The sequence below is a fragment of the Dermochelys coriacea genome, chromosome 12, assembly GCF_009764565.3.
Source record: "Dermochelys coriacea isolate rDerCor1 chromosome 12, rDerCor1.pri.v4, whole genome shotgun sequence".
NCBI classification, from domain to species: Eukaryota; Metazoa; Chordata; order Testudines; family Dermochelyidae; genus Dermochelys; species Dermochelys coriacea.
In genome coordinates, this window is record NC_050079.1 from 35,806,653 (window position 1) to 35,950,831 (window position 144,179).

At 40.4% G+C, this 144,179-nt stretch overlaps 2 protein-coding genes and 1 long non-coding RNA gene across 8 annotated transcripts; all 3 read left to right on the forward strand.

Moving 5' to 3' along the window:
- Positions 1–6,948: 6,948 nt before the first annotated feature.
- Positions 6,949–79,033, forward strand: USP10 (ubiquitin specific peptidase 10). 4 transcript variants are annotated; one of them, XM_038368014.2, is made up of 15 exons: positions 6,949–7,504; positions 28,412–28,480; positions 34,775–34,835; positions 36,625–36,711; positions 38,591–39,616; positions 51,557–51,648; positions 58,151–58,260; positions 58,786–58,841; positions 60,653–60,756; positions 61,094–61,193; positions 63,209–63,389; positions 69,771–69,936; positions 73,446–73,590; positions 75,029–75,094; positions 77,964–79,033. In XM_038368014.2, the coding sequence occupies exons 1-15, from the start codon at positions 7,484–7,486 to the stop codon at positions 78,149–78,151; spliced, it is 2,472 nt and encodes an 823-aa protein (XP_038223942.1). In that variant the 5' UTR covers positions 6,949–7,483; the 3' UTR covers positions 78,152–79,033. The 4 variants fall into 4 exon arrangements, with proteins under 4 accessions (XP_038223942.1, XP_038223943.1, XP_038223944.1 ...); XM_038368015.2 differs by having other exon boundaries at positions 7,309–7,504; positions 34,775–34,820; XM_038368016.2 differs by lacking the exon at positions 36,625–36,711 and having other exon boundaries at positions 7,317–7,504.
- Positions 7,526–18,583, forward strand: LOC122456322. Its single transcript, XR_006275183.1, has 2 exons — positions 7,526–7,621; positions 18,032–18,583. It is a non-coding gene; the product is annotated as an uncharacterized LOC122456322 (long non-coding RNA).
- A 9,608-nt stretch (positions 79,034–88,641) lies between the features above and the next one.
- On the forward strand, positions 88,642–130,709 carry CRISPLD2 (cysteine rich secretory protein LCCL domain containing 2). Of its 3 annotated transcripts, XM_038368641.2 has the most exons (17): positions 88,839–88,984; positions 89,151–89,260; positions 89,603–89,863; positions 96,352–96,666; positions 102,414–102,532; positions 104,348–104,480; positions 105,327–105,442; positions 107,984–108,084; positions 109,887–110,045; positions 111,204–111,264; positions 111,868–111,934; positions 113,083–113,213; positions 113,393–113,436; positions 114,641–114,713; positions 115,576–115,651; positions 124,464–124,597; positions 126,888–130,709. In XM_038368641.2, the coding sequence occupies exons 4-17, from the start codon at positions 96,433–96,435 to the stop codon at positions 126,940–126,942; spliced, it is 1,503 nt and encodes a 500-aa protein (XP_038224569.1). In that variant the 5' UTR covers positions 88,839–88,984; positions 89,151–89,260; positions 89,603–89,863; positions 96,352–96,432; the 3' UTR covers positions 126,943–130,709. The 3 variants fall into 3 exon arrangements, with proteins under 3 accessions (XP_043350772.1, XP_043350773.1, XP_038224569.1); XM_043494838.1 differs by having other exon boundaries at positions 88,669–89,260; positions 89,818–89,863; XM_043494837.1 differs by having other exon boundaries at positions 88,642–89,863.
- The last annotated feature ends 13,470 nt before the right edge of the window (positions 130,710–144,179 follow it).

The window sequence follows — 144,179 nt, forward strand, 5'->3', positions numbered from 1 at the left end:
TTTTATACTTTCAGACCATGTGCCTGTAAAGTCACTGGCAAAAAGAGGGAGTCTTAGATCACATGTCTCATTGCGTCCTCAGGCAGCCAATGCCACAGTTTTCTCTTAAACGTCTCCAGGAGGGGTTCACTGGGCAAGCTGAGTGTCCTTAATGAGACATCAAGCAGGCTAGCTGGCAAATCTGTCTTGGGGCATCACCTAAGAAAACATGTTTGAGGTACAACACATAGCAATATTAATAACTTCATCTACAAAGATAGATTTAAATAGAATAATACTTAGCAGTCTATAACTTTTCCATTCATACCTTACAAGGCATACTTTGTACAAGAACTGTGCAACAGTAGTGATACATTAGTGTAAACATGGTCACCTTTCTTTTATACAGTGTCATACCCCCTACGTGCAGCAGTGGTTGCTCTTTTGATAAAGTGTTCTCATATAAGCAGCTAGAGCAAGACTAAAGGGGACCAGCGGGTGAAGCAGAAACTGAAATCAAGGTCAATAATCTTCTGCCTACTTCAGTCCATTCTTTTCCTACCACTTTGATCAAAAATTGGCAGTCCACACACTGTGAAAGGGCTTCATTTATCCGGTAGACCAGATGCAGTTTCCAGCATTCCACAGTGGATTTGACATTGTCAGGTAAATGTTGCAGCATCTCATTGAGCTGGCAATCTGTAGCTGGACCGGACTTCAGGGGGTAGAAAGGTAAATTCACAGAATGTAAATGCTGACGTACCGGCCTACCCCTTTTTAAGATTGTGGTGGGCCTAATGATGAAGGGAATTGAGATGTGCAACAGTGGCTAGGAGTTCCTTTGAGATTGTGACAATGCTAAAATAGACTGTTTTGCACAAGAAGAGGGGTCTTGAATTTAAGCTAAGGTAGGTTGAGATACTAAAGGAATGTAATCAGGAATTCTTTACAGAGAATTAAAACATGGAATAAAGTGACACAAACATCTACATGAGCTACTAATCAATGTCTACAAAAAAGAATTAGAGGAGTATAGGGAAGAGAAGTTGTACTGAGGCTGTACAATTGTTAAAGCATAGGAGTAGAGCTAGGTCTTGCTGATGAAAATTGATCCATTGTTTGTACTATTTGGAAGTCTTCATGCTGAATGTTAATGAGCATAACAAGCATGGGGTCAGTGGATTTTTTTGCATTAACTATTTGAACAGATAAAATGGAGGATAAGCAGAATTAAAGGAAGAGACTTTCTTCCAGCCACGGAATGTTTCTTTTTTCCAAAGGGTGCCAAAACTGAGATCATGCAACAATTTTAAATGCAATTACCCATGTTCATCTCCAAAGCAAGATTCAAATAAAATACTGTTGCAATTCTAAAGAACTCAGTTACATGGTCTCTAAAATAAAACCTGCACTGATTTAAGACGTTCTAAAACTGAAGGTGTTATTAATGGTTGCAGTTACTGTATCTTTATAGAAATTAATCAATACTCAGTTACTTCAGGATATATTATATGGGGCTTTCCAATTTTTCATTGTTTCATCTTGTGTAACAACATGAGAACAGTTTGACAATTGTCTGGGTTTTTTTTTCCAATTGACTATTACATAACAAATCTCTCTTAGCTCAGATAATATTTTTAAGTGTCTAAAAACCACAGTTTCTTATTTCTGTAACTATAAAGGAGATAAGATATGACAGGAGATGAATTACATTCTTTATTACAGAAGTAAATTTGTGTTTGTAAATAGTGAATATTTGTTTTACTATTTTAAAAAGCTTTGAAAATATCTTTAACTCTACATTTACCTAAAATATTCATTTTGGACTGTAATGGCAGGAAGCTGATCAGTACTCTGACATATATGTTGTATATCTCATGAAATAATATTAACTATTGCTTACCTAACCAGCTTCACATGGGTCTGAAATGACAGTTAAAAGTTATGGTGATGATCATTATAAGATGCTTTAGAACCAAAGACTATCATAAGTATAATGGTTGAGAGCCACAAAGGTATTTAGATGCCTAAAACTCAGACTTAAGCACCTAAATCCCAGTTCTGGCGCCATTGCGATCCACAAAACTTCCACCAAAATATATAGGCACCTCTGTTCCTGACTCTGGGCATGTACACCAATCCCTCCCTCAAGGCATCCTGATGCTTATTTCCCATCTGAGCCACAGAGCACTTCATGAACTTGGAGAAAATAGAGAGAGAAGGTGGTGAGGAAATATCTGTCATTGAATCAACTTCTGTTGGTGAGAGAGACATGCTTTTAGGCTTACACAGAGCTCTTCTTCAGGGGGAAGATAGGCATTCATCTGCCTAAATGGAGTGCAGGGTTCAATCCAGTCCGCATGCTCAGAGGCCTTCTGTTGGATTGGGTCCCATTCACAATCTGGCCACCTACCTTTATGACTTCTTTTACCCCAGTGGTTAGAGCACTTGTGTGGGATGTGGAAGATTCAGGTTCAATTCCCACCTCTCTCCCAGAGGGGGGAAGCAAAGATTTGAGCAGGGGGTCTCCCACCTTCTGGGAAGATTCTCTATCACTGAGCTATGGGATATTCTTGCGGGGGGGACGGCTCCCTCAATTTTCCTGTTGAAGCTGTCCCACTGTGGCTTAATAATGAAAGAGGGATTGGAACAGGGGGACCAGCCTGACTTAGGTGTAGTCTAAAAAGTTAGGTCAACCCAGCTACCTTACTTGGGGGTGTGAAAAATCCACAGGTAATTAAACTGCCTAATCCCCTCTGTAGACAGCACTAGATTGACAGAAGGATTTTTCCTCGGGGACCCCTCCTGTTGGTGGGCAAACCCCTGCTGTCAGCATATATACACTCAAGTAGAGATAAGCCCTAAGTATTTATTGACAATAGAACAGTCATTGGGCCAGAGATAAAGAGAGTGAGGGAGAATGACTGGAGTCCATGGGCTAGGGCTGGTAGACGGGACACCTTGGGTCCAGTTCTCCTGCTCCAGTCCCTCTTCCATTATTGATCCACAGTGGAACAGCTTTAACAGGAAGATCAAGGGAACCCCACATTAGATATCACATAGATTAAAGAACCCTCCTGAGAGGTGGGAGAGACCCCTATTCAAAACCTTTCTCCCTCTCTGGCAGAGAGGGGGGAATTGAATCTGGGTCTCCCACGTGCCAGGTAAGTACTCTAACCACTGGGCTGAAAGGTATAAGGTGGGTGCCAGTGATATCACCTCCTCCTCTTGCTGTTTTGTGTGGCTCCTAACTCATTTCTGCAAGAAACCTTAGGTGCCTAAGCCGTCTGACTCCAAGTAGCTGGTTTCCATTCACAGGTGGATCACTAAGTTCTGGGCAGGTCTACACTAGAAGGTGCTGTAGACCGCAGTAGCGCATCCGGTGAAGATGCTCGATGCCAACGGCAGAGTGCTCTCCCATCTGCATAATTACTCCACCTCTGCGAGAGGTGGAATCTATGTCGGTGGGAGAGCATCTCATGCTGACATAGGGCTGGTTGTGGACAGCGCTTGGGTCTCTGTAACTTGAGTCACTCAGGGTGGGTGTCTTTTTCATACCCCTGAGCGACGTAAGTTAGATTGACCTAAGTGTAGATCTGCCTTTAGGCATCTATCTCAGAGAGAGGGGTGAAGCTTAGCACACACCCTCTGGTTGGCATCTTCAAGACCATTTGGCTAGCTTAGGTGACTCTGTGCCTACCACACTGGCTTTTTGTGGATTGCATTCTTAGGCACCTATTTCTCCCCTATCCCCATTCATTGTATAGGGAGCCTAGGCACCTAATTTGGTATTGTGGATCTCAGTGTTGTTCCTATGATGTTCTAGGTGCCTAAATGTTAGGCTCTGTGACATTCAGTACTGCAACACCTAAGTATCTTTCTGGATCCCACCCAACATGGGCATTCTGAATTAGCGAATGGTTAGACTTGCTCTCCACTAACCTACCAGGAATTGGAATCAGTCAAAGTAATCTTCTGTACTCTTGCTGTAAGATTTAACCTCGGACTATGGTTTCACAAGGTTTTGAACTGCACACTTCTAGAACACTGCAGGAGTGTCTCTAGTTACAGACATTACTTTTTTTATAAATATCCCACAAAATCAGCTTATACAATGTTTTAAAGGCTGAGTTCAGTTCTGGGAGTTTCCTCTCATCAGTCTCAGCCTGACGGACTCCTTTGCATCTTGCCTCACTTTTTTTAGCCACAAACCCAGTTTTCTCCCATCAAGAACTGCTTTAATCCATACTCCAAAGTTCATGTGGGTGGCACCGGCTGTAGAAACTCCCATCTATACACTCAGCCTTTTTAACCAACACTAGCAGTTTACCGGGGGCAGTGCTCTATGCTGAAGTGAATCCTGCTTTCAACTAGATGAGTTTCCTGTGCACTGTAGTCCATAATTCTCTTTGTAAACTAAACACCCAGTGGTGTTTTATTTTATCATATGTAATGCCCAAAACAATAACAGCTATTTTGTTAAGATTTTAATACTTCTGCTTCTCTCAGTTTGGGAAAGAAGAGCTATACTTCCCAGAAACAAGAGTGAGAATGGTGGAGACAGGGTGTGTGGCAAGAAAAAGGATACAGAAAAAAACCCCCAAAACCAGAACAATTATTCACTAAGACCATGTCTATGCTGCCACTTGTGCTGGCAAACTTATGTTGCTCAAGGGTGTGAAAAAACACCCCCATGAGTGACATAAGTTTTGTTGGCATAAGCGCTTATGTGCCCAGTGCTATGTCGGGAGGAGAACTTCTCCTGCTGACATAGCTACCGCCGCTTGTTTAGGTGGTTTTATTATGTCGACAGGAGAGCTCTCTTTTGTTGGCATAGAGCGGCTACGCAAGTGATCTTACAGAGCTGTGCTGCTGTATGTTTGCTAATGTAGACATGGCAAGAAATTAAGCTGTGAGATTTCCTCATATTGCAAATGCCCATATGTTAGAAAATGCCTTGATGAAAATGCATCCGATGAAGTGAGCTGTAGCTCACGAAAGCTTATGCTCAAATAAATTTGTTAGTCTCTAATGTGCCACAAGTACTCCTTTTCTTTTTGCAAATACAGACTAACACGGCTGCTACTCTGAAACCTGTCAAAATGCCTTGAGTGCAACTTCACCTTAAATAGACTGGGGTAAACTCTGTTACCAAAAGCAAAGTGGATGAGGAACACTTTTCATTTGCAGCTTGAGCTTAAACCAAAATCACAAACATTCCTAAGAGTCAGATACTTCCATGCTTGATATTTTATTTCATCCCAACTAGTTCGAATCTGTCTCATTACATGTGATACAGACTTTTACTCAGGTAAAAAAGTGCAGATTTATTTTTTATTTCAGCTGGAAGAGAATTGGGTGAGCTCACTCAAAATTCACAATCTGTAGGAAAATGAAAAGCCCAACATGAATGTCTCCTTTTCCTTCACTACACCCCCACATATTTTCCCCCCTCCCTTCAACTCCCCTCCAAAAAAAAAATCTCCATTGCCTTTTCTCTGAAAAACAATCATAGGTTTGATCATAGCAAGACATTCATAGTTTTTTTGACCATCAGACTCTAACTCCAGCTTTGTAGGATACAGTAAGATTTTTTTAAAAGAACAAATATAGAGCAAAAGAAACATATCATAAGGATGGGCTAATTAGTGAAGTATACTGTGAATTCTCAGCCTGGAGGTTGAAGTATTGCCAACCTCAAGCCTTAAAAAAGCATGAATCAGCTCCCTTTACATCATGAGATTGTCTTAAATATTTGAGTTTTTTGTCAAATACAAATTTTGAGTTGTTTTAATTTGCTTTCTTATGTTTGAGGCTTTAGGGTCCCATATTTTCAAACTTTTCTCTGAGACATGACGTTTAGAAACTTACCTTTCTTTTTATTTTGTTAATAAAGCTGAGATTTTCAAGTAATAAAATGACTCTATGAGCTGGGTCTTTAAGCAAAAGATTTTCAATAAAACTGAAGTGTTGGCAATAGTGGAAGTTGTGATCGCTCTGCCTGTTCCATGTTACTTAAATTAGCGGAGGGTCCTGGCATGGAAAACACTTCATTGAGAAGTGAAGTAGATGATGTGACTCTTTCTGAAACATTTTAAAAGACATTTTGTATTTGGGGTACGGGTGGGGAAGCTTTAAAAATGAATTGTCTGACCAGTAAAGTCAAAGCTAAAAACATGGATAGATTGCAGCAGATTGCAGTAATGGTCACATACCAAAGTATAAAGACTTCAACTTCTTGGAGGCAACCTTTTGGATGTACTGCCATTATGAACGCACATGGTGTGTGTTCTTTATTCACATGTTGAAGATATATTGCCTCCACTAAGAAACTGATTTTATACCATGCATAAATGGCTTGTCTACATTGGTAGTCTGTGGTAATAAAAAGGAGTACTTGTGGCACCTTAGAGACTAACAAATTTATTAGAGCATAAGCTTTCGTGAGCTACAGCTCACTTCATCCGATGAAATGAGCTGTAGCTCACGAAAGGTTATGCTCAAATAAATTTGTTAGTCTCTAAGGTGCCACGAGTCCTCCTTTTCTTTTTGCGAATACAGACTAACACGGCTGCTACTCTGAAACCTGTGGTTAATAGAAACATCATCTTTCTGAGTTTTTCCAGCGGGGCAAACCGCTCCCATCATATAGCTGAATGAAAGGTGGCTGCCGTGAGGTGCCACTTCCCGGGACCTGAGCTAGAACTTAAGACCCACAAACATCTTGCCGCTGCCAGCAACCTTGCAGAAGGCAGAGTCAGCCTGACCTATGCAGAATTCTCCGGGCAGTGGAACATGTGACAACTACACGTAGGGTGACCACACAGCACGTGTAAAAAATCGGGATGGGGGTGGGGCGTAATAGATGCCTATACAAGGAAGAGCCCCCCAAATCTGGACTGGCCCTATAAAATCGGGGCATCGGGTCACCCTGACTACAGGGAGGGACAGATCTCCAGGGGCCAGCTGGGACTGGGCACCTGCGCCCCAGGGCTGCCCCACGGCTGTGACAGGTGTGACGCCCAAAGGGCAGCGCATCAGCCCCCTTGGCATCAACGTGCACTTGGAATGGGGGGTGTTTTTGAGGCTGTCGTTGCTGCAGCCCAGTTCACGCCCAGAAGCAGGGCGGCGGGGGGGGGGGGCTCTCTGTGTAGCCATCCTGCTCCCCCTCAGAGGGAGAGAGATCGGGCTGGATCCCTTGCCATCAATGGCCGCCTAGGCCTCTGGGCCGCACAGAGGCCCAAACCCCCCCCCCCCCCGGCCGGCTCCATCGCTCCCCGACCCCCCCGCCGGCTCAGCGACTCTCCAGGCCCCCCCGTCCCGGCCTGCGCGCAGGCGCACAGCCCTTCCCCCGGCCGGCGGGGCGAGCTGCGCGCAGGCGCCCTGGCGCCCGCCGGTGTGTGTGTGTGTGCGCGCGCGAGAGAGAGAGAGAAGATGGCGGCGGCGGGAGCAGCAGCGTGAGGAGCCGAGCGGACGCCGAGCTCCGCCTTGAAGCGGGCGCGCCATGGCCTTAAACAGCGCCCAGGTACTGCCCAGCCCCGGGGCCCGCCGGGCGGGGGAGCCTGGCCCGGCCTGGAGGGGCTCTTTGGCCCCGCCGCCTCGCCGGCCCGGGGGAAGCATGCTGCCCGGGACTAGGCCCCGGGTGATTCTGCAGCCTCATTGAATCGCCTCAGGGGAGTGGCGGGCCCTGAATCCCCCCGGGGCGCGGGGGTGGCCGCCCCCCCTCCAGCCTCTGATGGGGAGAAGGGACCCTGGGCCTTCATCGCAGGCGTTTCGCTGCGGGTTGGCGCGGGGAAGGGGCGGCCTCCTGGGTGCCCTTTGCGGGGTGTTGAGATTCCTCCTCCCTCCAAGCCTTGGGGGGGGGGGGGGCGAGGCGAATGGGCTTTTTGCGCGGAGGGGAAGCGATCCTATAATGGAAAGGGGATAAGGAGTTTGGGGATTAATGAGGGGTTTCCCCTCTTCCCAAACAAACCGTAGCGCATGATGCTGCAAAGGGCTGAGTAACGAGATTAACATGCGCTGCGATCTGTGCGAAAATCCCCGTGTGTGTGTGTGTTAAACCAACCAAGGTATCAGTGCAGGGAATAAAAATCCTGTATGGGGGGGGGGAGTGGAATAAACCAGCCAAGATATCTATGCTGGGAATAAAAATCCTGCATTCCTGGGAGCTTAGCTAGGAAAGTGAGCACTTGAAGGAAAGTTAGCACATGAGGCTTGATTCTTTGGTCCAATCTCTAAGGCGTAAAAAAAAAAAAAAAAAGGGCAAATGATTGTATGGGACAAGTTGAACATTCATTGCTTTAAGAAAAGGAGGACTTGTGGCACCTTAGAGACTAACAAATTTATTTGAGAGACTAACAAATTTATTAGAGCATAAGCTTTCGTGAGCTACAGCTCACTTCATCGGATGCATTTGTTAGTCTCTAAGGTGCCACAAGTCCTCCTTTTCTTTTTGCGAATACAGACTAACACGGCTGCTACTCTGAAACCAAATTTATTTGAGCATAAGCTTTCGTGAGCTACAGCTCACTTCATTCATTGCTTTGCATGTGCAAGTTTTGTCCCCAATCAAAGTTTTGGGGAATAAATATACTGTATTGGCAGATATGTATTTTAAAAAAATGAAGTTTTATGCTTGATCAATTAAGCATAATACAAATAATACTAATATGCTGTTTTACTTGAAAAAATATTTTACGCAAATGAAAGTGTTTAGCGCAACGTGATAATGCATTAGTTGTGTGGCATATTTTTCTGAAAGTCATTCATCAAAGTGTTGATGTGTAGTGAATTATGGAGATGGGTGTGTTTTTTAAAGCCAAGAGTATATTTGGTCAAAACTACTGAGGTGTACTTCTTGTCAGTCTTGATTTTTGAGATGGGGCTGTTGTTGTTATACTTGAGTGCTGGAGGCAATAGGTCTGTTTTTCTGGTTTTAATATTTATAATAAAACATAATGGTTACAAAGTTTCTTACCTTTAACTTCGTCTGTAAGCAGTCTATGGGAATTAATATAGCTTTGTTTTGCACGTGATTGATCAGTATATGATATTGAACAAACAGAATAAACACATACCATAATGAAAATTGAGAGAAACTCAAAGTTAAGCTTTAAAGATTTTTGGACTCCCTTCTACTCCATCCCCAAGTGAGTAAAATAAGCAGGTGCAGTGCAAAAGACAGAAGTTCAGATTTTTTTAATGGAGAATGAGACATTTTTTGTATTGATGCTTAGTTCATTAAGTCTCCATCTTTTTTTTTCTGCAAAGAAAAAGCAACACAACTGATAATTTACCTTTATGTTGCAGCAGTTAAAGTGGATTATACATGCAGCTTTTCTCTTTTTCTAATATGCACTTTTCACAGCGAGTATCTTCAAGGCCACTTAACCAACTGTGGGTAGTACTATTGTTAGTGCGACTATTCTGTAAATAAAGTGAAGCATGTAAGTCTTTGCAAGATCAGGACTGAAGTTTGTGTATCCTTCAGAAAATGAACTTGCAGATTTTTATTTTTTTTTAGATCAATCATCTTGGCACTTTACAATTTTCATCTGCTGATATTTATTTGTTTGTTCACTGTCACTCATTACTTCTGAAGATACTCTGGTTTTTTAAATGTTTGCTTAAGTCTCTTATGAGCATGTACTGTTATAATCCAGTTTTCATGTTATTTTTATTCTGGCATCATTGTAGGTGCAAGTGATAGTATTGTAGGATAGCATGCTTTAAATGCTAAAGTAGGAAGAGATTATTTGGGAGAAAATAAATTTGAATGCACCCTCAGGACTGCTGTTCCCAAAAGGAGATCCTGAAGAGAAAAAGTTCTTTACATACTCCTGGGGTGGGGTGGTGTGTGTGTGTGTGTGTGTATGGAAATGCAATTTTAGATGTAGATGTGATGGGTTTTTTAGTGAGAGTATGTTTTGATACGACTTCTCCGTTAGTATGAGAGTATAGCACATTGCTAATTTATTACACATTATGTGCATACCATCATGAAGAGACCCAGTAAAGGTGTAAAGCATTTGTTTTTCCATGTGACTATGAACTAAATTTGTTTATCTTGATTGAGAAATATTTGTGTCCAAGGAAAAGTTATTCTGATTCTCTGACTGTTTTGGAACCATGAAACATGCAATCTGTTTTCAGCAGAGCAATGTTGTCATCCAGAGAGTTTAACTTTAATAGAGTGGAGAATGTGTATACACTGGGCTTTAATTCCATGTTTACTGTATTTTTATTTCTGCTAAAGTGATAGTACATGACATTTTTAAAGGAGTATCTTGAAATGACAGTTTTGACAATGTACTGTACAAAATGCATTTCAGAATATCCCAATATAATTCAAATATACTAGTCACTTTTGACTTTTCATTTAATCAAGCTATTTCATAATCATTTTAATCAAACACTTAAGTATAGTAGAGTGACAGGAGTGTTTATGGGCATGTACTTCTGAGCACATTTAAAATCTGTTAGGTTTTTTTTTCTCTCTTCAAAGACAGAACTTGAAATAAACCTGTTGCATCACTCCTGGAGTCCTGCATATTATTACCAGTATTAAGCTTTGTTTTAACATTAGCTGTGTTTGAAACTGTATTACATTAAGAGTGTAAAAAATCCTACTCTTAAAATAAAACAATTTTCATTCTTCAGCAAATGTTAGAAGTTTCTTTATTGGAAGTATTAATACACAGTGCTAGTCATGAATGCTAGGAACAGCTCCTATTTGTTTGTTTTTCTTTATCTTTTAGATGGAATTAGTTGTATGACAAACTTCATGCATAAAGCTTTTGAAAACAAATTAAATGGGGAAAGGGATACAAAAGTGGAATGAATCATTGCTTGCTTGCTTGTTCTTTGACAAGATTAATTTAGTGCCATACAAGTAACTAGAAGGAAATTTGTAACTTTTCCTGTTTTGCTGCCCCCCTTCCAAAAAAAAAAAATGTCTAGACTACAGTACTGGTTCAGAGGTGTGTGTGTTGTTGGTATGTGTATATATATATATTTTTAACAATTGCTACTGCAATTTGCTTATTTACTGACTTTTGTAGTGTCAGTTTAGGGAGCCTGGGTGTTGCTTAGACACACTGCTACCTCCATCATGTAACTATTTATTTAAAGTAGTTCTAAAGTTGAAGAGGGGAGAAAGTGATGCTTTTGCATATAGGTAAAGTATGCTGTTCAGTTTCTATTTGTTATGATACATGTGCAGCATGCTGTGTCATACAAAACAGACAAATCTGTTTGTAATAGAACTTGCTGGCCTTGGGCCATTGGATTATAGTCATTTGTCACTTTAATGCCATTTCAGCAATGTAGATGTTCATTTACAAAGAATTACACATGCTAGAACTGCAGTTTTTCTTCTTAGTGGAAGTGCTTTATTTGTGACCATTTAACATACAATTTAGGATTAAGGAACATTGTACAGAACAAAGGTACTTCACAGTAGAAAAACCTCATGGTATATTTAGATACATTTTAAAATTGGAATTAGAAATCCATATTTCTGTTCTGTTTAATTACTCGTTTCTTATTTTAGTGAATAGGACTGTACAGACCTTTTGGGTGATATTACCAGTGATGGGTCAGTGTTTTCTGGGGTGGCGAAGGAAGGGGAGAAAGGGTAGAAACTTTTATTTTCCCATTTTGTCTAAATAGTATAATAGGATTATACTGTTTTAAATTACCTAAAAGATATAACTTTGTACAATCAAAGTTATTGCTGATGTGTAGATTTGTTTGTTAAAATTAGTTGAGTTATTGTGCTAATGAAGCACAGCAGTGTGTGTGTGATTATTAGGTACAGCAGTCTTAATACTTCGTTTATTTGCAACATCCTAACATCACCATTGTATTCTGGAGTTCTCTACTTGGCTGATTAGTTAACCTTCGGAGCATGCTGCAAGGCCTCTTTTTCTCCCTTGCTTAAACGGAGATGGGTAAGGCTGGGTGATCCTTGGGAGATTGTCTTGGAGGGGCATATTAAAATTCTGTTTATACTGTTGTGTACTGTGTGTTCAGAAATGCATTTTTAAAAGATTGTCGAGCCTACTATGGATTTCTATTTTGTAGTGTAGGAGAAATTGAAATGTTTAATAACTACAACCAGTGTCACTTTCACAAAGTGTTATTAATCATGTAAGCAGTGATGTAAATCTAAGGAGGATACATTTGTGGAATCACTTTCATAATGTTTTGTTAAAATTTAATGAACTGAGAATCAATAATAGCCTTCAATTCTGTAGCTATGTTTTATTTTGATAAGTGTTGGGGATTGGCCCAACTATTTTGGAATTCAGATAATCAACTTTAAAAGGATTGCCAGTCTGTGGTTCACTATTGTATCTTGTTACCTGTGCACCTCTGTCTGCTGCCACTGGTTTGAATATTTGAGTAATTCATTTGAATGGATTGTTGGCATCTTCCTGTACAGCACATCATGAAGCTAGGGCAACATTATCACTTTGGAAAAGGGAAAAAAAGTCCTAAAAGTTTGTTTAAATACTTTTAAAGTGGGGAAGAGGATCTGGAGGCCTTCAAAAAGAGGGAGGAGAAGAATTTTATAGGAAAGCTCTCTGTATAAAAAATTCTAGTTTCCAAACTTCCCCTAAAGGTCATGTGTGGGGAAACATTTTAAAAAAAACTTATGAAAGATTGAGTTCCCTCCAATAATAGTGGGCATGGTAGATGCTTTTTAGGGTATTGTTTTGTTGGAACTGGGCTAAATATCCTAGAATCGTAACAATAGTGCAGTGTGATCTATATTCCCTGAGTGCAGTAGAAAGGATTTTTCATTTCATACATCAATTAAAATTTACTGCAGTAATTTCACAAAGTCGGAGCATTTCCTCTTAACTCACAGTTCTTTTCCCATTGAAAGCTACATATTTGTCATGGATTTACCAGTATTATTACAATCCATATTAGAGTAAAGAAGCTGTACATCTTTCACACACAGAGAACTTTATTTGTGGTGAAAATCATGGCATTGAAAACTCCTGATGGTTGTTTCTCTGCAGACATCAAAACAATTTTTAATCCAAAGCAGTACCTATTGAAAAAAGGCCATTGTTACTGTGATGTGTATTTTACTGTTTTGCCGTAGGCGGAGCATTGATCTTTACATATTGTGAAACTTAAAGATTGTTTATCCACATCATGCTTTTATTTTTAACAGTTTAACAAAATACTAATACAAACTTATTCAAGGCTTCAAATGCAGTATGTAGTCACCAGAAACTTACGCTTTTGTTTTTAAAGCTACTGCATTTTTTTGGGGGCTACTTTTGCCCTCAAGGCCTAGATCCTGCACTGCAGGATTGAAATCTTGCTGCACATGCACTTTTTTACTCTGCCCTCAATTGTTTTTTGCCTAGCCTAGTACAGGTCTGAATTGGGGAACAGATTCAGAGCCAGCCACCCTTCCGGTCTTGCGAGGCGGGAGGTAATGGGAGCAGAACGCACACAGGGAAGTGAGGTGATTGTACATTTCTGCATGGTGTAAAAGTACCAAATTATTCCAGAAAGGGCATGGGGTGGAGTGAAGAGAGAGAGGAAAAATGAATTGCTTAATTTTAAGGTGGAGGTTGGATTTGTTTCAGCTGCCTGCCTAATGATATTTGTTTTACAGTAGCACTTATAGGCTTCAACCAAGAGAGGCACTGTAGCGAGACACAGTAAAAGACAGTGCCCAACTTCAAAAAATTACAATCTGAATAGATCTAGACAAAGGGAGGGGGAAACAAAGGCGTATAACAGTAAATTGACTTGTAGTACAGCAGGTTAGTGGCTGAATTCGGGGTAGACTCTGGATCTCTTGAGTCCCAGTCCAGTGCCCTATCCACTGGACCATTCTGCCTCTAGTAGTGGTGTCTGATTGGACTGGTAATAAAAGAAAGAGAGAAATAATGACCCTGTAGAATGGAAATCCTCACTCCCTCTCATCCCTTGTCTCCTCCAAAAAAAAAAAAAAAAAAAAAAAAAAAAAAGTAAAGCACTGCTGTTTGAATTTCTGGTATGTGATCTATTACTATTCATTGAAGTAAAATCCTAATGTAAGGAGTATTGAAACTCAAATTAAAGTTATAAATCTTTTAAAAGAATTATTTAAATTAGTTATGTGCCCATCCACCATCAACTGAAAGAGCTTAAGACAGAAAATAAATATTTATAAATTAACATTTACACAATAACTGAAACATTTTTGTATTTGTTTTGTAGTAGGGTCAGTAAAATTAGTTCTTCAACTTCTTGGGATTACAAGCCACAACAACAAAAATAAAGTACGTAATAAAACCATACAAGCGTGGAGAGGAATAGTCCAGTTTCAGAATATAAAAAGTAAAACTGTAAGAGTAAAATTTCCTTAGTCACCCAAGTTCCAGTCTGTCTTGGCAAGTTTGTCTTTTATTCACAAACAAAATTGGATTCTCGTGGTCACCTCTGCTACTTAAACAAATTTTGCTAGGGAGTTGCCTATCTAAGGCACCTCCGAAAGAAGATCTTACCTTAAGGTGCCTGAAATAAGGTAATGTTGCCAGGAGCCCACTCCCCCAAGTTTGCTTTGTTAAAGGGTAAAGATAATGAACATGTTATCATGATTAGTACTTGTGGTTATTATATAGAGGCCATTAAGGGTGATTAGTGTCATTGCTGGGGTTTGTTGTTATCCTCAGAATAAAAGTTCCACAGAATTGTTACTGATATCAACCATGAAAGCAGTGTAGTGCAGAGTGCTAATTAAGTTATTCTGAAAGTATTCCTTCAGTTGATTTTTTCACTTCATGTAGTTTCTGTCAAAAGCCTTCTTTGGGCTATAGCTGTCACATTGCCTATTCTTACTTTTTTTTTTCATATTGTTCTAAACCTTTCTTAAGCAGTGCACAATGAGGTTTCATTTTTCATTTCACCTCTGAGTGGACTAGCAATCAGAATGGATTTTGTAGTGTCAATAATGCACACTCTCCAATCTTCCAGTCAGCCAGCTTGCCTTACCTATCTCTCTTCCAACCCAAGTGTCACCAGGAACAACAGTTTATGATTAGAGCAGAGGTTGCCAGGCTCTTTGCTTGTGTGGCCCACATTTTAATACAAAGATAGTCTCATCAATTTCCTGTTCCTTTACATTACTGTGGATGACATCCCCTTTGGTCATGATGGCATAATATCTGGTGGCGGCTACAGCAGTTGCCTACATGGAAAAGTATTATTAGGAAAGTATATCCTGTTTTGAAGCTGTATCTTGTCAATTTAACAGCTAGAAATATGGAGGAGCCAGCTGTGTGTGTCACTTGGCTTTCTGTGAGCCATCACCAAGTGCTCCACAGACCCGAGCTTTGGAATATCTTGATTGTGTTGGGAAGGCTTCAATGTGATCAACTTACTGCACAAGTTGCAGTGACAGTTTGGAGCCACAAGTGTTTAAGCAAGACTTTGCACACCATGCTTTGTACATTATTTGACAGTGCTTCATAATGACTTTTTGCATGATAGCCACTGTTTAAAATGTTATTAATTGTAGGCATTTTCTCATCTAACAAAGGCCAGAAAATAACTCTTCTAAAATCAGTTTAAGCACAAGGCTCAATACACCCCATATGCTTCAGGAGCAATCAAAAGTTGTACATACTGATTGTTGGCAAGCATGAAATCAGAAAAAAAAAGTTCTTATTCATGAAGCCTTGTTAGTTTAGTTAGTATCCTCCAACTACTTGAACTAGTGTTGTGTAAGTAACAATGTTAGTGATTCTTGTACTGCTGCTTATGAAATAACTGTAGATCTTACTAGGAGGTCTTTTTAAAAAGTGGATTTGAAACTACAGGAGAAAAGGACTATGCTGACTTCACAGTAGTAAGATTAAAATATCCAGAAATCTGAATTATGGTTTTGAAGCATTGTGGCTATTTTACCACTAATAGTGATATCTAAAATGCTATCTTAGTAAAAAGAAAAGGAGTACTTGTGGCACCTTAGACTAACACATTTATTTGAACATAAGCTTTCGTGAGCTACAGCTCACTTCATCGGATGCATTCAGTGGAAGAGAAGTTAAACTTGATAAAGATGATAAACTGAATTGTCTGACATTTCCGGAATCTAGTCTTCTCCATTCTTACTGGAATGTGCAAAAGGAATTAGAAAGATCTCAAGACAAATAAATTCCTATAAGAAAAACATAAAGGAAGAGTTTAATATGCCAAAAAGTTACAAAAGTGGACACAGTTCGTATACATTAAAATAGTTAGGCTTTCTACACTACAATGTTAGGTAGGTGTAAGTCACTTTGTGTCAGTCTATTTGTGCATGTGTCTACACTCACATTTGTCTCCAGCCGATGTAAGCAGCCTTTTACAGCAAGGCAGTAAAACCACCTTCCCGAATGGCATAGAGCCATGGTCAACCTACTGAGGTTGACACAGTGGAAGTATAGATGCTGCATGACTTGTCGAACCTACCTGTCCACCAACAGATGTCCCACTATGCCTCATTCCATGTGACAGTGATCCCTCTGGTCACACTTTTAAACTTGGCTGGGGGGCTAGAGACTGGAAACTGCTCCCTCTTTAAATTTCTTGTGTTTTTGACATTTTGTTTTTTCATGATTGTTCACCTTACTGAGCACACCCAGCAGCTCACCTTTGTTATGTGCAACTGCCCAACCATGCTCTCAGGCCTTGTCTACACAACTGCTTAAGTCAGTATAAGTTACATTGTTTAGGGGTTTAACCTCCTCTCCCCTGAGTGATGTAACTTTCATCGCCTTAGCGCTGTATCAGTAGAAGGCGCTCTCCCATCGACTTATTGCATCTTCACCAGACCTGCTAAATTGACACTGCTTCATTGATTACAGTGGCACCGATTTAGCACAGTAGTGAAAACAAGCCCTAAGAGAGGTACTAGACACATTCTTGCCTGGAGTAGATGGGAAGTATTGGATCTCCTGGACCTGTGAGGAAAAGAGGCTGTGCCACGCACAGCTACAGCCCAGCCATAGAAACATTGACATCTACCAGCAGGTTGTATTGGGGATGCAGGTGGAGGGGTATGACAAGGATCAGCAGCAATGTTGTGTGAAGGCGAAGGAATTTTGTCACAATACCACATAGATCTTGTGCTGTGCTGCAGACCTACCACTTCTATAAGGAACTGCATGCCATACTTGGCAAGACCCCACCAGCATCCTGCAGAGCATCATGGATATGTTGGGAGACTGAGACTCCTACCATGAACAGCCAGGGCTGGGGGGGGAGGAGATGTGGCAGGAGACTCCAGCCATGCAACGATCCAAGACCTATTTGAGACTCCTCCATAGTTTAGCCAGTCCTGCCAGGAAAGTGCAAATGAGCCTGATGAAGGGTAATTCTGGTAATTCTGTGCATGCATTTTTCCTTATAGTATTTAAATGTAAAGATGGTGCCCAGCCTGTCCACATGTTGACAAGACAAAATGTGGAGCTGTTTATGTACAGAGGGATAAAAGATCTCTTGAGAGATCTTGATTAAACTTTCATGGAGATGCTCTGCAGTCTTTTCCAAAAGGTTACTAGAAATGTCTACCTTATTTCTTCCTCCTCAATAGAATAGTTTCCACACATCTCTGCAATGAGTTTGGCTGGCAACATTGCAGTAAACAGGCTAGCAGCATATGGGGCCTGGCAGCTTTGGGATGCCAGTAGTAGCTATGTTCTGTGTTCCTTTGTGACCTTCGGGAGTGGGAGATCAACTAGAATCACCACCTTCCATGAAAAACAGTGCCAGTATTCAGTGCCATTGTCCTGTATTCATACCCATGCAATAGGGACTAAAATTATATAGCTTCATGCAATAGAAAATCCTTCTGCACCCTTTCCTTGCCATTGGGAGACATACTCATCATGGCTGGGGCTGGAGAGCAGTGCTTTGTTGAGGTTGCTCCAAAACTGAAGTGTCAATAAGCATTTCTTAAAATTGTTTATGGAAATAAGGGAAAGGAATTTTGAAACGTTCCCTTTTCCCTTGTGACTTTAAATCCAATAGTACGTATGTCTGTTTTTATCAGCAGCTTCTGGCATGGCTGCCTTGAGGGGTGCCCCCTCCATGCCTGCAGAACGTCTAGCCCTGAGGATGAGAGAGAAGAGGACTAGGGAAGACGTGTTCTGTGAGATTCTGAAAGCCAGTGCTGCATCGAGCTGTAAACTAAGGACTTGGAGGGCCAGTATGATTGACAGTATGGACAAAGACAGGACAGGAAAAAGTCCAGAGCCCCAGGAGGACAAGGAGAGGGAGATGCACCAGGACATAATTGGGCTTCTCAGGCAGCTATCCCAACTGCTGCAGATCCAAAAATCCTGGACTCTCCACCTTTTGCTATCCTTGGAGTACTCCATGGTTGCTGCTCCCTACACCACTCACTGTAACATGGGATCATGGGGTGCATTCTTATCCCTACCACTCCACTCCAGAGGACATCGAAGAAAGCCACAGCTTCACATACACTGACCTGTGAGAGCCACAACTGGTGCATGTGTAGCCACAATGGACTACCTTTGTGTACTCATATGAACACAATTTTAAATTTTCACTCTGTTCAGTTATATTAAAACCTTGTATAACATTGGCTGTGGATTTTTTTTTACATTGATTTTTTTGCCCCTTTTTTTCCACTCTATAAAGTTCTGTTTTTGGAGAATCAAATTATTCACAACAAATATTGCAGAATGCATAGCAGTGGTCAGACCAAACAGTAAATACACATTGAGCACCGCAGACTTCATAGCTTCAGGGAAGCACCCAGCCATGTTTTGTAAATGTACAATAGGCACCCCAGAATTCATAGCAGCACTCAAAGCTCCAGGTTCAGAAAACACTCCAGCATAGAACACTACTGTAGCTGACAGTTAAAGTGCTCTTCCAAAGACTCCGTCAACTGCATAGCTCCATGTTGAGCTCTTGTAATGCCCCTTATATCTGGCTGTTCCAACTCAACAGGCAGCTTCTCCACTTCCACCCCAGTGACAGCTTTCCCTCCTTTGCCTCACACACGTTTTCCAGGGGGCAATATGTAGCTATAATCAATGGTCTATTTTTCTCCCTGAGATCCAGTCTAGTGAGTAAACACTATTAGCATCTCTTCAATTTACCAAAAGCACATGGAACAGTCATTCAGCAACTGCTGAGCCAATATTTGAAGCTTTCCTTGGTACTCTCGAGATGACCAATGTAGGGCTTCATGAGCAAGGGGTAGGCTGGGTCTCCCAGAGTCACTATTGGCATTTGATTATTGTCAGTGGTAATTTGGCGGTTGGGAAGTGTATCCCTGCTTGCAGTTTCCTGAACAGTCCTGTATTTTTAAAGATGCGCGCATCATCCACTTTCCCTGAGCAGCCTGCGTTAATATCAGTGAAGCTTCCCTGATGCTACTTTTCTGTGGTTATGCAAACACTGGGGGATCATTTGCTGTTGATGTACTCTGAGGCAAGGTGGACTGGTGCCAAAATTAGAGATATGCATGCCATCTGTTGCCTTACCATAGTTTTGGAACCCCATTGCTCAAATCCATCCACTGGGTCTTGCATGTTGCTGAGAGTCACAATCCTGCATAGCCATATTAATAGTCTTCTGCTAACTAATCACATGACAATGGACCCTAAATTGAATTTTCCGACTCCAAAATGATTTCCCACTGACTGGTAGCAATTTGATGTTTCAAGCTTCCAGAGTGTGATTGTCACTCACTTTTCCACTTTCAATGCAGCTCTTATTAAGATGTCCCTGCGCTGAAGGGCTGGGGTGAACTTGGGGCACTGATTCAGGCATTTGGCCTTTCACATTCAGAATTTATGCAGCTGCTTCTTGTCATCCCAAACATGCATTATGATGCAATCCCACCAGTCAGTGCTTATTTCTCGGGCCCAGAAGTGGCATTTCACCATTTGCAGCAGTGCAAGAATGCCACCAACAACCTTAAATTGTTTTTCACTGTGTTCCTCAGCAAACTGTCCTAGAAGAAATCCTCATAGCCCAAGTTGTTGAAATACTTCCTGGTGGTCTGCAAACACAGGAGAATTGTGTGTCCTGTATTTGCAACATTTATGATGATAGCCCAGAGCTCTGTGGGCTCCATGCTTGTCAGGGATGACAGAGACCAAAAAGTGTTGTGCAGGTTTGTAGGACTTCTATTTTAAAAAAAAAAAAAAAATGTGAGAAAATTATTGGATATGGATGGAATTATGGGGTGGAGTAAGTAGAATGCTGGAAACTTTACCACTAGTTCCCAGAGATCCCTGGGCAAGTCATTGCTATCCCATAGAACATTGCCAAAATATCTCAAAAGGCATTGTACTGCATGTCAGCGCTTGCCCTACTGGGTTACCTACCTGTGGTACATGGCACTTTACATCAACACAAGCACTCCTGGTGATTATGTGCAGCTCCAATGCAAGCAGCCAAGTATGCACGCACCTGAGCAATACATGAATTTTGGCGTTTACATGGCAACATAAATTGCATCAACCAAAATTTGTAGTGTAGCCATGGCCTTAGAAGATTATATTTAAAGCCCGTAAAACTTAAAGTTAGTAGGGGTCTTTCATAAACTGTTAAGCTACCCCCACCAATACAAACACACTCTTTTTTTTTTTAAACAGACTGCCATGTTTTTCACTGATAAACACTGAATATGTTACTAACTTTATATTTATTATCCTTTTGTAACTTGCAACATTGTTTAATCTCTTGTTGGCGCTGTTTAACAAATAGGCATTCACTACATATTTAGGGGAGAAAGAATCCCAGATCTGCTATTAGACTATGGAATTTTCTCCCAAGGGAAGTTGTAAAACCCCTATCATTCGGGCCATTTAAAATAGAGAAAGCATTTGTAAATGCACATTAGTAAATGTGCAGTAGATAAAGATAGTGCACTGACCATAAGATAAGAAATTTAATAATTATTTAAGCCATCGCTAGCTTTAGTCAAGCTCCATACAGCATCAAGGTAAGGAAGAATATAAGGGTTCTCTGATAATCAGAGTGCTGTTTGCATTGCCAGACTCCCCTCCAATTTTTCAGGCCAGGTATCTCATCCTAGAATTAGGAGTATAAACAAAGTTAGTGAAAGAGTAAATCCCACTTCTGTATTAATAGATCCATAGCAGTATATCCCTTAAAAAACAAAACACTTCCAAAGCAAAACACTACACTGCAAACACAGTTCTTCCCCTTGGAGAGAGAGGATGAGAATCAACATCTCGTGATAGATGTTGGTCATGTTGCTTAATGCATCACTGGAAGATGCTTGGATACTGTGGTGATGAGAGCAGTGTAAGAACCTACATAGAATTACACCCACACAAACTACAAACTATGTGATAAGAACATTAAGGTTGCAAAGTCAAGCACTCAAAAAGTTAGGAATTGCCCCCTGTGGATTGATTTAAATCACAAGCAGGAATCCTCAATTTAAATAATAAATTTTAATCTTGTTTTGCATTTGTAATTTTTAGTTATTTTCCTAAAGAGGTGTTGATTCCGATTGGGTGGTATAATTTGGTATTACTTGTTGCAGACCAGGGAGGCTATATCTACACATTTTATTTAAACAATTATATAGCTTAACATACATTTATTCGGATTCTTATTTTTTATTAGAAAATTATGAATGATACGTTTCTTATTTACTAGATTAAGTCTTACGATTTGTATCAAGCTGCATTTGGGTGGAAGTTGAGATTCAATTAAAAATGCACAAAATTCCATTTTAAAGTTGTTTTTATTAGTTCAATAAAACTACCTGGAAAGCGCGAGGTACATAAGAGAAAACATGTTTGCAAAACATGTTTGCATTTAAAACTAACTAATGTAGTTAGTTAAGTAAAGGAAGTATTATATGTAATTACTGAATTGGACTGGTGTTTCTAGTCACCACATCCTTCAGGATTTTAGAATTGGTAGAGCTCATCTTCTCACGCTTCATTTTTATTCACAGGATGAATAGGAAGAAGAAAAATAAGCTTTCCTGCTTTTTCAACTCCCAGTTGGTTTTTCAGTTTTGAGTGAACTAGTTGTTGAACTGAACTAATTGAATAAACTGAAATGAGGAAAATAATCTCTCTGTACCTGCAGAGCAGGCTACTGTAATCAAAAAATGATTTAGCACTTCCACAAAGTCTGATTCTAGGTGCTTTGCCACTGACTTCCACCAGTTCAGTGGTTTGACTTCCTTTAAAACTTCAGCAGAGCAAACAGATACAGTTTGAATATTTTTATTTAATTTAAATTAATAGGTTATAGTAATGTTAGATCTCAACATAGGCTGTCATAATATCAAATTTAATTTTAAATAGGTTTATTTTTAAAAAGAAAGATGCATTGTATTAAAATTGGGATTTAAAAAATTGCCTGTGCAACCTATATTTGCCCCTTGGTGCGTATACATTATGGTGGTGTTTAATTACATGGTCATGTACTATTTTTCCCCCCCACAGAACTGCTTCCTTTTTCAGAGCAGAGATGCTATGGTGTTCGCTTAATGAGCAGTCTATGCAATATTTTGTATTATCCTCATTGTTCAGTGTGTGACTCCATGCCTTATTCACTGTACACTATTCAGACCCTGCTCTGGAGACATTAATTGCCTCATGAGCTTTTTTTTTATGATCCTCAACGCTATAGTTTCTAAGTACTTCATAAACATTAATTTATTTTCTAAACACCCTGGTGAGATGAGAGAGTGGCATTATGTTCATTTTGCAGAGAAGGAACTGAGGCACAGAAACTCAGGTCAGAAATTTCCATTAATTCAGAATGCCCAATTTGAAACATCTAGGACCTGATAACTTAGCATTTATATAGTGCTTCATTTATTGAAATCAGTGGGAACTGTACTTTGAGTTATTGCTGTGAATATGGTGCACTTCTGTAAATCAGACCCAGGATATCAAGTTGGTTACCCAACAATATGGCAGAGGCAGGGACAGAATCCAGTTCTCCAGGACGGCATTCAGCTGCCTTAACGATCAGACTGTATCTTTGTCTTTCTGCAATCCCCTGCCCTCTTCACTAGACGCCTTCCAGCATCTGCTACAGATGAAGCAGGGCTGTTTCCTTTATGACGCAAACCTGATTCATCCCCAAAGTAAGATTCAGTGAGCAGACCTTTGCCTTTTGAATTATGACTGTTAGTAAGTTGTCATTTTCTTTGTGGACTAGTACTGAAGGGGACGTAGGCAGAGATGCCGTTTTCCAGAGGGTTTCACAATATTTACTAAAAAGAAAAGCAGTACTTGTGGCACCTTAGAGACTAACAAATTTATTAGAGCATAAGCTTTCGTAGCTCACGAAAGCTTATGCTCTAATAAATTTGTTAGTCTCTAAGGTGCCACAAGTACTGCTTTTCTTTTTGCGAATACAGATTAACACGGCTGCTACTCTGAAACCTGACAATATTTACTGACAGTAGAAGAATGGTGAGATTCAGGAATCTTTGGTTCCATCCTAGTCTCTGGAGAGGAGAGTTTTCTCTAGTAGTCACAGACTCTCTTCTGCCTGTTCCCTCTGAAGCACCACACCTGCCCCATCCTGTCCAACCAGTCCCCTCCCAATCCAGTCTGCTTTCCTACCACTGGGTCCTTGTGCCAGTCCTCTTGATGTTTGGGAGAGGATTGCAGGGTACCTCCATGAAAGTTTAATTGAGATCTCAGAAGGATTCAAGGGACATCCCTGTATACATAAACTGCTCTACATAGGCTCCCGTGCCTAACCCTAGAGGGAAACAAAAAGCAGATAACACTACTTCTCTTTGTTGTTCCGCTAGCTCTTCTGGTATGAGTAAATTAATGAAAAGTTGATAGCTGTGTCTTATTAAATTGAGGGCACCATCAGTACATCATTGTTATGGGAAGTACAATTACACACTTACCTGAGGTTCTTCGGCTGTATTGGTTCACCCATGCTTGACTGCCAGGACCAACTGGATGGCAGGAGAGTCTGAAACAAGTCCTGGCTTGCAGCACAGCTGGACACCCCAGTCAGATGTCCCCTATCCTCCTCCACCTCCTCATCCTTGCTGTTCATGTCAGGATGCTGTGACTCAGCTTCCTTGGAGGTATCCATGGTGGTCTGCAGGGTGGTAGTGGGGTCTCTGTCAAGTATGGCATGCAGCTCTTTGTAAAAGTTGCAGGTCTAAGTTTTGGTACCGGATCAACTGTTGGCCTCCCTGGCCTTCTGACATGCTAACACAGTTCCTTCGCTTTCATGCGGCGCTGCTGCTAGTCCCTGTTGTACCCCTTCTTTTGCATCCCCTTTGCAATCTGCTTAGAGATGTCCACTTGTCTGTAGCTTGTCCGTAGCTGTGCTTGCACAGCTTTTTCTCCCTACAGGCTCAGGAGATCCAATATCTCCTGTCTACTCCAAGCTGGACCAGATATGGATCATGTAGCTGGCATGGTCAGCTGGGCAGTTGCATACAACAGTGGAGAGCTGCTAGGTGTGCTCACCAAGATGGACAATCAGGAAAAGGCATTTCAAAAATTTGCAAGGCTTATAGGAGGAGGTGGGGGGCTTCTAGTTTCCATGACCATTGTTCTGTGGATTTCACAAGTGTGACCAGGGGGTCAGCGTCTGGCACTGAGACAGCTGCTTGGAGGACTGTTTGGGTCAATGTAAGTAATGCAGTTTCTATACTCTTGTTGCATCAACCTCAGTACATCAGCTGTGGCTCAGCAGTACTCAGGGAGGGAGTGTTGCTGTGCCGTTGTAATGGGGCCACTTACATCAGAGGGAGACAAAGTTAAGTGTAGACACACGTACAACTATTTGGACACAAGGCACCTTACATTGACCTAACTTTGTAGTGTAGACCCCACCTTAGCCTCAAAGTTCAGTCAGTGGTAGTCTGTACTTTTCAGACCCAACCAGTAAGGGGGTATCTGAGCAGTGGGATGTGTCTTCACACCAATTAATTGTACTGTACTATCTGCACTGTTAGCCTAGCTGGAGTGAGTGTGACCACACTTCAAAACAACACTCACATAAGTGATTGGATTAGCTCAGGGGTGGGCAAACTTTTTGGCCTGAGGGCCACATCGGGGTTACACAACTGTATGGAGGGCCAGGTAGAGAAGACTGTGCCTCCCCGAATAGCCTGTCCCCTATCCACCCCCGACCTATCCAACCTCGCCCCCCTGCTCCTTGACCCCTGACCATCCCCTCCCAGGAGGGGAGAAAAGACTGGATTGTATGTGAAGATGATTGTGTAATTTGAAGTGCAGCTTTTTAAACTGTACTGTCAGATTTTTTTGTTTTGTTTTTTTGCATGAGTGCACCTAATAAGTCTCATAAAAACAGAAATTATGATTCAGCAAATGTTTTTGTTAGGAACATTTTTGGGAGATGTTAAATGCAGTATTTTATGTGTAGGTCTATCCTAAGAGCTATGGGGCAATTCACTGGAATATGTCTTAAGGGTTCTGTTCTTCAGGTGTTAAGTGATGCTTTTGGGTATTGAATAGCCGATATATAGCAGCTGCTTAAAGAATCCTTAAAGGACTTAATGTTTTCATGGTCTCATATGTTGATCTTTACTTCAAGCAACTAAATTACTTTATGTATGTAGTTTATGATCTTATGGTTGTTTTGGTCTTGAGAACAATAGGTTTTATGTATGGCCTTTGTGTGAAGTATTGAGAACTGAAGATATTTGTATGTATATCAGTTTTATGTTTAGAAATACTTTAAATCAGGTTCTTGTAAGACTCCAAGTTCAAAAATGTTAAATCTTATGCATATTTTTGCAGTTGCTTGGAGCTGCAGCTTAAACTTCCTTTTTTAATTGCTAGTATATCCACCTATTATTTCTTTAAGGATAGGAAACTGAGTAAAAAATATAAAATGCAATAGGAGTATATAACCTACCACAACCCAACCTTTGATTTTATAGATGAAACAGCCACTCACATTTTCAACTCTGATAACTTTTTATGTAACACAACTCCAGACTTGGAAATGTGCATCTCCATATGGCCAATAGGATTTATCATGAGCAAGGGTAGGCGTTGGTACCATTGTTGTTGTTCAGCTGGGTTTTCTGAGGGAGGCATGGATGATGTGGGAGAGTTTCACTGTTGCCATTGAAAGTTGCTGAGGAAAAGCACTGAGTCATATTTTTGTGGCAACACTACCCTTTTTTTTTTTTGGCCTTCTCTGGTTCTCATCAACAATTTCTGTGGCTACTTTGTCTGATGCATTGTATCCTCTTATGTTTCTAGACATTGAAAACTAGTCTCTTCCAGTCATCTACCTGTTTCCTCAGTTTATTCAAATTCTGTCTGTCTTTTAATAATGTACACTGTGCCAACGACCTTACTTTGCATCATCTGTATATTTGGACACCATTCAACTAGTTCCACTTCCTAAGCCGGGGTGGGCAAACTACTACCTGGGGGCTGCATCCGGCCCTGCAGATATTTTAATCTGGCCCTCGAGCTCCCGCCAGGGAGCGGGGCCAGGAGCTTGCCCCACTTCAGTCGGGAAGCAGGGTCAAGGGCTTGCCCCACTCCGCGTGGTTCCCAGAAGCAGCAGTATGTCCCCCTCTGGCTTCTACATGCAGGGGCAACCAGGGGTCTCTGCATGCTGCCCCCACCTCAAGCGCTGCCCCCGCAGCTCCCATTGGCCAGGAAACATGGCCAATGGGAGCTTCAGGGGCGGTGCCTGCGGACAGGGCAGTGCGCAAAGCCGCTTGGCCATACCTCCGTGTAGGAGCCGGAGTGGGGACATGCCACTGCTTCTGGGAGCTGCTTGAGGTATGCCCGACCCCCTCCTGTGCCCCAACCCTCTGTCCCAGCCCTGATCCTACCTCCCCACACCTCTGAACCCTCAGTCCCAGCCTGGAGCACCCTTCTGCACGCCCAACCCCTCATTCCCAGCCCCATCCCAGAGCCGCACCTCCAGCCGGAGCCCTCATCCCCTCCCCCTGCATCTCAACTTACTGCTACAGCCCGGAGCCCCCTCCCACACCTTGAACTCTTCATTTCTGGCCACGCTCCAGAGCCTGCATCCCCGGCCTTAGCCTGCACTCCAGCCCCCAATTTCGTGAGCATTCATGGCCCGCCATACAATTTCCATACACAGATGTGGCCCTTGGGCCAAAAAGTTTGCCCACTCCATCCTAAGCCATGGTCTGTCTACATTACCAACTTATGTCGGTATAACTATGTCGTTCAGGGGTGTGGATCTAACCCCTGCGTAGATAGCACTGTGTCTCCCATTGACATAGCTACTGTCTCTCGGGAGGTGGAAGACTTAAGCCAACAGGAGAAGTTCTCCCATCGGCATAGACGGTGTCTTCACTAAGCGCTACAGTGGCATATCTGTAACACTGCAAGTGTAGACAGGTCCTAAGTCTCTAAATAGGATTGGACCCAGCACTGAGCCTTATAAAACCCAAATCGTTAGACAGTTCCATGGAGATTTTGTGTAATTTACTATCCTTTTTTAACATTAATACCTATAGTGATGGGGCCTTCTGTAAAATTGTCAGTGTACACTGGAGCTCCAGTTACCGCTAGTGGGAATTTTAAGAAAAAGCTTGTTTTAGACAAGGCTATAAAAATAAAGTAACTTGCTCAGGGCAAGAGAAAAGAATCTGAAAGAGAGTAGGGATGCAAAGATGATAGTTTTAGTTCCCGTTGCCACACACAGACCTTTAAAATGAAGAACAAATGGGTATAAACTGGCCACCAGGAAGTTTAGACTTGAAATCAGACGAAGGTTTTTAACCATCAGAGGAGTGAAGTTTTGGAATAGCCTTCCAAGGGAAGCAGTGGGGGCAAAAGATCTATCTTGTTTTAAGATTCTACTTGATAAGTTTATGGAGGAGATGGTATGATGGGATAATGGGATTTTGGTAAGTAATTGATCTTTAAATATTCAGGGTAAATAGGCCAAATCCCCTGAGATGGGATATTAGATGGATGGGATCTGAGTTACCCAGGAAAGAATTTTCTGTAGTATCTGGCTGGTGAATCTTGCCCATATGCTCAGGGTTTAGCTGATTGCCATATTTGGGGTCGGGAAGGAATTTTCCTCCAGGGTAGATTGGAGAGGCCCTGGAGGTTTTTCGCCTTCCTCTGTAGCATGGGGCATGGTTGACTTGAGGGAGGCTTCTCTGCTCCTTGAAGTCTTTAAACCATGATTTAAGGACTTCAATAGCTCAGACGTGGGTAAGATTTTTCATAGGAGTGGGTGGGTGAGATTCTGTGGCCTGCGCTGTGCAGGAGGTCAGACTAGATGATCAGAATGGTCCCTTCTGACCTTAGTATCTATGAATCTATGAAAATGTCGCAGTTCTTTTAAAAATAAATCATTTTACTTTGAATTTGCTAATGAGACAAAGTGTAAATCCTTGTATAACAATGTGGTGGGTTTTTTTGTTCTTTTTTTTTAGTATATCTTTGGGGAGTTCAGCCCTGATGAATTTAATCAATTCTTTGTGACTCCTCGATGCTCTGTTGAGGTAAGAACTACGTTTCAGTGTTTTATCTGAAGATGTGATGCATATTGTTTTACACAAATGTAGTAAGCTTATTAATATATAATTAAAAATACAATAATCAATGTTGTTTTTATTGTTCACTTGAGAATTAACAAAACTCAGTTGTTCACCGTAGAGCTCCCTGGAATATAATTTCAATTTGTATATATGTTGATCGCACACTAGTTGCTCACTCCTGCAGTTCTTTTCCTGTCCAGATATATAGCAGCTATAGTCCCTGTTAAGCAGTGGTCTCTTGTTCTGTCCTTACTCAGCTCTTGAGTCAGTGTTTGAAATGTGGAGAGAAGGATCCTGGCTTCTTCTTTCTCCTTCCTCATTGATGGAATATCTGCAATTGTAGTGATTGCATGTAGGAGTTGGAAAGGAAAGAGCTGCTCAAAGGAACCAGCCGCTCTCCTTATTTAACTCTTCAGTGATGGACGTAGTAGCAACTTTCTCAGCAATATTCCTGTTTGTAGGTGAGATCCCAGATCTCTTGAGCCAAAGAGGAAGAGTAGAGCTCTTACTACAGTGCCTGATGTGGCTTTCTGCCTCCTAGTAGTTGTTATCCGGAGTAGATCCCAGGTTTTGTACTCTTTGGACTCATAGTGCAGGTAGCACTGGAGAGTGGAAGGAGGTATCCATTGGGTCCTGTAGGAAGGACCAAGAACCTCCAAGATCCCTCTATGACCAAACCTGGCCTAAAGGTAAAGGTGATGAGGAACAAAACTGAGGAAGTAGTAAATACTTTAAATTTTCACTTCCCTCCTCTGACCCTCTTCTCCCCCCCAACACAAAACAAACCCTCAACTGTATGTATATGGGAGGAAAATTTCTCCCCTCAGAATGAATATATTTATAAAGTAAGCTCTGTTGTCTGTCATTAATGTGTTTTACTAAGGTTCTACTGTAGTAATTTGATTTTCAAGTTCTTTGTGGCATACAGAAATTCACTACCACATTGCTTTTCAAGTTCATGGGTGTATAGCTAACAACCTTTGGTAGCTTCTCATACTGGTTGCATGAAGGAATGTGAAGGATACTAGAAGAAGAGGATGAGGAAAAATAGGTTGGAAGAAGACATGCAAAGGGTAGGGGGAGGAAAGAAAAAAAAGGGGAGGCGAGGCCACCGTGAAGAGAACTTAACAGGTAGGTAGTGACTTCCTGTGTTTGTGAGTAAGCTAAAGCTATATACAAATGTTTCTCCTGTCAATAGACTGGAGAAACTTAATGCATTTGCTGGATTCACAAACACCAAAGAGTTTGTCCTTTTACCACAAAAACAAGTTTTAGATTAAAATATAGTTTCCACAGTATTGGAGGACACCAGCCTGGAGTGATGGATGACTGTCTCCTCTGTGAAGACTGGGCAGGAGTACAAAATGTTTGTGACTGCCCAGTTCTTTTTGGTCTAATCTACTACTTCCTCCACCTTAGAGCACGCTAGCAGGAGCAATATTTCTGTATTTTTGGCAGTAGGTGGATAGAAAGAATAAAGGGAAACATATGGTGCCTTTTGCTACAAGCTAGTTATGAAGTTGACTTATGCACATGATTGATATAGCCAACAAACTCGGCTCAAAAAAAAAAAAAAGAGCAAGTTATCAGGACCTTCTTGCTTCTCTCATCAAGCTTCTTCACTGGAGATGAGAGCTCCTCCAAAGGGGTAAGAAAAAATATACACTCTCCTCTGCTTTCATTTTGAGCCCTTGATAGCTCTTATGGGTTGTTAATATCTTAAATCAGGCCTTTTTATATTGTCCTGAAGTTGAACTGTGCAAAACATAACCCCACCCTCGTGCTCCAAATTTAGCCCTTTAAAACTCTCCCTCAAAGCTGTCTTTTCATGCTTAAGTTTACTGAAAAAGTATGGGAGTATCTTCTAAGGACTCTAGCTGAAGAAGGAACAGAAATGATCATCAGGGCTCCTGGTAAAGTATCAGAAGCCTTAGTGCACTGATCTCCCTGTGGTTTGCAAGATTTAGCTGACCCACTTATGTTGGAACTGTGATTTCGTCAGTGTGCTCACCATCACTTGGAGTGATAAGCAAAACACATTCTGTTAGGATAGATGAAACTGATGGTTAGAGAGGACCAATGGGGCAGTCGTGAAGAAGCTTACATGTGGGATCTACATGTGTGAGTAACTCCAATCAGTGATATGTCCTTTATCAGCTGCCTTCAACCCTCCATTGTGCCACTTCTCTCTTGCACATCACTGTATGCCTTCTCCACTCATCCCATGAAATTAAATAAGGTATCCCAATTTTGAGGAACCCCAATTTATTGAAAATCAGGTCACCCTAATAGAAATAAAGAATGTATGTATATGCTAGTAAAGTATTTGAGTCATGGCATAATTTCCTGTTGTATATAGATTTACTCTGGGTGGTAGTGAATCATTTCAAACTACTGATGGTGTGTAGTGAGGGAAACAAAGTGTTAGGAATAATTTAGAATGGATTTCATAATTGAAAAAAACCCCCACATTTTATCTTCTCTCTTTCCAAATAAAGTGTTGCATTTTCTTAAGCCACTTTTAAAATTAATGACAAAGAAGATAAAAGCATTAATCATAAACCTTATTGTAAATCACAACTGAACACAGACTTTTGGAAAGCAAATCTGTTTTGCCTTGACCATGGAAGGAATGTGGGCTGAGCATGGGTGAATTTGCAGTAAAACTGAAATCTTTCAGCACTTCATTGAGAATTATGACTTTATAACCATGAATCATCTTGGATTCTTTTGGTAATACAAAGATGAATTTTCAAACTTGGGTGCATACAGGTAAGTACTTAAATCTGTCATTACAAATCTAAGTGCAGATTCAGATACTTAAATCAACACTTGGGAGCATAAAATTAGGCACTTACATATATTTTAGGCATGTAAGTTTGAAGATTTAGACATAGAGGTTACTTTACTAAAACCTTCATAATAGCTTGAACAACATGGGTGTTGCCTTGAAAGAGTAACTACATCAGATATTTTGACTTGAATTTAATATTTTTAATATTTGTGAGACATTGTTTACTCTTGTATTTGACTCGGAATAGAATTTGAACATCTGTCAAGCTTTGTCCATTTGTCTTTGTTCTGTGACCGAGCCCTGTAGTTACTCAAAGATCTAGAAAGAGTGCGTATATGTTTTTCTCTTTTGTTAAGCCACATTCTGTTTTCTCCTTTACTTTCTTTGTCTTCCCCTTTCTCCACCCATTCATTCTCGCTTCCATCCAAGAAGGGATGATGTTTATATATTTAAAAATGTCTAAAATATGAATAGATTATTAGGAATATAGACGTCTTAATACTTTTATTCTGTTACTGTACCTAAAATAATTTCACAGTATGGTATACAAGAAAGTATTTTATTTTTTAATTGTTTAAAGAAAATAGGATCAGATTCAATGGAGAAATGGTTTGTGATCTATTAGCATTTAGGACAATGGTACCAGTTATCTGCATAGCAGCTTGTCCTGTGTTTTCAGTGGCAAACTTGAAGGCTTTGATTGCTTTTATTCAGAGCGGGGAGGACGTGGGGAGAGGCTGGGAAGCATGAGACAGCCAGTCTACACAGCAAACACTGGTTCAAACAAAGAAAGACATGTATCTGCTTGTTTGAATAGTTCAGGTTTGCTTTGCTTTTACAGCCGAGCAGTTTGAACCTTCACAGGGAGGATTCAGGGAACCATGTGTACAAACAATTAAATGAAAATTCACGCAGCAAAAAATAGATTCCCTAGTCCTACAAAAAGAATTATTTTTTTTTACATTATCCCAGTTAGCCCATCGCCAAAGAAAGTTTTCTAGTAAAATAGACTTTTACAATTTTTTTTTTTTTTTTTTACTTAAACAAGGATTTATTTTCCCTGCTACCATTTAGAATATTGCTGAGGCTAAATGTTCAAAGATGAGCCATCACCCATAGATTCCATGACACAGATTACTTTACTTAGTAATTCTTTTATTTTATCAATTTCAGGGTCAGTTTCTGACAGTTGTGAGTTTTTCTTTCTTCCTTACTCCCCAACATCTCATTGGCTCCTTAGGGATTCCACCCGTTTATCTCTTTCTCCCTTCTGGCACAAACTCCTTACGTTTCAGCAAGTTCCTCCCAGAACTAGAAGATGCTTCACCTTTGTCCTCCAGTGATCTATTCTTTCCTCCCTCCTCTTCAATATCTGTTTGAGACCACAAGGAGAGGTAAGATTTCATGGCAGTGCTGCCAGTAGCGCACTGAGAACACCTAGCAGTACATCTCACCCCTCCCATTAAAGGTATCTGGACCCATTTATCAGAGTGCTGTAAAACCACATGATCCTGTTAGTTCCTCACTAAGTCTAGATGAACAAAGGAGCATCATTATGAAAAATGCCTTCCACTTTCAGCTTGCTATAAATTTCATCCCTTCTTCCCAGAAAAAAGATCTGGCCATCGTGATCCTTTCATTATCTCCAAACTGGATTGGTGTATAGGGGCCAAAGATGAAAGTGATGCAGAGGTTCTACTTTCCTTCTCACTGAGCTGTCACTGATTCCCGTTCTGCTTCCATTGCCAAATCAAGACCAATGAACCTGACCTTCAAAGCGAGACCCTGTATGTTATAACCAAATCTCCTTTCATGAGCCTTCAAGACAGCTGTTCTTCCATGGAACAAGGCAGTTTATAATGCCCAGGGCAGAATATATGAGAGAAGATTAAGCTATTCAGCTGTGGAATGAACTTCCAGAAGGGTCTAAAGTTGGCCTCTCTCAGAGTACATAGCAAAAGCTTACTGGTCAAGAAAGCTTTCCCAGTATTATCAAAATTATTTTATTTTTAAGGTATATATCTCCACCCAGAGCCTCTTATAATCAGAAAAAGAGAAGAACAGAAGACTTCATGAGGCTCCACCAAGGAACTTGCTATGCAGATCTTAGCTTGAAAGCACATGTATAATGTGATTATGGGTGCTGTAGAAAATCCTAAAATTTCTTGAAGCAGAGCGGGTTTAAAGATCAATGTATGCCTATAAGTTTGCAACATAGTTCTACTATGGTGGCACTATTTAAACTGGTAGTGCAAAGCTAATAGTCTTCATTTTGCTATCGTGAACAGGATAAGATGATCAAGAATAGCTGCTTTAAATTTTGCTGTATTTTTAAGCAGAGGGTTTAAAACTCTTCAAAGGCAATACTACTTGTGGATAAAACAGAGGGCTTGGAGTCAAAAGGCCTGGGTTCTGTTATGACTCTGCCACAGGCTTTTGTTGTGAACTTTAGCAAGCTATTTAATCTCTGTCCTTCCGTCCTTTAATTCTTGGTATGTTTTTGCTATCCTTGGAGAATCCTGAAGTGAACTGGAGGAGAGCTCATGATTCTAGAGCAGGAGTGGGCAAACTACGGCCCATGGGCCAGATTCTGGGTCTGGGGATTGCCCCACTCTGGCACACCATCTGGGGAGCAGGGTCAGGGGTTGCTCCACGCAGTTCCCAGAAGCAGCGACATGGGCTTCCTCCAGCTCCTATATGTAGGGACAGCCAGGGGGCTCTGCTCTGCATGCTACCCCAACCCCAAGCACTGCCCCACAGCTTCCATTGGCCAGGAACCGTGGCCAATGGGAGCTGTGGGGGCGATGCCTGCAGACAGGGCAGCATGCAGACTGCTTGGCTGCGCCTCCATGTAGGAGCTGGAGAAGGGCATGCCGCTGCTTCTGGGAGCCGCTTGAGGTAAGCGCCATCCTGAACCTGAACCCCTGAGCGTCCCCCCCACAGCCCAACTCCTTGCCCCAGCGCTGATCCTCCTCCGCCCTCCAAACTCCTTGATCCCAGCCCATAGCACTTTCCTGCACCCCAAACCTCTCATCCCCAGCCCCACCCCACACCCCCAGCCAGATCCCTCACCCCCCAGTCCCCAATCCCAATTTTGTGAGCATTCATGGCCCGCCACACAATTTCTATTCCCAGATGCGGCCCTTGGGCCAAAAAGTTTGCCCACCCCTATTCTAGAGTTTGTAACTTGAGGTGATGGTGGTCTTTATCTCTCATCTCTGATTATGGTAAATTAGTCTCTGAAGAGTGTCAAACTACAATGTAGGGATGAGTGTGTGTGTGTGTGTGTGTGTGTATATATATATATATATATATAAATATGTATATAAATATAAGTTCAAGACCGCATTTTGGACAATTGGATATAAAGAGTTCAAGGTATTTTTTTAATTAAATTAACATAAAATGTTGTTTTTAAAGAGCTGTTTTGCCTGTCCTTAAATCTTATTTTCTTTTCTTTGCAGCTTCCTCCATACAATGAAACAGTTCCTTGTGGTATTAAGTCCACAGGTGAGCGTCATGATGGTAAGAAATCCTTCCTTTTTTTTTTTCTTAATTTTTTTTTCAGGTTGTTGGGCTCTTCCCATAGTGTTCTGATATAGTACAGATTGTCTTTAAATTAGTCCAGTTCAGGTTGATTAGCATGTATATGTGCATGTGTCTGGCAGGCTGCTTTTTCAACACTTGTTAGCCTGTTGAAATCTACAAGAATGTTTGAGAATGTTTTAACATTTTTCTGTAGCTAACTGTAGTAAGTATGCTCGCTACTTCACTGTGGCAGTTTGTGCTGTAACAATTCCATTAAAAACTTTCTTGTGGAAGCTTTTAGAATTCAGTTGAAAAAATTGCTTAGGGCAATTGCTTAGTATGGAGTTCTTAATCAAGGAGCGACTAAAATAAATAGCTTGGTTAGCACTTAATCATCTGTGGACTTTTACTGCCCCCTCTGTAAAAGTCTCAACACGAGTATTTTTTGGCAGTTGCAGCCTGAAGATGACTCTGAGAGCAGTGTTCTGCTTAGCGTTCAGCATGACATTCTGTTTCTATGTGGCTCAGCTGTTTTTCTGGAAAATCCTTTTTTGGAGAGCGAGAGCGAGAAAGTATGACTCGCAATGTAAAAATGTATTACCAAGCTCTGATTTAAAGCAGTAATGATCACTATTTTCCCCCCACATGCACACCTTTTCCCCACACCTTAAAAAGGAAAAAAACCAAACCCCTGCCTGGTTTCATAATGATATAATATTTCATATTTACATAGAACCTTCCATCTGAGGATTTCAGTTCTTTATAATAGTCTGCATAATACTTTTACAAAGTAGATAAATATTGTCTTATTATAGCTGAGTTAATGTAATTGTAGAGAAGTTGAGACTTGTCCAGAGGTATTTGGGAAGCTAGTGGCAAAACTGGGAATAGAATCCAGATCTCCTTCAGCTAAAAATATACTTGATATTTGTTTTAAATTTGGCTGGTCATTAGCGCAGCATTTGGAATAGCCATTAAAATTTTGTAGGACAAAATGCACAAGGTAACATTAGGGATGCATAAACATAAAAGTCAATGGCCATAATTTTCAAATTTTGGTGACTAAACTTAGATGACTAAACAAAGATTCAGGATACCTAACTAATCTTTTCAGTGGTGCTGAGCAACAACTCCATCTAAAGTCAGTGGAAGTTGTGAGTGCTTAGCACCTTTGGAAATCTGGGGAAAAAAAAAAAAATTCAGGTGCCTAAATATGGATTTAGGTGCCTGACTTTAAATGCCTAAGTTTGAAATAGGGATGATTACCCAAATGGGTTTCTGTATGGTTTAGCACAAGCTATATAGAAAGTTGGTTTCTGCAAACGTTTTTCAGATCCTGCCCAGACCATAAATACTCCCTCCCTCCCCTGAGATTGGTTAATGATGGCAAATCAAACTTTGCCTGAAAAATGTGTCCTACTTAACAAACGTGCACTATAATGTGCCTGCATAGTATCATAGTTATGGCTGCGTAAGAAGCAGTTGAAACTAAAATGGAAAAAATTACTCAGGCAAAGTCTTGTTAGTAACATTGAGATGACCCATAGATCACATAACCATAGTATAAAATGTAACTGTTTTTATGTAATGATATCTACAATGAATGGCTGGAGGAGCTGTTGATGCATATTATGAATAATTGCATTTGGCTAAAAAACTGCATGATACACAGTGCATACTAATTCTTAATGCGCATTCACAGCTTTCATTATAATGCATTGACATGATACATTGTAACATCTTCAAAGGGTATCTTGTCAATGTGCAGTATTCTTCATACCTTCAGGTGCATCCATTTCAATCCATGCAACAATAGATCCTCGAAACACCACGGAATGGATTGAAACAAAGGTGGCTGGAAGCAAAGTGGAAGGTACAAAAATAACCATAAAAGAAAGTTGGTCTCTTTCATATTTTTCTTTAAAAAGGCACTAAATACAATGTTAAAACAAATGAGATTCTGTCGTAACTAGTGGCAGTGTGGAAATGAGTGTTATGACCCAATCTTCACAGTTCCTGTAAATAAGAGGTATTTCAGGGGTTTGATTTAAAAAAGGGGTAAAAGTCTTAACTCCTTTTTGGTTGATTTTATCCACTTTACAGTTATTATAAAGTAAGTATTTTTTCTTACTGCAGTTTGGCTATAGGTAATAGACTTAAATTCCTTTGCTAATAATCCCGTTTGTGGGATTAATAGCATGTGCAATTTTGCTCCAGACTATAAAATCGCATACCAAGTCTTAGTCCAAAAGCAATTTTTTCTAATAAGAATTTAGGAAAAATCCTATGCTTGATTGGTTTCAAATTTTAATAAGTTTTAATTAGGGATTGGAAGAGATAGGAAGATTTCAACAGGTATTAAAAAAAATACACAATTTATTCCTAAAACTTAAAAATATTGTGATTGGCAGCAACTTTGTTATGCTCTGTTGCATAAAAACAAGTGTTCATGACACTGATACACTCATTAACATGGATCTGTTGAAATGCCGTGTGCACAAATAAATTGCACAAAATCCATGCCTGCAGACGCTCCAGATAAACAAAACGTCCCAACCCGCCAGCGGCTTACCCTGATGGGCTGGGACCCAAAGTTTGCCAACCCCTGAAATACAGGGTTGGCTTATGAAAGAGTCATACAGTTTTTACTGTTTTTACCTATCCATCTTGGGGGGTCAGCTTATAAACAAATGGGCTAATGAACAAGTATGTACGGTACATTATACCCCTGTTTGGTATTCATGAAAATTTCTGTCACAGTTAATACACTATAAATGTCAAGGCAGCCTGAGGCATGTAGTGTTACTAGTTTTGTAATCTATTGATAAAATATATATGTGGTGGTCACTTAAGTTCCATACACTTGCAACATACGGTTCTTTGATATATGTATAAACAGGAATTTAGTTAGGGTTTTACATTTAAAAAAACATGACTATGACAGCATTTTGATATATTTCAGTCTATTATGAGAAAAATTCTTAGCATTTCTTGAAAGTTGTTATGAAATTATCAAGGTAAATTATTTTTCATTGTTCATATACTCACTTTCAGTCAATTTATATTTTAAATGTAATGTTGTGTCTGGCTTTGATCCAGTCACATTAGTTGTATTTCTTGTGACACATAAAATTAATATCATATCTTTTTATTATTAAGCTGCTGATAATTTTGGATTTCCAAAACCTGAAATATTTCCAGTTGAGTAGAATGTAAAATATCATTCTGCCATTTGTGATTTGTCTTAAATATTCTTAATTAAAAAAGCTTATCAGTTGCAAAGGTGGATTTTACTTTACTTTAGAAAAATGCAGTTTATAGATTTACTGTCATAGAAAATAAAACCTTCTTTAAAAATGTGCAGTAGTATGAAAAAGATGGTTCTTTTCATCACACTCTATGTTCCTCATCCTGCAGTTGGATCCAGGCAGACTACCAGTGAAGTCATTGAGACTCTATATGGCTGAAAGGGTACAACTGTGTTTCTTGCAGGATCTGTGCCCATATTTTCTTAAACTGAAGTCCTACTCTGTGTTGCAGGAAAACTTTGATACTCTTTTCATCATCATTTCATTTTAAAATCTTTAAAAACCATCCTTTTTCAAGATACAAATGGACATTGAGGATGGTTTTTGTTTGTATGAGGAATGTCATTTATACTTACGTTTCAGGACAACAGACTTGTCTGTTAATAATTTTGTATCTTTGTGACTCGACTTTACTAACAGACGTTTTTAATTTATTTTGTCCAGGGGAGGATTATCGGAGAATTGAATTTGGTGTTAATGAAGTTATTGAGACAGAGTCATCTATGCTGAATAACACTGACTACAGTATTTCAAGCACTCTGAATCCTCAGGCTCCAGAATTTATTCTTGGTTGTGCATCAACTCAGAAAACCCATGATGACATTCTTAATGAAACTAACTACAATGCCATAGACTGCCAGTTCACTGATCCTGCCCTTGCTTTGGATAGCGGCTCTAATCCTGAAAGTGATAGCTTATCTGGGGGCCTTGGACAACGGGAGCGTAAAAAGAAGAAAAAGAGACCACCTGGATACTACAGTTATTTGGAAGATGTCAGTGATGGCATTGTTCTTGCAGAGGCTCTCGTAAATGGCCATGCAAATTCATCAGGACTGAATAGTATAAGCACAGAAGATACAGAACTTAGAGGAGATGTACCATTATCAGCCTCACCAAGGACTTGTAACAGCCCTGAAAATTCTGTGGACTTCATTAGTGAAGCTGTGTCTGATGATTCTGTTTCTAGTGTATTAGACAATACCAGGACTGCAGGGCAGCCTGAGATATGCAGTGTTACCAATTCTGAACAATTCTGCATCCCCTCAGAGGCTGGCAGAGAGAGCCCTTTAAGGACAGCTGTTGTAGAACCTTATGATGGTACTGATACTACTGAAAATCTTGGTGTTACTAATGGACAAACACTTGAATCCTCTGGTGAGGGCGCAGCTGCCAATGGGGTAGAATTGCACACTTTGGAAAGCACTGACTCAGACCAAACTAAGCCCGAGGATGTTTCACCTACTACTGAGGCAACAGCCCCAGTTTCAGGATCAGTCCCTGTTAATCAGCCTGCAAAATCGTGGGCTAGTCTTTTTCACAATTCCAAGCCCTCTGCTTCCACATCTGTGGCCTATGTTGAGACTAAGTGTACCCCTCCTGCCACATCTACTCTGGTCCCTGAAAAACAGGTTGAAGTCAAAGAGGGACCTGTTCCAGTTTCAGAGGATCCTGTAGCCATAAAGATTGCAGGTATAGTTAACAGACACTAGAGTGGACGTTCTGGTAGAAGCGTAACACGTTTTGCCTTAAACAAAAGTGTACAGTATTGAAAGAGAGAAGAGACACTTACCTTAATGCAAGATTAAGTTTGATTTTAATTACACAAATCAGAAAATTAATATACTTATAAAGTGGGTAACTATTTCAACTCTCAGGTTTCACAGTAGCAGCCATGTTAGTCTGTATCCACAAAAAGAAAAGGAGTACTTGTGGCACCTTAGATACTAACAAATTTATTTGCACGTAAACTTTCGTGAGCTATAGCTCACTTCATCGGATGCATGCAGTGGAAAATACAGTGGGGAGATTTTATATACACAGAGAACATGAAACAATGGGTGTTACCATACACACTGTAACGTGAGTGATCAGGTAAGCTATTACCAGCAGGAGAGGGGAAAAAAAACCTTTTGTAGTGATAATCAAGGTAGGCCACTTTCAGCAGTTGACAAGAACATCTGAGAAACAGTAGGGGGGAAAATAAACATGGGGATATAGTTTTACTTTGTGTAATGACACATCCACTCCCAGTATTTATTCAAGTCTAATGTATTGTCCAGTTTGCAAATTAATTCCAACTGGATGTCGGAGAACACTTCAGTCTCTCTGGTCACTCAATTACAGACCTAAAAGCCGCAATTCTTCAACAAAAAAACTTCAAAAACAGACTCCCAACGAGAGACTGCTGAATTGGAATTAATTTGCAAACTGGGCAACGTTACATTAGGCTTGAATAAATACTGGGAGTGGATGTGTCATTACACAAAGTAAAACTATTTCCCCATGTTTATTTTCCCCCCTACTGTTCCTCAGATGTTCTTGTCAACTGCTGAAAGTGGCCCACCTTGATTATCACTACAAAAGGGTTTTTTTCCCCTCTCCTGCTGTAATAGCTTACCTGATCACTCGCGTTACAGTGTGTATGGTAACATCCATTGTTTCATGTTCTCTGTGTATATAAAATCTCCCCACTGTATTTTCCACTGCATGCATTCGATGAAGTGAGCTGCAGCTCAGGAAAGCTTATGCGCAAATAAATTTGTTAGTCTTTAAGGTGCCACAAGTACTCCTTTTCTTATTTCAACTCTGTCCTTTGAATAAACATTGCAATAATATCATATGATCCTAAAACAAAAAATACAATATAAATGCTACATATAAGCATCTAAAGCTACACGAGGTATGGTTTAAATTTAACAGCACAATGTCTTACTGGAGGAGCAGTTTAGAAAAAAGTGTTTGCTTTCTGTTGAACTGTATTTGCTAAATAGTATGTCTCATTGCCCAGTGTTTGTGATCCTATTATAATGCATATATTCAAGGGAAGTGTGTTCAGATTGCTTATGTTAGAGTTAAGAAATGCAGTTAATATTAATCAGCTATAACATTTCATTAACATAATTCTTAGATTTTGTTTCATCCTTTTAGGGCTGTCAAACGGTTAAAAAATTTATTGCAATTAATTGCAGTTTTAATCACACTACTAAACGATAATAGAATACCATTTAATTAAATATTTTTGGATGTTTTCTACAGTTTCAAATTGATTACAGTTACAATCACAGAAAAAGTGTACAGTGTTGAATTTAAATTATTTTGATTACAAATATTTGCAGTGTAAAAAATGGTAAAAGAAATAGTATTTTTCAATTCACCTCCTACAAGTACTTAAGTAAAATCTCTGTATCGTGAGAAGTGCAATTTACAAATGCAGATTTTTTTGGGTTATGTAACTGCGACATCAAAAACAACAACAGTGTAAAACTTTAGAGCTTACAAGTCCATTCAGGTCCCTATTCTTGTCAGCCAATCGCTAAGACAAACAGTTTGTTTACATTGAATGGGAGATAGTGCTGCCTGCTTCTTATTTACAATGGCATCTGAAAGTGAGAACAGGCGTTCGTATGGCACTTTTCTAGCCGGCATTGCAAGGTATTTACATGCTTCGGCCACCATTCCAAGAGGACATGCTGCTGAGCTTGTTTAAAAAAAAAAAAAAGCGTCAATTAAACTTGTGCCTGTCCTCCTCCGGGTGAGAATTGTATGTCGCCTGCCCTGTGTTACTCAGCATTTCGTGCATATATTTTCATGTTATAGCAGTCCTCGGAGAATGACCCAGCACATATTCATTTTAAAAAAGACTTCACAGCAGATTTGACAAACTACGAAGAGGTATAGACTGTGAGATTTTCTAAAAATGCAACAGTATATCAACCCAGGTTTAAGAATCTGAAGTGCCGTCCAAAATCTGAGAGGGGACGAGTGTGGAGCATGCTTTTAGAAGTCTTAAAAGAACTACACTCCAGTGTGGAAACTACAGAACCCAAACCACCAAAAAAGAAAATCAACCTTCTGCTGGTGGCATCTGACTCATGATGATGAAAATGAATATACGTTATCAAGCAGAACCGCTCATCAGCATGGAAGCATGTCCTCTGGAATGGTGCTTGAAGCATGAAGGGACATATGATCTTTAGCATATCTGGCATGTAACTATCTTGCAATGCTAGCTACAACAGTGCCATGCGAATGCCTGTTCTCAGCTTTCAGGTGACTTTGTAAACAAGAAGCAGGCAACATTATCTCCTGCAAATTGTAAGCAACCTTGTTTGTCTGAGTGATTGGCTGACCAAGAAGTAGGACTGAGTGGACTTTGTAGACTCTAAAGTTTTACATTGTTTTATTTTTGAATGCAATTTTTTTGTATATAATTCTTCATTTCTAAGTTCAACTTCCCTGATACAAGTACTGCCGTGCAATCTCTTTGAGGTGAATTGAAAAATACATTTTTTATTTTTACAGTGCAAATATTTTGTAATAAAAATAAAAGTGAGCACTGTATATTTGTAGTCTGTGTTGTAATTGAAATTCGTATATCTGAAAATGTAGTAAACATCCAAAAATATTAAAATAATGGTATTCTGTTGTTAAGAGCACAATTAATCATGATCAATTTTTTTAATGGTGCAATTAATCGAGTTAATTTCTTTAATCGCTTGACAGCCCTAAAGAATAGAAAATTTAGTGCGTTTCAGTACGCAGTCAAAAAACCCTAGCTGTATTTGTGTGAATAATACATCCCCTACATCTGGAGAGGGCTTTCTTTAAACATTATAAATTAAAAAAAGTCACCTCTTACTTTTAGCCACTGAACAGGCCTGAGCAAAAGCATAAGAAACCTCAGCCCAATGATACTTTGTGGGTAAAGTTATAAATTATAAAAAAAAAAAAAAAAAATAGGGGCTTTGGCCAGAAGTGCCATCATATCCATAGCTAAAATGTACATTCTGGTAAAATTGAATAAAATTTGCACAATATGTAAATGAACCTAATTAATTGTCCTTCAGGAGACTCAGTCCATGGGTATTTACTCTTCCAAAAATGTTGTCATATGAATCTGCAAAGTAGAATGCCTTATGTAAAACAGCTTGCACAAAATCCTGTTGATATGCCATTAACTAATCTACAAGTAAATTGGAAACTAATGTGTGGACAATTTCTAATGAAAGATTATCTGTATTTGGGAGTTTTCTACTCTAACCAGAAATTGACCTGGGGCTTTCTATCTCAAACCAGCCGGACTACTTGTGGAGCTAAATAGTCTATTTTTCCCCTGTCAGTAGTGGTTCTGCATGAGGCTTGTAAGTAGTAGGCTCATTCACTAAAGATACTTATGTTCTGTAATTTTGCCTTGGGGCAGGGGCAAATCCTACTGACACATTCACACATGTAGTCTTATTTGCTTATGTGGAACTACTCACATAGGGTGATCAGTGTACTGACCTAGCCCAGCTCTGCTTTGCTTTTAAACTAGATGAGATCAGATACAGTCTGAGTAACACAGAAATGGATGTTTAACAAGAAACTGTCAACTTTAAAATTACATTATAATCTAATTTTTTCCCTAATGTTGTAACACCTAAAATATTATAAGTGAAAGAAATTACAGGAACTGTTCTTTATGTTTGTTGTTTATTTGAAAGCACTTCATGTTTTGTTGTTTTCACTGTTTTCTCTGTATAGCCAGATACTATTTTTTCCCCTGCTTATATGTATCTTTCACCCATGTAAGAGGAGAGAGAAATATATTTTTTTGAAAATTATTATAAAACTGCAAAGTTGGCAAAGGGGACTTAAACAGGTATAGTCCTTGAAATTACTTCTAATTTTTTTTAAGTGATTAGATTACATTGACTAGATGTAAAGCATCCAGCAATTGTCTCAATACCAAAATTGTTGTTCCTGTATTTATTTTCTCACAAGATGCACGTATACGTTTGTTATATATTATTTGAGTTTTCTTACCCTGTTAGCTTTAACATGTTATAAACTGCACTATGGGTAACAAGTTTAAAAATTATGAAGGTTATTGCTGTAGGAAAATGGTGAAGAACAATTTGACTTTACCCTTTACCCCTTTGAGTTAAAGGCCATTGGAAAATATACATGTTCATTTTCAGGTTTGCAGTTAATTGTTTTTGAAAGGTTTTACAAATACTGTGGCTTTAGGGTCACCGCCAGCAGATGAGCATTAAGCTCTCATTATTTAAAAAAGAGAGAAAATGTATTTTGTTAAAAGTTCATAAAAAAAATTGTCGTAAAATAGTGAGATTTAACATTTATATTTTGTGAAACTGAGTTTTTAACTTTTAAGATGGGATTTTTTTCAAATTGTGTGTTGATTACTTTAAAAGGATAGCTGAGTTTAAAAAAAACATTTTTTTAAAAACAAATTCCCTTATTTTCCGTTGTTAGCAGCTGGAGTAAGTTAGAGCAGACTTGGGGTTTCTCCATCTGTTCTGTGGATCCGCTCTACATAGAGCTGCAATAAAACAAAGCCACCTGTATGTACCTGATCAGCCAGACCATAGAATGTAGCCGAATAGGCGGTGGGGTATGTGTGTTTATCATATACATACATATACACATGTTTAACTTTTTGTAATTCATTAATGCAAATAAATATATCAAAATATATGTACCAAAAACTTTAAAAAACCTAATGTCATTAAACATGTTAATATTTTTAATGTTAAAATATTAAATTTTCTATTGATTTTTAGGTTCTCTAATGTTTTAAAAACATAAATCTGAATTTGGGGTCTAAATTGATCTGATGGCATACCTTTGAATCTGTCATGCAAGCATTCTAAAACTAACACAGTATTTCACATGCTTTGAGTTTAGTGGTTATCATTCGATTCTAATATTTGTATTAGGCTTTAATGCTTTTGGTCCAGTCTGGCATGATGGTGAGTTCTGGCTTCATGGGAAGGTAAGAGCATTTATCAGCTTATCACTTCATCTAATTGGGCCTGTTAGTGTTTTGGCATTTTACATTTTAAGTGATTTCAAGTAGCAGCGTTGTGCAGTTTAATGAAAAATCTGACTGACTGACTTTAAAATTGTTATCGTACCATAGGGAATTTACATTAGATTCTAAATACGTATTATCAAAACAATGTATTGTTCTGTTAAAAAAAACCTTTCTAAAAATCCTTTTATCAATGATAGTGTGCGCACACACACACACACACACACACACACGAAGAGTCTCTGGAACAAAGATTTTTAAACACCCCCCCCCACACACACACATTAATAGGCAAACATCTTTTTTTCTTTTGAGGGGATATTGCATAGAGTGGACAGTAGGAATCATTTAATAGTATTTTAAAAGTAATTTAAAATCACAAGACTTCTTATAAAGTGTATGACTGACTGAAACTTGGTGTGTGAATCTTACATCTCTTGGTATCAACCCTAATCTGGAGGGACTATGTTGAGAGGAGAGAGGATAGTTCAGTCTCTGTGTTGATTGGATCCACGTCATATGTGTATGCAATGATGGCTTAGTTTTGTATAACCAACTCGGTTCATATAATATTAGTCAAATTGTGCCATGTATGTGTACACGAGCCACCTAGTGTCTTGTCCATCATGCAATAGTGAATAATTGGCCATTAAGCCATTTTGTATTAGTTAGAACTAGGGCTGTTGATTATTTGCAGTTAATTTACGCGATTAACTCAAAAAAATTAATCGCAGTTAAGCAATAGAATACTAATTGAAATTTATTAAATATTTTGGATGTTCTTCTGCATTTTCATATATATTGTGTTCTGTGTTGTAATTGAAATCAAAGTGTATAATTTTTATTACAAATATTTGCACTATAAAAATGATAAAAGAAATAGTATTTTTCAATTCACCTCATAGAAGCACTGTAGTGCAGTCTTTGTCATGAAAGTGCAACTTACAAATGTAGATTGTTGTTGTTAAATAACTGCCATGCAAATGCCTGTTCTCACTTGCTGGTGACATTGTAAATAAGAACAGGGCAGCATTATCTCCTGTAAATGTAAACAAACTTGTTTGTCTTAGTGATTAGCTGGACAAGAAGTAGGACAGAGTGGACTTGCAAGCTCGAAAATTTTACATTGTTTTATTTTTGAATGCATTTTTTTGTACATTGTACATTTGTAAGTTCAACTTTCATGATAAAGAGATTGCACTAGACTACTTAGATGAATTGAAAAATACGATTTCTTTTGTTTTTTACAGTGCAAATACTTGCAATCAAAATAAATATAAAGCGAGCACTGTACACTTTATAGTCTTTGTTGTAATATAAATCAATATATTTGAAAATGTAGAAAGCATCCAAAAATATTTAAATAAATGGTATTCTAATCATGATTAATTTTTTCAATCGCTTGACAGCCCTAGATAAAAGGCGTTACCAGTTGTTGTCTTACCAGTCACTTTTAACTTCCAGCACCTCTGTTGCTTACATCAACACAATATGTTGGTCTGAAGCTGTTAATGGTCTCAGTGAACACGTAATAGGTATGGTTATGGTGCTCCTTGGGGATCATTCTTCCACAGACGCCTTTATCTTCGAATGTCCTCTTACCACCTTTCCTGATATCAGAATAAATGTGGGAACATAGACTTGTAGGTTAATTTTCTGTCAAAACTTTCATTCCATTAATTTTGGCAAGATTTATTTTCTTTACCAAAACAGCTAAGTCAAATAACTTATTTTGCTGTATCGTAAGTGAACTTGCATTAAAATCTAGCTTAACGCATACTGAATATCATTAGAATACTATTATAATTGTTTATTTATAGGCATTTTGAGACTAAAATCTCCATTCTTAAATTATCCAAAAATTATTTCATTTTTGTTTCAAAATTACTGCAAGCAGCTTTTTAATAAATCTGTACTACTATTCTTCCACCAGGTGGGAGCAGAGACACATTTCATAATGGATGTGTTTGTAATATAACAAAATAACAATATGATTATACTCCGTTTTCTTCAGCAGCTTGGATTTTGATAACTGATTTTCAAAGGGAAGAGTTCACAGTAGAAATCATTCTCCAGTCAAAAGGAAAGGAATACTTGTGGAACCTTAGCGACTAACAAATTTATTTGAGCATAAGCTTTCGTGAGCTACAGCTCACGAAGTACTCCTTTTCTTTTTGCGAATATAGACTCACACGGCTGCTACTCTGAAACCAGTCAAAAGGAGACTGCCTTTATTAACAGCTGGCTTACTTGTAATAAAGTGATAGTTGCAATATAGAGAGCTTCTGTGTGCATACTGGCCATTCAACTGAGAATCTAAATACCCCATTAAAACTTGTAATCACTGTGGTTTTCTGATCTTATGGGAAAAGATAATTACTAATAATGATCATTGGCTGTAAGTGCCAGAAAACATTTTAAAACTTTGGATGTGAAATACATTAAGGTGCTGGTAGGGGCGGTTGTATAAGTACATACAAATGTGTAAAATATGAAAAGAATTTCATTTTATTGTTTTGAATTAATCCCCTTTGCCTAACTCTGATGTGCTCCATTTCAGGTCCTGATTCTCTTCTTCCTAGGTGGACCATAACTGTATACTCATTCTGTCAAACTTTTATTTCTGTCTTGTTGTCTGAGTTCCCCAGGAAGCTCTGAAAACCTCCTCCTCCTCCCATCTTGTGGTTCAAACATAGGACTAGAAATGAGGAAATGTGGGTTCTGTTTCTGACATTATCCTAGATACGTGTTTGACCTTGGTCAAGTCACTTTTTTGTGCCTCAGTTTCACCAACTGTTAAATGGGGACTTAACCTCACAAGTTACCTGTGAGGTCTAACTTAAAGTTTGTAAAGTATTTGTACCTCAGATAGAAGGTGCTGTAGTAGTGCCAAAGAATAATTGATAATCCTTTAGGTCCTTTGTGATTTTAACCCTCTGCCTTCTAGAAGAACATTCTAGAAAGCTCAGACATGCCGCTTGTTGAGCGAAGTAATGAATTTTGCTCCAAGGGCTGACACGGACACAGCTACTGCCAGCCTAGGGACACAAGACTCAGGACTAGAAATGAAGCATGGCAGAGTTAGGTCAGTGGGATGCCTTGGAAATATGAAATTGAAATGTGTTTTCTTATCACAGCATACCTTGTAGCACTGGTTTAATTTTAGGGTTGCTCACGATTGCAGTCCTGCTAGGACTCTTAATGTTTGCCTGTCTACCTCAATAGTATTTGCCATTGAAACTTTCAGTGTTCTTCAACTCAGGGTTATAGTTAATCATAAGGAGATGTAGTAAAATCAATATTTAGTGTGTTTTTTTTTAAATTTAAAAATGGAATGCTAACTCTACCTAGGTAGTGTCTATTAACTTGTTTTGGATGGATAGAGGATATCCAGTCCGTTGTAAAGTGTCCATTTCTTCTCTTTTACTAGTATGTTAAGCTTTGAACTTGACCTCTTATTTAAAGGATGGTATTGATTAGAGAGAATTGATACATTTTCCAGCAATTGGATTGAAATCATAACAAGATCCTCAAAACAACATGTTTTTAAAACATAAATTCCACTTGTGTTTGAGAGTATTTGTCTAGATCAGTGGTTCTCAATTTTTTTTAATGCCATGACCCTATGTTAGAACATAAAAATTGTCAGTAATCTCCCACCTATTTAGTCATAAACTAAGGGGAAGAGAGTGTTTGTAAACTCACTTCTCCCTGGCCCAATCTCTGTCAGGTTAAAGCAGTGTGTTTTTTAATTGTTTGTATGCGCATTTCTTTTCGTGCTGACTGATTGAAATAGCTTTTAAGTGAATCTGTATAACTGCAGGAAACAAGTTATGACAATGTGAGGTCAAATGAAATTAAACAAAATGCTTTTAAAAGTTTTTGAAAACTCATTTCCTGGAGATGTTTTAGATTTAAACATTGTTTCCCAAACCAACTTTGTGGCCACAAGAGGATGATAAAGATCCTAGCATTACTGGTTGTTTCTTCAGTTTACATCTAACTGTAAGAAAAACAAACACAAATTAAGTTTAATTTATGTTTAAAGAAGATAATCTTGAGGAATGAACTACACACTTCACAAATTCCAAACTTCAGTATTGATTTTTATTAGAATGGAACATTCCAGGACAGAGTCTTGGTTTAGCTTTTATAAAAACTGAAAGTGTTTAAAGAATATCAGGAAGCATTTTTTCTAATTTACTACTTTGAAACTTTTGATGTTTTAATCTGATGTAGAAGAGAGGTGATATATTATCAGAACAGTAATTTAAGTATGGAAATGTACTTTTTGAAGTGCAAATTGTGGTTTTGCAAGAGATAAAATTAATAGAGACTTGTACCAGAAATTTCAAGGTACAACTTAAAAAAGCTTTAAGGGGAAGATAATGTGTTTAGCAAATACACGTAAATTAAATATTTAATCTATTAGGTATATGCTTTGAAAAGCTTAAACATTTATAAATCATGCAGCATCAAAGTGTGATATATTTATACTTTCTTTTATTCCCAATAAAAGATTTTTTATTTGGTAGTGTCTAAACTTCAAAAGCTAAAATCTTTCCTTCTAAACAATTGTGTACCTTTTTAGGGACTTTTCTGTTTCCTGATGCCTCTTATGATAATTGTTAATTGGGTGGTTGAAAGATTAAACTGTTTGGTAGTTTCCAGTATGTTTTATTAGAATATGAACTTACTTGGTTGTGAAAGTACTAAATTAAAATAGTAAAGAATAGTATTACCAATGAGGCGCACTGGCTTTGGAGTAAAAGAACCTGGATTTTATTTGTGGTTCTGCCACTTACCTGTTGTGTGATTTTGGGCAAGTCACTTCACCTCTTTGTGCTTTCATTTCTCCTCCCACCTTTTGTCTCTCTCCTTTGTTTAGATATGCCTGCTGTGAACATGTTCGGTCTGATCTACATTAAAAAGTTAGGTCGACTCAGTTATGTCACTCAGGGATGTGAAAAATCCACAACCCATAGCGACATAATTGGTCCTGTTGTAGACAGCGTTTGGTTGATGGAAAAATTAATCTGTTGACCTAACTACTGCCTCTTGTGTAGGTAGATTACCTATGCTAACGGGAGAACCCCTCCCATTGGCATAGGTAGCATCTGCTCTGAACTTTTACAGTGTCGGCAGCTGCAGCATTTCAAGTGTAAACAACTGTCAGTCTCTTGTTGTGTTTATACAGAACCTAACGCAGTGTGGGCCCAGATGCTACTGTAATTAAAGTAGTAATAATAATCCACTCTTGTTATAAAGGTACACTATTTCCCTAAGCTCCACAATTCACCTATCTTGTAAATGTGTTGTGGAGTGCTGTGCAGGTTCTAAACATCTCATTAGATTTTGAAAAGAGCCCCACATCTAATTGTTCCTATGTAGGTTCTCAAATAAATGGCTATATTTACAAAAGTGCTCATCCCCTGTTTTTCTCCCTTTCACAAATCTGATTGCCTTATTTTGAAGCCTAAATGAGAGCTGAGCAGTTTTGGAAAGGTTGCCCTAATGATGGATGGTAAGCACTTTTGAAGATCTTGGCCCCATTTTTAAAACAGGGGACAAGAGACACAGATGGGTATTTATGTAAATCAGTGTGTTATGGTTCCTTTGTTGCTGAAACAGCCAGTAACTAACATACATTATGTTAACATCAGTCTGTGCTGGTGCACAAAGATATTTTGGATACAAAATTGTGTAAGTAGAAACTTCTAAACTGAAACAGCTGTCAGTTTCCGTTCCATTCAAACCAAGAGAGAAGTTTGCTAAATTTTCAATAAAATTGGTTGCAGGAGATTACAACTAACGAAGATTTATATTTTTTTTTTTAAAAAAACCAATGCACACCGCAGTCTTGTCATGGTTTTATAAGATCATAGGAGTAGGAATATTATTAAAGATTTGATATTAACCCTCACCCAAACTGGAGATAATCTTTCACTGAAAAGGATGCATCTGATATGCTGAGGAGTACTGCGGGCTGCATCTTTGAGGCTGGATGTGAACGCACCCTTTAATTAATATAACTTTCTGAATGAATTAATCAGAAGCCACCAACCTAAGAGATAAGGGGTTTGTGAACCTGCTCTGGAATTTGGGTTAAGTGGATGGAGGGCTTTTTTTGATTATTGGTGTGTGTGTGTGAGGGAAGGCAGCGACAAAAAAAGCCAAGCAATAGCTGGTGAGCACAGTGTGATCCTTGAGAGAGTGCTTTTGGGTCTGCTGGCTAAAGAGGATTGGAGCTGTAAGCTAAGAAACTGCTTCTTTTGTTCTTCATTCATTCTGCATTCAGAGAAGCGGGACATGTACATTATTTGCAAATAAACAAGATTGCATCTGAGAAAATACCAGACTCCATTAATTTCTGCATCCAACTGGAACATCCATAGGGTCCTAAACTTTGACTGGCTGTGTGGGTCAAAAAGGGGCAACAGTACTTTAAATTTAGCCAAAAAAGGGCTTTGAGGCAGAAAAATTTGTTGTTAGGAATTTAGAGGAGTGATTTGCATTGTATAGCTGAATTAGCTTGGTGTTTGCTAGTTAGCTTGTACATTTCTTTGATGCTAAACTTACTATTTTTAATTCTACAGAATTACTGGAGAATGTAAAATTAATACATAAACCAGTATCTTTGCAACCACGAGGGCTGATCAATAAAGGAAACTGGTGCTATATCAACGCTGTATCCTTACCTTGGGAAAATGAAATCTAATTTAAATGCATTAATTTGTATAGTATGGTAATTGTCAGTATTATCTACAGTACACAATAGACTTGCAGCATTAGATTGACAGTGGTTCTAATTAGCTGCATTAACTGTCTGAATTACCAGTTTTGCATACAATTAAAAAATATTTGTACACTTCAGCTATGACTATTGTATGTTTCAAAAGTCCTTACAGTTGTATACCAAAAGAAATAGTAGATTCTTCTTTGAGGAGTGTCCCTGTGGGTGCTCCCTTGCAGGTGTTGGTGCATCCTCTGCCTTTGATCGGAGAATTTCAGCAGCAGTGCTCATCTGGATTGCGCATGCACTCTCCCCGTCTCGTGCTGCTGTCGGCACCAATCTAGTGCCACGTGACCTGACCCTCTTCTGTTCTTTCTCAACCGTCCTTGGCCTGAGACGGAGCTCCCAGCAGTGTTAAGACTGATAGCTATACTTAGAATTTAGAATAGTTTAGAGTAGTCTTTTTAGTACCCTACTTAGGTTTACTTATCTCTTTTCCCCCATTTATATTTTTTTCCCCATTTATATATCTACTTCACTGCTGGCTCCTCCTTCCTCTAGTGAGGAAGTAGATACTGAAGAGGATACTGTGCCCTTCTCATCTTAGCACTCCTCTCCCATTCAATCTGCTGCAGCTCTGGGTCCAACTGTGCAGTCTTAAAATTCATCACAGGGCTGACATTCAGGTATGGCCACCCATAGATGCCACCGCTTATGCCATTCCCCACTCAGTGGCCCTACTGGGAACCCTGGATCACATACAGGAGACAATACTCCAGACTCCCAAGTCCATACCAGGAGAGGATTAGATCTCCCCCACCACCCTCAGTTGCTGCACCTTCAGAGTCTCCTGAGGAGAGCGCTGAAGAACTGGAGGCCATAATGCCACTGCCACCTACATTTGCGGATGATCTTAAACGCTTTCAAGAATTCATTAAAAGAATCACTGATACGAATGACTGGACATTCTCCATACATCTTCCTCATCTAAAATTGCACTTCCCATAAATGACACATTCATGGAGCCGGCCAAAAACATATGGCAAATCCCAACTATGATGCTGCCCACTTGCAAGTGACTAGATAAGAAGTACTACATTCCCCTACAGGACTAGGGTTCTTATTTTCTTAGCCCACACCAAATTCAGTAGTGGTTGATGCTGTCAACCAACGAGACAGACAACAACCTAGATCCACTCCATATGACAAGAGTGGAAATGTTTGGATCTTTTTGGCTGCAGGGCGTATTCATATGCCACTCATCAGTTCTGAATTGCCAGTTATGCTGCCCTGATGGCAAAATACAACCACACAAATTATTACAAACTTGTTGAATTTATTTACATCATACTGGAGAACAAGAGACCCAAATTAAGTCCACAATTTTGGAGGGCCAACGCCTATCCAGAACCGCCTTTAGATGTAGCCAATACAGCAGTGCATTTCACGGCCACCGCCATAGTTATGTGTCAAGTTTCGTGACTCCACCGGTCTGGCTTCCCAAGGGAGGTACAATCCACTGTCAAGGACCTCCCATTGGATGGCCAGAAGCCGTTGGTGGTAAAAACTGATGAGTCACTTCATACTCTGAAAGACTCAAGGGTGACGCTCCACTCCCTGTGTATATACGCCCCTACATCAAAAAGAAAACTGGGTAAATACTATCCCATACAGCCCGCAAGGTCTGTCCTGCACCTCACTACAGAGGCACTATGACATACAAAAGCAAAGACAGAAGCATCCAAAGTGTCACCAATCTCCAGCTCAATCGTCGACATCCCACTAGCTCTCTGCAAAACAACAATTTTGAAGGTTTGGTCGAGGGCCTAAAAGACCTCCCCCATTCTTCCGTGCTGACACCATCATTAACCATCCTCTATTTCGGATACCGGTTGACCCCTTTGTATCCAGCGTAGCAATCGATCACTGTGGACAAATGGATTCTGGAGATAAGCCATGCAGGCTATACAGTACCATTCATCTCCATCTCCTCCACCCATCCTCCCTCCTAATCCCTCTTCAGGGACCTCTCTTATGAACACTTTCTACGACAAGAAGTAAACCACTTCCTACATCTTGGTACTTTGGAACACATACCATCACAACACAGAAGGGGAAGGGCTTTTAATCCCACTGCTTCTTAACCCAGCAAGAGAACAGAAGATGGAGGCCTAGCTTAGACTTCAGAAAACTCAACAAATTAGTAAGGGTCCAATGGTTCAGGATGGTCACATTAGCAACAATAATACCAGCACTGGAATGGGGGGGACTGGTTTTCAGCCCTCGATTTCCAAGATGCCTATTTTCATGTAACCATATGTCGTGTAACCATATATCTCACGCACAGGAGGTTCCTCAGGTTTACTCTGGACACAGAACGTTATCAATACAAAGTTCTGCCATTTGGCCTGTCAACAATACCTTGGGTTTTTACCAAAGTGCTCGTGGTAGTGGTGGCACACCTCCACAAACTCCACAGACAGAGAGCGACAGTTTTTCCCTATCTGGACAATTGCCTGTTAAAGGCACCCACCCAGGCAAATGCCATAGACACTATGCAGATGACAATCTCACTCTTCTCACAGCTTGGACTACAAATCAACATACAAAAATCAATACTAACACCCGGGCAGAAACTGGACTTCATAAGGCTCATCTTGACGCTCTAGAGGCCAAAGTGTCACTACCAGCGACCAGATTTCTTACTACAGATCGGCACGGACTTGCCTCCATCTACTAGGCCATATAGTGGCAACCATATTTGTGGTACGACACGCTCATCTTCACAAGCGCTGCCTTCAGGGCTGGCTAAGAACTGTCTGCATACCACACAGACACAGCCTAAACGGATGTCTCATAATGCCATTCAATGTCAAAGACTCACTACACTGGTGGACATAACCCAGCAATGTGTGCGTGGGAGTTTCTTTCACACAGACTGCATCTTCATTGATTCTCATAACCAACACCTCCTTGATAGAGGTCTACAACATCACACAATTCAGGGCAGGTGGTTTCCTGTGGAAACACTGTTGCACATATATCTTGCTTCACAATTTGTGCTTGCATTTTCTGCCATTGATGAGGAACGAGACTATATGGGTAATGATAGACAATGTTGCTTGCATTCTTAGTCACTATTATGTCTGCCCAATGAGTGGGAGAGTTAGGAGCCCTCCTGGCACACCCATCTTATACTATCTTCTTCAAAGATAAGGTCACCCTAAGACCTCACCCTAAATTTTTACATAAAGTGCCATTCTCTTTCCACCTGAGCCAACCAATCCATCTTCCCTCATTCTTCCCCAAACCTCATGGGAGCAAACGGGACTCAATATTACACACCCTAGATGTCACACACGCCTTAGTGTTCCACCTTGAGAAAAGCAAGACCTTCAGAAAGTCACTAAAACCTCAGTTACTGCACAAGATGAGTAACCTTCTTTTCTTCGAGGAGTGTCCCTGTGGGTGCTCCACTTCAGGTGACTGTCGAACAGTGCCCCATGGTGGATGGAAGGGGTTTTGGAGTTGTATGAGTAATTGATAATACTCTTAAGTCCTACCAATGCATCCAATCTTGAGCTCTGATCTGTTGCATAGTGTTTTGTAAAGGTGTGCACAGACGCCCAGGTGGCCGCTTTATATACGTTCATGATAGGCACGCTATTGAGAAAAGCTACTAAGATTGATAATGGCCTGGCAGAGTGGGTTCAGGTCTTCAGTGGGAGTTGTATGTCATGCTACTGGTAGCACAGGTGAATGAATCCAGGTATCCCTTTGGACAGCCTCTGCTTGGAAATGGCAGAACCTTTAGATTGTTCCAAAATTGAAATAAAAAGTTCTTTGAGATGGTGTCCCTGTGAGTGCTCCACTACCCACCCTTTTCCCCTCTGCTTCAAAGTTCAATCTGTGGACTCGGGGTGAAGAAAGAACTGAGGGTGGTCTGGTTGCATGGTTCTTGATAGGCTCCAACAATGGTGTGAGACTGTGAGCGTGCATGCGCAACCCAGACAAGTACTGCTGCTAAAATTCTCCAATCAAAGGCTCAGGAATGCACCAACACCTGAAATTGAGCACACATAAGGACACCATCTCGAAGAACCTCATTTACTGCACAGGGTGAGTAACCTCCTCTTTTCAGGTGAACTAAAAAAAAAAAAAAAGAGAGAGAGAGAGAAATACAAGACTTAGTAGTCTTCTATATCATACCCTCAAAGATATGTCTGTTTCATTCCATTCATTCATTCGTTCATGAGAAGCTATCTGTCCTAAGCCATGATTAAACAGGCATATTCAGATTTGAGTGTTGGTTTTTATTGTTGACATGGGATTTTTTGTTCATTTATTTGGGATTTTTTTCATACTGTGTGAGGCCTGACAAACAAGACACAAATGCCATCTTGCGGCTCCTCTCTGCAATAGCTTTTCAGATAAGATCTTTCAGACTATCACATGTAGTTTTATGTTGTTGGGAACAGTCAGAGGGAAGTTTTACAGAAGTTGTCTCTCCTTTTCCTAAACTATATAGCACACTTACATTTATTTGAAATGTTAAAATTAAAAATTAGGGCTGTCAATTAATCACAGTTAACTCACACGATTAAATCAAAAAAATTAATTGCAATTTAAAAAAATAATCGTGATTAATCACAGTTTTAATTGTACTGTTAAACAGTAGAATACCAATTGAAATGTATTAAATATTTTGGATGTTTTTCTACATTTTCAAATATATTGATTTCAGTTACAACACAATACAAAGTGTACAGTACTCACTATATTATTTTTATTACGAATATTTGCACTGTAAAAATGATAAACGAAATACTATTTTTCAGTTCACCGCATACAAGTACCATAGTGCAATCTCTTTATTGTGAAAGCGCAACTTACAAATGTAGATTTTTTTTTGTTTTTACGTAATTGCACTCAAAAACAAAACAATATAAAACTTTAGAGTCTACAAGTCCACTCAGTCCTACTTCTTGTTCAGCCAATTGCTAAGAGAAACAAGTTTGTTTATATTTACGGGAGATATTGCTGCCCACTTCTTATTTACCATGTCACCTGAAAATGAGGAACAGATGTTCGCATGGGACTTTTGTAGCTGGCATTGCAAGATATTTATATGCCAGCTCTGCTAAACATTCATATGGCTCTTCATGCTTTGGCCACCATTCCAGAGGACATGCTTCCATGCTGATGATGTGCATTAAAAAATGTGTTAATTAAATTTGTGACTGAACTCCTTGGGGGAGAATTGTATACCTCCTGCTCTGTGTTTTATCTGCATTCTGCCAAATATTTCATGTTATAGCGGTCTCAGATGATGACCCATCACCAGCATGTTGTTCGTTTTAAGAACACTTTCACTGCAGATTTGACAAAATGCAAAGAAGGTACCAATGTGAGATTTCTAAAGATAGCTATGGCACTCGACCAAAGATTTAAGAATCTTCAGTGTCTCCCAAAATCTGATTGGGATAGGGTGTGGAGCAAGGCTCTAGTGCGGAAACTACAGAACCCAAACCACCAAAAAAGAAAATCAACTTTCTGCTGGTGGCATCTGAATCAGATGATGAAAATGAACATGCGTGGGTCTGCACTGCTTTAGATCGTTATCGTGCAAAACCCAGGATCAGCATGGATTCATGTCCTCTGGAATGCTGGTTGAAGCGTGAAGGACATATGAATCTTTAGTGCATCTGGCACGTAAACATCTTGCAACACCGGCTACAACAGTGCCATACGAACGCCTGTTCTCACTTTCAGGTGACATTGTTAATGAGAAGCGGGCAGCATTATCTCACGTATATATAAACAAACTTGTTTGTCTGAGTGATTGGATGAACAAGTAGAAGAACTAAGTGGACTTGTAGGCTCTAAAGTTTTACATTGTTTTATTTTTGAATGCCGTTATTTTTTGTACATAATTCAACGTTTCTAAGTTCAACTTTCATGATAGATTGCACTACAGTACTTGTATTAAGTGAATTGTAAAAAAAAAAAGAAAATATAATAAAAAAATATAAAGTGAGCACTGTATACTTTCTATTCTGTGTTGTAATTGAAATCAATATATTTGAAAATGTGGAAAACATCCAAAAATATTTATATCATTTATATATATATATAGTATTCTGTTATTGTTTAACAGCGTGATTAATTGCAGTTAATTTTTTTAATCGCTTGACAGCCCTAGTTAAAATATGTGACTAGAATAAAATTATATCATGCGATATTGTAGGTTTATTTTCAAGTGACTCTTGTGAATTGAAAGCAGGAGCATTATCTTTAACAAGATGGGGAAAATCCTTTCATTAATATAATTGTGATTATTGCATTGGTCCTTTGTATGCACATAAAGGATTTTACTTCCTGCTCTGCACACAGTTTGTCTTTGGATATTTAATGTATATACTATATTTTCTGAATAGCTCCTTAATACAATGGACAGACACTGCAGGCTTTGGTTGCTTGCCCTCCGATGTATCACCTAATGAAGTCAATTCCAGTGTATTCAAAATCACAGCGGCCATGCACCTCAACACCAATGATAGACAGTTTGTAAGTAATTTGTTGGAAAATCTTAGTATTTAGTGTCATAGTTTTAAGTAGTTGAACACAGAGGTCTAACAAACCATTGTAGTATTGCAGTTGACGAAACTTGATATATAATTACATTCAGTAGGCTGTGGGTTTTGGTTTATTTAATAACACTTCGCTTTTGTAGTCAGCTTCTGGTTTTAATTATAGTAGACAGTGAAGGGAGGAGAGTATTTCTTTAATCTTTGTTCAGGAACATCACTTTAGATATATCAAAGTGTAGTGAATCTGCAACTGTAGATTGTAATAAAGCTCCAAGACCTAAATTATCCATTTTTATCTTAGCAGTGACCATGTTAATTTTCACATATTTGAACCTAATATTACTCACTTTATTATAGTATGTTCTTAGCTTGATTTTGGCCTGCCAGGGCCCACTTTGATCTAATATTTTAACTGATTTACTTGGAAATCGATCCTGTATAAATAAATAATATTTAGTTAACATGGTGGTGATGCCCAGTTGTTGTTTCCTATCTATTTCAGTGTTCGTCTAATGAACGAGTTCACTAATATGCCAGTACCTCCTAAAGCAAAACAAGGTAAGTGGGGAAAAAGAGTCTTCAAAATAGATTGCTAAACATCAAATGGTATAAGCTCTTTGAGGGCAGTATCCTCTCCTTATTGTGTGTTTTGGGTAGTGCCTGATATAATGGGTTTGGAGTTCATAAGCACTACTGCAATATACATAATTTTCCAAATATGACTTGTGCTGTACCTGAAAAGGATCCATCACATACATAAGGAAAGAAAAAGCATTTTTCTATGTAATTTAGCTGTCTCATGGGTTTCATTTTATGTCAAACTAATCCATTGTATTATGCATTTACAAAAAAAACTAGTTTTACTTGAGGAATTTATGTGCATTTGTTATACTATTCTGGGTTAGATAATTAATGGTAGTGTTTCTTACTACAAAGAGACACTATGGAAATGAGTCATTAGTTCCAATGATTTCCAAACAGGTGAGACATTTCTTTGGTTTGTCTTTTAGTTTTTGCCTCTGCGAAACAAATCTATCTTATGTGATTAATTTTTGGGGTCATTTTAACTACACATAGGAATTTGTCAGCATAGTTTCTGAGGCCAGATGTCTTCATTAGTTTGAACATTCAGTGTCAATAATTTTTATGGGTTTTTCCCAACCCCACGATTTGCCTACCTGGTTTTGACGTGCCTCGTTGCCAGTGGTCCCTGTTGAACAGGTTCTGGACCAGGCAAGGTCTCTGTGCAGCCAACCAGTATCACTGGGGCCTTCGTGACAGCCTTTTTGTGCAGCTGCGGTGCAACGCAGACGATGACACATGTTGTCGATGAATGCCTGCTGACTAGGTTCAGCGGTGGCCTAGAAGAACTGCATCATGCCAGTGAAGATGCGATCGCTTGGCTACACAACTCTGCACATGCTAGATAAATAAATGGGTTTTTCCTTAGTTGATATGTAATGTAACAAGTGACCCATTAGTAATAAGAACATAAATTTAAGAATAGGTTTTTCTATGAGTACAACGTAGACACACAGGAAAAACCCAAATTCCAGAATTGTAAATTCATTCATTTTCTCATATGTTCTGGTCAGCGCCATTTGGTAAAGTGTAAGAGACTAACATCTTTTAAAATACTGACTTGGTGTTAGCTTTTTCTGGACCATCTACTGGTTCAAGTAGACACATGATTCTTGAGGAAAGTTGCAGAAGAAAAGGCCATATTGTAGAGATTCTTAAGAGAATCTTAGTTGTTCAAAAACTATTTTAAAATCAGTTCTGGATTCAAAAACCACTTAAGATCTGTGAAGCCTGTGTAACAGGCGTAAAACAGAAAAAAGGGTATGTGTGGGGTACAGTTCTTAACACTGTTAGATAAAATGCCCTAACTGGATGAAATAGTGAGAGATTGCAGGTGACACTTTATGTGAATGCTGATAGTAGCTAATACAATGCTATGCTAAAATATGTCTCTTTAAAAAAATAAACACCACACATCATTTGTTAAGTTAAAGAATGAAGATGTTCTTTTTGTTTGGGCAGGTTTTGTGGAGTAAAATTAATGCATTTATGCTAGAGCGGTAAATGTTCTTATAAAGGGGGGAAATATAAGTTCTTGAAACATTTTTTGACATTGAACTTTGTATTAATTTCTCTGGAATACATAAAAAATTAAATCTTAATACAGACAGAGTCTTCCTTTGGTCAAACAGTTCATAACATGTCATTTGAGTATGGTTTATTTCAGCTGCTTGGTCATATAACTATTTGTTGAAGAAGTGAGTCAAGCTTTCCTCTTAATATTTCCACTTCATGCTTTCTCAGTATTGATTATTTTGATATTATGTCACTTCTGTTTTGCCTTGCAGCTTTAGGTGATAAAATTGCGAGAGACATCCGGCCTGGAGGTGCCTTTGAACCAACATACATCTATAGGCTCCTGACGGTTATCAAGTCAAGCCTGTCAGAAAAGGTGCTGTTTAAAAATCTTTAAAGTGTGTGTATCTAACAGTGTACATAAAGTAAATTGCATTTCAAAGCAGCCAGTATTCTTAATATTATTTTTCTTAACAAAATAAAAGCCATAAAATCAGTCCTGTGTGTTTCAGACAAAAACTATATTTCACAGTTAGTTAGTTTTTCCCTCCTAGGCTCTGAGTTCTGTCATAACTGATAGTGCTGTCTGATACAAAATACCTTGCAGTTTCACTAAAGTATCTGAAAATTAAGGAGACAATATCCTGAATCTACTTAAAATTTTAGACACCATACAGCGATATAATAATTTTAAAAATTAATCTTGTATTCAGGGCAGACAAGAAGATGCTGAAGAATACCTGGGATTTATCCTAAATGGGCTACATGAGGAAATGCTGACCCTAAAGAAACTTCTTTCCCCACACAATGAAAGTAAGCTCTTTTGTACCAAGCTGAATTCATTTTCAAATACTTATTGTAAAAATGGTTTTCTTTTTTGGAAGGGTGAAAGGAGGGAGGATGAATTAACTCTAGAAGAGTGGTTTGAACGTGTGGGGAAGATGCCAGTTATGACATAGCTCCAGAGGGAGCTAACACAAAAGACAGAAATCTATAGCTTTTTTTTTTTAACAGGTTTTCATTGTGAAAATCAGTAAATAGATAGAATGGGACCATACATGCCAGATTTAATTGTGGAGAGCAATTTTTTTCTTTTTTTTGGCAAAGATATAAGGTGTTAGAATGAAAGCTACTGAACAAATGAGGTGTTTCCCCAGTTAGGTTGGTCATATAGGCATATTGGACTTGATCTGATAATCAAGCAGCTTTTTGTTGAAGGTATGAACTCCCTTCCTTAGCTACTGGCTTCTGTATTGTAAGTGTACCTAACTCAAGTGAGAGCATGATCAAAACTCCGGATGATTTACTTTAAAACAGATTTTGTCTACCAATTATAGGTGTAGTTTCCAACTATTCACAATATCTAAATTACGGTTTTACAATTGCTTTTTCTACCTGATTGAGGTATAGTGTAGCGCAACGGTGCACAACCTGCAGCCCATGGGCCCGCCGTTTCCCACAACTCCTGTTGGCCGAGAACAGCGAACCGCTGCCACTGGGAGCTGTGGGCGGCCGTGTAAATGTAAACAAATGGTCTGGCGGCCCACCAGCGGATTACCCTGATGGGCTGCATGTGGCCCGCTGGTTGCCCACCACTGGTGTAGTTTATGTCAGTGACCTCTGATCAACCGTTGGTTAAGCTCTTGTTGTTTTCTGAACTGCAAGCAGAACTTAGACAAAGAATTTTTAATAATTTTGTGTCTATTTATAATAGAACACATTAACTGGTTTTACTAATGCTTTGTTGCTGAAGTGCAAAAAATACAAACTGAAAACTCCACATCTTAGCCTGCAAGAATTGACAGGATTTACAGAGAACTTAAAAATGGAGCTTTATCTTACAGCAACTGTTTTATTTTTATGTTTGTTGGTTTCCCAATTTAAAAATAAAACAGTACTACTACAGTAGTGCAGTCTTGTCATTATGAATTTTTTTTTTTAAGGTTGGTATCCAATCTATTTAACTGGGTAAATTCTCTGTGATGTAGCACTATCATTTCATATTCTCTAGCGACATTAAGTACATAACTTCCTTTGTTTGGCACTCATAAAAGTATTTGCTAAACTTTGTGTGCACTGTAAAATACCCAGGCAACAACGGTGTCTTGTATAAGCCAAGGCTTTAATTTTCCAGAACATCCCTTAACTTTCTAAAGTAACAGCCCCAAAGGTTAATTATCTAAAGCCACATTGAACTTGCGTGTTTTTTCATGTGTGGTTTGTATGCAGTTATGTAGATAAACTACATTCTGTTAAACACTTAAGTATTCCCAGTTGCAAAATGCTCAAGAAATGGTGCAGAATATTGTCTGAAAGTTGACTTTTCACAAGTTGTTTAAGTAAAACATGAAAGCCAACTAATCTTCTGATTATTATTCCTATAAAGAGGATAAGAAACTTGAAACCACATCATATAAGTTCTGAATCAAAACTTTTGATAGTGTGTTTTTAAAAAGAAAAGGAGTACTTGTGGCACCTTAGAGACTAACAAATTTATTAGAGCATAAGCTTTCGTGAGCTACAGCTCACTTCATCCGATGAAGTGAGCTGTAGCTCACGAAAGCTTATGCTCTAATAAATTTGTTAGTCTCTAAGGTGCCACAAGTACTCCTTTTCTTTTTGCGAATACAGACTAACACGGCTGCTACTCTGAAACCTGTGTTTTTAAAGCTATACTTCTCATTACAACTCCAGACATGTCCTATAGGGACATTATCACTAATCATATTCTGTTGTTCACCAGCTCTCTCTCCCCCTTTTAAGGAAAAGTTGGGGATTATTTTATTTGTATAAATGAATATCTACACACTTTTCTTCTCCTCCTTAAGAAATCTGTGTTTCCAATGGTCCTGAGATGCAATCTATAAATGAAGAGGAGGATCAGGATGAACAAGGAGAAGGTAGTGAGGATGAATGGGAACAAGTAGGGCCCCGCAACAAATCATCAGTTACTCGACAGGCTGACTTTGTTCAGACTCCTATTACTGATATTTTTGGTGGTCACATAAGGTATGGTACCTTTTATTAGTCTGTTTTTAATACTATAAATTATACTTGTTTTGCAGCTGTGTGGAGGCATGGTCTGCATTGCCTTCCCCCATAAATTTTTCCATTGCTTTGCAACTGAGAAGATACACAGCCACCGGAGACTGCACAATTATTCCATGACCAGTTTTCTGTGGTTAAAAAAGGAAATGTGTCTAGTCCACAAAGGCCAGGGAAGCATAACATCCTAATCATGAAACAGTCTTCCAGAAGAGAGGGTTCAAAAGATTTCATGTCATTGTAAAGGTTACTTCCCAAAAATCAGTTTGTGATCTGTGTCACACAATAGATGCATCTTGTGGCATGTTTTACAGAGCAAAGGTTGGCTTGAAGAACAGATACCTACAACAATTGTTTATGAATAAGAAGTTGAAAAAAATACATGTATTTTGCATATGTATAGTTGCTTTCATGCAAGGATCCGAAGGACTTTACAGTAATTAAATAGTTCAGGTTTAGAAATGTCTTGTGAAGTGCTAGCCCTTTTTATATGTGGATTAACTGAGACATAGTGAGTTTTTCCACCGAATGCATCCGATGAAGTGAGCTGTAGCTCACGAAAGCTTATGCTCAATAAATTTGTTAGTCTCTAAGGTGCCACAAGTACTCCTTTTCTTTTTGCGAATACAGAGTAACAAGGCTGCTACTCTGAGTGTGTTGTGTAATTCACAAAGCCAGTGAGTGGAGAAAAATGGAAATAGAACTCAAAAGATGCAACTGTCAGCTAAATTCTGTCTAAGCTGTGCAGGTGTGCAGCAGCTTATTAAGTGCCGCGCAGGCGCTCCGGGGTGGCAGGGGAGATGCCTCTCCCCCAGCCTTGGACCTGCCGTGGCTGGGGGGAGAGGTGCCCCTCCCCCAGCCCAGCCCAGCCCCGGACCTGCCACAGCCAGGGGAGAGGTGCCCCAGCCCAACCCCAAACCTTCCGCGGCTGGGGGGAGAGGTGCCTCTCCCGTGGCCCCATCTCAGCCCTGGCCTGGTCTTATTGTGGCCAGTGGAGAGACACCTATCCCGCGGCCCCAGCCCTGCCGCAGTGGGGAGAGGCGCCTCTCCCTCCTAGCCCAGGTGCTGCCATGGGGAGAGAGAGAGAGGGAGAGTTCTGTGGGAGTCCTCTTTCCCTGCCATAGCCTGGGGCAGCCTGCACCCGAAACCCTCAGCCCTGCCACAGAGCCCACACCCCCAGCTGGAGTCCTCACACCCCCTCAGCCTCAGCCCTGAGCCCCCTCCCACACTCTGAGCCCCTCAGCCCCACCCCCCACCACATGAATTTTGTTATGTGCACCAATATGGAGGTGCACATAACACGTGTGTCACATCACCTCCATATTGGTGCACATAACAAAATTCATTCCACACATGCTTGGGAAAAATTAAGAGGGAACGCTGACTTTAGACAACAAGCAAGAAAGACTAAGGTTATTTCTGCGCTTCAGTTTATGTCAGCATAACTTATGTCACTCAGGGGTGTGAATAAATTACCCTCCTGAGTGACGTAAATAACACCAACGTAAGCGCCGGTGTGGACGGAGCTTGTCTGTGGGGAGCTTCTCCTGCTGACATAGCTACGGCTGTTCATGGGGGCTGGAGTAACGAAGCCAATAGGAGAGCTTTCTCCCGTCGGCTTAATCTCTGTACTAGCAGTGCTGAGCAGTGCAGCTGTAAGCTCTCTAATATAGCCCTAGCCTTATGCTATGTTTTTATTTAAAAAAAAAAAAAGTCACACCCAAAGAGATCTTTTTTGAATTCAATTATTAATTCCTGCAACAGCTTGCAGTGATGTTGAGCAAAGGCCCAGATATGAGTACAGGAAGACAAAAAGGGGATGTGAAAAAAATCATTTAAAAGTATTATTTAAAATAAATGGTTTAGAATATAAAGGCAGAGTAAATACTTGAAACGTATTCCCAAACAACTAATGTTAGAATATGAAGAATTATTTTTAAGATGGAGGGCAGACATTTAATTGCTAGTTTTGCACTCCTTGTGTTGCCAGGTATGCAGTCTAGAAATATGAATAATGCTGGTTGGTTCCTTCCATATGCAACACACTGAAATTATTCTTCAGAGATTTGAGTCAGACAGCTGGCAAATAAAAAGACGTTTTCCATAGAATTGGCAGACAGATGTGTGTACTTACTGGAAAATTTCCCTGTTGATGGCATGTGCACATATCCTTTGTCAAATACCCTTACGTATGTGTGTGTGTGTGTGTGTGTGTGTGTGTGTGTGTGTGTATGTGTGTGTATATATATATATATATATATATATATATATATATATATATATATATATATATAGGAAGTGTGTATTTGTCATGGCCAGGGCAGTTTAGACCTCGGTATGATTGTTTCATAAATTAGTTAAAATGAAATTAAGGATATTGGGGGGAACACTAGGTCCCCAGTTGAAATCCACAGAAAATACGAAATTTGTGGGATTACTTAAAAAGAGAATAAATTTGCATTGAGCAGCACAACCACAACGTCCATTTCCACATCTGTTGTCTACTTTCACCCCAGCCATCTCATTCTGCCTACAAACTAGGTCACACAGTAGACCGCAGAAACAATATCCCGTCTTGAGATGTTGGAAAGCTTCCTCTGCTAAGGCTGAGGGTGGAAATAGGGAGGATTTAAAGGCAAAACTGCCGGTGGTAGTCCACCAAATAAAAGCATCAGAAATAGAAAAATCAAATGGAAAAGACCACTAAGAAAACATGGTTGAATTGACACCATTCTGCTTAGATAGATTTTAGCCTGTCGTCTACATTTGTTTAATTGATTTGTTGCATTCTACTTAGGCATCGTTTCTATAAATAATTTTTTGTGAAAGAAAAAAGTAGATGGCTATAAACACTTAAATATAAATCTGTAGGTCCACATTTTCATCAGGCTTCTGATTTTATGCATTGACAGAGTGCTTTTACATTTATAACTTGTTCAAATTTCAAATATTTTTCATGCAAATTTGGCATACATGTAAGTCAGAGGCCTGGCAAAAATGTTGCTCACAAGATGCACTGTTTCTCTCAGATACTTTGTGATGAAGAAATCAGGTGTGTGCTTATGCATGGGAAGAGCTTTGCTTTGAAGAAATTTAAAAGCTATTTTTTATACACCATATGCACCTACTTAGTGTCAGTAAACGCTGTTAATGCTACTACAGTAGCAAGGAAATTATGAACAACACACATTTTCAAAATAAATTTTATGAAAACTGTCTATATCATACTATTGTTCAACTCCTTCCAATAACTTGTGGTTGAAAAATCCTGTATTTTGTTTAAAATGCTGCATTTTTCCCTTGTGACTAACTTTTGCTGTAGTTTCTACAAAAGAAAATGCTTTGTATATAAAATGTTATGCAAACCTAAAGTCCAGCAATATTTTTGCTATCAAATGCAGTACTTTTATGTACTTTTGCAAAAATGCTATACTTGTATTTCTAATTCTGTTTTTAAAAAAAACATTTATCACTGGAAATTAAATTTTGGAATATCAGCTTTATTTTTAGATTAATCTCATCTTCTGTTTGTTGATTTTAACTGGTTGGCGTTTGTGTACTGTACTTTGTTTGCAATAGTTTGCAGTAGATTATTACATTAAATAATCAGGTTAGAGGGGGAATAGGAAGGTGTCTCAAAAACAGCACAACTCTCAACAGTGGAGAATCTGTTTTTTCGAAAACATCAACCTTCACATGTGTTGAAGGTTTTGTCCTTAAATATAAGCCACGAAGGCAATGGTAACCTGAAATAAAGATGCCAATGTCTTTGGTAGAGTCCTTTCACTCTAAGGACTATACGTAGCCAATGTAAAGATGGATTGACCTTCTGTTGGTGCTTCAGGCCTGTGCCTGAATCAGAGGAGCTGTTTTTAATACAAGCTTGCAGTGCAGGCATTAAACTTCTATGTATATATTTAACAGATAATTCTGAGAGTTCAACAGTGTGAGTTGAATTGTAGTTTATTTTAAGACTTGCTATATCAAAATTTTCTGAAGGACTGTAACATGCAAAACAATAACTTATTTAGCTGTAAAGACATTATTGATTGTGCTTTTAAGTACCATCTTCAAAATAAAGGGTGATTAGATACATTTTCAACCAAGATTCAAGACAGCTGAAAATCAATAAAAAAATCTCCTTTTGTTACAGTGTCTTTGGCAAACAAACTACTATCAAACCATATATTCCAGTTTTCATATGAAGGCTGAAATTGATTTAAATTTCCAAATATAAATAGGAAGCTGGTTCTGTTACTTTAACACATAGAGACTAAAAGACTCCAGTTTGTATTCAAGACAAACCAATAAGTGTACATAGCCTGGCTGCAAAATCTGACTGGGGGGAAAAAACAAATCCTAAAGCAATTCTGGAATATGTTGTTGGAAACCATGTACAGATTTTAAATTTTAAAATATTATGATTAGAGAACCTGAACTCAGTTAATTTTCACAGCAAAATTACAAAACGACTAGATAATAACGTTAGTACTTGTCAGTTCTAAATATCTGTTCTAAAATATGTAATGTTTCAAAAATCCAGCATCATGATTGAGAAATTAAAATGTTAATGTCACCATTTTGAGTTTCTGCATGAGCACCATATGCTTCTCTGCAGCAACAATTAATTTCCAAACACCTTTCCCAGAACTGTCCATGTTCCACAGAAGTAAACAAAATGAGCTATTTTTGCTCTTTTGTAGTTAGCAACATAGCGAAGGTATGACATTTGCCAGGTGGAGAAGATAATGTAATTTTATTTTCAAGCTTCTATTAGACAGCTTGGGAAACAATGTTGGAAAAACCTATATGACAGACTTGATTTTGTATTGTAGGTACCTATATCTTCAATGTAAATTTCACTTTCTGCATAACTGTTCCCCAGTGTGTGAGGTTTTTGATAAATCAAGCTGTTACTCTCTTACACTGTGGAGAGAAGTAGGTGAATACACTACAAAATTTGTAAAGAAAAATGTGACTAGTTATTTTGAAGATCCCAAGCTAACAGAAGTTTAGTAGATTTAAACATAATTCATTGTAAAACACAATACTTCAAAATCAGTTTCTTTTTCGCTTAGTTGTCAAAGATCCCGCCCCCCCAGTCACATTGGATGATTTGGGGGGGGGGAGGAATAGCTCAGTGGTTTGAGCATTGGCCTGCTGAACCCAGGGTTGTGAGTTCAGTCTTTGAGGGGGCCATTTAGAGATCTGAGGCAAAAAAATTGGGGATTGGTCCTGCTTGGAGCAGGGGGTTGGACTAGATGACCTCCTGAAGTCCCTTCCAACCCTGATATTTTATGATTCCACAGTACCCCTGGCTTTTGTTGGCATCACAGTAACCCCAACTGAAGTTCTTTAAAAGAAAAACGAAAACAAACAGAGTGATCATATGCTCCTCCAAGTGTATGATGTCTTGCCAAATAAGCCATGCATAAATACGCTGATTTAAATATACTAACCAATTATATGTGTTAACAAATATTAAACAAAATAATTTTACTTGAAATTTCATTAAAGTAAAATCAGGTTACTGAAATTGATGCTTAACCTTGATATTCGTATTGATTTTGGTAGCCCAATGTGCAGCAAAGCAAGGAATGGACTAAGGTCTAAGGAAAAGAACGTGGGTGGATTCATAGGTGCATTTCAGTGTCCCCTTTCTAGTAGCAGGTGGATTGATTTTAAAAAGAAAAACTTAATATGATTTAAATAACAATTTAAAAAAATTTAAATTTGTAAAATCTTCTATATTTTTTCCCAAAAATCAATTTTTAGACACCCTGACTAGTAGCTTTTCCACTGTTAAATTTTGAAGGATGACAATACAGTAGAACCTCAGAGTTATGGACATCTTGGGAATGGAGGTTGTCCATAAGTCTGAGTAAAGCACAGTTTGGGCTCCAGACCAGGCTTCAGCAGCAGCTGAATGCCCTACTCAATGCTGGCATGAGTTTTCAAGCTTGTCCCCCTCCCCGCGGGGGTGTGTGTGTGTGTGTGTAAACAGCGTGTCCCCCTCCTGGTGGAGGGTGGGGGTGAAAGTGGCGCAGACCCCAGCACCACTACTGCTCTGCTGGCTCTGGCTGTCTTGGGCTGGCAGCCCCAGCATTTTGTTGTAAATGTCAGGTAGGCGTGGGGACAGGCAGACCAGATGTGCCTACCTTTAAGATGCAATGTAGGTACCCTACAATATTTCCTTTTTTTTTTTTTGGGTCTCTGCTGCTACCTGATTGGTTACTTCCGGTTTCACATGGTGTCCAGTTGACCAGTCAGCACATAACTCTGGTGTTCGTATCTCTGAAGTTCTACTGTAAATCTGATATTCAACTTTGTCTCCTGTTTCTGTAGATCTGTGGTTTACCAGCTGAGTTCTAAGGAGTCTGCCACTCTGCAGCCATTTTTCACTCTACAACTGGATATCCAGTCTGACAAGATACGCACAGTCCAGGATGCATTGGAAAGCTTAGTGGCAAGAGAGTCTGTTCAGGGTTACACCACAAAAACCAAACAGGAGGTGTGTTCTGGTCTTGTCTGCTGGATCTTTTTATAGTCAAACATTGAATTTTAAGCGCTTTTCATACAGCTGTTGGTTTTTCACTAGTTGCTTGAACGTTAAACCTCATGCTAAGAGGTGCTAACGTTGCAAGGTATACTACAAGTGTCAAGTGTACTACGTATTTAACATGTACAGTCAAGGTGACTCAAACAAGATGAAACACTAATTCTGTTAAACAAAATTATTGACAGTAAATAGTGTATTTGCAGAACTGGTGTAATAGTTGGTTTGGGATTTTGTGGGGGGGGACAGAGAGGCATATAAATTAAATTCACTGTTTGAGAAGTGGTAGTATGTACTGTCATAAGGAAAATAATTTTTCCCTAATTTTAAAGCACAGAAGCTCAGGTGTCCTAGGCATTGCCAGACACTCCTAATAAGACCGATGTGCTTCAAAACGTTGGTTGGTTCAGAGTATTTTCTGGCTTTTGAAGTAGATATTTATAACAGTTTCATGACTCAGAAAGCTGACCTGTGTTGCTTTCTGTTCTTGGGTTAGAAGGAACAGAGTGGTGACCATCCATAAGAGAAGTTCTCAAACTTCTTTTTGTACTATGGGCTTCATTTAACTACAATAGCATAATATCCATATGAAAACTACAACAATTGTTTTCATGCAAAAACTACTTTGGGAAAGCACTATGTACCCAGCCAGCTCTCTGTGCATTGGAGTTTGGCAATTTCTGGTCTTGAATGATGGGCTATGTTATATTTTGCTCTGAGTATCCTCACACTATTCTCATCTTTTTCTCCAGCTGGCTGATCTGATGGTCAATTTACTAAAAGAAAAGGAGTACGTGTGGCACCTTAGAGACTAACAAATTTATTAGAGCATAAGCTTTCGTGAGCTACAGCTCACTTCATCGGATGCATTGTAAATGCATCCGATGAAGTGAGCTGTAGCTCACGAAAGCTTATGCTCTAATAAATTTGTTAGTCTCTAAGGTGCCACACGTACTCCTTTTCTTTTTGCGAATACAGACTAACACGGCTGCTACTCTGAAACCGGTCAATTTACTGTGTGTCAGTAAAGAATTAAAATCTACATAGTCGCATCTGTGCATGGTCAGCAGAAGGTGCTCAGATTAAAATCTCATGTGTAGTGTGTTCTTAATTACCTTAAACAGACAAGAAAGCAAAAGGGGCCTTTGAACATAGGGTCATTCTTCACAGAAGGCATTATTTCCATATATCTTATCTACCTCACTGTTTATCTAAACATTCAGAATATAATTGTGACTGGAGAATGCATGGAAAACTATTTTCCTTGAAAAGTGATAGGTAGACAGACATCTTTTTTCTGGATTATGTATCCAGTCCTCTAGTAGGAGTAGAAGTGCAAAAATATTTTAGGGATTTCTTTTCATGTGGACGGAACATTGCAATGCAAGCTCATCATAATTTATCACAAGGATTTTGTTTTACTAGTCACTTTTTTGGTTTTTGCTGCAGATGGTTTTAACCTCTCTAAGGACAACCCAGTGTTCAGTTATGGGGTTTGGAAAAAATAGGTGTTCAGTTTAGGAGCTAGTGATTTGGTCTGGTTTAGTGTTTGAATGGAAATAAAAGCATCCAAAAACCTTTTAGATCTTTCTTTTTCAAAAGATATTCAGGAAAAATAGCAGTTTTTGTATTACATGTTGTGAAAATATTGAACTTTAATAATTATTAGTGCATACCTAGCGGTTTATAGATTATGTTAATTCTCAAAAAATCATTGTGGGGAAGGCAGATAGGTATTTCATCCACACATTCGAGATGGAAAAAAAAACAAGATACTTAAATAACACCAGAAAGAGTGTCAGTATTAGGGTTAGTGCTCAAGAGTTCTTGGATCCATGTCCTATATTTATAACTTTCCGCAGGTCACGCCCCATCCCCCCATCTTAAAGTATTTTTAGCTAAGCAAAGCTTTAGTCCTCATTCTGTAGCAGGTGGGGATGCTAAAGTAATTGTCAGGTTGAAAGATGCTACAATGGTGTTGCTCTCCTTTTTTATGTTTAGTTTTAAATTTTTATGCACTATTCTGCATTGAAATATGATCTTTAACTTTAATGTGAGAGCATCGTTAACTGCCTCAGATTCTCAAGATCTTAAGCTATACTTTCTGTGGTTTCTCAGGTTTAGGAGTGACAACCAGGCACCGTAAATATAGCTTGCCCTTCTGATTCCCTATTTTCATTCCCGCTTAAGAATCACCAAAGTTTTTTTTTCTTTTGAAGTTAAAATGTTGGTGTTTAATCTCAGCCTAAGCTTTCTTTAAAAAAAAACAACAACCATTTTTGAGTGATGAAAAAGATGTGTCCATTAATAAAACAAAATTAAAGACTAAAAGTGAAGACTGAAATATTACTCTAAGCCCCTTGTGTTTAGGGCAGTGGTTCTCAACCTGCGGCCTGCTTGCGGCCCAATCAGCACAGAGCTGCAGCCCATTTTACATCCTAAAGGCCATACAGGTGATTTTGGATGTGGCCCACATAACACAGGGTGGGCCACATATGTGTAAACAGGTTGAGAACCACTGGTTTAGGGTGTTGTGGAGCTTCCAAGTATTTACGTTGTCCTAGTATAGTAATACTTAAACATGTATTAATGATGAAACTCAGTCTGCCATCTGTAAATTCTGGCTGTTCATAACTTGTTTGTCAGTGCTGGGTACTTTGAAGTAGGAGTCTTGTAGCATAAAGGAGGCACCAGAAAAACCTTCAATGGCTTTTCAGTTCCTGTTTTATGTTATAGTCATCAGTCCCGACCTCCTTTTACTAGATCAGTGACTCTGGTTTCATCCATCAGTCATGATCCTTATGTGCTTATCTACATACAGTGCTGTGACATAATATGCAACTAGTCTGTGTGTGATATGTACTTACATTGGTACCAGTATTTCCAGCACTTCATAGAATCATAGAATATCAGGGTTGGAAGGGACCTCAGGAGGTCATCTAGTCCAACCCGCTGCTCAAAGCAGGACCAATCCCCAACTAAATCACACTGTGTTAAGTAATCCTGCAAAATCAGACAAATAGGCTGCAAGAAGAACAAAACTAATCCATGGAAAAATGTATTTTTGAATCCTAATGTTGCAGTCCATCATTTCCACCAGCTTTTTTTACTGTTTCATAATATATAGTTAGTCCCTAGATTAAAAAACCCCCATTGAAAGAACCACACAAGGACATTAGATTAAATTGTAATACTTCTTGCTTGAAGGTAACACTTCAGTGGGAAAATCCAATGCGCTTTAGAGGCTTAAAATACACAAACAACGGGAAATTTGTCATAAAACTAATACAATACAGACATAAAAATAACACAATACTTTCAAGTGGCATACTTAGGTAAAATTCGTGTTCTACACACATTCGTCATACTCTCTTGCTTTTTGCTTTCAAAAGGGTTAACTTCAAGATATAGTGATCCTAAAATTAAGATCTAATTTTAAAGCATTTTTGTGTTCTCTGTATTAGGTGGAGATCAGTCGAAGGGTGACCCTAGAAGAGCTCCCTCCCGTTCTTGTGTTACACCTCAAAAGATTTGTATATGAGAAAACTGGTGGATGCCAGAAGCTTATCAAGAATATTGAGTATCCCGTTGACCTGGAAATTAGTAAAGGTGAAGCTCTTAAATAAAAGTTTCTTTTTGTTTTGAGGAAAAGAGAATGTTCTACAATTTCCAAAGGGTAATAGTGAATTTTTGCAAGCTCAGTATAGGAGAGACTTGATTTTTTTCTGTTGGGTTGTATACATGTGAAAACTCTTCTAATCTAAATGAAATCTTTATTATCTTGTGTGCCTTATTTTGTGTCTGTGCTAGCTGTGGATTAGGGGAATCCAGTCCAGTGATGCTCCAAGCTGATGTGCTCAGGCTTTTTTTTTACAGCACTTGCTGCCTGTACTGTTTTAATTTAGATCTCAGTCCTTCAAAGAACTCCACATAGGCAGACCCTGGAACATTTATCAGGCTCCATTGACTTCAGTGGGGGCTCATGCAGGTCCAGTGTCCAGCTGAGTGGAACTAGTAGAATTGGGGCCTAAGACTGTAATCTGTTCAGGGCTGAGGGATGACTGTGTACCATGTGTTCGTACAGTGCCTTCCCTCAACTGATTGGAGTACCCTGGACAAGGTATAAATAATGAATAAAAATACTTCAGTTTGCAATCCATCCAAAGAGGTGGTAAAAGCACCATAATAAAAACCATTTATCGGGCTGGAGAGGAGAAATGAGAAACCTTTTTTAAGACCAAACTAAAATCAAACTAAAAACATCAGAGCAATCAAATAGGTAGGTCAGATTTCAAGTGTTAATGCATTAAAAAGTTTCTTCAATTTTTAAATTTTAAGATCTATTCCTTTTTTATAAAGTGTGTGTTTTATATGTAAACACCAGAATAATATGTGTATCTTGCTGCATTGAATCTTTTTATTCTGACATTGACTGTTCAGTCAACCAGTAGTTCAGATTGACCAATATTTTTATGCTGTCTGCAAGATGTTCCAAGCTACCTGGAAATTGCAAGGCTAATTATGTAGGGATACATTATAAATGATGTATTTACTTTATCAGATAGTATAATTTGATCTTGGGGGTTGTTTGTTTTTAAGACATACTGGGGAGGTTGAAATCTGTACAGCATGTGTTACAGGTTGCTTTGGTCAAGCAAGACAGGCAACTGCTATATTCTTTACAGTCTCTGCAGTTTACAGGCTGGCCCTCATCCTCCAACAAGAGGCATGGCAGGGGAGATAACTATGTCTTGGCCCTTTTCCCCCTCTCCTCTGTATCCCTGGGGTAGCTTTGAATGGTACTCTTGCTTGAAATCCCTTATGCAAAGGCTGGTGCTCTGGCAGTAAGAAACTAGAAGTTGACCCCCTTGTCTCCCACCACAGAAAAGACTTCAGTGTCAGCGTGCTGAGGTTTCAGCCATTTCTTTGATGTAGGAAGCTTCAGATGAAAAACTATTTGATTCTTTCTTGGAAATAAATGTTCGCCCGACATCAGTTAACACAAAAGTTTTTAGCTTGTTAAAAGTGTTGGCTTTTGCTTTTTCAGAGCTACTATCTCCAGGTGTGAAAAGCAAGATTTTTAAAGGCCAAAGAACCTATCGGCTCTTTGCAGGTATTTAGCCATTTATGTCACTCTATCCCAAAATATTGCATTACATACAGGAATTCTGATTGTGGAAATGTTGTAGTTACTGCTGACTAGGATTATAAAATGTTTACTTTAAATTAAAGTGATGTAACTTGCAGGGGTAGTAACTTCTAGTGTAAAGTGACACATAAGTACTGAATATTCCTATTATGTGATTCCTGTCACATTGTTTCAGCTTCTGCCTAAGTAACATAGGATCACAGTTCTGTACCAGATCCATCCTGCACAGGGTATACAGATACTTGCTTTTCAATGAAAGAATGCAGACTGCAAAGCTTCTATTAAGATGCATATAGGTCTGCTCTGACTCAAGTGGTGTACATCCATATTTATTTTTTCTCAACGAGGTTAAATTTTAAGTATCAACTCTTCCGTGAGTATTATTCATTTATGATGACACTTTACACAGATTGTAGAGCATAACTGTTATTGATGACGAATTGGTGTTAGTGACATGTGACTTGAATGGTAAATGCATCTTGCATAGCCAGAAGAACATCTACAACTTTAATATAGCTATATTCGACACATACCACTGATTTGTAGGGTAACTTTTCAAATGTCTTTTAAAATTGTCAGTTTGATGTTGGTTCATTGCATCGTTCTAAACACTTTCAAGATGAGTTCTTCTTGCAGTGTTTGAATAGCATATTGTACAACTACGGAGGTGCCACTGAGTTGGCTGTTACATAGTGTCGTTTTTATTGTAGGAATATATTGAAGTAGCAGATAAAAGACTGTTATTGGTATTAAAGAATGGAAACTGGTGTAAATATTCAGAAGCAATTTATTAATAAACAAAACATTAATTTCTACAGTTTTTAAAAACTATTACATAGATTAGTAAGATTTGCACCTGCTTATTTGTATTAGCATCAGAAGAAAAAGCTCAGGGGACTGGAGCTTTTCACTTCTGGGTCACCAGTTTAGTTCCAGCCCTGGTGGGCTTGTGTGATGAGGTAGTTTGGATCCAGTTCTGTTTAGGTGGTATAACCAGGTTACAGAAGGTACCATCAAGACTGGCAATCTCAGCAGAGGGCAGCAGTTACTTTAGTGGAACAATTCTCACTTCTGGGGTGAGCTTCCCAAGACAGGGTTGGAGAGCTTGGATAAAACAGTATGAGGAAATTTGCATTGCCACTGCCTCCTCTTTTGTGACTGTTCTGTAGGCATACACACCATTTCAGTCTCCAGTCCATTATTGTTAGTCCAGAACTTTACACACACGGCATGCACTACTTGTACAAAATTTTAATGACTAAAAATAGGGTTTTTTAGAATTAAAGATATTTCTAATTAAAAATATAACTAGAGGTTTGCCTAAATATTCCTCTGCAGTAAGATAAAATACAAACTGCAGCCTAGAAAATCTTATAGGGTAGTTTCTGTCCTAAAGAACTCTTGAAATATACCAATAATTTAGAATGTGTATACTGTATACCACAAATCATGCCAGTCTACTTTGTTTAACTTAAAGTACTCATAATATGTATTTATCTTCATAGAAGTGTAAACAAAATCAGAGTAAGTTTAAAGTGTGGTTCAGCTCTGAAAGGTAGATTGTGAAAATGATACTTTCCTACTACTACTTGTTTTTATTGCTTTGTTTTCTCCTCTTAGCATTGCAGAGACAACATAGCTAACAGAATGAGCTAGATTCTGTTCTTCCTTGTGCATTATTACCAAAATTATATACCAATATAATTCCAAACAGTTACACCTGTACAACCATAGTGAAGGCAGTAAAAATACCCAGGTGTAGTTTGCACAGGATCAAATGGACCTAATTTTGCTGCAGAACATGTTACAAGTGGTGACATTCTCAAAGTAAAGAATCTAACTTGGTTCCATGTTGAGATTGCAGGATTGGCATTCACAAAACTAACTAACTAACAAACTAAGCACATTCAAATGCTTAGTATACAGTGATTCTTGTGGAATTAGTTTTGTAGGGTGGAACCATAATTTAATCAAAATTAAATGGGTTAGATGGGGAGTATCTTATGTTTGTAATAGAGACTTTTGAACAGAGAGTTCTGATATTGTAAAGTTTCATAATATCCTCTTGTACATGAAGAATTGAGGTTTTATGATTAGATATGAGTGAAGGTTGACTCAGGCTTCTGGTTTAAGTCACAGAGATGTCTGATACTAAATATTGTATAATACCTACTTTGATCTGCAAACAGTTAACTTGGTGAAGATTGTTTTGACTTGAAATGACAAACAGCAACAAACTGGATGTGTAGGAGATTTCAAGCAGTTATGTTTGTTCTCAACTGTTTACTAAGTTTGTCAGCACTAACTGAATTTTCTGAAGCTATGTTGAATTGTTGCAGGAAGATGGTCTGTCAATCCCATTGGTCTTTTCCTGTGAAGTAATCCTTCCCTGGAAGCCGTGTAGTAAATTAAAAATATCTGTCTTAGACCTTTGGGACACTTGATCTTAAGGATATATTTTTCACTTCTTTAGAATCCTGAGTTTTGTGCTGCCAGTGAAAAATCACTAGCATCACAATAGGTTTGTTCCTTTGTAAGTGGATACAATTATGACAGTATTTGCTATCATATAGATAATGCTGGTATAACTTTAAGTATTTGCAAAGGCTTTTCTAAAGGTTTTAGTGGCGACGACTGTATAAGCATAACTGCAGTACAGGATAGCATGTAAACATGCCAGTCAACATGTAAACTCTTTAAAAAATATGTTCTTGATTTCATGTGAGTTGGAAAATTTGTTTGAATTATGAACTTTAAACAAAGGAATATCTTAGTAAATTTGTATTCCTGTTTTGTTTCCAGTGGAAGTATAAACATTAACTTCTCTTTGCAGTTGTCTATCATCATGGAAACAGTGCAACTGGTGGCCATTACACTACAGACGTCTTCCAAATTGGTCTTAATGGCTGGTTACGCATTGATGACCAGGCAGTCAAAGTGATAAATCAGTACCAGGTGGTGAAGCCGTCTGCTGAACGCACAGCCTACCTCCTGTACTATCGCCGAGTTGACCTGCTGTGAAACTTCCCTCTTTATGCTGTGTGTGCAAGATACCTGCTTTGTAGAACGCCAACTATCACTAACTTTTTTCCTCCTTTAAATGCTCTTTTGAGTGAATCCTTTTTCCCCTTGCAACTATGGGATAGAGTGAAAAAGGAAACTACCTTGAGGGTTGTACACAACATAGTTTGTGTGTTGACTTTTGACTTTGCAGAATGAAGTCATTTGGTTGAAAGACTCAGTCTCACGAATCACAAAAAGATAAAATATTTCTGCGTTAATGCTGAATCCTAAGATGATAAAGGGGGTTTGCATTTGATTCCCACTTTCTAATTGCATAGTAGAAGAAAACCCTGCACCAGCAACAAAACTTGTAGATTTCTGTGAAAATAAGTTTTATCTTTACTTAAATAAAAAAAACTAAAAAAAAAAAAACAAAAAAAAACCCTCTCTGCTCCCCCAGTAGTTTTTGATAAATGATAAAACTTGAGCCAGTGTGTATCAGGAGACAATGGTTCTGTGCTTCAAAACAATGTACAAAAGTACAAAATGCAGAGTTGCTGGTTCCTAACAGGAAAAAAACACATTTTAATAATTGTGCGATGAGAAACTGCTTAAGTACACATTGCAGATCAAATATTTGGAGTTAAAATGTTAGTCTATGTAGATGGGTGATTGTAACTTTATTGCTATTAAGAGATTTCAAACTGCATTTATGCTTCTGTGTACACAAGATTTTAAAAAATGGGCAAAATAATGAAGATTGATATTTCTTTAAGTCTGCTTTGTTTAATTTTGCTGTCTGCTCTCCTATAATGTTGCGTTTCTAATTGTACACAGTTTAGTGATATCTAGGAGTATAAAGTTGTCGCCCATCAATAAAAGTCACAAAGTTGGTTTAAAGTTGTGGGATTGTGTTTTTCTTTGACTTCGAGTGTAAATTTCAGTTGTGGAAACTCTAGTCTAGAGTTACTATGCATTTTCTAATTTGAAATAATGCTATTTAGCAAGATAAAATTCACCCTGGGTGCAGAGGGCATCAGAAGACGTGTGTATCATTTAGGCCTTATTTTGAGGATTTAAGTGAAGGCTCCATCCCCTCAGGGGTGCTATGATACTCAAGAAAGCATAATCATTACCTGATTTTAAAAAACCCATACCTACTAAGTCAAACGAGTTTTGCATTTAAAAAAAAAAAAAAGCAAATTGCAGGAAAAAGTTATTTTCTCCACTGTTTTTAAAATGAAGTAGCTGCTTTATGTTCCAGGAAATTTTTGTAGCATTTCCTTAAGCTGCCTAGATTTCTCTCTTCACTTTTTATCTCTTTGTTTGGCACAGGCAGGACTGCTTCTTTCCATCTAACTTCTCTGTGATTGTGCTGCTTTTTACTTTTGTTGAAAGAACTGTACAGTTTGCCTTTTTAGTAGCTCTAAGGTGTTCATAGCTCACCTATTAATATAGTATCTGGTGACCCTTTTTGTGCTGTTTGGCTTTTTCATTAAAAGGCAATTAATCGTGTATTTGTACAGCACCTCACGCAATGTGCTTCTGGTCCAGGACTGGGCTCCTGTGCACTACAATAATACAAGTTATTAATAATAAGAAGGGGCTTTGGGAACCACACCATAAAGGAGGAGGGGTGGGAAAGTGTTAATCCACAGCTTCAGGTTTCAGAGTAGCAGCCGTGTTAGTCTGTATTCGCAAAAAGAAAAGGAGTACTTGTGGCACCTTAGAGACTAACAAATTTATTAGAGCATAAGCTTTCGTGAGCTACAGCTCACTTCATCGGATGCATTTGGTGGAAAAAACAGAGGAGAGATTTTTATACACACACAGAGAACATGAAACAATGGGTTTATCATACACACTGTAAGGAGAATGATCACTTAAGATCACTTAAGCTTCAGCTTTCAGAATCTCTTCATCCAGGGCTGATCCGAAGTGGTGCCCTGCACCTTCAATTTTCATGGAAGTTAATCAGGCCCTTATGTCTACACAGTCATTCAATGAGGAGCATTAAAACTTTACACTTTAGCTTTGAGAAAATATTGGCTGCCTCTCTCAGTAAAACTTCATTTAAGTCTCCCTGATATTGAGAAAACTGATGTTGAATAGGAGAGATTGAAAGTGACTTAAAAAGAATGAACACACATTGAATGCTCAACCGTGATCCTCAGTCTTTAACATATTTCTTCTATTAAAACTTTAAAAAGAAGTAAAAATTGTACTTCCTTAGCTGCAAGTGTCTGTTACAAATCTTTCATTAGTTATATAACTATATTCAGTGAAACTGGAAGAAAACCTTATTTTGGATGTTATAAAACCAAGTCTTGACTATTTATTCTCTCATATTTTAAGAAAGAAGTAACAATGTTCCCCATGATTTGGCCAAATTCAAGTTGGGCAACCACATTCTCCCTACTGAAGTTTGCACTCTTGCTTCAGTTGGATTCTTCACTTTGTGTTTGATTGTTGGGAGGAATTGCTGTGCACTGTTCAACTGCTGGTGTCTCCCATCCCAGAGGTGGGGGCATTTAACAGTCCCTCTGTATAGTTTGTATTATACACCGAGTGTGATTTGGATGTCAGTTGCTATACAGATGTTTGTTAGAGCTGGTTGGAAAAGTTCCAGTGAAACTTTTTTCCTTTGGAATTTGCTGAATCAAAACCTAAGCACTTTGTGAAGACAGTATGATTTTGACAAAATTCCACTGAAAACCAAGCAGGTATCCTGTGGAACCTGACCTGCCAGGTAGGTATCCTGCCAGTTCATGTACCTGGCAGACTGCCCCAGAGCCCGGGCTCCTAGAGATGGTCAGAGAACATTCTTGTTTGATGGAGAAACTTGCAAATTTTGAACAAAAATCACTTGTTAAGTTGTTGAACCATGGTCCCTAGCAAATGTGACTTCTCTGTATGTGATGAGACTTTCAGATTTTGTGAAACAGCATATTCCATAGTTTTTAAGGTTTCTACTGTTTATAGTTTCTGTAGAAGTTAATTATAGTGACATTAAAAAAAAAAAAGCTGAACTATTAATTCTGCAGTTATAACATTTCCTGTGCCGACACTAGTAATCCTAGTATGGAGTTATTAGAACTGGACACACAGTGAGAAAATAATGTTATTATTTCACTTAAAACCTGGTTCAGCAAAGCAGTGAGACTATTCACAGGCTTAAAGACAAGAGCATACCACAATCACATTAATCCATCCATTATAACATTAAATACATATATAACATTTCACACATTATGTCCCTGCCCGTCGTCCTTTTGAAGTTGATGTTATAATTCCCATTGATGTCAATGGTGCATGATTAGACCATTTTACCAGCACTAAAAATATTTTGTAGATCACACTTGTAATTAGCATACACTTTAATCTCACAAACCTGCACTGAGCTTTTCCTATGTCAAATGGGAAGTTGAAATGTGAAACAGATATGCAAGTTTACGTTCCTTTTTTCTGATGATAGTGGTGATTCTTATTACTTTAAATATCTAGCTGATATTTTTTGTATGTATATATAGTCTGTTTCTAGTAAATGTAGGCTATTATATAAAACCAAGGCTATGGCTACTCATAAGAGACTTGCCCATAAGAGACTTTTCACAAAAACTACACTCTAAATCAGTCTTGCAAAAGAATATGAGCTCCTTTAGCTAGGTTTACTTGGGACCATGTCAAGTGTTAATAATGTTTTTGAAAATACTGTGATAAAATAGTGAAAGAGGAAATTGTATTACAAGAACAATGTAAAAGTGAAATACAGTAGTCACTATGATGCTGCATATTTATGTCCTCTTTGTAATTTTCTTGCTAAACTAAAATGAGAGATGCAGTAGAAGTGTGTTTTGTTTGTTTTTTTTAAGAACTGGCAGCGATTAATTTCAGGTGTAAAAACAAATATTGCAATATCTTTCGGTACCAAATAAACTGTTCCGTAGGGATTTTTTAAATTTAATTTGCACTAAGGATGTTGGACATGCAATTGTTGATGAAACCTGTGCAGTGAGTTACTCAAAGCAGTCAGTGAAAAGCATGTAGCAACATCTGTCGTTACACAACCACAATTTTTATTTTCTGTTAACCTGCTCTTCTTGTTTTTGAACAAAGTGTGTATGTTCTTGATTTCTATCTGTAACTGATAATGTCAAATGCATCAGAGCTAAGTGTTACAATTGTTTAGTGATGTTCTTAAAGCAGATTTTAACCTTAGGAAAAAACTGTCTTGAATGCAAAAAAAGGCCAAGATTTTCAAAAACAGAAGCCTGAAAATAGGGCTCCTGAATCCTATACTTGAAAAATCTTGCTCTAAGTATAAGCAACCAGAGCATGCCAGAAGTTCATACTGAAACAGGCTGTCTAGGGGGTGATTTTTCAAAATAGCCATAGTGACCTACAAACAGAAGGTGGGATTTTTCAGGAGACTGTCACATTTGGAAAATTCCACCCCTAGTGAATTAGTCAAAAAGTCCAGCATATCAGAGTATTGATTAAAGAAAATCAAGAACAGTTCAGATAAGTGCTATGTGGTAAGTATGTGTTTTCGTAACAGTTAACATAGCATTTCATTGTATCATTGCTTTGTGAAATTCTTAGCCACTTCCATAGGCTGGCTACTTGTATATCATTATGCCTCAGCCCAGGATTTTTAAGGTACTGGAGGAGCACCATGGAAAACCACAGAATTAATCCTTTTATGAAGCATGTTTGAAAGTCTTTTTATTTCAGACAGTCTTTGGGCAGCATCTTGGTTGTGTTTTAATTACAATATTTCGCTCTCCTAAAGGGCCATCCACCCAAGGCTAGTCTTTCATGAATTTAGTTCCAGACTGGTCTTTTGCTGTCTGTCATTACTGTTTCTCCCAATTTGCAAATAGAGGGGCAGAGGTTAAGTGACTCTCTCTTTAATCCATACAGCTAATACCAATAGTGAATATTTTATGTTTTTATTTTTGGAAGGATTTGTACCATGGAAACTGCAGAAAGTCAGCGAGTAGTGTATTGCTTTGGGTACACAGGTATTAGCCTGTAGTTGGAAAACCGGAAACAAATGGAAATACTTTCCCCTCCATCCCAGTTAATTCACTAAAAGGACCTTCTGCTGGTTTCCAAGATTTGCTCTTGAATTTGTCAGTTGTAAATCCATTCTTGCAAAACGTTTTAAATCACTGATGGAAAACGCTTGTTTTAAAGAGTTTTGGTAATGATTTTTATAGACCTAAGAGAAATATTCATATAGAGCAATTTTGAATGGATTCTGCCTTACCATATAGCTCATGCTCTTCAGTCTCTCGCTAAGCCTGGTTTTTTTGGGCCTTTTCATTTCTCTAATGGGAGGCTACCATGGGAAATCCAGGATGCTGAAGAAGTTCTGATGAGTTGGCCATGTGAATCTGTCCTGCCAATGCCTCAGCATGGTAATAAGGACATTGTGTTGCTGGACCTGTGATTATTCCTATTTAAAAAAAAAAAAAACCCACCACCCACCCTGCCTAACCACTCCTGGCCATTAAAAATCCCCTGACACCCTTCTCAAGAGCAGGGGCGCTAGCTCTGAACTTGTAGCCAAGTTGGCTAATCCTATTCCAGTTGCCAAACATCTGCAGTCTTAAATGGATTTGGGTTGTGTTCATTTCACTGTGTCACTCATTAAACTGTTGCAACCGAGGACTTCACACACCATGGCCATTTGGAATGTCATGGTGACTATTGGAACAGAACATCCTGCTCCAAAAATGCAGGCCATACCACTGGAGATAATGGAGCATCTGCGCTTTTAGTTGTAAGCAGTATACGGCCCATGGTTTACAGTGGTGTCGGTCTGAGTCTATCGAGTAAGCAGTATATGGCCCATGGTTCACGGCGATGTAGGTCTGAGTTTATCCAGTAGAGTGCACTGGTGACACACACACTGAACGGTTTATTACTAAAGTTCTAAACTACTGCAGAAAATTTCTAATCCATTTAACTGTTGGAAAACAATAGCTGGTCACACAAAGTTCTTGCCGTAAGAAATTTTAAGCACTTATTTTCGTTTTCAATAGAAACTCGTTTTTTTAAAATTATTTGCATTATGTTATAGAGAGATCTATGGGTAATTGTGCATTTTATTTTGTTAGCTTTATGATATTGGTGACAGCAGTAGGAGATTATGGTGGTTTACATCAGAGCAAATTTATAATTACACTTTTTTTCCTTCTTTGGGCAAAATCTCTAAAGGTGGGAGAGAGTCGGGAAAGCTTCTACCAATTTCTTGCATCTGCAAATTTACAATGGAAATTCACAAAAATAGGCTTTCTTGCACGTTAGTCCAGAGGGGATTATGCTGATTTAGATGCATCCCCCATGCTGTTTCTGCTCATGATCATTGTCTTCCAAATTGATCAGAAGAGGGGGAGAGTATATTGGGGCCTCCATTTATGTTTGAGAATGGTTAATACATATATTGAGTGTGCTGTGGCCCAGAAATTATAAGATTGATGAGGTAGGAATTGTCTTTTGTTTGTAAGGCACTGAGCACAACGGGGTCTTGATTTTCTGATTGGGATCCCTAGGCACACTGTCATAACAGAAATGGACTGACTTGAATCAATAATCCATCTTGGTACACTAACATGTGCCTCTTACATGAGCATATATTTGGATTAGAAATGGAGTGTGATTCTGTTTGTCTAAAATCAAGGCATGCTGTCTGCATGTTAAATAGTGAAATAACTGAAATCTGTCTTTGTTTCTGTTTGTTGGCTGTTACATAAAAAGGGTTTTCTTATAAATTCAGTCCAATTATGTGGCTTTTCCCACATATGAACCAAAGAAGTTATAATCAAGACCATAATAACTATGAAGTGAATGGGTAAAAGTAACTTCTGATTTGTTTTGGCATTGACTGAATGTAGGACTTGAAACAGCTGAATGAAGACAAAATGAAAATTTAAACGTAATGTGAAGTGTTGGTTTTGTCTAAAACGTGTAGCTTTTAACTCCTCCCATGGTCACAACAATTACCTATTACTCTGAAGTGAGTCAAGGCTTAGCAACAGCATATGTGACAAAGAAATCAAGATTTGCACCAGATAGGAAGAGTCTTGTTTCTGGCACGTTTGTTTTCAGAATCAGATATGTTTGAATATCTGTCCACATTATGGAAATCCAGCCTATTTTAGTCGTTTAACAGTAGCCATGAAAGAGACTTGAATATTTTGGACTCTTGGGAAAATACTTGCAGAACATGATGCAATCTAGGCAACTGTCTTCTCTTTGATCCTTCACAATAAACATATCATCATGTTCCAGGACCATGGAAACACAAAGTGGACCAAATTCATGTATTTAAGTCCATTGACTTCAGTGAGCTTACATCAGGGACAAATTTCATCCACTGAATTTGTATAGCTCAAAAATATCCAACAGAATCCCTGTGGAGATAAGGAGTAGAAGTATGTAGACAACATAATGTTCCATCTCTTCATACTTTAGTTGAAATGAGCCCGAGCTCACAAGTGATGAGAAGTTTAGCGGACTCATCCTAGTCCATAGTACAACTGGATACAGTGTCTGGACTTGGGTGATGGAGCTAATTGTACATATCAAAGGAATACATCCCTTAAAGAAGGGGTTCTCAAACTGGGGGTCGTGAGGTGGCTATGTGGGGGTCACGAGCTGTCAGCCTCCACCCCAAACCCCGCTTTGCTTCCAGCATTTATAATAGTGTTAAATATATTCAAGTGTTTTTAATTTATAAGGGGGGTCAGACTCCGAGGCTTGCTATGTGAAAGAGGTCACCAGTATAAGTTTGAGAATCGCTGCCTTAAAGCATCAAGAATAGGGAGATGGGTCATTCTGTTCAGACTGAATCACTTGAAAGGATTAATTCACAGCAGGAATGTGTGCGAATTACAAAATCACAAATTCCCTCCGGATCTGGAAATTATTTGAAATTTGTATATGGTGGTTAAATGAATTAATCGACTTTCTGGTAATGCTAATGCAGCATCTTTAAGAAGCAGATGATTCACTGCGCCAGAGCAGTGTGTGGTTTGTACCACTTAGACTAGTGCTCAGACTGTCTTGGGAACTGGAGCCTTGTCATGTCTCTGGATTTGGATGCTTCTCAGTGGTTGCCATTGGAGGGGAGAACTAAAAAGAGGTCAATGTGCCTAATGCTGTTGAGTTGGTGGAAAAAAGGTTAGTCTGTGAATTTAGCAAAACCATCAGTCCTGGAAGAAGCTGTGGAGCAAGAAAATAATTTCAAGAAAAATACAGTCCTATCTATGACTTCCAAGTAACTATGGCTAACTGTCTGCCACTAGAGTTTGTCTAGTGTCCTGTTCATCACAGCATCAGAGCATCAACTCATTTTGGGCTAAGGCTGAGATTTTCAAACATATCCAAATTCTACTGAATTTCTATAAGCAAGATAGAGCTGTGGGCTACAGATAACGGGCCATGTGCCATTGTTTCACATGTGGAACTCCTTTGAAATAAACCAAAATGTCATCCAAATACAAATATAAAAGGTTTGACCTGACAGAGTGGTTAATATTGTAGATATATTCGCAAAAAGAAAAGCAGTACTTGAGGCACCTTAGAGACTAACAAATTTATTAGAGCATAAGCTTTCGTGAGCTACAGCTCACTTCATCGGAGCTCACGAAAAGCTTATGCTTTAATAAATTTATTAGTCTCTAAGGTGCCACAAGTCCTCCTTTTCTTTTTGCGAATACAGACTAACACGGCTGCTACTCTGAAACCTGTAGATATATTGTGATCTTCATCTTAGATTGTTCTTAAGGAGACTAGGTGCTTTGCACCCATGTTGTTCTAAAGCAAGATATCATAGAATCATAGAATATCAGGGTTGGAAGGGACCCCAGAAGGTCATCTAGTCCAACCCCCTGCTCAAAGCAGGACCAAGTCCCAGTTAAATCATCCCAGCCAGGGCTTTGTCAAGCCTGACCTTAAAAACCTCTAAGGAAGGAGATTCTACCACCTCCCTAGGTAACGCATTCCAGTGTTTCACCACCCTCTTAGTGAAAAAGTTTTTCCTAATATCCAATCTAAACCTCCCCCATTGCAACTTGAGACCATTACTCCTCGTTCTGTCATCTGCTACCATTGAGAACAGTCTAGAGCCATCCTCTTTGAAACCCCCTTTCAGGTAGTTGAAAGCAGCTATCAAATCCCCCCTCATTCTTCTCTTCTGCAGACTAAACAATCCCAGCTCCCTCAGCCTCTCCTCATAAGTCATGTGCTCTAGACCCCTAATCATTTTCGTTGCCCTTCGTTGTACTCTTTCCAATTTATCCACATCCTTCCTGTAGTGTGGGGCCCAAAACTGGACACAGTACTCCAGATGAGGCCTCACCAGTGTCGAATAGAGGGGAACGATCACGTCCCTCGATCTGCTCGCTATGCCCCTACTTATACAACCCAAAATGCCATTGGCCTTCTTGGCAACAAGGGCACACTGCTGACTCATATCCAGCTTCTCGTCCACTGTCACCCCTAGGTCCTTTTCCGCAGAACTGCTGCCGAGCCATTCGGTCCCTAGTCTGTAGCGGTGCATTGGATTCTTCCATCCTAAGTGCAGGACCCTGCATTTATCCTTATTGAACCTCATTAGATTTCTTTTGGCCCAATCCTCCAATTTGTCTAGGTCCTTCTGTATCCTACACTGAAGTGAGCTGTAGCTCACGAAAGCTTATGCTCTAATAAATTTGTTAGTCTCTAAGGTGCCACAAGTACTCCTTTTCTTTTTGAAAACAAGATATCACTTCTCAAAAAAAGCTTAGCTCTGAAAAATGGTGAAAAGCCAAGAGTGATTAAGCAAAGACATCTCTAGGGGGTCAACCTTTGAGCGAGGGGGTTCCCCGCACTAGTAAATTGCCCAATGTGCTGGATAGAGCAGGCCTTGTTCGTTGTTTAATGAAGATGGTATTTCTAATAATCTGTAAATCAAGTAAAATAAATCTCTTTTTGATGTGCAAGCTTTGCTGTGTTTTAAATGTATCCTTCGTGGAAGAATGCCCCGAGCGTTGCAGTCTTCAGACAAGTATTGATGGGATACGCTATTGACTGTTGGAAAGAATAAAACTCTCAGGACGTCGGGCAGCAGTTTAAAATGATCCAGGCTGGTTTAAAAAGACCTTGGTGGTTTCGTGTGTGTGTGTGTGTGTGTGTGTGTGTGTGTGTGTGTACACACACCCCTACCAACCATTTCTGCCTCCACCTTTCTTGAATGCCCCTGGACAGAGTAACTAAAAGGGATTCTCATTCAACCAATGGATTGCAGGGTATTAATTTCAGCGGGTTATTTCCCCAGCCCTTTACATTCAAATTCTCTTCTGCCCCAACCTCTCCCTTTGACAGCCACCAAAAAACCCCTGTTTGAATCAATGCCTTGCTCTAGACTCCACAGGGTGGCTTCTTAGCCATCAGTCTCACTTACTGCGGTGGTGTTTCTTTTTTTTTTGTTTTTTAAACGAAAGGCAGCCGGGACTGGCAGCGCCTCTCCGCGGAGCTAAGCGCCCAGGCGCTTTGGGAACATCCCCGCGGCGGTCGGCGAGCGCGCTCCGGCTCCGCTCGCCCCTGCCCGGAGCCCTGAGCCGCGCCGCCCGCCAGGCGTCAGCTTCCGCCAGCCGCCGACGCCTCGGTAACTGCGGGGCAGCGCCCCCTGGCGCCTCGCTTAGGACGGTGGCGCGGGGAGAGCGCGCAGCTTTGGCCGAGTGACCGCGAAGCCGTGGGCGATGAACTGACGTTTCCGGCCATTGAATTGCGGGTCCCCTTCTTGCAGCGATTGCCCCCCCCCCCTCTCCTCCCTCCCGAGCGCACGCTGCCACCTCGCAGGTCTCTCGTTTGCCTGGGTTCAGGAGGGGCGGTTTGGTGGCAGGGCTTTCCGCTGCCCCCCTTTTCCTCCCTCCCTTTGAATCTAAATTGGTTTGTTTTGCAATTAAAGCCTCTCCTTTGATTTCTCTCTTTCCCCCCCCCCCGCCGCCCTTTCTGCTGCGGGCAGGAGGCTCTTGTTTAGCGGGGGATCGCATGTCCCGTCTCTCCCTCGCGGCCAGAAACTTCGGAGCAGGCGGAGCCGCTGCTTCGACTCGGCTGATCCCTGGAAAATGACGAGTTAGTGGTTCGCGGTTTTGTTTTGGGGGCTCTTTTCTACTTCGAGGGCTGCAGCTAAGTGATCTCTTTGGATTTCACCGGTGAATTAAATCCGAGTCCAGAGCCCTGTCTCTCTGGCCCCATCCTTGTCGCTGGTTTCATGGAAAACTTGTAAATTATCATTTGGTTTTAATTATTGGTCCCTCCTCCCCCCGTCTCTGTCTCCTCCCCCCGCCCCCAGTTTCCCCCCCCCTTATATTACTCCATTTGGTCGGGCGATTCTCCGTTTTCTTGGGCTAGATGGTATCTCCCTCCTGCCCGGAGAGATTTGATGACACCCCTCTATTTTTTTCCTTTTCTCAGAAAATAAAGAGCCGTTGCCAAGATCATAGAGGGCCAAGAAATGAATATAACCCTGAAGAGTATAAATATTGCTGGCGAAGTCCTATGAGAACAGCATTCATCACTATCAGCAGTGCTGAGACCTTAGCGTTCATTACACCTAGTGACAGTTGTCACTTCCCTCCCTCCCTCCCTGTTTTCATATTTAAAATATATAATTTATTTTCCACAAGCAGGTTTTTGAGGAGTTTTGGCTTCTGGTGGACTTGCAGATTTTGAGAGGTAAGTGTTAAATTTTAACACCGGATTTTCGACTGTTGTTTTAAACCTTTTTGTGTGTCTCAGAAATCTCGGTGTTACAGATGTATACGTTTAATAACGTCTCCAAAAGATTGTGTGTGATACCAAATTGCACTTTAATAGTAAAGTTCCATTTATAAATAGTTCATAGTAGGTTTACAAAGTAATAGATGTTGCTACATAAATAGTATTACTAGTGTTAAGGACCGTTATAAGCACATAAGTGGAAAGTGTCATTGATAATTATAATCAAGCAGTAGACCTGTTGGATGCTATAACCTCTAATAATTGACTGACCATTTATTAAAACATCTACTGAGTGTTTCTTAAACTTTTATAAACTATATACTATTAAATATAAGTTCTTTATTACATTTATGAATCTAAACTGGTTCTGTGACTAAACCTTCAAATACCAGTAGAACGAGGTAACTTCTGTTAACAGTTTAAAAAAACAACTTTTAGTATGGCTTTAGGTAGAAATTCACCCTCTTGTATTACACTAGAGTGGATGATGGTAGATCCAGACATTTTATCTCTGACCTTGAAAACACAGATTTTACAGTTTTATGCTGTAGAGATGACAACGTGTTCTAAGTCACAGAATTTGTAATTTCACTCTGAATATTCTGCTAGTATTATGGTTGCAGAAAAACCCAATAACATTGTAAAGCCTCAAATATGTGCATGTTGCCTAAAAAGACAAGGCTGCATACACAAAATATACAGTGGGCATAGTGCTTGAATCTTGAGTTTACGTATGTGAGTGAAAATCTGATCCACAACGGGCTCTGCTTTGCTGGTTTTGAGTTGTTGCTGGCATCTTATGTTAACTCTTGCATTTGCCCATTTCCTCTACCTTCTCTGCATATAGTATCCCGTGGCGCTGCAAATATTTGCAGTAATAGCATGTATAACCCGGAGAATAATCCAACCATTTTAATATTTAACTAGGGGACATATTAGAGATCAATACAATAAAGCATTTTAAGGTCTGGTGAGGACACCACACTGAGGCTGACTTTGTCTGTTTGCCTGTGGGTTGAGTAGGGAGTTTTGCATGGCAGCTTCTAGAGGTTACTCGTGCTTCTACCCTCTGAGATCAGAAGCTTTCCATTAGTCTAGGAAGTAAGTTTTTGTCTTTTCAAAGCCCATTTAAATATGACCTCCTCAGATCTCAGAAAATACTTCTTCCTTTGTCCCCAGTTGAAATACAGTAACTCCTTGCTTAACATTGTAGCTATGTTCCTGAAAAATGCCACTTTATGCAAAATGATGTTAAGCGAATCCAATTTCTCCATAAGAATTAATGTAAATGTGGGGGGGTTAGGTTCCAGGGAAATTTTTTTCACCAGACAAAAGACATTGTATACATATACAGTATAAGCTTTAAACAATTTAATATTGTACACGGCAATGAATGATTGCGAATCTTGGTTGAGGTGATGGAGTAGGAGGGTGAAATATTTCCAGGGAATGCCTTGCTGCTAAATGATGAACTAGCACTTGGATGAGCCCTCAAGGGTTAACACACCGTTGTTAATGTAATGCAGCGTGGACTGAGGCAGGAGGAAGGAAACACAATAGATGCAGGGCAGTCACTGCAAACACTTCCCTGCAAAAACTGAACATGATGATGAGCCCATGCTATCCAGCTGGAGTGCACCACTCCCTCCTCCTGACAGCACATGCATGGCTGCACAGGGGCTGACTTTCCAAAGTGCAGGAGTGAGAGAGAGAGAGACGTGCATTACCCCTTTAAGTCTGCTGACCGCACTTCAAGTATGTTGCCCTTTTGAGCAGATCAGCAAGTTCAGACAGGAAGCAACAGCTTCCAGCAAGCTCCCTCCTTTCTGTCCCTGAGCTCTGTCCCCCTCCTCCTCTTTGTGGAGAGGGAGTACGGAGCGGGGGGGACGGACATCCTTTTATCAGCACCCTTCTTCTCCCCTTCCCCCAGCAAGCAGGGAGCTCCAGAGAGCAGCTCCAAGGCAGAGGGCAGGGCAGGAGCCGCATGGCCACCTGAACTGCTGCTGGGCAGCTGCTGAGCCACAGACCTTACAGAGAATTTAGGGGAGCCAATGGGGTGGTTAGGCTGCTGGCCCCTATGATTCTAATCCCCACAAGGAGGGGCTGCTCTTCCAGAGAATCCTGCCAACAATGGACAAAGCAGGCAGCTGCCAAAGGATGTGATAAGGGAGCATTGCACAACTTTCAATGAGCTTGTTCCCTAATAGATCATCAGTGAAACAACCTTAACTGGGACAACGTTAAGTGAGGAGTTCCTGTATATTTGGCTGGTGAGATGCCTTCACGTCTGAACATCCCAGAGGCAGTTTCTGCCGATTCACTGGTTTCTGATCAATCCCAGATGTTAACATGGCATCGATACCATGAGCCTGATGCGCTTGAAAAGAGATCATAGAAATGCTTTCTCCCCGTCCCCTGAATAAAGCAAAGTTTAGTCAGCTGGGACAGTGGTTGAGGAAGCTATCAAACTTCCAACTCACACACCATGTGCATCCAAAGAGTTTTCACCATTGGGATGCCAGTGATCTGTACAGCCTGGAGACATAAAGCTGAATATCTGGAGCCGTGATTCAGGAAAGCTCTTGAACGGGGGTCAGTTAGTCTCTAAGGTGCCACAAGTACTCCTTTTCTTTTTACTTAACTGTGTTGCTGAATTGGGGCCTGGGTTTGTTAAGAAGAGCTTGAATATCACTTTGGGACAAATGGATCCCAGTGGAGGGCTTGCTCTTGTATTCCTTGCCCACCCAAATTCCCCTGGGCATCCACTATACAAAGGAGTGTTGTATTTGCCTGCATAATAGAAGCATGTCTTTGCCATTTTCCCCTATTTAATTTAAATACTTCTGAGGCATCTTATCCTGGCCACTGCCAGTGACAGGCTATTGGACAAGATGGACCCTTGCCATCTTATAAATAGGATAACTACCTACTATACTGGCATGTTTATTTCCCCCCACTGACACTCCCTCCATTTCAGTCATCATTCCATACCCCCTTTGGTATGCCGGAGAGTTATTTGTTCAGAGAATTCCCTTCACCTGGGAAACTGGTGCAACTGAATGTCTTTGGGCCAAGTTCTAGCCCCATTGAAATTAATGTCAAACCTCACCTTGATTTTTAATTGAAATCAGTGATCCTATGGATTCACATTCACAGAGGATGCAATGGGTGATTTGTCTGGTCTAAAAGCACGGAGTGCTGGAAATGATACTTGTGAGCTGTAGCTCACGAAAGCTTATGCTCTAATAAATTTGTTAGTCTCTAAGGTGCCACAAGTACTCCTTTTCTTTTTCCCCCCTACCTGAAAGTCAAGTACTTGAAGCAGGGACTGAATACTTAGTCCACCAACATTAAAACTAGGTTTCAAGGCAGCCCAGTTGGGGAAAAGAGATCATGCTGTTAATTCACAAGCAGAGGAGAGGACTCAGAGAATAATGAACCATCTGTTACACTGTGTTGATTAGCAGCTGAAAGGACTTAGGCAAAGTAGCCAAGGGTCTGTTGAGGACTTGACGTGTTGACTTCATCGCGTAGTAACAAGTTTGGTATGTCTCTGGGCTGTCAGATGGTTCAGCTGATTTGCAAGTTACAATTTCTTGTACCTGCACTGTGTGGCGGACAGGGCCCCTGGTTAGAAAAGGGAGTAAATCTAGGTCAGTAGGTATAACTGCAGGCTATGCCAGCTGTCTGCTTCTCTCCACCATACCCGAAGAAGCAGGCTGCATTTAAAATTCCTCATACTAAATAGCCACGGTAGATCATCTATATTTAAAACCTCTTAGGGAAGTGTCTGAAAGCAGAAATTGTTCCCTGACTTGGGCCAGATGGTCTACAAAAGTAACAGCTCATTTCCCCCTTAGCCAGTTAGGCTTCATTTATGGAGGGGTTTGTGCCAGCAAACAATGCCAAGAAGAGAACAAGGTTAAAACAATATTTATCTTTTTAAAAAATGGAAATTGTGTGCCTTTAAGGCTCTTACTGGCCTAATTCAACCTCTGTTTAACCAATGAAACACTGAATGGTGATGATGCTTGCATGTTACACTTCCTCTATAAAGCAAGGAGGTATTCTAGTGAAGTAATTAAGACATTTTCTTTGCATGACATTATCGTGATCGCCATTGCTTTAGCAAAGCCCAGCTCAACTGCTTAACACTTTGCTTAGGAAAAAGTATATGTGATTGGTGGTTTATTTGTGCCACAGTAGCACCTAGAAGGCTCAGTCAGGGATTTGGGCTACATTGCGCTAGACACATGCCAGGACAACATAGGCCATGGGCTCGATTTTTGGGGGGTTGACATTCCTCTTGACTTCAATTGGAGTCTTGGGAGCTCAGCACCTCAGAAAATTAGACCCTTATATTTTGCATTCTGAGCATTGTCATCATCAAAATAATTGTGTGCTGGGTCTATACTCCTGCCTAAAAGGATGTTGTTGACACCTGGCTGCATTTCCATTAGATTGGAAGCAAAATATTTCTAGATTTAAATATAGAGCATGCTCTGATTTATGTTTTTCCACCATTAAAAGCAGTTCTGCTGCCCCCTTAGAGACATAACACTCTGCAAGAAAGAAAATGAACCACCTATTCCAAACACCTTTAACACTATCAAGCCATAAATGCCCCTGCTTTAGAACACCCAGTGGGGGAAGATGTAGCAGTAATTTGCAATGCTGTAAATTTAAACAGTAAAATCTGCAGAACCGTCACTTAAAGAAAATATTTGAGGGCTCTAACTGCTGTCACACAAAAGGCTGTTTAAATGACAACATTAGGGATAGTTTTGACTAGGGAAAGGCTCATCTCTTGGAATATTCCGTCTTTGTAGAGCTGCCCTGACATACAGTTGTTCCCGTTGGCATGGTGGTTCCCAGATTACAAGCCTCATGGAATAACACTGGAAATCCTTTATTCACCACTTCGGCTTTATGAAGAGGGGACTGGATAGTTCCACTGTCGGATGTGCAGTGTGAATGTTTAAACCATATTATGTATTATTCCTATGATGGTAGCTATTACCAGCCCCACTTGAGATCACAGCAAACTGGACAAACCTCTAGTAAGAGACAGCATATATATCTATATATATCTATATAAGCCAAGACAAATGGCTCTCAGGTGAGGGAGTAAGTGTGGACTATTGAAGAGAATCAGGGTGGAGAATTTGCTTGAAGATTACAGGTGCATCTGAAGGAGGGGACAGAGAGGGGGCCTTGCAATTGAGGACATGGATGATTGACTGGAGATTCAAACCATCATCAAGTCAGCACATTTAAATTTAGGGCCAGCCATTCCTCTCTGGTTAACCCTCCCCATTAAGGGCAGGCTGACTCATGGCAACCGAGCAGTGCAGAAGAGGCTCCTGTTTGAGAGGAGGAAGGGAAATCTACTCCAGCTCCTCTCCTAATCTGTAATAATTCATGTAGATGGCTGCACATCTGTCTCCAGCTAAGTGCAGTAACAGCGTCAGTGAGAACACCACAATGCGTCACTTGCAGATGGGAATTTTGATTGCTCTGATATTACGATGACATTTTCACATAAACATACAGAGATTCTGGGAGCTGGCAGCTGGCTCTGCCTGAGTCTATTGGCAGGCGGAGGCCTCTGAAATAGCTGTAGCTCATGTCTGACCTCTGTGACTTGGCTGCTGGGGAAGTTTGCTTTCCCTTTTGTTAGGATCTGTTCTCCTCCTTTAAGGATGACACTTGGAAGAAATAATGTGTCATTGCTTACCCTGCATATGTGAAAAGGCACAGCTTGGATTATGTGATAGTTTAAGGGCCTGGGGATTGATTCACCCTGATGGATACAAATTACAGCTCAAAGGGGAATCTATATATACTCCAAAGGAAAATTCAATTTTCCCCATCTGCCTTTATGGGCATTCTGTGGCTATTCCGGGCAATGCTCCACCCCCACATAGTCCCATCCATTTTTGGAGCTATATTGGGTCCCCCTAGATTTTGCATGTGGAATGGGCTGCAAAGAGGTTATGAGCACATAACATTGGTGCAACTCTCTTTTCCCTCCAGAGTGGGCATACTGGAAGTAGGTGCAGGCAAAAAGGTTGGCCTTGCAAAATTCATGTGCAACGGCATATCTAATTAGTTCATATAACCCCAATGATTGCATGTGCAAATTGAGTAATAGTATGTGGAAGTGGATAGATGTGGAAAAAGAGTATTCAGTGTGAAATCTAGATAATGCCTCATTTAAGAAGGAAATAGGACAGAGCATCCTATCTGTGACATAGTAAACATTGAGGTTCATCACGGCCGTGTAGGAGTGAAAATAATTCATTTAACTTTCAAATTTGCATCGCTCCTTTATTGTGCAAAAACCTGAATCCAAGGCCTCTTGCCTCTTTGGAAATTCTATCGGATGTCAATCTTCTTTAGTGGTAGATTAAGTGACTGTTTGTTTCCCGCCTGAATTCCAGATCTGTACAGAGCAGTAGAGCTGCCTTTGAGAAAACCAGAGTGCTTCCATCTTCTTCATCTCGACTTCCATTGAGTAAAGAATGACTATGAGTCCTGCCCTGTCTTGGTTCCTCCCTCTTGGATGTTTACTGGTTTTGATGCATGAAGCGCAAGGCTTTTTCTTGCCCAATGGCACGCAGTTCGAGAACATTTTGAGCAGATATCACTCCAGAGCCAAGAGAGCCATTCCAAGGTCAGACAAAGAGGAGATTTTGATGCTTCATAACAAGCTGAGAGGTGAAGTCTATCCTTCAGCCTCCAATATGGAATACATGGTGAGTTCAACTACTGGTACTGAAATTTGTGTGACCACTGCAGTTTTTCTGGCCAGAGGACTGTAACAAATTCTGCTAGTGGTTTCCTGGAGCCATCTTATGCCACTGAATTGTTTTTGTTTGAAGGGTCCACTAGTGGGTCAACTAGTCCATCCCACTGCATAGTTTCAGGACTGATTTCATTATTCATAAAACATCCTCAATACTGTCTAGTCTAGCCCTGAATGCCTCCATTGATGGCAATTCCACAACCTCCCTTGGCAGCTTATTCCATACCTAAATGTCATCAAAGTTCCCCATTTTCCCTAACATTTAACCTCCATTCTCCCTGTTGATGCTTCAGCCGATTACGACTCTGGCATTGTGGGATGCCACTGTCTGCACAGAGAAGCCACACCAGCCATCTCTGAGAAGCATTTACTCACCTACAGGAATCACGTCTTTGCCTGGTGTTCTTTGGATTGCCGTAGTTATGTCCCAGTGCCTCTGGTGATATGCTAATACCGCCAATTCTCATTGACTTCAGTGGGAGTTGAAGATGCTCAGCACCTTGGAGGATCAGGACTGCTCATCTGCAATATAGGCCCAATCTGTTAAAATCTTTAGAAAGACTCCCATTGAGGTCAGTGGTAGATGGATTGGTGGTATTTGGTGTTTTTTTCCCCCTGAGCTCAAGGAACCAAAATACAATCTTGGTCAATCTGTACTCTCACTTCAGAGAGAGCCCTTGAAAAGTCTAAGTGTTACGTGTGTCTTTACCAGCAGCAGCAATTAAGATGACTATATTTTCACCATAGAGCTTTCTATACAGTGCTATAGGCTATTTCTGGGGTGTCTTCAAAATATTGTGGAATCAGAGAATGACAGAGGGTAGTAATTTTTGTGCATTTATCTCTCCTGCAAATATTGTTACTGCAAAAATAGCACCAATTTGACAGTCTGTTTCCTCTGGATTCATTCAGTGAGCTGGTAACGGAGACAGTGTATAAAAGGGATTCATGTGATATAAAAGGCATCTTTTATTAATAATACCTTTTGCCATTTAACTGAATGCCATAAATGTAAAACTCTGCCTTAAGAGAACAGCGAGGAAGAATAAGGTAGAAGTAAAGACAGATGTAATATTGCATCAGCTCTTTAGATAAGCCTTCAGAGTGCCAGGTTCCTTGCTATTAGTCATTGCTGCTTTGTCAGTGAGAGAGAGTTACCGTCCTTCCTAAGAATTGTTTTAGTGTATCCCGGTTGTTCAGTAGACTGCGATATTCTGCGGGCTGCCTGTAACATACTGCAAGGGAAGATGTGGCTTTATTGATTCCAAGAAAGTAAACACAAAGCAATGCAAGAAAGCTAAATGCATTTTCATTGGCTTTGGGGATCTAAAAGTGCTTCAACTGTGGAGTGTTCACTGGCTGACTTCTATTTATTCGTCCAGGATGGTTACTGTTTTATGTTTGTCTTAGTTCAGTGTGCTTTTCTAGTGGTTTTATGGGAGACTTTGTACAAATGAAAGAGCCTTGTATGCTGTGAAGAAAGAAGCTGGGTATAAAATGGTGCTACTTGGAAAGACTATAATCAGCCTTTCATGTGTTCATGTTTACCTAATATTCCTCGGGAATCCTTGCATGCATTCTGAATGCAAAGTTATCTTTAATCCTTTGTTTTAAACAGAACACTTCTCAGTGGTTTGAGCATTGGCCTGCTAAACCCAAGGTTGTGAGTTCAATCCTTGAGGGGAGCCATTTAGGGATCTGGAGCAAAAATTGGGGATTGGTCCTGCTTTGAGCAGGGGGTTGGACTAGATGACCTCCTGAGGTCCCTTCCAACCCTGATATTCTATGATTCTATGACCTAAAGTTGCACAGAGAGCTAATGTTTTCCAGGAAATGGAGATATTAATCTGCTGTGTCATTATTTCTTATTATCCCAAATATACCAAAACTAAATGATGTAGCCAGTTCAATAACATACATGTATGCTGAGCAACGTATTCTTTATCGTTCAAGAGCAGTTGTACATCTAACTGAAGCAAGAGAATGATTCAAGCAAAGGGAAAAAATGTCTGAGGGTGGGGTAACAGTAGAGTGGAGAGAGAATAGAAATTCAATAAAGCCATAACCTAGTGCAATGCAAGCTGTTTTGCTTGACTGTGTTAGGGTAATGGAGTTCAAGGTTAGCAGTGGTATTCAGTGTTAATGGAAAATGAGTTCCATGGCTCCCTTTTGGCAGGCTTTGTTCTAGGTCAGATGTGAACAGTGTACATTCTTCCAGATGAAGTTGGCCAGAAATAAAATTACCCTAACCACCTTGCAACTTTAGTACATACATTTTCACTGTATGTTTTTATTATAGAACAGTAGTAATGGTGATGGCATACGGCCAAAACAAAACGAGCTCCATGTTGATAATAAACCTTGAAAAATAAGCAGCACCTTCTAAGAGACCAGTGACCTTTAGGTTGGCTTAGTCAGCAGCAATGAACATCAAAAACCTTACCTTGCCCAGAGGGGCTGGATGACTTGTGTATTGTCTGTCAGTTCTCAATGGATTTTTCCAACAAATGAACAGGCTACAAATGATTGATTGGGCTACACATATTCCTAGGAGGAAAGTATCTTGGTTCCCTTGCATGTGGCATTAACCTGTCCTTCCTCTACGTGATTAAAAGTAGTGAAATTACTAATCATGAATGTGGAGGGGATCATATTACTTGGTGGGGCAAGCAACCTGGTCCAAGGTTCTGCCAACGCACCTCAATCCACCTTGTAGAATATCTGCTCTTCCAATTCCACACCACTCATGAGAGTAGAGTGCCAGTCCAGCCACAGCAGTGAAGTTGGTTGAGATTAGACAGTTACTTGTGTGAGTTAAAATAGCATTCCAACCCGAGTGTCACATTTACAAACAAGACAGGTGAGCAAATGAATGCCTAATTGTGCATGCTCTTATTGTAGTTGCATGTGCAAATTGCAATAATGATTTATGTAAATTATGCATGTGTTTTGTGTACATAATTATGTCCTTAATTTCATTCAAAAACTATCCCAAGTCTCCAGAAGTAAAAGTGTACGAAACCATTTTGAATCATGTTCACCGCCAGCACATTTTAAATCGTTTTCTGGAGATTATCCACCACAGTGAAGACTCAGGCAGTCACATTCACCAATATACAATATGTATTTACTTTCTCTGGGTTACAGCAACCTATTGCTATGGCAGTTAGGTTACAGTAAATCTGAACACAAGAAAAAAAATCAACAACTTAAGCTGACACTTAAAACCAATTAATGCAGTAGTTCTCAAACTTTTGTACTGATGACCCGTTTCACATAGCTAGCCTCTGAGTGAGACCCCACTTATAAATTAAAAACACTGTTTTATATATTTAACACCATTATAAATGCTGGAGGCAAAGCGGGGTTTGGTGTGGAGGCTGAAGCTCGCGATTACCCATGTAATAACCATGTGACCCCCTTGGGGTCTCGACTACCTGTTTGAGAACCCCTGAATTAATGTGTCTTGCATCTTGCCCTGCAAATTGCTAGACTCATGCACTTCCAGATTGCCAAAGAGTGAATTTAAATAAGTCAAAGTGAGTGTAGGTGGTTAATGCAGTTCTGGCTTTAATGTTGATTTTAGATATTGATTTGAGTATTTGGCATTAAGGGGTCTTCAGAGAGCAGGGGACAGTCTGAAATCTATTTTGCTGATGTATTTATTGCATTTGGAATCATTCCAGTGTCCTGAAGGCAATCATATGTTGAAAGAAAAGCAAATGGCAGCTCTAATTTAACTAACATGATATTGTAATGTGATGCCAGCAGAACCAAGCATCTCCTAATCAAGCATGAATCCACACAAAGATCCCTAGCTCATTCTCAATCTTTCATTGAATGTCTCTTGCCTGTATTGGTTTGTTTTATCCATAGACACCAGCGGAAGATGTACCACATATGTTCATGTCAATTTCCATTTAGAGGTCTATTGCTCATGTCATATGGTCTCTGCATTAAATTAGGATACTTGGAAAGCAACTGCCTTTGAGGCTGCACTTTGGAGGGCTCTGGTGGAAAGCTCTGAAATACTAGGAACATTAGGATCTTGTGAACGCTTCCGTGGCTTTAGACTGGATTTGAAGAGAGTCAGATAATGGCTGGTGTTTATATGGTGCACAAAGTGGCAAACCACAAGGAGTCTTGTGGCCATGTACAAAGGCCAACCATAGTTGTAGTCTCTGCTCTGAGTCAACAAGTCACCCAAAAAGAGGCAGGGATGACCAGGGCCATGGCTCCCTATTCGCTCCTCATTGGCCAGTGGAGCTGGATGGCTGGAATAGGGAGCGCATAGTGGTCATACTCCCTCTGTATGTGAGGTAAGCTCCAGGAGACATTGCATTTCTCTCAGGCTCATGCCAGCATGGTGTGACCCTGCATTGTCCCCATTGTAACTGCCAGACTCTGCCCCTAAATGTTCAGTTGCTCATATGCCATCATAGTTGTCTATCTGCTGGATTCTGAGTGCCCTCAGCTTTCATAGACCTTTGCAAGAGTTGTGGGAGCAAAGCACCTCACAGGTTTGGGCCCTGTGGCTGCCTGTCTTGGTGAAGATAGGAAGAAGATGGAGGGATCTTCTGGTACATTAGGAAAAAAGTAATGTTTTCATTCATAGCCTATGCAGTCCAAAACATGGTAAATATTCAATAGGGAACAATCTTGTGTTGGCCTGGGTGGACTAGGTGTGAACTACTAGGTCTTTTCTGCCTCTGGATCCTATGATTTATTTTATTTATGGACACATGCAACAACATTTCAATCCCAATAAAATTTCCCATCAGTACCTTTGTGTCAGTAGGGCTATCAATAATTAAACACAAAAACTCATTGCAATTCATTGACACACCACTATCTACTATGTCCAAAAATCCACCTTTCAGAAAAGTCTCCAGATTTATTCATGATAGACTGCAATCAGCTCCGAGAACAACACACTCCACATTGAAGTTGCACACAAAAGGGTAGTTAAGAAGAACACGCTGACGTTAAGTTTGGACACTCATCCCACATCCACGCCATTTCACCAAAGAATCAGGAGCTCAGAACGAGAGATGATCATATGCAGTATCTCCCAAGAAGTGCAATGCCAGATGTTGAAAAGTGGGACTATTTTGTGCTGGATCCATGCATTTCCATTTTATTAAATGGGGAATTCACTCCCAGGTCAGGGCCCTGCATTGCATTGCATAATACTAGGTCTGAAAGGCTGGGCTGGGGATCACGTCTAAGTCTTAACTCTCATAGGTTCTGCTGGTCCCGTCTCTTGGTTCTTAAGGTATGTCTGCGCTGCACGCTTCTTTCAGCAGCGTATAGAATACAGACATGGGTAGCCTCCCAACGAGGGTATAAATAGTAGTGCGGACCATGAGGCATGGCTGGGGCAAGTAAAGACACGCCTGAAGGGGGTGGGTATGTACCCGAGTACGTATCCTACATGGCTCTCTACTCATCCAAGCGATGCCTCCCCATCTACACTGCTGTTTTTAGCAATGTAGCTTCCCATTGCTGGAGTCTTTCATGGTCACGTGTAGCTACACATCATAGTGTAGAAGCAGCTTTCTTTTCACTGCAGCACGTAGCTACACGTAGCCTGCGTGCTGCCAGAGCTGTGTAGTGTAGGCTTGACCTAAGTCTAACGTAAGATGTTTTCAGACTGAGAGTATTTGTCAGTGGATCTGTTCTTTGATTCTCACGCAGACCTGGGATGATGAGCTGGAAAGATCTGCACAGGGTTGGGCCCAGGAGTGCATCTGGGATCATGGACCTGCCAGCCTCATTATGTCCATTGGTCAGAATTTGGCTGTTCATTGGGGCAGGTAAGAGATGGAACCCTGAGTATCTAATGTATCAGAACTGTCAACAGTGACATTGTGGGTCTCGCCCTGTTTGACAATTTGGGAGGTTTGTCTTGTCAATATTTAGTAAAAAGAAGTTGACTAGCCGGAAAAAAGGAACTGGGGAGGGGAGAGCGCTTAGTGTTTTCTTTTTGCTGCTGTGAAACAGATACAGCAATACCATCTATTGGGCCTTTTAGCCAGCAGTTCCCAATATGCTTAGGAAATGTTAACTAAGCCTCACTGTTTGGTGGGTTTGCCTGTGAGGCACAGAGAGGTGAAGGGACTTGCCCAAGGTCACACAGAGTCTTAGTGGTAGAGTTGGCATCAGAATCTAGGACCCTGACTCCCAAGTCCCCTGTTTCATGCAGTTTTGCTCTCTCCATTATCCAGAAAAGAAGTTTCTCAGGAACCATTTTTGGCCACTCCCACTAGGTCTGAACACTGTTAAAAATTCTCTAAGTGCGTCGCACCCCATTTCCCTTTTTACTTCCCACTTTATCTTTACTGCAACCACTTCGTATTTGCTTGCAGATGGCCATGTAATTCTAGCAAACAGTTTGTTTTATACTCCCGGGAAAAAACCCTGGAGCTTTGGAAATTGTGTTTCTGCATCCACATGGATTGCTTTACCAGCTCCTGGTGAGAAGAACCCTGCTGGTGCTTTCCACTGAGGAGATGCATCAAATGGCAATCTGTTTCTTTGTTGTTGTTCTAACCTTGGCTCAGCTACAGACTTCCTGAGTGACCTTGGGCTAATCACGTACTGTAGGTCCCAATCTTGCTCCCATTGAAATCAGTGAGAAAACTGCCATTGATTTCAGTGTATGACGGATTGGGTCCATAAACCCTCTGCCTCAGTTTCCTCATCTGTAAAATAGGGCCAATAGTACCTAGTGCACAACATACGGTGACACAGAATTAATTAATGGTTTTAAAGCATGTTGAGGTCATCTGACAAAGGTTATGATGGAAGTGCAAAGTATACTTGATAATGATCTGTGATTCTAGTCATTTGCTCATTTACATCCTGGATGGATTGCTACATCCCAACTTGATGTACTGCTAATTACAGTTGGTTCAAGGCTATCTGGGCCCATCCTATGCAGCATGCACTGTGTGTATGAGTGTCTGCTAGATAATTATGCTGACATTCACGTTCCAAACAGAAGCACGGATCACAGCACAACTATGCCACAAACAGCATTTACAAGTGCACAAACCACATACTGCATGTGCCGGCTGCTGAGGATATGAGAGTACTTCCAGATGTAACGAATTGTCTAGTGGTAAAATAGGTACATGACTTCCTGTTTAATATGTTTGGCAACCTCTAGCTGATGTTTACTTTCAAAATACAACCTTCTGCCAAACTAGAAGTCTTTTGTAACTGAGTGGAAAAGCCAAGGGGATGTTTCAGGTCAACGGCTTTTAAAGAGAAAAAGTTTTTAAAGAGACAGTTAAACCTATAAATACTACAGAATGTCCGATTGGGTCATGGATTTTAAAGAAACAGTCCCTAATACCTGCCGGCGTGTAAACACCAGAGATTTGTCATTGGTCAAAATATGATGCTGGCTTTTTCTACAATTTCCTCTGGTCCCTCCGTTTGTTAAAGTCGCAGATCCATACCAAGATGGCACCATGTTGCATTGTGACCTCATTTTACAATTATCTTGTACCGAATTATTGAGAATTTCATATTAACAAAATGGGACCTGGGCATGCTGAGGTTGGGTTGAAAACTCACAATTCTAGTTAGCGATCCAGCTCATCATCTATCTTTTGGTCTTTCAGGTATCGTTCTCCAGCCTTCCATGTCCAGTCTTGGTACGATGAAGTTAAAGATTATACTTACCCGTATTCCCACGAATGTGATCCTTGGTGTCCAGAAAGATGCTCTGGAGCAATGTGCACTCACTATACCCAGGTAAGGAAGAGGAAGGAAACATGGAGTCCTGTGTCTGAACTTGGTGCGTTCCCTCATACCCGACGTAGCCCATAGAGCTAGTGTACCCTACATACCTCATGGGTGTGGTATTGTGTCCCATCTAGTGGCACCAAGACCACTTAGAGAGAGAGAGATTGAGTTTGCTCTACAGCCTTAGCTAATAGCCGCATGCCTTTTAGCTCATGCAATAGAGGCTCGTGTATTTAGCCCTGGAGGTCTCAGGTTTGATCCCGCCCGCCGACGACCGGGGTCTGTTGGCGTTACATTAGCATTTATTTTATTCAGCAGTAATGCAAGGCACCTACAGGCCTGTATCCTGTATGACATTGACTTCAGCAGTTTTCACAGGCCTCAAGCCTTATGCTCTTTGGCACAGATAAACGGTCTAACGGTCACCCCCTACATTTTGGGGAACTGGAAATAGTGTGTGCTGGGGGAATTTTGTCCATAATGACACCAGCCAGCCACAAGAACTTGAGCTAACACCAGCTTTTGGATAGAACCTCTGCAGATGTCTGACCACAAGAGTGCCATGGCAACGGATTGATGTATATGATAAATTAAGATAATTAATATACTAATCTATAGTATACAACGTTAGTAGGGTGAGGAAATACAAATAAGGAAGAAGGGAGAAACCTCTGTTGAATATGCATTACATATAGTGGCGTCAGCGTAATTTATTATAAAAGTTGTATCCCAGCCTGTCTCTAGGGGTGGGAGGAGATATAGATGCTAGTCATTATGAAAATATACTCCGGAAACTTGAACGAATGTGCCTTTTGCTGCATTCTGTTTTTTAAAATGCCTGTGTTATGCTTTCAGATCGTTTGGGCCACAACAAACAAGGTTGGCTGTGCTGTAAACGTCTGCAAACAAATGAGTGTTTGGGGAGAAATCTGGGAGAATGCCGTCTACCTGGTCTGCAACTACTCTCCCAAGTAAGGAAGACACAATATGTCCCCCCCTCTCCCCGCAACCCTTAAAACTGCATGCTGTCAGTTGCTTAACAAATATAGAATCTGGTGCAGAGATTTCAATCAGATGTGGGTGGTTATAGTTTTTTAAACATTTAAATTATGGTTGTACATAAATGCCAACAAAGTTGGGGCCCTGTTGTACTAAGTGCTACACAGACATGTAGCAAGTGACAATCTCTGCCCCAGAGAGCTTACAGTTACATAACTCAAGCATTCAGGATTGAGCCCGTCCTGGGTTGGGCTTCTTCTAGAAGTGGAAGTTACATTTAAAACCTTTGAATGAATGCATCTGTGGCAAGATTTGAGTAAGAGATTTGGTCTGGGTCACAGAGCCAGCTTCTGAAAAGGACTGCAAATTGATATTGATGTTAATATTGTTTCATATTTAATTGGTAGGCCCTAGAAATCTGCCCTGTGCAACACGAGACACAAATATCAAAGCTGCCCCTGTTTAGAATACAGTTATAGAAAGGCAACACAACACTGAAAGATCTGGAGAAAGAAGTCAATATATACATGAAGGCACTCTGATTGCAGATGCCATTGAGTTCTGCTGAGTGTTAAGGTGGGGGGAACACAGTCATCACAGTTTGTGGTGGTGAAAACCATTGGGAATCTTATGGGTCTATCATCCAACAGTAAGTCCTCCCTACCCATGAGATGTTGAGCACCTTTAGCTCCTACAAAATGGAGTGGAACTTGAGGAAACTCGTTGTCATGCAGGATTGTTCCATGTGTGTTCTCTCAGGAGAAGGTTGAACTGCTTTGCATATCATCAGTTCAGGACTGCTGAATGGACAAATACTCAAATATAAGGCTCTTCTGGAGTTTCTGCTTGCATGCCGAATGAATGCAGTATCTATGTAGGATTTTAATGTAAAAGTTTAATGTAATATTATAATATATATACATGCATGCACCCTTCTGAAACAGGCCTTTTAGAAATGAAATGAGATGAAGCCTTTGTCTGAAAGTAACAGGCTTGCAGTGGCGACCCTTTCAAATTTATGTGAGACAGCTGCCGAACAGTCAGTCGGTCTGTAGTGATTACCACAACAGTGGAGAATGCTGCTGTGGCGTCAGAGGCAAAACTGAGGGGGTTTTGAGTCATTAGAAACTGGGGTGCGATGATAAATTTTCCCAGACAAGTTGTCTAAAGACATCAGCACACACCACACAACAAAAACACTAACCCAGGAACCTATCCTTGCAACCAAGCCCGATGCCAACTCTGTCCACATATATATTCAAGTGACACCATCATAAGACCTAATCACATTAGCCATGCCATCAGGAGCTCGTTCACCTGCACATCTACCAATGTGATATATGCCATCATGTGCCAGCAATGCCCCTCTGCCATGCACATTGGCCAAACCAGACAGTCGCTACACAAATGAATAAATGGACACAAATCTGACATCAGGAATCATAACATTCAAAAACTGGTAGGAGAGCACTTCAACCTCTCTGGCCACTCAGTAAAAGACTTAAAGGTGGCAATTTTGGAACAGAAAAGCTTCAAAAACAGACTCCAACGAGAAACTGCTGAGCTTGAATTAATATGCAACTAGATACCATTAACTTGGGTTTGAATAGAGACTGGGAGTGGCTGGGTCATTACACAAATTGAATCTATTTCCCCATGTTAAGTATCCTCACACCTTTTGTTAACTGTCTAAATGGGCCATCTTGATTATCACTACAAGTTTTTTTCTCCTGCTGATAATAGCTCATCTTAATTGATTAGCCTCTTACAGTTTGTATGGCAACTTCCACCTTCTCTGTGTGTGTGTGTGTGTGTGTGTATGTGTATATCTTCTTACTCTATGTTCCATTCTATGCATCCGATGAAGTGTGCAGTAGCCCATGAAAGCTTATGCTCTAATAAATTTGTTAGTCTCTAAGGTGCTACAAGTCCTCCTGTTCTTTTTGCGGATACAGACTAACACGGCTGCTACTCTGGAATCCACCATGACTAGTATTTCTGATGTCTCAGGCTAAACCCTGCGTTTTTCTCTTTGGACGAAGTTCCAGGTTGGAAAATGGAACAGCTTTTAAATGGAGACGAACTGCGTTCCAGGCTGGCCTATGTAGCTGCTGGAATGATCTTGAAAGCAAAGAAATGGTGGTAGACTTGTGGCTCTGATGACCACGATGAACACACACGAGAGAGCTCAAGGCAAATACCAGTCTCTGACTAACCAGAGCGGAAGGCAAACTACTGTACTGTGCTGTGTTTACTTAGTTTGCTCAGTGATCGTGAGAACGCTGCAGGCTGTATGTTCATGGAAAGATCAGAGACTGGCAGTCCTGTCCCATATTTACAGCAATCGAACAACATAGAAGTACAGTGGAAATATTCTTTTTCCACAATTCCTCAGTGCCTTGAGGCTCAGGGCTGCAGGATTCGGGCACAGGGCCTGAAAGCGAAGTAATGGAATTGTGAGTGTGGTATAGAGGCTATTTAACAGAAAAACATTTCTCACATGCTTTTTTCAGGGGGAACTGGATTGGAGAAGCTCCTTATAAAAATGGCAGGCCCTGCTCTGAATGCCCACCTAGCTATGGAGGAAGCTGCCAGAACAGCCTCTGTTACAAAGGTAGGTGATCAATAAGCTCAGTCCATCATGGGGAAATGCAAATGATGTCACCTAGGTCCTTTCTGTGTGGTATGGAGAAACTGGAAAAGAAATGTCTCTGGAAACTTTTCATTAAAAGCAGTTACAGATTTGTGTGCTTTTAATTCCCCACAGTTAACTCTGAAACATACAGAATGAGGTGAAGCAAGTACTATATGAGAATGTCTGAAGCAGAAATGCCATGTAACTAAAACCTAGAGATCAAATTCTGCTTGTATGCACTGGTATAAATCCAGAGCAACTTCATTAGTTCAAGGAAGTTTCTCTGAGTTACCCTGGTGTAACACAGATCAGTTTGGCCCAATGAATTTAGGCTTGTATGTGTTGTAGGTACAAGCAACACCATCTTCATTTGGTTTGTTCTATAAATGGTGCTCTGTTTAGTAAATGAAAACTATTATTAATTCTGAAACCATCAGTGAAATTGCTCATATCGTTTAAAACAGAGGATGCACTGGAGCTGTGTGTCAATGGTATCTTCTTTCTTTACCTACATAAGCCTTTTCCTCTGTGAAGGAATGAGCCTGTTTTCATAGATGCAGACAAACTCACTGGAGACTTGTTCAAAGCAAAGATTTTGGGCCAAAATCAATTTAGGTGCTTGATTTTTAGTAGCCTGAGCAATGAGGAAGCAAACACAGTGTAAATATGCAATGTATTTCCATATGGAAGAGAAAAGAGAGAATGGAATGAGACCACTGGCTGCACAGCTGGATGGAGAAATTCCTCTACGAGATCAGTCATCGGTTTGTTGGAATCATTCCCCTCTCCATTGCTGGGGATGTAAGTAAAGTGAGGTTTCAGCTAGGACAAATCAAGGGAAGTGGATTTAGCTAGCACCACTTTGGAGCCTTTTTTCCCTAACTATGGACTTTGGGGTATGTCTACACTGCAGTTAAAAACCTGCAGCTGGCCCATGCCAGCTGACTTGGGCTTGCAGGGCTCGGGCAGTGGGGCTGTTTCATTGGGGTGTAGACTTCCGGGCTTGGGCTGGAGCCCAAACTTTGGGACCATCCCACCTCCTAGAACCTGGGCTCGGAAGTCGGCATTGCAATGAAACAGCCCCAGAACCCAAGCTCCACAAGCCTGAGTCAGCTGGCACAGGCCAGCCGTGGGCACCTCAGAGGGCACAAGAACATTAACTTTGCAGCACAGTAAGGAGAAATGAGTAGTGCATGCTGTGTAGCTTGCTTTGACCTAGCACTGATGACACTTCCAGAATCTTCATTTCAGAGAGTGGACAGAATAAATCTCTGATGAGGATGGGGAAGGTAGTTAAGAGGAGGACAACCTGCATGAGAACAGGAGGACATTAGCCACCTGACCATTTTACTGGTTAGGATCCTTTCTTGACAATCTTCAGTGAATATGCCCGACTATCTTAGAGGTCTGACCTTTGCCTCTACTGAGTAAAAGCTGTACTGGTAAATAGCATGATAAATAATAGTAAGACATTCAAATACATGCATCAGCATTCGAAGTGACAGATCACTTCAGCCAGTTACACCTTAGTTCTTTAAACAGTGCTTGAGATGTTGAGTAAACGAATGGGATGAACCCAGGCCTCTTTCCCTGGTACTTCACCCACCCCAGGGGTCTGGCCCATTCTGTATTTAACTTGCATTTTGTTGAGTTTCCAGCTGTTTAGAAATAGGTCTTTGTCAAACCAAACAGAATCTTCCACGATATATCAGTCCTCCTGCAGCTTGTGTGACTTTATTATTAATGCCAGGATACTGTTTTACCTCCCCCCACCCAATAAGATGACCACTACGCGCAAAAGCCTGAGAGGGATGAGACTAATGAAGTGGAGGTCCCAAAAATCATAGAGGAAAAACATGTGTGGGTGCAAGAACGGGTGACCAAACCCACCAAATCAACCAAGACCAAGAAAATCACCACCACGGCGGACAGTTTCATGAGTAAGAGAGCTTCTTTGTCTTCCACATCCTATAAGCTTTTAAATATCTCTGTAGGAGTGTGTATGCATGCGTGTGTAGATGCGAAATGAGATGCCAAGAGGCCTCCAGTGCAAACTTGTGTTGAGGACCAGTTAAAATCATTGGATTTTTTTTTTTTGGCCAATTTGTTTGGAAGCAATATTTTGTGTGTCCAACTTGAGACCTGATTGTTTAGACAACCCTGAAAAGTAGGCCCTTTTACAGCATCTTGGGCTGAATGCCCAAGAATTGAGGCACTCAATATCACTAGTTGGTCTAGTCTAGTCTATTCTGGTTCTTCTATCACACTCATCATCATAATATCTGAGCACCTTTAGAAAATCTTGGCCATGATCACGAGATGATATTCATATCGAGGCATTTTATTTGTCCGTGATTTACTATTTTACTCATTTGAACTATTCTAAACTCAGTGTTCACCACCTTGACATCCTTTTTGGATTTTGTCCAGAGGGAGAAGGGGGTCCAGCTCTGCTTGGCAAGGTCTGCTGAAATATTCATGGAATTGATAGTATCTCTTTAAAGGTTTTTCTAATCATTATAATTTAAAGAGTGATCTACTGCAAGTGAGCTGAGGGGAGTGAGCATATCCTTCTCAAGTGTATCTACTGGAATGTGGGTAGCCTATAATTAAGTGGATGACAGGAGTGCTGAGCAGGGTCTTTAGGCTGTAAATTGAAGTCTTCTGGTGTCAAGCGTTTCCTCAAAGTTAATATTTACAAAGACACCTGTGTGATAAAAGGAATGGCTAAAGTGGCAATAAAGTGACTGATGTAAAACTGCTTGAGGCTTATTGTTCTGAGTTAGAAGTTCACTACTGCCCAGTTATTCTGTGATAAGAATTCAATCTTCCCACACAGAAGATCTCCTGGAGACCATGTCATATACCTGAGTTATCACTATAATGCAGGTTTCAGAGTAGCAGCCATGTTAGTCTGTATTCGCAAAAAGAAAAGGAGTACTTGTGGCACCTTAGAGACTAACAAATTTGTTAGTCTCTAAGGTGCCACAAGTACTCCTTTTCTTTTCACTATAATGCAGTCGACCATTTATCTCTGGGCAGTTTTTTCCTTGCATTCTTGTCTCTTATGTCTCCCTCCCCCCCCTTTTTTTTTCTAGCACAGGTCATTAAGTGCGACACCAAAATGAGGGACAAATGCAAAGGATCAACATGCAACAGGTAGCGTTTTATTGACTTCTGCTGCAGTGTCATTGAAATGGCAGCCTTAAACCTGGCTGGCTTTTGCAAACATGGAGCGGGCTGGGTTCTATTTATTGTGACTAGAATCCAAATGCTGTCTAAATCACTATGAAAAAAGTCTTTCATTCCTCTTAATACAAATGATTTGGCCAAGTTTAGCAGTAAGGTGACTCAATTTACTTCATGCTCGAAATGGTGAACGGCCATGATAACCCACAGCTCCCAGGTGGCCAGCCCCATTTAGTAAACCTTGGCACAATCATTTTGCACTCCTCTTGTATTACATTCCCATCCAACCTTAGACCATCAATTCAAAGCTTGTCCCCACCTAGGAGCCCTGGTTAAGGTCCCAGTAAGGTACACTAAAGTATATTGCTTGGAAAAAGACAAACCCACAGAATCTAAATATTGATCTGATTCTTAAAGAAAAAGGTATTTGAAAATGTGGCTGTTTTGCAATGCTGGTTTTAAATGGAGTAGTTAAATGACACTAATGGGATCACTATTAAATTAACTGTAATAAAAGTCTGACTCACATTTCACACTCACCACAAATATATATATATCTCTCTCTTTAACTAGGTATCTGTGCCCAGCTGGCTGCATTAACAGCAAGGCAAAAATCTTTGGAACATTCTATTATGAGACTGTACGTACTTTGTTATGACTGATAGTTGACATTTATTGGGGTTTTAATGGTAGTAATAGAAATGGAAAATGTTGGCAGTTCTAATGTAACATAAATTTTCTGCCCTCCCATGTTGGTGCTGTAAACTGTATTACTGTAAACAGTATTAACTTGTATAAGAAAGGTAATCTGCATTTCCCCATCTATGTGATAAAATCAGTGCTGAAAAGAGTATCTACTAAGGGTTTGATTTTGGTTCTGAGTGTCCTCTAGGCCCACTAAGTTCAACAGAAGTTGAGAACCCTCCTGTACTTCACAGGAGTGCATGGGCATCTTTCAGGATCTATCCCTCAGTGCAGTGAGCTATTGGGATGGAAGAGAATCTTTATATTAGAATTGCTTCTCAAGATGGTTCACAGGACGCTGGATTTTTATTTTTAGGATGGCTCATTGAATCTTGAATTATCAAAATAGTTTATAATTAGGGCAGGTCAACAATTTCCTGTCAAAACTGATTTTGACGGAAAACTGGGGGTTTGGGTAAACAATTTGGTTTTTACAAAATATATCTGCTTTCTGATGAAAATTTTGATTTTATTATTAAAAAAAAATGCCCCGAATATATTGAAGCTGAAATTCTGCTGCAGATGGCTCATGGGAGTTGTAGTTCAGTTGCTTTGTGCTCCTGTTCTTCTCTATGGGCTGGGTTTCCCTCTAGACTGCATCTCCCATGATGCATCATGGCTCTACAGCTGCCATGATGCACCACCTCCCCTCACCAAGGGGTTTTCAGATGAAATATTTCAGATTTGACATTTTTGTTGAAAGCTCAAAATTTTCCTGGCGGGGGGGGGGGGGAGAAATGAAACATTTTCCAACCAGCTCTCCTTATAATTTACATTTAAATACTATATTTTTTATTTTAAAAAATCCATGTTTCTCCTTAAATCAAGTAAGGCTTAGAATAAAAATAAATGCATGTGTGTTGTAACAGTAAAATTCAGCAGGCTGAGCCGATGCAACATTTGCTCAGTAAATGTAAGTCTATGTAAACTCCAGTTGGTCTTTAAGTATTTCTTTTACATACTTGTTTATTAAATGTTTCTTTTTGGCTTAGAACTATTTAGGAAACATTGGTATTAACGTACTATTTGTTATGTGCTTTCCAGGCATCCAGTATATGTCGTGCTGCAATTCATTATGGCGTCATAGATGATAAAGGAGGTCTGGTTGATATCACTAGGAAAGGGAGATCACCCCTTTTTGTCAAATCTACAAGAAATGGCATTGAATCTTTAAGGTAATGCTTCCCTCAGAAAACAGATCTCTATGTATGGAGGACCATGACTTGTACAATAAATTGTTCCACATTTGTCACTGTTTACAAGCAATAGAGAGTAGATCTTAAAGTAACTGTAGTGCATTTATTTTTTAAAGGTCAATGAAATATGTACACACATTTCTTGTTTTGCTTTTCAGTAAATATAAACCTTCAAATTCATTCATGGTTTCCAAAGTCACAGGTAAGTTTTTAAATGCCCTTTTTGTCATTATAAGGTTGAGAAGAAATCAATGGTGCTTGAGTTTATTGTAATATATTGACATCATCATTCCATAGCCATGTTCTTTTATTAATCTTAAATGGGCAAAACTCTTTGTAGTCAAGCGACTCTTCCTATTTGTGATTAGAGCATGTCAAGAAAAACAAAAGTGGCATTTTTCAAAACATTTCCTGCCCCCGCCCCATTTTAGAACCCATTTGAATAATGCCTCAGCCTAGGGTGACCATATTTCCCAAAGGGAAAACAAGACACTACATGGGACTGGCCAGAGTCCTCCCCATCCTCCCAGCGGGGGCTGGCCCAAGCCGCTCATTCTCTCCCCCTCCCCCCCACCTGAGCCCTCCCTCAGGCAAGGCTCGGGTGAGCAGCGACGCACATACTAGATAGGGTGACCATATTTACCAAAGGTGGGGGCTTGCATTGCTGCTTGCCCAAGCCCTGCCTGTCCCCCCCACCTGAGCCCTCCTTTTACTGAGGACCCCCTCCTTCCCCACGTGCAGAGCTGGCATTGCCACTCTCCCCCCCTTCTCCCATGTTCCTCTACACCCCACTTTGTGACAAAAGTGGGCATTTGTCCCATTTGCTCTCGCCAACTAATCAAAAGTTGGCAAGAGCAAATGGGACAAATGCCCACTTTTGCCACAGAAGTTGGGACGGCCACACAGGGCTTAAAAAAGGGACAGTCCCAGCCAAAACAGGACGTATGGTCACCCTAATGCTCAGCTTAAATACAACCTATATTTTGGCTTGTGTTACCTTGAGCTGCTTTAGGGTGAAACCTCTGGCACTGGCAACTGGAAAGTTAAAAGCAACACTGTCATTTAGATTCAGAATTAGACCCAAAACCTGCCAGGGAACCGCCTCCGTATTAAAAAAAAATCTAACAAAATCACACTACTCCATTTCTCAGATATTCTTTTCTTTAAAAAGCCATAGTCCTTTGGAGAAGGATTTTCTAACAATTTAGTAGATCTCCAGCATGAATCCTAATAAAAATATCTCTTCGATGCAAGCTGTTTCTAATGAAGACATTGAAATTATTCTTTTGGCTGCATCAGCTGGACATGCATCCTGTCAGATGTAAGGCATGACTAATGCTTCTGTTTACTTCAGGAGCACCAGCTATTTGGCTTTGTAATTCACTTCTCTATATTGATTTCCACAGTACAGATGCTGGATTGTTATACCACCGTAGCTGAACTGTGTCCTTTCAAAAAGCCAGCAACTCATTGTCCAAGGTAAGCTGCATATCTCAAGTATGATGCCATTTCCTTTGAACCTAGACCTGTACTGGGGTAAGGGAAAGAGAAGCTGAAGGACTGGATGGAGATATTGAACTCCTCCGACTTGAAGATGATAAATTAAAGATATAGATTATGTCAGATTAACTGGGGTAAAGGTTAAACAAGGAACCTTTACCACATCCAAAACAACATACTATATGAATAAAATCGCCTGCTTTCACAAACATGTTTGTGATCTGAGCATACTCTCAATGCTGGCATACAAACAAGTACCAGGATTGAAAATCCGTATTTTTGTGGGTTTATTACTGAATTTTTTACCTGCTTCAGCAATATAAGAGGGTCCGAATAGAAGATCCCCTCAAATTGGCCTCAATATGTGCATGTGCAACTTTGCACACTTTGTTCAGTCATGTGCGTGTGCTGTTTTGGGACACTATCACTTTTACACCCAAATGGTAAAATATACACACACAAAACCTTCCTCTTGATGCTAGCATGCGAGCGAGCTTTGCTCATGGAAATTCCATCAGGTACATGCATGAATGATGATGGGCAAAAAACTCCACCTGCAAACAACTGTGTGTGTGAGGCCAGGCACAAGGTCGGAAGCTACGCTTGGAGAATTTGGCTCAATGGCCTTCATTACCTCCTGTCTCACTGGCCTAAAAGAGTCTCATTTGCAGCTGTGTAGACACTATCGAGTTTCAGCTGAAAGGCGGGGGAAAAAGAACCAGTCAGCTGCTGCAAACCAGATGCCGGCCCTTGAAGGCTTCCTTCCAAGAGCTCAAAAATGCAACTGTTTTTTCTCTTAATCCTTGATGTAGCGAATAAATATGAATAAATTGTTTTTCAGGGCTTACTGTCCATCCCACTGTAAAGCTGAGCCAGCATACTGGGCACCAGTCTTTGGCACCAAGGTTTATGCAGATGTGAGTATTCCACTTTCCTATGTACCTCAAATAACAAGGTGACTGTATTGAAATGACTGGATCCCCATGGTCATTTAAGAGATTCATATTCCATGAATTAGAAAGGTCAGAATTACACAGAGTCCCTATAAACAACAAGGAAATACCCTGACAGCACATGGGATAGAAATGTCCCTTGAATTAGTTGGATACATTGATTAAATGTATTTAGTATTGTACTTCAGAGTCAGCATTATAGTGCAGTGGATAGGGCGTCGGGAGACTTGGGTTGCACTCCCTTTTCTGGCACTGATTTGCTCTGCAGCCTTGGGAAAGTCACTTAACCTCTCTGGGTTTTTGTCTGTAAAATGGGTTGATGCTTGTCCACCGCTGTGAAGTCTCTTGAGGTGTACAGATGAAAAGCGAATAGCTTTGATTGGTACATACGTTATATTATTACTTGACATAGCTTGCAAAAATAGATCCCCCCTTCTTTTCTGCAAGTAGAATATGATTTGTGAGCTGTTGTTGTAGAAATGAAGTATGAGGGTGGGGTTTTGTTTTGTTTTTTGTTTTTTTGTTTTTGGTAGCTCTGTGAACAGCTGTAGAGTTGATAGGTTTCAGAGTAGCAGCGTGTTAGTCTGTATTCGCAAAAAGAAAAGGAGTACTTGTGGCATCTTAGAGACTAACAAATTTATTTGAGCATAAGCTTTCGTGACCAATGAAGTGAGCTGTAGCTCATGAAAGCTTATGCTCAAATAAATTTGTTAGTCTCTAAGGTGCCACAAGTACTCCTTTTCTTTTTGTAGAGTTGATGGGGATGGACAGAGGTTAAATGGCAAAAAAGAAATGGACAGATATGCAAAGGAACTTTTTTTTTTTTTTTTTGGTCACCACTTAGAGAGAGTATGTGTCTAAAATCCACTGACAATATACAGGCTTAGTATAGCTTCTCACTGCTCTTATGGATCATCTCCACATGGGGGAGGTGCAAACATATTGGAAAATATTCCTAGCAGGATCATTGGAGTATATGAAATAATATGCTTGGTATTGCTGGAACCATTCCATATTTGGTTGAATCAACTCTTCCTAAACTTCCGTTAGAGAGGAGGGCAGGTCTAGGTTCCATTTTTGTTTGTTATAGATGTCCAGATCAATAAAGAAAGAAAATGGGCATTAGAGATTTGTTCTGGAGTTTGTGGGCCTTGGTGGAGAACTGCCTGTTGTTTTGTTGATGTTAGTTAGTGGAGTTGTTTCTTTTTTACCTTTGTAGTCACAGGCAGCATTAGGAAAAACACAGAGGAATTTGAAATTGGTGCCAGTTGTGGTTTGGCCTCAGAACTAGCACATGGTTAAATAAGATTGTCCCTGCAAGGTCCCAAGAATAACAATGTCATTGGGCAAATGATCAGGTAATTAACTGATCAGAAGAACCTCACGCAATTATTTCAGTTTATATTTTTATAAAGCTATATGAATAAAGTCGTATTATAATCACATGCCAGTTTTCTGTTTACTCTAATCATCTATTAGGGCAATGATTCCATTGCCTGTTTAGATATATAATAAGCCAAAAATTGGCATGTAGTTATGATAATAAAATATTACGTTTCTAGAACACCTTTCTCCAAAAACTCTTTCCAAAATATATATGCAGGAAAGATTTCAGATATTTCTGAAAAACAGCCACCCTTGCTGGGAACCATAGCATGTTCTCTCTGTGTGTACTGTATAAGCACAGGAAGTAGAGAAGAATGCTATCCAGTAGAAACAGCTGGGAAAGTTTTAGTGGTGGTGAAGCACTGAAATGGATTACCTAGGGAGGTGGTGGAATCTCTTTCCTTAGAGATTTTTAAGGTCAGGTTTGACAAAGCCCTGTCTGGGATGATTTAGTTGGGGATTGATCCTGCTTTGAGCAGGGGGTTGGACTCGATGACCTCCTGAGGTCCCTTCCAATCCTAATATTCTATGATTCTAGTGGGAAGAATATGGCTATCCACACTAGATCTGCAGCAGGAGGAGTGGTGAAGAATATCATGAGATCTTTGAAGGTCACAAGCACTCAAGACCTCAATTTTGCATCTGATCTGAAAAAACTCCATAGCTGCTAAGATGTCCCTGAGCCATTAATTAAGTACCACCATTTCAGTCCTGCATAATTTTATGATTTATACTGACTCAGAGGCACTAGTGTCCTGGTTCACAAGCTACACTTCTTGAGAATCTCTGGGTTTGGGATTATATAAACGGGGGCTTGGAATGTGATTTGGGGAAAAAAAAATACTGCTCTGTCAAGGATTTGATAGATCTCCGTTAGACTAGTATGGCCTCGGAGTCAGAGATGATGGGTCTAACAAGGCATATGTTGAAGAGTTTAGGAGCGTTAGCAGAGTGGCAGGAAAAGACAGGACTAGACTTGATAGAGAAGAAGGGGCTTGAGGAAGCTGACAGGTTTCAGAGTAGCAGCTGTGTTAGTCTGTATTCGCAAAAAGAAAAGGAGTACTTGTGGCACCTTAGAGACTAACATTTGATGAAGTGAGCTGTAGCTCACGAAAGCTTATGCTCTAATAAATTTGTTAGTCTCTAAGGTGCCACAAGTACTCCTTTTCTTCTTGAGGAAGCTGTGGCAGAAGATTGTAAGCACAGTGAGGGGTACAAATAGAAAAGTTCTTTGCATTAACGATAAATCCGAGGACTGGAAGGCTGACAAAATAAGCAAACGTTCAGTGCAATGAGAATTTAGTCCAAAGCCTTTCCCACAGAGGGTACTGTGTGTGTGGAATGCTCTGCAAGAAGGCATGTAATGAAGTAGCATAAGCCACAAATCAGAAGAAAAATTTAAAACCAACAACAAACAAAACTAGACAAGTGCTAGTCTTCTCATGGGTCTTGTGGATTCCCATCCATAAAGTGGCACCTTCTGGGACTTGTGTATATATGTCACAGACTCTGTCCTTTTAAATAGCTTAACTAAAGAAAACAAAAAGTATTTTTCCCCATTGACTTTGTGCTCTCGCACTCTCTGTCATGACCCAAAACCCTGACCTGCAAAATGGTTTGGCAGCAGAGGAGTTAACGGGGCAATAACCTGTGGGCATTAGCATCATAAAGTCACTACTAAGTAGGTACCAGAATCCAATTCAATGAGCTTGTAACCTTCTGATCCGTCTTGAAGAGCTTCAATGTTTACATGATCCCAGGATGCATGTGAAAGTTTGTTTTACCACAGAGAACAAAGCTCCAGCATCAAGAAGAGAGGATTTTGGCTGTACTTGGTTCTACTTGGATTAGTCCATAGCCCCAGGAGGAACTAACTTCTGCAGCATGGGATTTTAACAGCTTTAAAGACGATTCTGTTTTCTTCTCATAGAAATAAGGATGCTATTTTAGGTTGCATGATGTCAAGGGCTTGGGAAACGTATGTTTATAGGAAGTGAGGTCAGTGTCGTTTTGGAAACCAACCAGAGACAAAGAAGCCAAGGTACTCATGATCAAGGACAAAATAGTAAGACTTCTCATTTGTTGCTGAAGTGTAATTGCTAGAGCCTTAAAACGTGCATGATAAATTGTGAAAGCAAACAGTAAGGAGGAGGAGGCAAATGCAGGTCATCAAATCCAGATGTTCTGCTAAAAGTTATTTACAGTGTGGAAAAAGATGTTCCATGACCTTGAGGAAAGCAGGACACTGACTGTGGTTAAAAACAGACAAATGAAAGCACATGCACATCTCTCCCCTCCCTGGCTTCAAGCATAAAATGATTTGTTAGGCCCAGGCATTGATGCACCTTAATACACGGCCATGTGCATTAAATGGATGAAGCACCAAAAGCAGGAACAAGTGCATTTGTAAGGGCCCCATCATTAACTTTAATGATGCATTTTGTTAGACTTGCAAGTTTGGTTTCGGTCTTTCCAATATGAGAGATTTAGCTCAACAGAAGTGTAACCAAGCTCTCTCACCCCTATCTTTTATGGGCAATAGGCAGCCAGGATGGACCAATCCTGGCTCCCGTGACAGACGTTGAAAAAATTTCCATTGAGGGCCTCCCACAAATATAAGACAGACGTAAAAGCTGGCATATTTTGCAAAGCAATGGCGCTATCTTCTGATCATCTCTGGTGGATTACATGTAAATAGCCAGCATTGTGTTAATAACAAAACCAGGGTGAAATTCTTCATGGTGATTCAGCAGAATGATGGAATGGTTTCTCCAGAGATAAAATGGAAACCTTAGTAGCTCACGAAAGCTTATGCTCTAATAAATTTATTAGTCTCTAAGGTGCCACAAGTACTCCTTTTCTTTTTGCAAATACAGACTAACACGGCTGCTACTCTGAAACCTTAGTATATTTGGACATTTAAAACCGAAGTGGACAGAGCATTAGAGCACATGCTATAAGGAAAAGTTTAGATCTGGCTCCAAACTTCACAGCTCAGGCCCATCTTCAAAAGAATCCAGTTTCCAAGCAATAGAAGGGTCAAGAAAAGTCAGAGCTTCTTTACACTAGATTTCCAGAGTCAAGTGGTATACACGGGACATGGCGGAACAATTGCCAATACCCTTTCAGCAGGAACCATGTGGCCAGCAAACTCCATCTTGCATTGCTTCAAAAAATCCATCAGTTTCTGCTGTGTCTAACAGTTTTGCTGTTTTGGAGGGCATATGGCTGGGCATCTTGGATACTGAAGCTGGGATAAGCAATGGTCACATTCTCATCTTGGAAAGATCACAAGTCAAATTCACACATCGCTGTCCAGTGAAATAGAATAAATGGACGTCATTGACTCTTTCCATGTCTGAGAGAGAAGGCAAATAACTGTTTGTATTAAAACCGGATTGGGTAGCCAAGTTTGCTGTTAAAAGTTTGGGACAGGGATCATTACGGGCTGAGACAGAAACATGGCCTCATTTTCTACCGAAGCTAACTTAGCCCTCCATCCCCTCCCCACAAAATGACTTTGCTGTGAGGGGCACCTGCGGGCTACTATACTGAGATCTACTTTTGGTTGTTGTGTTTAGTGTGCAGGTGCTGAGTGGGATTGGTGGCCTGTGATATACAGGAGGTCAGACTAGATGATCTGGTGGTTCCTTCTGACCTTAAACTCTCTGACTGGTTTAGCCAAATCAACCAAAATATGGATGATTTTTCATTCCTTATCAGCAATAACAGCACTTATTTCCCATTCCAATTAGTTCCAGTTTCCATCGGTGCTTCCTTTTTGAATGGGGCTGGCTTCCAAACAAACTGTATCCCGAAAGGCCTTGCAGAGTTAGGCAGTCGAAATGCAGAGATAAATAATATTGGTGTGAGAAGGAAATGAACCGGCATAGCCAAAAAGGAAGGTGTTATGTTCATGGCATATACGCTGAAAGTTAGGAACCCCCCTTTCATTTATACTGTTCCTGGAGGGTTGCAAGGTAACACTACTTTATTTCTTAGAATACAGAAACCTAACACAGCAACAACCAGAAACAGAGAGAGAGAAAGTAAGCTGCCCCCTAAGGCAGAGAGGTACAACTCAATCCACCTTTGCTCCAGGCTGGCTCTTTTTCAGACTGACGGCTGAAAGAGACATATTTCAGGCTTCTCTACACAGCCCCCTAGTCTGGAAGGAGAACCAGGAACCCCCTTACAACTTAAAGTGATAGCTTGTAATTTTAACACAGGTTTCAATACAGCACAGAAGGGAAGGCGTTTCAGCTGAGATCTGAAATGAGGCAGAGGGAAGCAGACTGTTCCAGGCAGCAGGATGTGCAAGGGAGAAGGCTCTTGCACTAACGATTGGCTAGATAGTATGGAGGGACAGAGAGGAGAGTAATGTTAATACTAGCTGTGGTGGAGGAGAGTGGAAAGATTGCTGGCCTATATTCTATGGTGATGGACATGCTATACATAAATTGCAAGGTGAAGCCGCAAAGGATTGTTTTTAAGAGGGATTTGTTTCTTTAAGGTAGATAAAGGGGTCCCACAGGGATTTTTCCCTCCCCCTATTTGTTTTTACCTTAGAAAAATCTGCAATTTCACTTCTGGTTTTGCAGGCAGCCATTTCTCACTGAAGTTAATGTGAGCTACAGGTGCTTGGTGGTGCTGAAAATCAGGTTGCTTCTGTTTTAGGCACCTAAATGTGGTTGTAGGATCTTAAATGTAAGTGCCCAGGTTTGAAAATGTTGGCCTGGTTCTTTGTAGCGTTTAAAATAAAAGGTTGGACTGTTCTCGTCTGCACCTTTTGTTTATTCAGTGAAGAAAAATTCAACTGTTGCTAATGCCGAAAGGAATGTCTCTGAGGCTGTGGGCTGTGTATCAGGCAGGGATCTTTATCAAAGCTATGTGAGAGTTTTTAAGCTTTTATGAAACACAGGAGCATTGGGAAATGTATACATAATGAATTGTGCAGCCTTCTTTCTTGGTTCATGGTGAGACTTGCACTTGAAAGGGAAATGTGTGTCCCATTCATGTTCAGGAGCCCTGAGGAGATGAGAGAGAGAGAGACTGTGTCTCTACTGTTGTGAGATAAAGGTAGTTTAGTCTCCAGCAGTCTGATTTGTGAGGCAATTAGCTGGGGAGAGATTTCCTTGAGAAGGAAGCCTGCATAATGAGGCCGATTTTTATCACCAGTGGAAACCACAGCATGTTGCCGAGCCCCCGAGGAGGAGCACATCTTTATTTTCAGGCTAGTCACGCTAAATGGGGACTTGATGGGTGACTTACGGCTTCTCTCCTTTTGAGATGCTACAGTGGCACAACTTCAGTGTAGACACTGCATATGCCAATGGGACGGGTTCTCCTGTTGGTGTAGGTAATCCACCTCCCCAAGAGGCAGTAGCTAGTCAGCAGAAGAAATCTTCCATTGCCCTAGCGCTGTCTACAGTGGAGGTCAGGTCAGCTTAACTAAGTTGCTCAGGGTGTGGATTTTTCACACCCCTGAGTGACCTAGCTGGGTCAACCTCATTTTTAGTGTAGACTAGGCCTTAGTTCATAGGCCTGTTCATTGCTAATAGTTTGATGCAGCTGGTGCCAGACAGGGCTCCCCCGAGATCCCAATTCTGCAGAGAGGGAAGGATTCCAGAGATACTAGGATCCATCCCAAGAAAGTGGGGCTGTGGCAGAAGCAGAGAACCTGCTATGTGGTATCTTTTGCTGTGCGATCCCCGAGGCCCCAGTGCCCTTCCTTTTGGGAGAAAACTCCTCTATCCTCCTAGTGCTTCCCATCTTGAGAGCACTTTTCCAACAACTCATTAAGATAAAGACTCATTGGCAAGATAGAAGATAGGAAGCCAATTGGCTGATAGGGGAAGGGGTACGTAAAAAACAGAACGGCCAAAGAATGAACAGGCTGAGGAACAGCAAGTTCTGGAAGAAAGGAATGCCTTGGAAAGAACACCATTAAGGATGTTTCCCCGTGGAGAGTGTTACAAATCGCCGTGGACAGTTCATTCAGGACAGTTTAATTTAATGAGCCAATTTTAGATTTACAGATTTCCCATTGCATACTAGAGCAAATTCAAAGCATATCCTCCAAACAAAGTGTTCCTATGCTGTCTTGCCCATATATAGAAGCAAAACCAAATTGGCAATTAAAACTGCAAAAGCTGCCAAGAGATAGGCAATCCAAAGTGATAAATATATCGGGAACGAGGGAAAACCTGCCTTTTAAGGCCTTGGAGAGCAAGCGAGCATGATCTATAGTATGCAGAGGCCACTGGAATATTGCTTTTGCAGGTTCTGCAGTGGAAGTTTGATTTTTAAGGATCAAGAAGTCTGTGGATTTTGGATTTTCACCCGTTCCAATCCTCAGTATTAGAGCTGATTTTTGTTGTGCTAACTAGCAGTGTATAAATCTTTTTAGAAGGTTCACGTCCAAGTTCATAGTGAGCCTTCTCTGCTGTCACTCTATTTCCTCAATGTTTTTGTAGCTTAGTCATCAGTTGCTGGTAGGTTCTGTTCCTGCAGCAAACAAAACAAAATAAAATAAAAAACAGAAGCAGTGTGCAATACAGAGATTGCAGGCCTCATTTTCATGATTGCCTGCTATGCTTGGTGTAGTCAGTGGGGGCCGTGGGTTCTCAGCACCTCTGAAAACCAGACAATGATGAAAAGCTCATTTTAGCTTTTGGGAAGATGGGACCTAACGCGTCTCAAGTTAAATGATCATTTATTTCTTTAAGCCAAATTCACCAAGGATCTCTGCTGTTTCACGACAGCAAACAGTTGCAAAACCTCTGCTACCTTGTTGACAATGCAAAGTGGCCACACCCTCTCATGTGGACAAAGGCAGGGTTGAAGAGGTCAAGAAGTGCCATTGCAGCCCCAAAAGAGGGTTCATTGACCAGTAGACAGGGCCTAGCTGACTGGTAAATCCATTGATTTAGTCATTCTCCGGATAATCTCCCCTTAGCAGAGTTCCTGTTGAGACCAATGGGCTGTTTGACTGGCCTGTTGACAGAAGTACATGGAGAGAAGTAGTGGAAATACTGCTGACCCTCCATAAGGCAGTCACTACACCTCCCTGTACCAGCCATGCTGAATTCTCAGCCTTTGCAATTAGTAGCAGGGGCCATGCGTCATCTGCAAGAGCTCATCTAGGTTTATTTGGTCCTGCCTCAGTACAGGAGGCTGGGCTAGATGACTTCTTGAGGTCCCTTCTAGCCCTACGTCTCTATGATTCTGTGATCTGTAGAGTCCTTTCTCACTGCTCAGGTGGAAGACAAACAACGTTCCCATACGTCTCTCGTTCACATAAGTCTCTCTTCGTTCTTTCTTATTTTCCTAGTCATCAGAAAAAGGTCTTGGAGCCCCAGCTAAATTCATTTACTTTATGATCTTGCAGAGTTCCAGTATCTGCAAAACGGCCGTGCACGCTGGAGTCATTAAAGATGAGATTGGCGGTTATGTGGATGTAATGCCCGTGGACAAGAAGAAAAATTACATTGGCTCCTTGAAGAATGGCGTCCAATCTGAGAGGTAGGGTCACTTTTCTTTTTTCTGATCAGTTTGTGAAAATGTGGCTGATGGGAATTGAATATACAAGGTAAGTGATTCTAACGTGTCAGTGTAAACTCGGAGAAGCAAACGAACAAAACAGTGTGTGTCATCCCTTCTTTGCCTTTTGCAGCTGAATGCATTACTCTTGGACTCTGTATATTAAGGATGTAATACTATTAAGTGTATCCTTTGTTTACAAATTAGTTTAAACTAGTCAAAATATGAATACACTGTTAATAAATTTCACTGGGTATACAGCACTTTAAAATTTACTCTGGTTTTTAGCAAAGTCATTATTAATGTTGGGGGAGCAGTTTCACATGAGTTTTATCCTCAAACATTCTGGCAAATTAACACTACTGAAAAGATAAACATGTGGTCTGCATCTTTCATCGTACAGTCAGCTTTGTGGCTTTCACTTGGGTATTCCACTACTGAGTTCTGGGAAGTCTAATATATTTAATAGCATAAGAACCTGAGAATGGCCATGCTGGGTCAGACCCCTGGGTCCTTTAGCCCATGCTACAGACGTTCATGCCTTCAAATCTATTACAGAGTAGTGGAGGAGATGCATGGAATAAAGCTGGCATCTTCTTAAAACAAGGCCGGTGAGCTATCTGGGGGTCAGTTTGGATACAGTTGTTGTTCTGCGTCAAATTTTTTGCAGTTACACTGTGCAAACTTTTTGTTTGTTTCAGTTTGTACATGAACACGCCCCCTCAAGATGTTTGCTCAACCACTTGTCAATGGTGAATACATTAAATCCTTAACACACAAAAGAGGAACTAGATTAAAAAAAGCCTACATTTTCAGATCTTGCTTTTTTGCAGATCTACATTGTCCTCTTACTCTGATGGAGCAAGGAAATGCAGGCTTTAATGCCCAATTATGTGCCTGACCGGTCTGTTGAATGTATAATTGGTGCAGTTGTATGTGAAACACACTTGAATTTAGGTGCACATTTTGCACATGCAGCACTCTGAAAATGCAACCTAACAGATTTAATAATCTCACTTAAATTCAAAGTGTGAAAATGGTCACAGTTTGGTTCAAGGAGAGGGGAGAACGATACTCAGCTAAACTGCCTCTGGTTAGCCCATAGCGTTTGGGAATTGTACTGATGGGAAATCTGTAGGGTTGCCATCACTAGTACATGTGGGATGCAAAGTGCATTTACCAGGAAAAAACCCTCTTTTTTTAAATTGGAATTGGCAGTGGACTGGAAACTGCCACTATTATATTCTTCCTAACAGTTCCTTGGAACACACAGTGTAATTAACATACAAGGAAGAATTTATTGGGTTAATTCCACCAGTCAAGCAGGAGAAGGATCAGTCCTGTTAGCAGGAATGATTAGGAGGAAACGCAGTGTCCAGATTCTTTCTTTCTTTCTTTCTTTTTCTTTCTTTCTTTCTTTCTTTCTTTCTTTCGCCCTCACTTCCCTAGGGGTGCTGGACTGAGAAATATTTCCCAAGACAGTTTACATCAGGAATTAGCGAAAAGAGAGACTTCTAGAGCTGAGACTGTCTCCAGAGACCCAGCTGCTTTTATTTTTCCCTGTGGGTGCTCCGCTCCCACCACGAGGCTTTGCCCCTTCCCCCAAGGCCCCACCCTTGCTCTGTCTCGTTTTGCCTCCCCAAAGGCCCTGCCCTCACCCGGTCCCCACTCCACCCCATACCTTGAGGCCCACCTCCTGCCGCTTACAGCTCTCCGCTCTCCCACAAGCATCTCCTGCCGGCATCCAAACAGCTGATTGGTGGCCCCTACAAACAGCTGATTGGCGCTGCTGCAAAACAGTTGTGGCTTGTGGGTGCTGAATACCCTTTATTTTTTTCCAATGGGTGCTTGACACCTTGAGCACCCCTGAAGTCCGGGCTTATAGATGGCCCTCAACCTTTACACTTTTGCTTTTGGTGTGGTACTCATGGCCTCCTTGCCACTTGCACTGACTCCCTTGTTGTGGTGACGGCTCAACGGTCTCCCATATTGAATTTTGTGGGAGGTGGTCATGTAGGTAGCAGCTTTTCAGTGCACTCTTAAGTTTTGTGCCTTTCTGTGAAAAAAAATGCCTCAGGGCTCAGTGTGTAATGGAAACTCCTGAACTGGGAGTATTGGAAGTTCAACTCCTTCAGAAATTCAGAATGCAGATGTGCAAATAAACATGCATTCAAATCAAGTGAATAATTGAAGACACTGATTTCCTTACTGAAGTGACTATGTTGGGTACTGCTGCATCTCCCTAAGGTTCATAATGATTGTTCTTTTTCAGCTTGAAGAGTCCCAGCGAAGGGATGGCTTTCCGAATTTTTTCCGTGAAGCAATAAATTCCCCGGGGAGGTGCAAGTTTCTTCTGGAGAACAATCCACTGATCTTGAGGGACAGCAACATTCATTTGATGGCATCTGCTCTGAACACATTCTCCTTGCCGATTTCTTTCAGGGAAGAAAGATTCTGACTCAACTGTCCACGTTACATCTGCACTAGTTCAGCATTTTGTTTTGTTTTTTGTAAACTCTAGGGCATTCAGACTGTTGTAACTTCAAATTCCAAAAGCAGTGTGCTGAACAGCTCGAGTGTGGATTCATTTACAACAAACATCGGAACCCCCAACTGGTCCACAGATAGTGTTTTAGGTCTTGAAGTACCTGCCCCAATGGAAGTACCAACACGTGGTTGGCAAGGTGGAATACGCAGTGAAATATTGTGCAGATGGGGGGCCCTTTAAAACATAGTTTTAAAGCTGCTCCTTTTGTGGGGTGGGGCATGCGACTTCTTTGGAACTGTTTGTATGGCAGGGTTGGCTTTTCTGTTTTAAGAGCAAAACCTTCGTGTTTTCCTAATCAGTCGCATGGGAAATGTTGAGTCAGATCTGCGGCATATTGCATTAGGTCAAGTGATGTCATGATGTAACATGCAGTCGGATGTCCGTGGCTGCCTGAAGGACTCTTGGAGTTGAGGTTGTCTGAAAAATGTGGTGAAAGTAAGAAAAGGTGGTAACGATCCCCAGCCAACTAAAAATGGGGCGTTGGTGTTTGCTGGCCAAACATTAGCAGATAGTTAGGAATTTGGGTTTCCTATGAGAAATTGTGGAATTAGAGCTCCTGTCCTGGCACATCTCTGTATTATGCTACACACCGTTTTTTTTTATTTACAGTTAAATACAATTTATTGTTGTATACAGCAGTGCTGGTTTTGTCTGTAGTAGTTAAGCAGTGATAAAAAGTTAATCTTATTTTTGTTAGAAATGGGTGCATCTATATAAAATGTGTTCACTTTATCTTTATGAGGAATTTTTGTACAGTTCTGAAGATTTAAATATACGGAATGGGGCTGGATTGTTTGCTTGCATACAATCAATACCATATAGTGATCTTAGCTTCCAACATGATTTCTGTGTCTGTGAGCATCTGGAATCGAAACTGTTGTGTTTTTAAAATGTATATGTCTTCTAATGAATTTATATTTAATAATTTGAGTCACACTGCTCCGAACAGCTGTTAAAATACATAGCATTAGAATGGTTTAGAAGGAATTAAAACTAGTCACAAAATCAGCCTAGTATGAACTGCCCTGTAAGACAATATAGCAATCTTGTGATTTATGGCTGAAGCTAATTTGTTCACAACTTTTAGGGCATTATTAGAATTGGTCTAAGCACAAAACTATTTTTCCCTTAATGGTCAGACATACAGTAACTTACATTACATTACAAGGCAACATAATCTTTAGCTCTTCGGTTGATGTAAAAAGATAGCCCTTCACTCAGTAACTCGATTGTAGTATGTAACATATGAGGAATATTTCACTTACTGTTACAATTATTTAGCCACTCTATCTGGCAAATGTTTCATGGCTTTCCATAGCCTTCCGATGTCCAGGCTATGTTTAAATTAAATTAAATTGAATTAAAGAGGGATAGGAAAACCAGCTATAAACATATTCCAAAATGTAGACCAATAGCATTATATGGATAAGAACTTATTTTATTTAATTTTTAAACTCTATGAAATCAGCAAGGAAATTACATTTGTCAGTCCCTTTGTTTCTTAACTGAGGTTTCTTTTCCTTGTGAAATCTGAGTTTAAAAAGAGACCTTTCATAACTGAGCAGGTTTGCTCGTTTTCGAGAAGTTACACACAGCAAACCTACTTTTAGAATGGCTCTGGTAAACACCTATTCTTTATTTATTTAATGTGGTCTTCTAAGGTATGTTGTGTATGCTTTATAGTAAGGAAAACCAGTTACATTTTCAAGGTAAATTTATGTGACAAATAGCTGAAATGTGTCTTTAAAAAGTGCCTGTTAGGAATACTGAAATCTTGGCAGTGAGATAAGTCAGGCTCCTTGTTTTGCCTATTATGAATGATAAGATTGGAAACAGGCTAGTCTAATCCCATCAAATGTTGAAGTATGAATCTGTGGCCTCCATAGGCCAAATAGGAGTTATACCTTCAATAGCTGAGGATAGAACTGGAAAATGTAATAAGGATCAATCAATTGTCCATTGAAGTCAGTGGCAGCCTTTCCATTGAATTCATGGGTATTGGATTGGGCTCATATTTAGTTCTATTGTACATCCCAGTTAAAGTAGAACATCACTGCTCCATTACCCTGTCTGTGAGAATCAGTCATCTTGCAGAAGGAGAGAAAGAAATCTGGACTGGAATAACAGGAAAATCTGAGAATCGCCAAGAAGCATATATACAAATTCAATTGACCTAGAAGGTATCTTTCTTACAAAAGAGGAAGGTGAAAAACATAAAAAGTGAAGTTGTGAATATAAAATAAATTATATCCTCATTCTATACCTTGAATTATCTTCAGCCAAACAATTTGGATTTTCAGACACTGGTATTAGTGTAAGTCTGTGTCTCTGGTTAGTTTTATAGGTGCTGTGCAACAGATAAATCAGGATTTTGAGGAGCAACCATTCTTTGAGGTTCTGGGTGCTATTAGTTAAATAATATCTCTATCGTATTTAGGAAGGGTCACATCCTGTCTGGCATTATTAAGGCATATCTTTAGTTGTGTTCAATTGTATATACCAGCTGCCCATATTTAAGAGGAACAGGCTCTGTTTTTAGCCAAATATATGCTGATTTTACATCTGTCTTTCCAAAGCATTTTTCAATCTAATATGTTTCAATAGAGCTTTCAGGGGCAGCGTTCCCTTGTCTTTATATTATCAAATGCCCTGATTCAGCAAGGTTCTTAAGAATGTGCCTCAGTTTAAGCATGTGAGTAGCCTCACTGATGTCAAGGGGGGGGGTCATATTTTTAAAGGTATTTAGGTGCCTACCACTGAGATCAACAGGCATTAGGCGCCTAGATACCTTGGAAAATCTGGGCCTAAGGGATCCAGTAGTTAAGCACTTCGCTGAATTGAGGCCTTATAGGCTTTCATTGCTGGCAAGTAAGTTTCATTTCAACACCAATATAATCAACAAGAAACATCATGTCACACAATTGCCACTGAAAAGAATCTGGCTCCACATGCTGGATTTCCAGAGAACATAACAAGTTTCTTTGGTCAGAGTTACAGAATCAGGGCCCCACGAGTAGTCCCACTGGAGTTAATGTGCATTGGAAGCAATCTAGGGCACGGTACCTGAAGTCAATGGGACCATTAACACAGTAAGGTGCTTCTGAGCATGAGGTTGTGTGTCAGAATTTGGCCCCTATTTTAATTTTTTCATTATGTGGAGTGTGGATACGGGAGAACAGCAAAGAGGGGAAAAACCCCACTAAAATATAAGAAGTCACTTTGATTTCTATTTTAGTGTCACACTAAAATTTTAAGGCAATTGAAGTTGGGAATTAGATCATTTGAAACCCTTCCCTAGTAACTGCATTTCTGTTGCTCTTACCTGGCTTTGAAGCAGCTATTGAGTTGAATAGCTATTGACCATAGGCTGCCTCAGCCTGCAGTTTATGTATTTGCTTTTTTTCTATGAAAAACGGGTTTTTGTTTTTACTACTTCCTGTGTACAAAAGTTTAGTGTTAAATGGTTTTGCCTTTGCATGATCTTTATGGGGCTGTCTTTTTGTTTATAAAACAATATTTTTTCTAAATACAGAACCGTAAAATATCTTTGTTTTGTTTTCTGAATTGTGAAATAAAACCCATACAAAAAAACAGATGCCAACCCCTTGTTTTTAATGTTTAATTTTTCAATGGCTTTATTTCGGAGGCTGGGCCTGGGCTATTTATTTATTTATTTATAGCACACTAGCACCTGGGCACCCAATTAAGATCCCGAGGTGCTTGGTGCTGTGCAAATGGGACAGCTACCATCTTGGCCGACATACCGCGGATTGAATCAGGAACTTCCAAAGCTGAAAGTGTAAATCTTTAACTGAGGGGCCAGGCTCTGTAGCTGGGGTTGTAACGAACTCACATCTTCTGTAGATCAGGCACAGAGGGGAATCTATTATTTTGTGGAAGTTCTATGGCCTATGATATACAGGAGGTCAAACTAGACCACAGTGGTTCATTCTGGCCTTGGAATCAGAGAATCATAGAATATCAGGGTTGGAAGGGACCTCAGGAGGTCATCTAATCCAACCCCTGGCTCAAAGCAGGACCAATCCGCAACTGAATCATCCCAGCCAGGGCTTTGTCAAGCCTGACCTTAAAAACTTCTAAGGAAGGAGATTCCACCACCTCCCTAGGTAACGCATTCCAGTGTTTCACCACCCTCTATGAATCTACAATAGACAATAGAATCTATGAATCTACAATAGACACTGAACAGTAAGTTCTATATAGGCCTGGTCTACCCTACAAAATTAGGTTGACTCATGTCTACACTCAAATTTGTCTCCATCTGACATAAGCGCCCCTTTACGACGACACAGTAAAACCACCTTCCCAAACCGTGTGGAGCCCTCATCGAGCTACCTAAGTCAACATAATGTGAGTGTAGACACGCAAGACCTGTGCCGACCCTAATAGTCCTCCATCAGCTTAGGTCTCAGTGTCCTAATCCTGTGACAGTGATTGCTCTGGCCACAGTTGTAAACTGCACTACTCATGAGTTATGGAGACTGGAAGCCACACAATTCCTTTAAAATCTCCCAAGTGTTTTGGAAATGTCTTTTCCTGATTGCCTACCTTGGTGGGGCACACCGAGCCGCGCTCTCTTGTTCTGCGCAAGAGACCATGCCAGCTCCATTTGCTCGACACATTCATGCCTGGAGTAGACAGGAGGTATTGGTTTGCCTGATCCTGTGGGAGAGAAAAGGCTGTGAAGGTGGTCAGCTATGGACCAGCTGTAGAAATGTGGACATCTACAGGAGTCTCAGGCAAAGCGGTAGGACAGGGATCTGCAGCAGTGTCACATGAAAGTGAAGGAACTGTGGAAGGCATATCATGAGGCCAGGGAGGCCAACAATCGATCTGGTGCTGAGCTGCAGACCTGTCTCTTTTACCAAGAGCTGCATGCCATGCTTGGCAGAGACCCACCAGCACCCCACAAACCACTGTGAATACCTTGGAGGTGCCTGAGACAGAGACACCTGCCATAAGCCATGCGGAGGAGGAGGTGGGGAAGAAGGGGGAGGGTCCAGCCAAGTCACAGGGCAGGACCTGTTCGAGACTCCACTACAGTCTAGCAAGCCAAGCCCAATGAAGGGAAGGGACCTCAGCTGAGTGTGTGCGTGCATTTTCCCTTAAAGTGTTTAAATTTAAAGATGGCTCCCATCCTGTCCCCAAGGTATGACACAGGTATCAACTCTTCATTGGTTTACTCATCATATAAGAAGAGGCAGAATTGTTATCTGCTTTACATTCCCCTGTTGAGTTTGGCTGTTGGGCATGCAGAGCTGTTCTTTATGTACACAGGGATATCTCTTGTATCCAGGCATGCCAATGGGAGGGGGGGCCAAGGGGTTAATTGCCCATGGGCCCGGCGATTTAAAAGGGCCTGGGCGGATAGATACATGGGTTTTTTTTAATAAAAATTAAGATAAAAACCAAAAGAACTCCAGTTTCCTGCGGCTCAATACAGAGTGCCGTCTCTCGTTGTGACAGTAACCGTTTGCCAGCGCACTTCTGCACCCTGCTGGTCTGGCAGAGCATCAGCAGCAGCAGCCTGGGAACTGCGCAGCTTGCTGCCTCTTCTGGCTGCTTGGGAGCAGCTGTGCCTGCCGTGCTGGCTCTCCGGCTGCGGGTCTGAGGACAGGGAGACGCTGACCTGTGAGAGCCACAATGGACTCTGTATGTGCACTGAAATGGACAGAAATTTTGCTGCCTTTCCACTTTCAAAGTCTCATCCCATTAATCTGTGTTAAAAGTTTGTAGCACAAAGTTACCTGTTGTTTTTTGGGCATTGTTTTTCTGCACAGGTTTTTGCAACTCGATACCTTTCTATTTTTCTGAAAATAAAATGATAACTCACAACACATATTGAAGAATGAACAGTGGTACTCAAAGCACCCAGTAACTTGTAAATGTACAGCGCCAAAGGAAGACCTCCTGGGTTCAAGAAAACACACAGCTGTATTTATAAATGTACAGCGAGGGCTACACAATTCCTAACAGCACCCAACACTTCAGGATGAGAGAACAGCCCAGCACAGAACATTACTGGGGCTGACCGTTAAAGTGCCTTTCACAGACTTCAAGCTTTTGTAATGGCCTTTGTGTCCGGCTGTGCAGTCAGCAGACAGCCGCTCCACCTCTGTCGTCCACCCTGGGGGCAGCTTTTCTTCCTTTGCCTCACAGCTATTATACAGGATGCAACAGGCAGCTACAACCATTGGGATATTTTTCTCACTGAGATCCAATCTAGTGAGTAAACGCTGCTAGCTTCCCTTAAATCTTTCAAAAGCACGTTGGACAATCATTCTGCACCTGCTGAAATGGTACTTGGTCCTGTCAACATAACAAGCGTACAGCTTCATGAACCACAGGAGCAAGGAGTAGGCTGGGTCCCTCGGAATCACTAAAGGCATTTTAATATTGCCAATAGTAACCTGCTGGTCAGAACAGAATGTCCCTGCCCGCAATTTTCTGAACATTCCTGTGTTCTTAAAGATCTGAGCATCGTGCCCCTTACCTGACAAGTCCACACTGATATCAGGGAAGTGTCTCTGGCGATCCACCAAGTCTTGCATAACTGTAGAAAAGTAGCCCTTTCCTGCTGATGTACTCTGTGGCAAGGTGGGCTGGTGTCAAAGTAGGACATGTGTGCCATCTATTGCCCCACTGCAGTTCAGGAACCCCATTGCTGCAAAGCCATCCACTATGTCCTGTACATTGCTGAGAGTCAGAGTCCTGCATAGCAGGAGACAGTTAATGGCCCTGCACACTTGCATGACAATGGCTTCTTCTCTGGATTTTCCAACTCCAAAATGATTTCCTACTGACTGGTAACAATCTAGCATCCTTGCTTCCAGAAAGCTGTCTTCTCTCCTGTCTGGGAGGGAACCTGTTTCTCCCTGTTTGGCCATAGATTTTAAAACATAATAGCATTAAGTATCCATATTTCCTCACATACATTTCATGATATTAATCACCAGTTTCATTAGCTTTCAGAAAAGACCTCACTCTTATAATGCAGTAGTATTGTATACAACAAGTTGATTCAATTACTTATCACTTGAGGTTCAGACTCCCTGTCTTTATAGACAGGTGAAGCTTTGCAATGGATTTGTCTGAAGGTTACTGTTCAAGCTGTAGGAAGGCAACAAGGAGTCTGGTGGTGAAGGAAGCTCCATACTGTTTCTTCCCCCACTTGCTAGCTTAATAGCTTTGTTTACCTAATATGTAAAAATGGACCATTTTTTGCCTGAAGATCAGGTTGGTCAGAGAATCAAAAACACATTCCTTTGTCTAGGGCAGACTTGTTTACCAACTTTCCCTGACATGCCTTGTTTAAACAAACTTTAGTCAGAGTTTTAGCCTATATCCATAACTCTTAATACTCACTGTGTACATACATCACACAGGAATAGAAATGATCAGTGAGTTATTAGTTTTCAAATGATACTTTACGCAGTATATTTTGTACAAAGATTACAGTAATGTGTGGGATGCTTACTGTCACACACAGCCTCTCTAGCTGCTGCAATGTAGGCAGACCCAAAGAGCTTCCATGCAGGGGTTTAATGCGGTTTAACTAGTCCACTTTAAATTCACACTGTTAGGAAAAATAATCCAAATTAATTGAGTGCCCTGTGTAGACAATCCTATAGTGAAGTTTGTCGTCTTAGCCTGCAGCCAGACTGAAACAATAGCTCTGAGGGGTATGAACTGCCCAATCATCTTTATGGGTTATTAACATTAAAAAAGATGACCCCATAAATGGCAACAGCATTAACTATTTCACTGCTCATTATTTTAACAAAGCATTTCTGGTAGCTAATGCACTTATTCCACAATCCCAAACTGCCTTCTCCACCTCCCAGAGGCAAAAGCCCCTAATAGTCCCCCTACTCAGTTCCCCAAACCCACAATCAATGCAAAAGCCGATGGCCCATTGGAAATGTGGGCAGGGTCATATAAATTGAATGTAATAGCAAAATAAATACACAGGGGCTGCCATGTGGATTGTAATAGTCATTTCCACATTTAATTCATTAAAAACCCTCTGTGTCATCTTAAACAAAGCTGCTGTAGAATTTCTGGTCTTTTGCACCAGGGTGCTGCAAAACACCCAGGGCCCTTGCTGCAAAACTGAGGTCTAGCTTGCCGGAGGGGGAAACTAGGGCCTTGTCCACAGTCTTATTACTCTCTCACTGATATCTCTGACCAGAACCTCCACTGGTGTCAGTTGCCATTAACTTCAATGGAGCTATGACAACTAACACCAGCAGAGCATCTGCCCCTTTGTCTTATCTCTTCTTAAGCAACATGCTCTACCATGCACCTGCCCACAAAAGCTATTCATAGCATGAGCTATCTGCAACCTATATTGCTATTGCCTATTAGGGCTGTAAGTAAGAGCCAGATGAGCAAAGGCCCAGGGCAAAACCCATTGGTCAAAAAAAAAAAAAGAGAGAATAAGAAAAAGCATATTTGTGGTCCCCTACAGTTTTTTGGCCCAATTTTTCCATCTTGTTGGCTTTGCACCTTGGTTCCACCTGTCCCGCTTGCTCTGCCCTGGTTACAGCCCTGGGGAAAATACCCCAGGTTCTCTCTCTCTCACTTAATATGACAAAGAAACCAGCCTTTTGAAATCGGGGGGGGATCCCAACCTGAGAATTTGGTCATCCCTGTTGTTGGGAACATGGGGTAAGGATTTTACCATGAACCAAGTCTAGCTTGTTAAGTGTTCGCTACTAGAAAGTGTTTTATCTTAATGTGTCTTGTAACCATTACTGAGACTTCAATTCGCTTAAAATCCTATCTTCTTTTGTTAATAAACTTGTTTCATTTTTTATTCTAAACCAATCCAGCACTGAGTTTAAACTGAACTATTTGGTAACTCCAGTTAAAGTAGCAAACTGTGAATATTGACCCTTTACAGGGGCAACGGACCTTTAATAGCTGCACTCTGCAGGAAAGGGCTGGACAGGGCAGAACACCCCTTTTGGGGGAAATTGAGGACTGGGAGTGTGTTGGGGTCACCCTGCAAATAGTAACCGAGGCTGGTGGAAGCTAATGTTGCTGACAGGCTGCTGGGGTCAGAGTTGTTGGACCAGGGCTGCAGCTATACACAGACACTTAGGTGTGCCCTGCAGGCTGGTAGGGTATTTGTAAGCGGGTCAGGTTGGAAGTTAAACTGCAAAGCATTGTGAGGCACCTAAATTTGCAGGACAGGCAGTGACATAATCACTCACTGGTCTGGATTGCACCGTGAAATGTCACAACCCCTCTCTGGGGGGCAAGAGGATATTTTTCTTTCTTTGACCTGGACAACTCTTCACCTGTGCTGAGATTGCTGACTATGTTGCAGTCGTAGGGAGTGTGACTCCTTGGTAGAAATGTTTCTCACCTCGGCTTGATGCAAACCTGCAAAAGACTCCCTGGCACATTACAGTGTCTCTGAGCCATCCAATTCCTCACATACATTCTTTTTAATAATGGGCTGAAATAATCTGAGGCTATAAATACAAAGCACTGTGCCTGGTATGTGGGTACATTCTTTCTGAGCCCTGCCATGATTTGTCGAACGCAGCTGGGCAAGGTTTTCAGCCAGCTATGGGCCTGAGTCTCATTTATGCTAAAGGCTCTCTTTAAGACACTTAAATTACATTTGTGCCACTTTAGCGTATAGCAGGAGCAGTGCAAAAATGTAAATGGAAACCAGCCCCTATATGTTCCTGGCTGTGGTTAAAATAGGATTTCTGAGTTGAATCAACAGACAAGAGATCCCTAAAAGCAAACCCATTCTGGAGTGTTTACTCACCACCAGCTGTACTGTGTGTACAGTCAAATGCTGTATGCAATTTCCCTCATCTCCCCGCTCCTTCAGAGCCAAGCACATCTTAGTGCTATTAAGTGTCAGACTTAAATATAAGCCTATTTACTGTGGGGTTCAAACTCAGGGTACACAAGGAACATTGTAGCTATGAGCTAAAGATGATCGAGGTCCAAGCTCACAAAACCAACTGAGTCCTTAGGAATGCTTTGCAAATATCATGAAAGCACAGTCCATCATAGACCTAGAGGACCCCTCTTGTAAACAACTGTGGGAGATCAGTCACCCTGCAAGAATACAATAGACAAACACTCAGAATATATTGCTAAGAGAAGTGGTGGCCGAAAGCACCTTGAGGTTCTTATTTCAGCAGCTTTCTATAAGTCCTTCTCTTGGTGGGCATGATACACCGTAAGATAACGAAGGGAACTACTGTGTTACTCTTGCATCCCACTTGCATACTACACCAAGAAGATAGAGGAGCAGATTTTCAAAAGAGCTCAGCATCCAGTCATTTCCATTTAGAGCAATTGTGAGAGCTGGCACCCTTTCAAAAATCTGGCCCTGAGGGAGCAAGTGCACTCTGAGCAGAGAGCTAGGAATTCTGAGGGACCCTCCCTGTTCTAACATTGATGAACATATGGCCTGGGGCAAGTGGCCTATCTCTTTGGCTCACCTTTGTAAACTAAGGCGAATACCCACCTCACAGGGCTGGGGCAAGGATCGAGTCCTTATTAGTTAAGTGCCAAAGGAGGGATGAAGCCAGATTAAAAAATTATTATTTGTATTCTGGTAATACCTAAGGGCCCCAGTCATGGATCTGGACCCCAGTGTGCTGGGTTCTGTACAGAAACAATCTAAAGAGATGGTCCCTACCCCCCAATGAGTTTACAAAGTATGAGATGAGAGACAACAGACGAGGACAAACAAGGGAAGCACAAAGAAACAAGTCGATATGGGAAGCAGTGATCTCTGCACACCAGTAGTCTAGCCATTGTAGGCATGGCAAAGGAGAATTTTAAGGAGGAACGTGACTTTTTGGATGGTTCCAGGGAGCTCTTGCCATGCATGAGGGGGCACATTAGGAAGAAGCCTGAGGTTTGCTTGTTTGAAATGTTAACAAATGGGAAATGTAGGCTGGCATCATTGTAAGAGATGTCACAGAACGAGGTACTTGCCTCTGGGTGGGGACCACTTTCTAACAGCTGTCCGCCTATGCATTAATCACAGCCATCCAAGAATGTGGTGTCTGTAGCTTGGCAGAGGATGCTGAGTGCGCCAGGGAGTTAACACTGTCCGAATGGAATTGAGGACAAACTTTTGCTAGACACCAGGGAGATCTATTTTCTCCTCAGCAGGGTTATAAAACAATCTTGGCATCAAAGACCCAGCTGGGGAACCAGGATGTGTTTTCCTTTCAAGATAAAAATGTGAGATAAAGCTGGGCTAAACGGGTCTGGTAGGACAGATGGGCTATTCCAAAGAGAAGTGATTTATAAGTAGAACTGGTGGGAAATTTTCCAACAGAAGCATTTTCTATTGGAAACGGCTGATGTGACCAAATCCAATTGTTTTGCAAGAGCATGTCGATCGTGTCAAATTTTCGGTGAGAAATTATCCAAACATTTTGTATTGATAAAGTCAAAATTCATGCACACCCACATGTTAGATAATATATGAGCTCAGGTGAAATCAATGCTAAGTCCCTAATAAAGAAATTATGTGTCCAATTTGCAGTCTATTCCTGTGGTCTGAATGCAGAATGTAGCTTTGACAGTTAAAAAAAAAATTGCTCTGAGAGCCGGATTTAAAATTAGTTGCCTCAGCAGAGCTATTGGGAGAGAATCTTGCCAGTCTAAGGGCCACAGCATTAGAGGTTCAGGGGGTATAAAAGAATCCAGCAGCCCAGTTTAAATTGTAACCAAAAAAGTTTGCTCAGGGAGGGTTCCCTAGCTCTTTGACGACAGGCGTCTCCATTAGCTCCTCCAGCAGGGAGAACAGTCAAACTCTATAAAAGGCTTTCTAAAGTAAATATTAGTGAGTCACAGATTCATGATTCCAAAAGCTAAATATTAGTAATTCATATACTGGAAATATAAATATTGGTGGGATTTTTAAGACCGGCCTTTTCATATGCATTAATACAGAAAGGTATATTTGTTCCTTCTTCCACTCATTTTGTCCTGTAGGTTCCAGTATTTTGAGTTGGGGATATGACCCGATGTCTCAGGTCAAATAAGTTGGTTTGGCTCAATCCAGTCCCTAGGGGACAACAGTCTTCACTGGAGGAAAACTATGTCAGATTCAGCTGACTTTGGCACAGCTAAGCTGGCTCTGCTAAAGAAAAGCATTGTACACAGAGCAGCAAGGACTGGAGGCTGACTTGCCTTCGTCAGTCCAGGTCAGTTTGAAGGTTAGTGGTGCGGCGCTCTTGGGAACCCAATGTACTGCTTTGTAGATAGATGATCAGCTGACCGTTCTTTTTCACAACTATAGGTTTTCATGCAAACCCTGGATCTCCATAGCACTGTTACAGAGTTAAGTAACACACTGACAGGACAGGTGGTCTTAATTATTCCATCAAAACATTTTTGTTGGATGAAAAATGGCTTTTCGACCAACTTCCCCCCCAATTTGGTAAACATTTCCAGGTTTTGTTTTTGATTTTTTTTTCTTTTAATTTTTACTCAAAGCAGTTGTCGAAAAGTAAAATGTTTTGGCTTTCAGATTTTAATGGAAAAACAGAAAAATTTACACTGGAAAATATTTGAAATGCCCCATGGAGAATATATCTATTACCAGCTCTAAGTGTCAGACCTAAATAATGATTAATGGCAGAGGAGTGGGTACAGTATAGACAAGGAGGGGAAAAAGTTTTCTGCTAGGATTAGAAAGGAGGAGGAGGTGGATAGTCAGTGAAAGAGGAAGATGATTCCAGGCAGCAAGAGCAATGAAGGAAACACTCTTGTATCAGCAGGACCAGAATCTATGAAAGAGGCAACCTGGGCTTGCTGAGAAATGAAGATCATAAAGAAGACTGGAGTAAGTCCAAGGAGGTTTGTGAAAACATTGAAATGGACACTGAAATGAATGGAAGCCAGTCCCCAAAAGCCAGTGCAGTTGTTTGAGGAAAGGGATGGATCACGATGCTTTGTCCCATCAGAAACCCAACTTCCTGTTTCTCCCAAAGAGAAGAGACCTTTACTTCCCCCCTATTATTAAAGTATCTAACTGAGCCGGAAGTAGGCAGGGAGCAGGGCTCTGCTGCTGCTTTACTGGTCCTATATTGCTTTTTGTTCATTGTTATCCAGTTTGCTCCTCATCCCTCCAGCCATACCCAAGCTTAATGAGGCCTCCATTTGCAGGGGAAAACATTTAGCTCCAAGCATTTGATTAAATAATTAGCATACGAGGCTTTAGGTCTGAAACTTTGAATTTTATTTTTTGGTTTAGAGAAGCAGGTCAGATAGAGGCCTCTTTCCAGGAACTGGGGATTGATAGTCACTCCACAGATTTCTTCTTTCCATCTCTGGATTCTTTCCAGCATGCAGAGAAAAGCCATACTGTGAGCTCTAGGGTAAATATTCATTCCTAACAGAGCTGAGAGCTATGTTGGCACAGGATGCTAGCAAGTGTCTATGGAGCTGACCTGCTCTCACCCCACTGAACCTGGGCATCTCAAGGAGGGGGAAAATAAGGGCTTGTCTACAACTGTGGCAATGCACTGTACAGCGACGTGATTTCTAAAGCGCACTAATGTGTTGCACGTTGGTCCTCGTAGACTCTGATGGGTGCACTAAAAGTTCACTAGTGTGCTTTAGTATAGTGCTGAAACAGCACTATGCTAAAAGTGCACGAGGGAACTTTTAGTGTTCATGAGCAGGGTCGACATGGAGCAATTAATGAGCAACATATTCGTGCACTTCAGAACTTACACCCCTAAGGCTGCAGCCAAGCCCTAAGACTGCTTCTCCCACACCCACTCTGTCTGCTCTCCATTTGTGGCTCTGGGGGGCATGTTGTTTATGCTGGGAATTAGCTGAGGCTCCCCACGCAGAGCTTGACTCTTCTTCCCTGAAACAGTATGAGAAAGAAGGGCTAGAGGCAACCCTGCCTTTCACTGTGAATATCATCTGCTATAAACTGAATTTCCTATTGCTGGTCTCAAGTGAAATGGGCATTCAAAGGCAATTCCTCCCTGGAGAAATTTCTCCAATGGACTGGGCACATAGTCAATTGCATGGGTGTGTGGTGCATGTGTGTGTACTTTCTTGTCCAGGTTCAGGCGGGCTCTTAAGCTCATGCCTCCTGTCACAGGAAACAAATCTGCATCTCCATCTGACTGGGAGGGAGTCAGAACCCACTTTCTAAGGACCAGGGCTTCTCTCCTTCCCCAAGGAATGCAAATTATTCTTATTTCTGTATTCAAAGAGCAAAATGTCCATGCTGGCTGGCTGGCTTTAATTTAAGGTTCAGGAAAACAACAATAAAGAAAAAAGATATACATTCACGTGTGAGTGAGAGAGAGCACAGTGTGGGTTATTCACGACCCAGCGGCTGAGCAGAGCAGCTCCTGACCCTTCAAGCTGCCGTGCACAGAAAGGAGAGCACCGACTCTGCTCGACTTTTCTGCATGCTCTGCATAAATGGGTTATTTCACAGCAGGAGACAAACATATCACTATAGGGATGTTTCTATGACATACAAAGGCCTTGGAAAGCCTACAGCTGAGCGGTGCTGGTGGGAGTTGCTCGCAAAATGAAACAGATGGGCTGCAAGTCCTGAGGTGGTGCTGCTGGTGGGTAGCAGGCAGGAAGGGCAAGAACTATTCTCTCTCCTCGGGGCGCCAAAATCTCGGCAGATGTGAGTTTTCATCAAAGCCTCATGGAGCGAAATTGAAAAATACTCCGAGCTGATAATTCCTCCTTCCCTTCTTATTAATGCCACCTGCCCTTCCAGCTTTTTGTAATCTTGGCCTTTAATTAAAAACAACAGTGGACGCCTTGCAACTAGGATGCCCAGATGTCCATATTTTATAGGGACAGTCATGATAGTTGGGGCTTTGTCTTATATAGGTACCTATTACCACCCACCCCCGGTCCCAATTTTTCACACTTGCTGTCTGATCTCCCTACTTCCAACTTACACACTTTCTGCTTTGCATGCATCCTCCTGCCACCCTGAGCTGAACGGTAGTGACTGGGCTCTGGGTATAGAACGGCACAGCAGAAATCAACTGGTTTTCACAAATTAATAGACTTTGTTGCCAGTGTGTTTGCAGGCTCTCTCGGGGGCATGTCATGCTTACAGGGCACCACTGCTTTACAAGAGTCAAACAAAAACATCTGTGTTTAAAAGGAGCTGTCTTCATCTGCTTCCATTCTAATTCCCAAGGAATTCATTTATAGATTCTGCAGCAGAGGCAGGGGACAGCGTGAATACCAAGGTTCTCTCCGTTAATTTTATGTTTACCTGCTGGAGAATAAATCTTTTTTTCTTTTTCTTCCAAACCAATCTGAAATTCCCTAAGAATTCACATCTCTCCCCACCCCAATGCTAGATTATAGGGTACAGGCATGTTTTTTTCCTTAATTAGTTGTAGTGGGGAAGCTGAAGGCTGTTGTCATGTTTGTCTGTTGTGATCTCTGCTATGACCTGAAAATGTAATATGTGATTGCCAGAGAGAGTGACGAATGGGGCTCCAGGAAAACTAGTGGAGAAGGAAGCAAAAAACCTAAAATCTTGGCTTTCTTCTTTAATGAGAATGCATAGTGCACTGAAAAGTCCCATTGCTTCTCACAGGTGTTCTGATTGATGCATGTGTGACGTTGCCCCCCCAAAATGCTTTATGGAAATATGCTTATGAAAGTAAATATGACATAACTGGAATATGTTTTATGCTAGATATGGCATGTAACATATCTCTGCAAAGGTTATGATCTACTGGATATATTCATCCTATTTCTATGCATGTATCATTTTTGTATTTAAAGTTATGCATATTGGCTATGTTCTTGTTTAATTTTAAGTAGCCTTGGTGAAGCAGTTAGTCAGCTTCCTGAGAAAAGATTATTCTCAGTAAGTGTCCAATCAAGAAACACTTAAGCTAACAATGAACTTGGAGACGCCAATCCACATCTAAACTTTCCCAGGAATGTGGCCTGGCTGATAAGGAACTCAGTCATGCATGGACATTTGACTTGCCCATGTGACTCCAAAACTCCGTCTTGGAGATGGATTTGCATAGGAGAGAGAAGGGGGTCTCCACCCACAAGAGAAAGTCTATTTAAGCCCCTGGGAGATCTCTCCATTTTGTCTTCAGCTGGCTCAAGAGATAGCCTCTCCACACCCAAATGATACCTGAAAGAAACTGGATCAAAGGACAGTAATCACAGGGGTGTGAGTGATTGCTGGACCCAGATTAGAAGGAGACTAGTCTGTAAAAGAAGCTTACCGGAATATCTCTGAGGGTGAGATTTCATCGTAATAACTTTCTTACTATATTAGGTGTAGACTTGCGTGTTTTATTTTATTTTGCTTGGTAATTCACTTTGTTCTGTCTGTTATTACTTGAGACCACTTAAATCCTACTTTTTGTATTTAATAAAATCACTTTTTACTTATTAATTAATCCAGAGTATGTATTAATACCTGGTGGTGGGGGGGAGGGGGAACAGCTGTGTAGATCTCTCTATTAGTGTTGTAGGGGCGAACAAATTATGAGCTTACCCTGTATAAGCTTTATATATGGTAAAATGGATTTATTTGGGGTTTGGACCCCACTGGGAGCTGGGCATCTGATTGTTGGAGACAGGACCACTTCTTAAGCTGTTTTCAGTTAAGCCTGTAGTTTTTGCGGGGATGTTGTTCAGACCTCGGGCTGTGTTTGTAGCAGGCAAGTGTGTCTGGCACAACCAGGCAGGGTTCTGAAGTCCCAAGCTGCCAGGGAAAACTGGCTCAGAGGTAGTCTCAGCACATCAGTTGGCAGTCCCAAGGGGGTTTCGTGTCCCAGCCTGGCTGAACCCAGGATCAGAACTGAAAATGTTACAACTACATCTATCCCTTAGCAAAGAAGTGCATTCAAGATTTAGTATTGATCCATCTTATGTGGAAACATTTTCAAACAGGCCTCAAGGCAACCTTTACACTTGTGCCCCAAGGTTGCATGCTCAGTTTTTGCCCCCGCAGTCCAGATG

Excerpts from the sequence above, each read along its gene's own strand:
- USP10 (XM_038368014.2), top strand. The coding sequence starts at position 7,484 with ATGGCCTTAAACAGCGCCCAG. Across the intron at positions 60,757-61,093 it reads AGTCAAGCCTGTCAGAAAAG|GGCAGACAAGAAGATGCTGA; the intron begins GTGCTGTTTAAA and ends TCTTGTATTCAG. Across the intron at positions 69,937-73,445 it reads CCACAAAAACCAAACAGGAG|GTGGAGATCAGTCGAAGGGT; the intron begins GTGTGTTCTGGT and ends TCTCTGTATTAG.
- CRISPLD2 (XM_043494837.1), top strand. The coding sequence starts at position 96,433 with ATGACTATGAGTCCTGCCCTGTCTTGGTTCCTCCCTCTTGGATGTTTA. Across the intron at positions 108,085-109,886 it reads GAACAGCCTCTGTTACAAAG|ATGACCACTACGCGCAAAAG; the intron begins GTAGGTGATCAA and ends CCACCCAATAAG. Across the intron at positions 114,714-115,575 it reads CCAGCAACTCATTGTCCAAG|GGCTTACTGTCCATCCCACT; the intron begins GTAAGCTGCATA and ends ATTGTTTTTCAG.